The 124816-nt window shown below is 50.5% G+C and overlaps 7 protein-coding genes and 2 non-coding genes across 25 annotated transcripts; 3 read left to right on the top strand and 6 right to left on the bottom strand.

Moving 5' to 3' along the window:
- The first annotated feature begins 24143 nt into the window (after nucleotides 1–24143).
- Nucleotides 24144–30079, top strand: Fosb (FosB proto-oncogene, AP-1 transcription factor subunit). 2 transcript variants are annotated; one of them, XM_076928854.1, is made up of 5 exons: nucleotides 24144–24875; nucleotides 26755–27075; nucleotides 27522–27629; nucleotides 28889–29044; nucleotides 29185–29318. In XM_076928854.1, exons 1-5 carry the CDS (start codon nucleotides 24750–24752, stop codon nucleotides 29185–29187), a joined length of 714 nt encoding a protein of 237 aa, XP_076784969.1. In that variant the 5' UTR covers nucleotides 24144–24749; the 3' UTR covers nucleotides 29188–29318. The 2 variants fall into 2 exon arrangements, with proteins under 2 accessions (XP_076784969.1, XP_034380061.1); XM_034524170.2 differs by having other exon boundaries at nucleotides 24147–24875; nucleotides 28889–30079.
- Nucleotides 30080–32802: 2723 nt separating this feature from the next.
- Nucleotides 32803–32889, bottom strand: Trnastop-uca (transfer RNA opal suppressor (anticodon UCA)). The gene has a single exon. It is a non-coding gene; the product is annotated as a tRNA-Sec (tRNA).
- A 4896-nt stretch (nucleotides 32890–37785) lies between these two features.
- Nucleotides 37786–49613, bottom strand: Rtn2 (reticulon 2). 2 transcript variants are annotated; one of them, XM_034489151.2, is made up of 10 exons: nucleotides 49466–49613; nucleotides 46376–46420; nucleotides 45808–46278; nucleotides 45454–45714; nucleotides 40572–40779; nucleotides 40118–40256; nucleotides 39942–40011; nucleotides 39327–39373; nucleotides 38472–38530; nucleotides 37786–38238 (listed from the first exon to the last, which is right to left on the bottom strand). In XM_034489151.2, exons 1-10 carry the CDS (start codon nucleotides 49497–49499, stop codon nucleotides 38160–38162), a joined length of 1413 nt encoding a protein of 470 aa, XP_034345042.1. In that variant the 5' UTR covers nucleotides 49500–49613; the 3' UTR covers nucleotides 37786–38159. The 2 variants fall into 2 exon arrangements, with proteins under 2 accessions (XP_034345042.1, XP_034345052.1); XM_034489161.2 differs by lacking the exons at nucleotides 45454–45714; nucleotides 45808–46278; nucleotides 46376–46420; nucleotides 49466–49613 and adding an exon at nucleotides 42484–42630.
- Nucleotides 49614–51790: 2177 nt separating this feature from the next.
- Ppm1n (protein phosphatase, Mg2+/Mn2+ dependent 1N (putative)) lies at nucleotides 51791–55036 on the top strand. Of its 7 annotated transcripts, none has more exons than XM_034490567.2 (5): nucleotides 51793–52850; nucleotides 53548–53665; nucleotides 53755–53840; nucleotides 53917–53977; nucleotides 54598–54730. In XM_034490567.2, the coding sequence occupies exons 1-4, from the start codon at nucleotides 51933–51935 to the stop codon at nucleotides 53932–53934; spliced, it is 1140 nt and encodes a 379-aa protein (XP_034346458.1). In that variant the 5' UTR covers nucleotides 51793–51932; the 3' UTR covers nucleotides 53935–53977; nucleotides 54598–54730. The 7 variants fall into 7 exon arrangements, with proteins under 7 accessions (XP_076784942.1, XP_034346458.1, XP_076784930.1 ...); XM_034490557.2 differs by having other exon boundaries at nucleotides 51798–52850; nucleotides 53735–53840; nucleotides 54598–54746; XM_076928827.1 differs by lacking the exon at nucleotides 53917–53977 and having other exon boundaries at nucleotides 51791–52850; nucleotides 54598–54746.
- A 4092-nt stretch (nucleotides 55037–59128) lies between these two features.
- On the top strand, nucleotides 59129–74702 carry Vasp (vasodilator stimulated phosphoprotein). 5 transcript variants are annotated; one of them, XM_076928754.1, is made up of 14 exons: nucleotides 59129–59355; nucleotides 59969–60185; nucleotides 66963–67134; nucleotides 67218–67383; nucleotides 69414–69498; nucleotides 70309–70346; nucleotides 70447–70688; nucleotides 70831–70931; nucleotides 71952–72003; nucleotides 72158–72194; nucleotides 72430–72475; nucleotides 72582–72672; nucleotides 73703–73760; nucleotides 73866–74702. In XM_076928754.1, exons 2-14 carry the CDS (start codon nucleotides 60181–60183, stop codon nucleotides 73901–73903), a joined length of 1131 nt encoding a protein of 376 aa, XP_076784869.1. In that variant the 5' UTR covers nucleotides 59129–59355; nucleotides 59969–60180; the 3' UTR covers nucleotides 73904–74702. The 5 variants fall into 5 exon arrangements, with proteins under 5 accessions (XP_076784869.1, XP_034370565.1, XP_034370561.1 ...); XM_034514674.2 differs by lacking the exon at nucleotides 59129–59355 and having other exon boundaries at nucleotides 59624–60185; nucleotides 70834–70931; nucleotides 72161–72194; XM_034514670.2 differs by lacking the exon at nucleotides 59129–59355 and having other exon boundaries at nucleotides 59625–60185; nucleotides 70834–70931.
- LOC143441316 (optic atrophy 3 protein homolog) lies at nucleotides 74312–84324 on the bottom strand. Of its 3 annotated transcripts, none has more exons than XM_076928799.1 (2): nucleotides 82768–84324; nucleotides 74312–76311 (listed from the first exon to the last, which is right to left on the bottom strand). In XM_076928799.1, exon 2 carries the CDS (start codon nucleotides 76292–76294, stop codon nucleotides 75818–75820), a length of 477 nt encoding a protein of 158 aa, XP_076784914.1. In that variant the 5' UTR covers nucleotides 76295–76311; nucleotides 82768–84324; the 3' UTR covers nucleotides 74312–75817. The 3 variants fall into 3 exon arrangements, with proteins under 3 accessions (XP_076784914.1, XP_076784907.1, XP_076784900.1); XM_076928792.1 differs by lacking the exon at nucleotides 82768–84324 and adding an exon at nucleotides 78863–81118; XM_076928785.1 differs by lacking the exon at nucleotides 82768–84324 and adding an exon at nucleotides 78897–81118.
- A 138-nt stretch (nucleotides 84325–84462) lies between these two features.
- Nucleotides 84463–104365, bottom strand: LOC117712989 (optic atrophy 3 protein homolog). The gene is made up of 2 exons (XM_034509254.2): nucleotides 104139–104365; nucleotides 84463–87572 (listed from the first exon to the last, which is right to left on the bottom strand). The coding sequence occupies exons 1-2, from the start codon at nucleotides 104278–104280 to the stop codon at nucleotides 87178–87180; spliced, it is 537 nt and encodes a 178-aa protein (XP_034365145.1). The 5' UTR covers nucleotides 104281–104365; the 3' UTR covers nucleotides 84463–87177.
- Nucleotides 90174–90330, bottom strand: LOC117700056 (U1 spliceosomal RNA). The gene has a single exon (XR_004605383.1). It is a non-coding gene; the product is annotated as a U1 spliceosomal RNA (small nuclear RNA).
- Nucleotides 104366–108855: 4490 nt separating the features above from the next.
- Gpr4 (G protein-coupled receptor 4) lies at nucleotides 108856–119724 on the bottom strand. Of its 3 annotated transcripts, none has more exons than XM_034505297.2 (2): nucleotides 119589–119724; nucleotides 108856–110822 (listed from the first exon to the last, which is right to left on the bottom strand). In XM_034505297.2, the coding sequence occupies exon 2, from the start codon at nucleotides 110042–110044 to the stop codon at nucleotides 108947–108949; it is 1098 nt and encodes a 365-aa protein (XP_034361188.1). In that variant the 5' UTR covers nucleotides 110045–110822; nucleotides 119589–119724; the 3' UTR covers nucleotides 108856–108946. The 3 variants fall into 3 exon arrangements, with proteins under 3 accessions (XP_034361188.1, XP_076784857.1, XP_076784863.1); XM_076928742.1 differs by lacking the exon at nucleotides 119589–119724 and adding an exon at nucleotides 118481–119525; XM_076928748.1 differs by lacking the exon at nucleotides 119589–119724 and adding an exon at nucleotides 118082–118433.
- Nucleotides 119725–124816: the final 5092 nt, after the last annotated feature.

The following is a 124816-nucleotide window of genomic DNA, read 5'->3' as shown; positions in this document are numbered from 1 at the left end:
TAGACCAGGCTGGCCTCGAACTCACAGACATATATGCCAGTTGCCACCTACCGAGTGCTGGGATTGAAGGCAGGGACCATGTCGGGTCCTTTTGTGTTATTTTAAAACAAAATGACTGTTCATTCATTTTTAGACAGATTCTCAGTAGCTCTGGAATTCACTACGTAGATCAGGCTATGCTTCAACTCAGAGATGTCTGACTCTGCTTCCTGAAGACTGGGATTAAAAGTGTAGCACGCATGGCTACTTATTTATGTATTCATTGCTTTTAAATATCTTAAATATATGCTTTATTTACTTACTTTTTTATTTTCTGTGTACATCTGTGGAGGCGAGAGGTGAAAGTACTGTCTTCAATTACTTTCCACACTGTCTTTTGAGAGAAGGGCTCTCATTAAGCCTGAAGCTAGCTCACTCACTGGCCACACTGACTACAGATCAAACCCTGGACCAGCAGAGCCACCTCCCTGTCTCCTTCTCCACACAGTTTTGGGAGCCTCTTGCTATGTTCTTCTGGCTGGCTTGGTCTCTGACAGCTTAATTTCTATTTTTTAAATGATGTATTTATGGTTGTTATTTGGTTTTTAGAGACAGTTTCTCTTTGTAGTCCAGGCTGAGTTTGAACTCACAGAGATCACCTGCCTCTGCCTCCTGAGTGCTGGGATTAAAGGCGTGCACCACCACAGCCTGGGAGCATTCATTTTTATATAAGTGTGCATGCCTGAATGAGTTTATATTCGTCACATGCATATGGGATCCTCTGGAGACCTGAAGATGGCGTCATATCCCCTCGAATTGGAGTGACAGGGGTTGTGAGCCACCTCGAGTGCTAGGAACCAAGCCTGCAACCTCTGCAAGCACAGTAAACATGCTGACTGCTCGGCCACCCCTCCAGCCTATGTTTCTGTTTCTTGGGTGGGCTGAGGCTATCATTGTACACCCAGGCTAGCCCTAAACTCTCAATCCTCCTGCCTCAGTCTCCTCTGTACTATTACAAGTGTGTACCCCCACACCAGGCCTTATTCTCTCCCTCCCTCCATCTATCTATCTATCTATCTATCTATCTATCTATCTATCTATCTATCTTCTCTCCCTCTCTCCATCTCTGCACATGCACAGTTGAACACGTATGTACTTGTGTATGTCGAGGCCATAGGCCGGCCTCCAGTGTCATTCCTCAGATCCTGCCCATGTATTTTATTTAGATTTTATATATTTCTATGTTTTGTGAATGGGTGTTTGCCCTGCCTGTATGGCGGCAGCAGGCAGCAGTGTATGTGGTGCCCTCGGGGGTCAGAGAAGGCTGTGAGATCCTCTGTAACTGGTTGTGAGCTGCATGTGGGCACTGGGAATTGCACAGGGCCCTCTGGAAGAGCAGCCAGTGCTCTTTTCTGTCTCTACAGGGCCCTTTCTTTTGAGACGGGTCTCCCTCCAGCCTGAAACCAGCTCCGTAAGCTACCCAAGGAGCGCTAGCAATCTGCCTGTCTCTGGCTCCTAAGCGCTGTGCTTACAAGCACACAGGCCCAAGCCCAGCATTTTCTGTCTGTCTGTTTTTAAAATGGGTTAACTCAGGTCCCGCCTTGTGCAAGGCAAGCACTTCACCAGCTGAACTACCTCCAGCCCTTTATTTACTATTTTGGCTGACGTCATAGTGATACATATTCATGAGGCACTGTATCCTTCTTTAACTTCACTTGTGTTGGACAATGATCGGCCTAGGCCAATCAGCACACCTACCACTTTTAACTTTTATCTTTTTCTTACTATGACAGGGTCTGGCATAGCCCAAGATGGCTTTAAACCGATTTTGTAGCCTAGGATGACCTTAAACTCCCCTCCTGCCCCCACCTTCTGGGGGCTGGGATGGCAGGTTTGCACCCCCACACCCCGAGTGTCACTGCTCAATGCTAACCTTTATGGGTCTTAGTCAATAGGATCTATGCAGCCTTCACAGTGTCAGCGCCATTGCTATCACTGCAGTGACCTGCTGGACCCCTATGCCAGCGGTCCAGGTGACACTGCTAAGGTGACAGAGGGATTGGAGCATGCCAGTAATCTCAGCCCTAACGAATAGGATGCAGGAGTTCTAGACCAGCCTTAAGTATATAATTCCTATGAGAACTTATCTCAAAAGAAAAGGCAGAAGGACCCTCAGGCTTGGAGAGGCAGGGGGATGCCTCCTTTTAAGGAGATGAAAGTTTTCCAAAACTTCAAGTGGAAGTGAGGGGTAAGGAGGCATATATCTGACACCCCAGAAACAGGAGTACTCAGAGGCACTGAAGACTAGCAGGCTGAGGGAGACAGACAAACAGAGACAAAAAGACACACAGAGAGAGACACAGAGAGACAGAGACAAAGACAGACAGAGACACACAGAGAGACAGAGACAGACAGACAGACAGACAGAAAGACACAGAAAGACAGAGAGACAGACAGACACACACACAGAGAGACAGACAAACACAGAAAGTCAGACACATACAGAGGGAAAGAGACAGAGACATGCAAGAGAGGCACAAAGAGAGACACAGATACAGAGAGACACAAAGAAACAAACACACAGAGAGACACAGAGAAACAGACACAGAGAGAGATAGAGACAGAGAGATACTCAGAGAGAGAGAGAAGCAGAAAGACAGAGATGGACACACAGACAGAGACACAGGAAGACAAAGAGAGACACACAGAGAGACAGACAGACACACAGAGAAAGACACACATAGATACAGACATGCAGAAAAACAGACACAAATACACACACACACACAGAGAAAGAGAGAGAGAAAAGTGGGGAGAGGGAGGAAGGGAGCAAAGTCTGTGGAAATAACTCAGTCATTGCAGTGCTTTCTGTTCAAGCATAAAGCCCTGAATTCAATCCCCAGATCACACTTTAAAATGCCAGACATGTGTGCTGGAGAGACGGCTCAGTGGTTGAGAGTACTGCCTGACCTTGTAGAGGACACAGATTCGATTCCCAGGCACACACATATTGGTTCCATCCATCCATGGCTCCAGCTCCAGCTCCAGCAGGTCTGATGGCCTCTTCTAATCTCTTCTGGCCCTAACCACACACATGTGTACATACATACATACATGCAGGCAAAAAGCTCACACAAAACAAAATGAGTGAATCTTTTAAAAACAAGATTAAATAAAAAAGACAGCCCAGGCATGGGGGCTGCAAAGATAGAAAATTCTCACTCTTACAGAGGACCGGGATTGGGTTACAGTACCCACAGGACAGCTCAGAACTGGTATTCCAGTTCTGGGATCTGATGACCTCTTCTGGCCTCTTTAGGTACTACACACGTGTGGTATACACATATTCAGTCAAAACATTCATATATATATATATATATATATATATATATATATATATATATATATAATATTTAATTCCAGCTTCTAATTCCATCACTGTGGAGGCAGAAGCAGGTAGATCTGTGGAGCTGGGGGTCAGGTCAGCCTCATTTGTTTGTCTATCTGCAGGCCAGTGAGAGATGGTATCTAAAAGACAAGGTAGGCTGGCACCTAAGGAATGGTACCGAATGGTGTGCTGTGGTTTCTACATTTATATACACAAGTGTGTATGAGTGTATGTGCACATAGAAATGCACTCATATGTCCACACTCATGTGCATGCACGTGCACACATGCACGTGCACGTGTGCTCTCTCTCTCTCTCTCTCTCTCTCTCTCTCTCTCTCTCTCTCTCTCACACACACACACACACACACACACACACACACACACACACAGTGTGGCTATGATCAGATCAAGACTCGAGTTGGGGCACAAAGTAAGGCTCCCAAGAGGATCTTCTATTACCTTCTGGTAGGAGACTCCAGAAGATTCCCTTTGGGAGGATAAGATGCTACTACAGTCTCAGTCCCTACCTACTGTGGCCCTGTGGCACCCAGAAGTGTTTACAGCAGGACAGTGAGGCTACTAAATGACATCTGAAGGACACACTGTGGTGCCAGCACAGCCAGCTGTGTGACATCAGAGTGATTCGCCACCTGCAGGCATCACTAGTCATCCCCTGGGGTGGAGAGGACAGGAGGAAGTGGAAGTCCAGGAATACGGTAGCCGATGGATGAGTAGCTTGTTCCCAGCCCCAAGGAAGGGTCTCTCAGAGGACTGATGGGAAGGCCCACAGTTGGAGGCTGGGTCTGGAGAAGGAGGTCTACCTGGAGTCATTGACAATAGGATAGAATTAACCAAAAGGATTCTGGATTTCTGGGTCCGGGTTTTGGTGACTGCTGGATAGCTTTCACTGCAGGCCATAACTGAGACAGACTAGGTACTCAATGTATTTTTTTTTTTTATCCTTTCCAGAAGTTCCAGGCTGGCCTTGAACTCGAGACAATCTCCCTGTTTCAGCCTCCAGAAAGCTGGGGTTACAAGCCATGGACCACCATATCCGGCTTCAATCCACATTAAATAAATGTGTGGCAAAAAAGCAGCCGGCACTCTGTGGGAATCATTTCACAACCTGGCACTCAGTTTACCCTCCTGGCTGATTGCCACGGCCATGAGCATGAGTACCTCCCACAGGGACATCGCTGAGCCTCGGGTCGCCTCAAATCAGGGTCTGGATTCTCCTTTGGGAGGTGCCTGAGCCAGAAAAAGCCGTTCCCGCCTGGCTGGGACCCGCCCACGGTGACGTAGTGAGTCTTCAGCGGGGATCCCGACTTAGGCTCCTCCTTGGGGATGAAGGAGGAGACTAACCCGAGATCGGTGGCCCGGCTGGGTTACATAACCAGTACTTCTGTCCCTCGGGACGTCGCCGGACGTCCTGGCCCGGCTGGGGACAATGGACAGGGAGGGGCTGTCCCTCCTGGCGCCTGAAAGTAGCCAGTCTCCCCTTTCTGATTCACCCGCGTTTCCGGCTCTTCGCAACCTTCCCAGGAAGGGATTTTGGTGTCCCTAAATTCCACTCTCGATCCTATACCCTGCAACTCAGCTGCTCACACACCCTTATATCCTCTATTAAGGCCCCCAGTTCTTACGTTTACAACCAACCATCTCTTGCAGTTCCAGATCTCCCTAAATTTCTAGTCCCTACGTTTCTTTTTGGTCCAACCATCCTTTGTCTTTAAGCCTTCCCAAACTGCGCGGACCTCCTACTTGATCTTTCCTAATGTCCCCCAACATCTCTGAATCTTTCCCAAACTCCTCCTCTCTTTCCTTCAACTGACCCTTAGAAATACTTCTAGACTTTTATTCCCAGGTTCCTCTGTCTCCTTGAAATAGTCCCAATGTCCCAATCTTGTCGTAGTCCCCTAATCTACTCTCCCATCTCTCCTTTCCCAAGTCAAATGTCTCCCCGGGTGCCAGGCCGGCACGAGGTTGCCCTGAGCCCCTCCCGACGCACTCCCACGCCGGTCCCGGATTCCCAGGGCCACACTCCTGTTAGTGGCCCAGAGACCCAATTTGCAGCTGCAAAACATTGGTCTCTAAGGCAACAAGCCCCGCCCTGGGGCGGGTCCTGTGGGAACCTGGCAGCCAGGGCCAGGGGAGGGCGCTTGCAAACAAGCTGGACTGGGACTTGAGCCCAGGACTCAAGGAACAGGGGTCACCGCCATCCCCCAGCGCCCCACCAAGTCCCTGAGTCCTGGCATACACACAGACCCAGACCCCAGGACACAACAAGGCCAAACAGACCTCGGAACCCTGACAAAACAGAACAAAAAGCAAAACCAAAAAGTAAATAAATAAAATGAATAAATAAAACCCTTAAGAGACTGGAGACTTCAGCCACCAGGGACTGTCAGGGATGAAGAGATGAGACAGAGGCCACTCCACTAGAAGAGCAAGAACCAGCCCCAGAAATAGACACCGAGATAGTACTATTAAACAAAAGCAACCCACACACGCACGCACAGGGACGCTCCTGATAGCAGGATAATCTTTTTTTTTCTCACTAGGGCCTTCGAGCCCTGTTTCTGGGACTTCCCCTTGCCTCATCTCGGTTTCACATCTGTAAACGTGGGGACCTTTATACGCAGACCTTAGGGCAATGTCGCTGTGGTGACGATGAAGGATTCTGAAGACTTGAAGATTGAAGCACTGATCACCCTATATACCACTCCTAAGGGAGTCATTCAGTCTACTGAGCAGCTCTGGGGGCCAGCCCCTGCATTCCGAGCTGTGAGTGACAAAGATGTCGGTTCTGGGAGCTTGTGAATAGGGAAAGGGGCTAGTCAAGGAATTCATAGGAATAAACAGACACAAAGCCAGGTGGTAGTGATGGTATGGCCTCTGATCCCAGCACTCCACAAGGAGAGGCAGGCAGATCTCTGAGTTTGAGGCCAGCCTGGTCTACAGAGCAAGTTCCTTGATACCAGAACTATACAGAGAAACCATGTCATTTTTTCCCCCTCTCGATCCTGCCCAAAGGCCTTTATTTATTTATTATATGTGAGTACACCGTAGCTGTCTTCAGACACCCCATAAGAGGGCATCAGATCTCATTACAGATGATTGTGAGGCACCATGCGGTTGCTGGGATTTGAACTCATAACCTCCAGTAAAGCAGTCAGTGCTCTTAACTGCTGAGCCATCTCACCAGCCTCAGAGAAACCATGTCTTGGCATAAACAAACACAACCAAATAAAATAAACATACATGAACGAATTAAATTATTGGAAAGATTAGAGAATAATGGGGGGTTGTCAAGGGGAGAAGGAAGATTGGGATTCGTAACCATCAGTGAGGTGAACGAGAAAGGCGGGTGGGTGGGGGGAATGATGGTTCAGAAGGAAAAGCTTCCTGCTGCCAAGCCTGATGATCTGAGATCGATCCCCAGGACCAACAAGGTGAAAAGGGAGGCCTGACTCTTGCAAGTTATCCTCTGATCTTCACATAGGAGCTATGGCACATGTCCATGTACACACACACACATGTAAAAATAACTATCTTTTAAAATCTAATCAAAAGTATTTTTTTAAAGGAAGGCTTAAAAAAGAAGGCAATGTTCAGTAAATATGGAACTTTCGGGAGAGGAACCTGTAAACATCTGAACTGAGCATGCTCCAAATCAGAGGAAACAACAGAAAACAGGGGAAACGTGATTAACTTTAAAAATAGAGCTTTTTTCTAGAACTCCCCAGTGAGGGGCTGAGGCGTGGCTCAGTGGTAGAGCCCCTGCCTAGAATCCCCCAGTGAGGGGCTGGGGGCGTGGCTCAGTGGTAGAGCCCCTGCCTAGAATCCCCAGTGAGAGTGGCTTCTGTAGCATTTGGAAAGCTCTGAAAGGGGGTAGGGCAGTCTAGCAAGTGCAGAGAGCTTGCAAGAATAGGGATAAGGTCAGTGTAGCAGAGGGAACTAGAGGAGGGAGTGACAGACAGGACAGGCCTGTTCTGCAGGCCACTGTGAAGCCTTTGACTTTAACCCAGTACAGAGCACTGAGTGAGTTGTGGGCTGAAGTGCTACATGTGACCAGAATTGGTGGCACACACCTAAAATCCCAGCACTTGGAAAGTGGAAGCAGAAGAATCGAGAGTTCAAAGTCATCCTCTACTACATAAAGAGTTCAAGGCCACCCAGGGCTACGAGAGATCCTGTCTCAAGCAAAAGAAGAACACTATATGGGGTGGTTTTGACTTGAAGGGGGCCCAGCAGACTGACTATGTGCATAGAGAAGAGTGCAGGATGGAGGCAAAGAGACCAGTGAGGAGGCGACAGCAGTGATATTAACTCGGACTGGGAGGTTGCTCGGTGGATCAGCATCCCCAGGTTGCCAGCACAGTGGTGAACATCTGTGATTCCAGCACTGAGGTGGGCGTGGGGGAGGTAGGAGGTGTTCACGCCCAAGGCCATGCAGGCTTACATGGCAAAGACCCTGTCAAATGCTAACAAGAACGCAGGAAAGAAAAGACAGAATCTGAAGGCGTATGAACTTTGAGCTGCAGAATTTGCTGATGGTCACATTCCTGACAAGTCCTTAGCAGAGAGCAGCAGCCACCATGATGTCAGATGGCATCTGTCCGGTCTCTGTGGACGTCATTAGTGCCGGTGAGATGTCTTAGTGGGTAAAAGCGTCTGTTGGGCAAGCGTGGCAAGCTGAGGTCAGTTCTGGGACCCACATAGAGGTAGGGGGAGAAAGGAGATTTTACAAACTTATTGTATGATCTCCACACATTCACTGTGGCATGAGAGTCCCCAAACACACTTCATACACATGTGCACACATCTCATGTACTCACACACACATGCATGCACACACACATCACATGTACACACACATCACATGTACACACACATCACATGTACACACACATCACATGCACACACACATCACATGTACACACACATCACATGTACACACACATCACATGTACACACACATCACATGCACACACACATCACATGCACACACACATCACATGTACACACACATCACATGCACACACACATCACATGCACACACACATCACATGCACACACACATCACATGCACACACACATCACATGTACACACACATCACATGCACACACACATCACATGCACACACACATCACATGTACACACACATCACACGCACACACACATCACACGTACACACACATCACACGTACACACACATCACACGTACACACACATCACATGTACACACACATCACATGCACACACACATCACATGCACACACACGTATACACACATCACATGTACACACACATCACATGCACACACACATCACATGTACACACACATCACATGCACACACACATCACATGTACACACACATCATCACATGTACACACACATCACATGTACACACACATCACATGTACACACACATCACATGCACACACACATCACACGTACACACACATCACATGTACACACACATCACATGCACACACACATCACATGTACACACACATCACATGTACACACACATCACATGCACACACACATCACATGTACACACACATCACATGTACACACACATCACATGTACACACACATCACATGCACACACACATCACATGTACACACACATCACATGTACACACACATCACATGTACACACACATCACATGCACACACACATCACATGTACACACACATCACATGTACACACACATCACATGTACACACACATCACATGCACACACACATCACATGTACACACACATCACATGCACACACACATCACATGCACACACACATCACATGTACACACACATCACATGTACACACATCATCACATGTACACACACATCACATGTACACACACATCACATGCACACACACATCACATGCACACACACATCACATGCACACACACATCACATGCACACACACATCACATGCACACACACATCACATGCACACACACATCACATGCACACACACATCACATGCACACACACATCACATGTACACACACATCACATGCACACACACATCACATGCACACACACATCACACGCACACACACATCACACGTACACACACATCACACGTACACACACATCACACGTACACACACATCACACGCACACACACATCACACGTACACACACATCACACGCACACACACATCACATGTACACACACATCACATGTACACACACATCACATGCACACACACATCACATGTACACACACATCACATGTACACACACATCACATGCACACACACATCACATGTACACACACATCACATGTACACACACATCACATGCACACACACATCACGTGTACACACACATCACGTGCACACACACATCACGTGCACACACACATCACATGTACACACACATCACATGTACACACACATCACATGCACACACACATCACATGCACACACACATCACATGCACACACACATCACACGTACACACACATCACACGCACACACACATCACATGTACACACACATCACATGTACACACACATCACATGCACACACACATCACATGTACACACACATCACATGCACACACACAGGCACTTGCACTAATAATACATTAAAAACAAGTTTTTAAAGGGGGAGGATGCCGGCAGAGGTGGCTGAAGCCTTTCAGCACTATGGAGGCAGAGGCAGGTAGATATCGGGGAGTTATAAACCAGCCTGGTCTACAGAGTGAGTTCTAGAATAGCCAGGGCTACACACAGAAACCAGATAGATAGATAGATAGATAGATAGATAGATGGTAGATAGGTAGACAAATAAAGAAATAAACGAGAGAAAGGAGAGATGGCTCTGTGATTGACAGCACTGGCTGCTCTTGCAGAACACCTGAGTTCAGCACTTACATTATGGCGGCTCATAACTGTCAGTTCCAGGATATCTAGCTCCTTAGGTACCTGCATGCAAATAGTGCACACACACTCGCACGCGTGCGCACAAACACACACACACACACACACACACACACACACACACACCACGTGTAGAAATAAATCTTAGGGCCTGGAGAGAGGTCTTGACGGGTAAGGGCAGAGGCTGCTCCTGCAGAGGACCCGGGTTTGATTCCCAGCGGTCACAGAGGCTCACAACCATCTGGACTCCAGTTCTATAGGCCCCCAGGCCGTTTTGGCCTCGGAAGGCACCTGGGATGTATGTGATGCACAGGCATTCACACAGGAAAAACACCCATACACACAGACAACTAAAAACATACATCTTTAATAAGAAATGTTATATACAGAAAATAAGGCTCCAAAATGTCATTCATCCAGAATGTACGATTCGCTGTCTCTGAAGACAGAACCCCCGAGACTCAGGCAACAAGATATAACAAACATTGTCAGCCTCCAGAGCTACAGCCAGCGCTGCACCCCTCCATGTGGGCTTGTCCCGCAGCTCTGGGGCAAGGGTCTCAGGATCACCACACCCAGCAGGGTGTTGTCCGGACCCAACAGGGAGAATGTTGCTTGACAGGTGTGAGGCTTGTCAGGCCATTCCCTGTGCTGACTTGGGTCACTTGCGTACAGACAGGCTGGCACATGCCAAGGGGAGGACCCACAGCCTTCCACAATCAATCACAGTCCTAAAGCAGGCACACCCCACACTTCCTGCAACAACCTGTGTAACTTAGTCACATATGTATACTGAGATGTGGCCCTGGGCTCTTGGAGATGTGTTTTCTGATGGTTTGAAAACAAACGCTTTCTACCTGTCACTTCTGTCTGTTTGTCTGCACTAGCTTTCTGTGGGCTAGGAAAGCATAAGCCACGCCCCCAGCCCCTCACTGGGGGATTCTAGACAGGGGCTCTACCACTGAGCCACGCCCCCAGCCCTCACTGGGGGATTCTAGGCAGGGGCTCTACCACTGAGCCACGCCCCCAGCCCCTCACTGGGAGATTCTAGGCAGGGGCTCTACCACTGAGCCACGCCCCCAGCCCTCACTGGGGGATTCTAGGCAGGGGCTCTACCACTGAGCCACGCCCCCAGCCCCTCACTGGGAGATTCTAGGCAGGGGCTCTACCACTGAGCTACATTCCCATCTCTTTTTATTTTGAAACACATGTTTTGTCTAGTTACTGAGGTGGAACTGGCTGTATAGACCAGGCAGATCTCAAACTTGTATTCCCCTCTCCTCAGCCTCTTGAGTGGCTAGGATTACATATATATAATAACATATATATAATAATATATATATATATATATATATATATATATATATATATATATATGCTTGCACCTCTTTACCTTGCTGCAGTTGAACAAACTCTTGTTTGTGCCCCCATGTCTTTGCAGAACCTATCCTACTAGTGGCACGAGGACTTGGCTTTTGGACAAGTATCACACACACAAAACACAAACACAGAATCACATACCCATACACAGAAATCAAAAGTGAATAAACATAAGGTTCTCAAGAAAACCCATGTCTGAAAGGTAAAGTGATAATTAGGTGGACAGAGGGACCCCCATGTGCATACACATGGGTCAATGCTTGCTAGACACAGCCATTGCCATGGATTGACAATCTCAGGGGACCACGTTCTCCTCTCCAGGGCTCCTATGTAGGATGTACCAAAGACATCGTTTGTATAACCTGCCCTCCATGCAGAACCTAAGAGCTTTACATAACATAGCATGATGAGTCACTACACAGACACAGGGCAGCGACCTGACAAGCCCCATGAGGGGAACCCCCACCCAGGACCGTTACCCGGAAGTGACTCTGTGACACAGAGATTATGGCTTTCACAGAGGAGAAAGTAGGGTCAGAGAGGACAAGTCACCAGCTTAGGGTCACACAGTCAGGATTTAATATGGCAGGGTTGCAGCCCCACCTGCCAGTTGGTGAAATGAGAGATGGTTCAGTGGTTACGAACAGTTGATTTTGCAGAGATCCTGGGTTCGATTCCCAACACACACATTGTACTTTACAACCATCTGGAACTCCTAGACACTCAGGTGGTGAACATTCATGTACATGAGTTAATAAATCAAAAACTAATGTTTTAAAAATCACTAGTATACAACAGAGCTGCCTATTTAGTATGCCACAATGCACGAGATCCAGCTCGTTCTGGTTTTTCCATTTTTCTTAATCTGTTCTGTGTGGGGTGAATTGTGTGCTCTGTCCTGTGTGTAGAGGTCAGAAAACAACCTATAGAAGTCAGTCTCTCTTTTCACCTGTATTAAGTCCCAGGGATCGAACTCAGGTTGTCAAGCTTGGCATCAAGCACCTCTGCCCACTGAACCATCTCCCTTGCTCACTCATTTATCTTAAAATCAGTCAGGTACAGAACCAGGTCAGTTTCTTATTGCCATTTATTTACTTATTGTGTAGGGTAGGAGGGCGTGCGAGTGTAGAAGTCAGAGGAAAACTTGTTCTCTTCTATCATGTGGGCCCCAGGGACTCAAGTCAAAATGACTTGGCATGGTGGCAAGCGATTCTGCCCGCTGGCCACCTAAGTGGACCACTACCCATTTTACAGAATTTAGGGAGATCACACTTCTCATGGTGAGAAATGTACAATTCCACCCCAGGAAAGAAAGGGCTCACAGGTCAAAGTCACAGAGCGGGTACTGGAATCCAGTTTTTTCTCACCACTGCGTACATACCCTGCGCACCTGCTGCAATTGAACCTAACCAAAAGTACAATCAACAAACACCAACATTTCAAATACTTGAGTTGAAATATCTAACCCAAGCGGTGATGGTGCACGCCCTTAATCCCAGCACTTGAGAGGCAGAGGCAGGTAGATCTCTTGTGAGTTCGAAGCCAGCTTGGTCTACAGAGGGAGTTCCAGACAGCCAGGGCTACAGAGAAACCCTACCTCAAAACACGGAAAGGAGGAGGGGGGGGGGAGGAGGAGGAAAGAAGGAAAGAAAGAAAGAAAAGAAAAGAAAAGAAAAGAAAGAAATCTACAGCTGTAACCCGGTATTCTCTCTCCGCTTCAAGAACCGAGATGAACTTGACCCAGCCTCCAAATCCACAGACTGTCCCGGTAGTCAGGAAGGAACCTTTTTTCTCTTCCTACAGCTCCCGGCTCTCCTCCGGGGAACCAGGGAGGGCTCCTGCTACTTTAAGACAGAGAACAGTCGATTCGCGTTGCCCGGGCAGCGCCAAGGCGGTTGCCTAGCAACGTCAACAAACCACAGCGCCGGAGCGACTGGTTGCGCCCTCCCCGCGACCGCCCGCGCTGACGCAGTGACGCGGCAGCCTGTGGCACGCCGTTGCCTAGCGACGGGAAGGTTGTTTGTCCCCAGCCAAGCGGCGCGACCGCGCACAGCAGCTAGGACCAGCCGGGGCAGACAGACGGCTCGACCCGGGGATGGCAGCAAGGGGACACCCGTGTCCTCAAATTACCACCGTCTGCTTTCTGTCTGCGTCCCCTCCTCCCCGGAGTGCCTGTCTGTTCGGAGCCTCCCGCGCGCTGACTTATCTCCTTCCCCCTAAACCACAGCACACAAAAGCAGGAGCGCAAAAAGAGGAGAGGTGGCCCTTCCCAAGCGTGTCACTGTGACCTCAGATCCTAGGTTTCTGGGTGCAGTGCTGGGGCAGGAGGATTCCCACCACCAGTGACGGTTGTGTATGACCTGTGCACACGTACACACCTAGGACCACAACCCTTGCCTACCCTCCCTTCTCTCTCCCCTGTAGGTTTCTTGCCTACCTGTCTCTCTCCGCCAGTCTGAAGCATCCGGCTCTGTCTGAGAAGCAGTCCGCGAACTGGGAGGGTCTACCCACTGGCCTCAGCACCCCTCCTCCCAAGGCCCCCCATGCTGCAGCTTCATGTGACCAGGGCTGGGCCGAATCTCTGAGCAGAGAGAAGCAGGGTGTGACCGCATGAGTGGAGTTCTGGGGACAGTGCCCAATTGTGTGATAGACAGCAGGTTCCCGAGGACCACTGATGTGTGTGTGAGAGAAAGCCGGAGTACTTTTCTAGGTGTGTATTGGTGTGTGTTTGTGTGTATATGAGTGTGTGTACGTTTGTGTATATGTGTCTGTGAGCTTGTGAGTGGTGTGTGTGTGTTAGTGTGCATGTGTGTGTCGTGTGAATGTTTGTGGATGTGTGTTGGTGTGTTTTTGAGTGTGTGTAAATTTGTGTGTATGTGTGTGTAAGCTTGTGAGTGTGTGTGTATGTGTGTATGAGTGTGTGTGTGTGTAAATTTGTGTGTATATGTATGTGTGAACTTGTGAGTGGTATGTGTGTATGTGTGTTGGTGTGTTTGTGAGTGGTGTGTGTGTGTTGGTGTGTTTGTGAGTGTGAGTGGTGTGTGTGCTATGTGAGGGCCTCTCGGGTGATCTGGGAAGCTTATGAATGTGGAAGTGTCTGTGGGTGGCTTCACCTGTAGCAGAGGCTTCTGCCTCCTGTATATTAACTCAGACAATCCACTCAGAGATGCCCTGAGGGTGCAGCTGATAGAGCAGCTTGCTTAGTGCGCACAAGGCTGTGGGTGCAAATCCCAGAACTATAATCTCAGAACTCTCTCCTTTTTTGACAGAGTCTAACATTGTGCAGACTGCTTCAAACTTTATAGCTGAGGAAGATCGAAATCTTTCTGCCTTCGCCTTCTGAGTGCTAGGATTATAGACATATACCCTTATGCCCAGTTTAGACAATACCCGTGATCGAACCCAGGACTTCATGCCTCTTGGATAAGTGCTGTATCATGGAGGTATGAGTCTAGTCCCTTTTCTTGTCCTTTTTAAAAAAGCTGGGCCTTGGCCCGGGTGGTGGTGGCGCACGCCTTTAATCCCAGCACTTGGGAGGCAGAGACAGTCGGATTTCTGAGTTCGAGGTCAGCCTGGTCTACAGAGTGAGTTCCAGGACAGCCAGGGCTACACAGAGAAACCCTGTCTCGAAAAGAGAGGCGGGGAGGGAGGGAGGGAGGGAGGGAGGGAGGGAGGGAGGGAGGGAGAGAGAGAGAGAGAGAGAGAGAGAGAGAGAGAGAGAGAGAGAGAGAGAGCACGCGCGCGCAAGAGCAAGCAGTCTGGGACTTCTTATAGCCCACAGGCTGGCTTTGTATTCCTGATCTTCCTGCCTCAGCCTCCCAAGTGCTGGGCTGCTGGGCTTATGCCACAATAGAGCCTACAAGTTTCAGAGTTGCCTGCCTTTTGCAGTGTACTATGTCTTGTGACAGAAGGGCCCAAGTGTCATACACACCCTGGGTCCCCAACCTTCTGATCTGAGGGTCTGCATATGATCACACACCTGAGGGTCTGTCTGCTGCAAGCTTCGTCTCCATTGCTTTGCCAGGCTGGAAGACACTGTCACACCCACCATGTTGTCAATGCCCATGGACATGAATGGCGTGGCTCCCTCTGCTCTAACACTAGGGTCTCTGTGCTTCGCTCTGTATCTGCTGTTTCTCAGTAGGGTAATACTTCCAGGTGAACTGCCACATGCCTGTAACCCCAGCACCTAAACAGAGGAAGGAGGGCTGGCACAATTCATATCAACCTCCAGGCAAAGGATACAATGAGACCCTGTCTGAAACTTTCCCCCAGAGAAAGGGGTGTATAATTGCACCTGCTCACAAGCCTGTCGGTCATAAACAAGTTTGTATGGAAAATGTTTACAAAGTGCTTGGCACAGCCAGGTGTGGTGGTGGTGGTGGCGGCGGCGGCGGCAGTGGCGGTGGCACAAGCACACCTGGATTCTGATTCTGAGAGCAGAGCCAGGAAGATTAGGGAAAGTTCCAGCCAGGCCTACATATAGAGACCTTATCTCAAAAACAAAACAAAATAACACACACACCTCAAATACCTCTGGAAGTTCACATTTCAGGAAAGGCAGACAGATGGTGGAGTTTGGGGACTAAACGTAGAGACTGGAGTCCCTCCGTGGGACGGAGATGTAGAAAAGAAAGAAAAGAGGGCTTGCTAAAGCAGGCCAGCCTAAGGGCAGACTCCTGAAGGGACTTGCTCCAAATAACTGTTGAGGGTGGAGGATTCTGAGAAACTGGAATTGTGGGAAAAACTCTCAGGGAATGACAGAAGCCGGTTTGCAGGTTGGTGAAATTTGAAAGTAATGGCCACAAATATAGGGCACCATGTATAGACTGGTCTTGAACTGGTAATCCTCCTGCCTCAACCTCCCAACTATTATAGATCTGTTACCAGCCGGATGGACATGCTGGTCTTGTTTCTTTCTGTGCCCCAGGGCTTCAGTGAATGGTGATGGCTGCTGATTAAATGTCTGAATCGCTAGCAGGGTGGGTCAGTCATGTCTATAACCCCAGCCTTCAGGAGGCAGAGGCACGCAGATCTTTGTGAGTTTGAGGACAGCCTGGTTTACAGAGAAAGTTCCAGGATAGTTAGAGCTACACAGAGAAACTTTGTCTCAGAAAATAAAATATCTGAATGGCTGATTGAATGTCTGGGCAGGTAGACAAATGGACGGATGGATGGAAGGACAGATGGATGGATGAGATCCGCAGCCCCTGATCTTTGGGATGGTGGGGAAGGCTTGGTGGCCAACATAGGCTGGCCCAGGTCCCTGCTTCTGGGAACCCTCTCTCTCTTTTGTATTCCCAGCTCTGGGCCATGGAGGGTGTGGAGGGGGCCGGGAAGGGAGTGTCAGGCTCAGTGGCTGCTTGCCCTGGACTCTGGCCCAGAGTGTCTGGAGGGAGAACAGGGTATCTCGGTCAGTCGTCTGAGTCACCTTGGAGAAACCCTGGCCACATACCTGACTTCTGACATCACACGACCAGGGCAACCCTAGTGGCTGAGACAAGGAGATTGAATCATGGACTGAAATCAGTCACCTTGGGCACGGGCACGTGGCCACTAGTGACCCCCTGAGACACGCCCGAGTGGCTGTCTGGCTGTGTGGGCATGCGAACCACAACAAGGTCAGTAAAGGCTCTCCAGCCTGAGTCAGGGACCACCGGCCACAGCATCCACAGGACAGGAAGAGAAAGTTGAGGGAGAAGAGCCAGAGGGGAGGCCCCAGTCAGGGAAAGGGAAGTGTCTGTGGGAGAAAGGGGAAGCTGTGGTCTGTGGCCAGTAGCCTGGGGACCTGTGGCAGGGATGTGGAATGGGGTCTTAGTGTTTTGCGCACAGAATGGCGAAGTTTCAAGCGAGGCTCAAAGGACTAGGGAGTCAGCAGACAATGGGCTCTTACACTTGCACACGCAGGCACATGCGAACAAAAGCCAGCGTGGGAGCCCCAGGCTCCAGCCACCCCAGAACTACAGTTCGCCACACACAAGTCTGTCCCCACAAGGCTTGCTTCCTCCACCCTCCTAAGTGACATACATAACTCTCATTATGAAGATTGCAACTCACAGGATTTGATTATCTCATTCGATATGAATTACTTACATTTGCAGTGCATACCTCTTGCCAGGCACTGTTCTAGACTATTTAGCTGTGCTAGGGATTAAACCCAGGGCTTCTTGCATGCTGGGCAAGCATTCTACCACTGAGCCTGCTCCCAGCCCCTCCCACGTGGCCTGTTTGTCCCCAGACCCCTGTTTTATATGTAATTCTGAGACAAGGTCTCACTAATGCCCAAGAAGCCCTTGAACTCACTCTATTACTCAGCCTGAACTCAATGATCCGTCTGCAGGGATTGTAGGCATGACTAGCTAGACACAGCTAAGTATCTGTCAGAGTGTGTATGTGTACCTTGGGGCAGACATCTGTCCAACTGTATATGTCTATATGTTGTTAGGTTTCAAACCCTGGAACAAATGTCTGAGGTGCCTATTTAACATATCAAAGAGGACCTGGCCATCAGGTTCTCCCTGCAATACCTCAGCTCTTACAGGGCCCTCCTGACTGGCATACCCTATGCTGCACTTCTCCAGCCCAGGGGCTGGGCTGTTTGTCCCTATGAAATCCAACCATCTTAGCTATCCCGTCTCTCTTTGTACCTTTAGGCTGCACCTGGCTCCCCTCTTTCCCCTCCCTCTCTCCCCACATGGCTCAGGGTCATGTCGACTCTGGACTCTCCTAGAGGTCTCTGCCTCCAGCTATGCTCTCCCACACATCTATAAAAAACTCTCCTCAGCATACCTAGGAAGAGTCATGTTCCCTTCCTTTTCCTTTCTTCATCTCCTTTTCTTTTCATTCATACGTATTTTTCCTTTGGATTCTGTATTCTACTCTCCCTCCTTAAAACTGTATACAGCCAGCCGGGCATGGTGGTGCACACCTTTAATCCCAACACTTGGGAGGCAGACACAGGTGGATCTCTGTCAGTTCAAGATGAGCCTGGTCTACAGATCGAGTTCCAGGCCAGACAGGACTACACAGTGAGAATCTGTCTCAAAAAGAAAAATTGACACACACAACGCCCTGCAAGTCAGAAGACTCTGAGAGACAAGCTCATCCCCAGCGGCTTGGGTAATTGTTCCAAATGCCTGGAGTCGGGTCTGACACACACAAAATGTCCCTGCCACCCGTTGATCCAGCAGCTACATTTGAAGGAACAGAGATCCAGATAACTGTGTTGCACCCATCAAACCTTATGAATGAAGAGGCTGATGCCTGTAATTCCAGCCCTCAGGAGGCTGAAGCAGGAGGATTGCAAGGAGTTAGCTGGAGGCCAGCCTGTGCTACAGAGTAAGACAGCTTCAATCAAGAAACATGAGAGCTGGAAAGATTGTACAGTGGATAGAAGCACTTGCCTGCAAGTCCAAGGACCTGAGTTCTATTCCTGGCATCTGCATGATGAAAGAAAAGAAGAAACTCCTTCAAGGTGTGACACACACACAATTAAAATAAGTAAAAATACTTTTTAATTTAAAAGAACAAAGAAACTTGAACACATGGTCGGGCTGGGTGTGGCTGCCTCGGATGTATGTAGCCCTGAACTTGACCTCAGCACTATACAGACCAGGCGTGGTGATACGCATGTGATTCTGGAGGCTGGAGACAAGAGGATGAGAGAAGTTCTAGGTGGTTCATCCTTAGCTAAATAAAATACTGGTTGCTAGCCTGAGCTACCCGAGACTCTGCCTCACAAATAATCAAGTAAAAATAAGGTAAATTCATGACAACAACAAAAAAAATTGCAGCACCTACAGATTCCCTGCTCCGTGCTGGAACACAGGGCAGTCTCACCCCAACCCTGAGGGGAACACCTCGAAGATGACATGCTTGTTGCAAGGCACTGGATCACCTGAGGCCAAAGCAGCTTCAGGAGCCAAGTAAACCAGAAACAGCGTGCTCCAGACAGTGTGCTCCAGACAGATAGTGTGCTCCAGACAGTGTGCTCCAGACAAACAGCGTGCTCCAGATAGTGTGCTCCAGACAGTGTGCTCCAGACAGACAGTGTGCTCCAGACAGACAGTGTGCTCCAGACAGCGTGCTCCAGACAGTGTGCTTCAGTGTGCTCCAGACAGTGTGCTCCAGACAGTGGAAAAAGCGGACGCAAACCCCAGGAACTGAGGCACAGCAGGGAGAGGGGAGGCTACGACAGGGATCACTGACAGGTAGCATACAGCATACCATTCTGTCCTTCTGAATCCCCATGGGCACCACCTCTGGGAGGACTGCAGGATTGCAACCAAAGGGTAACTGAGCGAATTCAACCCTGGCCTAGAGGGTGGAGGCAGGCTACCAAGTCTATCAGAGCTAGGAGGACAGGACAAGGACACTTACGCATTGACATGGGGTTGACCCTCTTGTCAAACCATGGGACCCACAGACATCCTGGCTCACAGGGGTCTGCAGGGCTAGGGCTGGGAAGTGGCCTGAGGGCTTGTGGGAACTGAGGAATGCACTGGCAAAGGTTTGGCCAAGGGAAGACTAGAGGACTCTGTATGCATGAATGCCAGGGTGGTGACATTTTAGGAAAGAAAAGCACAGAATCAGGCATGGGAGGTAGCTGGGAGGTGAAAGCAGGGGGGTGGGTAATAGATTGATTGTTCAGAGCTAGCCTGGGCTACAGAGTGAGACCCTATCTTAGAAAGACTAACCCATGCTAGCAATCCAATGAATTCTAGGCCAGCCTGGGCTACATAATGATTCCCTGACTCAAAACAAAATAACAGGCCTGGAGAGATGGCCTGGCAGCTAAGAGCACATGTTTTTGTGTGCTTGTGTTCCATTCCTGTCTCACAGGGAGCCTCTATCTCCCTATGTGTATAGACACTTGTCCTATAAGGTGGTGGTGTGAGGTGGTGTCTCTCTGTGCAGGTGTGTCTAGGCTCTAGGTGGCTATGGGCTGCTACTTGTGGGCAGATGTCTGAGTATCCCTGTGGTGGCATTTTGGGTGTCTGAGCTACTGTGTCAGGGTCTGATGGCTTTGGGGCAGCCAGAGTGGGTGACTGTGTGTCTCCTTTAACCCCTAGGAAAGGAGAGGAGAGGCTGAGGTGGGCAGAGTACTAAGGGGTCACTCCCTGTCTGATGCCTGAGCCGAGTCATGGCCTGCCAGTGGCTGCTTTGTCATCTCTGAGTACTTGTCCCTCCCTCCTGACAGGAGCAGACAGAGGGGGCGTGGGGAACCAGGTGAGAGGTGGTTTGAGGCCAGGCTTTTGTCTGGCAATCTCTGTCATCCTGTTAGCACCCTCCAAGTCCCTTTATCCTCATGTGGCTCCCCACCATCTCCCCACTATTGGTGTAGAGAATCAAGTTTATCCTGGGTGGTGTTAGAGATCGTACCTTGTCCATGGTGCTATGGTGTTGGCCCTGAGTTTTTCCTCTCTGGGTCTGTGAGATTCAACATTATTATTATTATTAGTAGTAGTAGTAGTTGTTGTTGTTGTTGTTGTTGTTGTTGTTGTTGTTGTCGTAGCATTTTGAAACAGGATCTCTCTGCATAGCCCTGGCTGTCCTGAATCTCACAATGTAGATTAGGCTGGCCTAGAATTAAGAGATCTGCCTGCCTCTGCCTCTGCCTCTGCCTCTCAGTTGCTGGGAATAAAGGCATGGACCCATCACTTCTGATCAGATTCAACATATTTAAAGTGCTTCTTGGGGTAAAGGAATTGCTCTGTGGTTAAGAACTGGCTGCTCTTACAGAGAACCTGGATTTGGCCCCCAGTAACCACATGTGGCTCACAATCAACTCTAACTTCAGCTACAGGGAATAATTATTTTTTGTCCTTGTTTTTGTCATTGTCGTTGTTGTTTTGTTTTTTGTTTTTTTTGTGTGTGTGTTTTTTTCCCTCTGTGGGCACCAGGCAAACAGGGTACACACACACATACATGCAAAAACCTAACAAAATGAAACACTCATACACATAATAAAAAATAAGTAATCCAAAAAAAAAAAAAAACAATTAAAGTGCCTCTTTGCTTTCGTCTTTAGATTTTGGGCTGGACCAGGGATTGTGGAACACTTTCCTCTAAGACTGAAACATTCCAACATAAGGGGGGGTACCAAACAAAGTGAGTGGCTCCCTGCATTGAGTTCAGAGTTGAATAAAATGAAGAACGTCACAGCCACAATAGAGTATTATACCGCCCTTTGATCCCAGAACCAGGCCTGGTGGCACAGAGGCACCACTCCAGAGGCAAGGGCAAGTGAATCTCCATAAGTTCAAGGCCAGCCTGTTCTACATAGCAAGTTCCAGGACAGCCAGGACTACATCGTGAGACCCTGTCTCCAGTAAGTAAGGCTTGTCAGGGATGTAGCTCATAATAAAAGATAGATAAATAAATAGATAGATAGATAGATAGATAGATAGATAGATAGATAGATAGATGGACAGAGCTTTGATCAGGATGGTAAAAGACTCACGATAGGAATCCCTGAAACGGACCACATTTACTAAGCCCCTCCCATCCAAAGTAAGCAATAAAAGCTAAAAGTTTCCCCACTCCTAAGATGGATGGATGCCAAGCTGCAAAGGAGACCCTGACAATAGACCAGTTACTTGGAAGAATCAGAACCCGGCCAAGCTGCCTGCAAGAGGTTTAGATCAACTGAGGTACTCAGAAAGAGCACCCTCCAATCTGTAGAGCAGTCTTTAGGCTGTGCAGGGTGCTCCAGGCTCCCAACTTTGTGAGCTGTCACTCATGCTAGGGCGGGCTTTGGTGAAGTAGCTGTCTTTGAGTGACTTCTGCTCCTGTAAGACACCCCTCACATATGCATATTCCTGGAAGTAACCCCCAATAGAAAACGCATTGGTTCAGCAAGTTAGACTTTGGTCTGTCCTGGGCTGGCTCCCTATCCAGGGTGAGTGGACATGTGTGCGTGGCATTGCCCCTCGAAAAGTCTTCTTTCCCCAGGTTTGGTCTGGGAGTCTCCCGGGCTTTTCTCAGTTGCTGGTGGCATCCTTCTTAGTGGGTGCTTAAGAGTCAGGACCCTGGCCAGCGATGCAGCTGCGTTGGCAGCAGGCTCCCCTAGCATGGAGGAGGGCCTGGGTTACATCCCCAGCAACACATAAACCAGGCCTGACGACAATATAGAGGTGAGAGCAAGACGTTTATGGTCATCCTCGGGTACATAGTAAATTCCAGTCTTTGCTTTAAAAACAAGCAAACAAACAAACAGGACATAAGATCAGATATGTTCACTGCCTAGCATGGCGGAATATACGTTAACTCCAGCACTCAAGAGGAGTTCCAGGCCAACGGTACATAATGAGGCCCCATCTCAAAAACAGACAGAGAGAAAGGAGGGGGAAAAGGAAGGAGGAAGAGGAGGAGGGGATGTTCACAATAGAATGAATATATATATATATATATATATATATATATATATATATATATATATATATTCAAACTCACAGAGATCCTCCTGCTTCTGCTGGAATTAAAGGTGTGTACTGCTGCCGCAGCTGCCGCCACCACCATCACCCCCAGACACCACCAGTTATTATTGTTCTTAATTACACACACTTTCTTTTTCTGTCTCCTGGGCTAAGCAGGGAGGAGAGGTTTCCAGAACCATCAAGCCTGAAGAACTCACTGGGTGTGGGTTCCTACCTGCTCCAGTTCTGCAGGTCCCCAGATTCAGGGACCTGGGGAAGCCATCTATTTTTTGTTTAGCTGGGAGGACTGAAGTTTTAGATCAGTGAGGGAGCACAATTTTCAAGCTCACCGAGTCACACAGAATCTGGGTCAAAGCTAGTGGGGAGGGGACTGCATCCTTACCCATCCTTACCTTGGGATATCACAGACCCTCCAACTCGCCCTGAGCCTCAGTTTCCCCACCTAGACTGATTACACCCCTCTCGCCAGAATCTGCACTGGGGACCTTGCTCTTTTTCACCAGTGGGGGCGCTGCACCAGCTTGGGGAGGATGGGGTATAAACAGGCTTGGGGATCTGGGGTTACACCTTCTCCAACTGGGGTCAGCAGGGGCCTTCCCAGGGAGTTCAGGCACCTGTCAATCTCAGCCTCCGAGACAGCGTGGAACTGCGCAGGCGCGGGCGGGTTCCGCACAGCGCAACGGCGGGTGTGCGCGGGAGCGAGGGATTCCCTCTGACGTCATTGCTAGGATACCAAACAAACATTCAGCCGCGCCGGCCGAGCTCCTTATATGGTTAATTGCGTCACAGGAACTCCGGGGAAGGCGGGGCGGGATCCCCTCCCGCGGAGCCCCTCAGAACGCAGCCTTGGGGACCCCCGAGACCCCGAGGGTCAATCTATGGACAGGTGGCAGGTGCACATGGCCCTGGGGGACGCCAAGAGGGGCTCAGGCGGCGGGAAGGGAGCGTTCGGGAGGTTTGTACACGGAGTTGCGGGTGACGCAAGCAGGGGGGCGGGTCCCGGACGCGCATAAATTCAGCCCGGCGGCTCCCGGTTTCATTCATAAGACTGGAGCGGCTACGCCGGGGACACGCGGAGCTGGGGCTTGCTGGACTTGACTACTGGTGACTCTTTCTTTTTCTTCTTGGAGGCCGTGAAAAATTTATATATATATATATATATATACATTTTTTTTAAACTGGAGAGAAAGTTTTGTGGGTTTCCTTTTTGCAAGACTCTTTCTAGATCGTTCTTCCGATTCGTCCGGAGGATAGGCTTACCTTCTGTGGGCTTCTGGATCGCGCCCCTCTGCCCTCCCTCATTTCTTGGGACGCCTGGACAAGATTGGAACAGCATCTGAAGCGCACGCTGCACCGCGGCACTGCCCGGCGGGTTCCTGGGCGGGGAGCGATCCCCGCGTCGCCCCCCGTGAAACCGACAGAGTCTGGACTTTCAGGAGGTACAGCGGCGGTCTGAAGGGGACCTGGGATCTTGCAGCGGGAACTTGCATCGAAACTTGTGCAGTTCTCCGAGCCGGAGACTAAGCTTCCCCGAGCAGCGCACTTTGGAGACGTGTCCGGTCTACTCCGGACTCGCATCTCAACCCACTCGGCCATAGCCTTGGCTTCCCGGCGACCTCAGCGTGGTCACAGGGGCCCCCCTGTGCCCAGGGAAATGTTTCAAGCTTTTCCCGGAGACTACGACTCCGGCTCCCGGTGTAGTTCATCACCTTCCGCCGAGTCTCAGTACCTTTCTTCGGTGGACTCCTTCGGCAGTCCACCCACCGCCGCCGCCTCCCAGGTAAGTTCTAGATCGCAAAGATGCTACTTTGGTGATTGTGGGGAAATGTTTCTTTCAGGCTAAAGTGTGGGTGGATTGAGCATCCTCTCAAATAGAGACGCGCCAAAACCCAGGATCTGGGAATGCAATAACTTGGTTTGCACTTTGGTTTTTGTTGTTTGCAAACGGCAAAGAATGGAGTGGTGTTTGCAAAGGGTTATTTGCACGGAGCGCGGGAAAGGAATGCAGCTGGGCAAACGTTGGCGATGCCCGGTGCAAAGTATATACGCGGTGGTTAGCAAAAGCTGAGAATTTTTAGCCGAAATCCGGCTCCCTAAGCAGAAGCTAGGCAAGTAGGGGAAGAAAAACAAAACAGAAAAAAATCCCAGAGAAGCTTCCAGTAGCCTCCTCCCCTTCCCTCCTCCTTCCAAGCGCGGACTACAGGTCCGCAGTCACCCTCCACCCTGCAAGAGCTCGGGCCTCGAACCCCGATCACGCTGCCTCCGCCTCCTGCGCGGAGACGTAACGGGGGACCCGTGCGTAAAGGCTGACGCGCTGGAATCCTCCGTCTGACGCGGGGCACGCACGGCGCGCGGCGCCCCCTCCGCCCGCCCCGCCCCTGACGTCCCGGGCACGTTCTATTTTGGAACGCCGAAGCCACGTTGCTAAGGGAGGGGGCAGCGCGGCTTTGTGATTGGCTGTCGCGGAGTGGGCTTTAGCCAATCAATGTTCTCTTCCTATTTGTAGAGCGTAGCTCCTTCTTTTTTTTTTCTTTTGGTTCTTCCCGTGTTGAGGGTCTCTAAGAGGGAGAGCTAGGGGATTCTTGTCGCGATCGGGCGACTCGGTGCCACCCCATGGGTCTGCGAGGACCTAGTATGGACCTAGTCCCTCTGTTGTCACAAGCTAGAGGCTTTTGGCTGAGTGTTAGCGCCTCTAAGGGGAAACTGAAGGCCTCATCTCTTCTCCAGGCACACACATATACGTGCTCCCTAAGCTCTGGACACTCAGTCCTTTCGAGGTGTTCAAACACTAGATGAGCTAGCCTACGGAGAGGCAGCCAGGTGGTCTCTAAAAGGTCCTCCTTCCCTTGGTTCCCAGGGCCCTGATTGGCCAGGGATTCAGCCCTTCCCTCGCCACGCCCCCTAGAGTAGTTAAGCCTCTAGGATTCCACTTGCAGGAAGGGGGGTGAGGGGCGTGATGGACGCTTCTTGGGTTCGGGGACGCAGATCCTATGTCACCCCAGACCCTGCAAGACAGTATGAGAGACTCTCGCTGTCACTTTTCTCTGCCTATCAGGCCTCTGAAACCTGTCAGTCTCATTGGGGAAGAGACAGATACTCGGAAGGGATGCTCTCAACTCTTAGGCTGTTCCCCCAACACCGTTGGAACTGGGATCTCCGCCCCTGCGGGAGCCCTCATACAGTGGGGGGTGTGTTTGTGTGTGAGTGGAGGAGAGGAAGGCTTGGGCTAAGGCCTCTCCCTCTCCCTCCCTCTGTGGTGGGGGTGGGGTGTTTTGGCTGTGTGTGTGTTTGAATGTCTGTGGCTCCATACCGGGAGGTTTTGTCACCAGGTTCTGTCCAGCCTCCTCTCCCACCCACCCCCCCACACCTAAGAGTCACCAACCCGGGGTGTGATTCACCACCCGCTGGAACCGTGCAACCTTTCCCCGAGGAAGAAGGAGGAGGTAGAAGGCAGTTGAGCAGAATCCTCTCATTAACCACTGCGTCACGGTGTAGTGGAAGCGTGGGTGCTGTGGCTTTTTGCCTGTGACACACACATCCACACCAGCTCACCCTGTGCTCACTCACAGGGGTCGGTGTGTGTTATGTGTGTTGGGCGTGTGTGTGTCGGTGGCTTTGTTTGTGTGTCTACGCCTGTGTGTGTATGTCTCACCCCGTAGGAGTGCGCCGGTCTCGGGGAAATGCCCGGCTCCTTCGTGCCAACGGTCACCGCAATCACAACCAGCCAGGACCTTCAGTGGCTCGTGCAACCCACCCTCATCTCCTCCATGGCCCAGTCCCAGGGGCAGCCACTGGCCTCCCAGCCTCCAGCTGTTGACCCGTATGACATGCCAGGAACCAGCTACTCAACCCCGGGCCTGAGTGCCTACAGCACTGGTGGGGCAAGCGGAAGTGGTGGGCCTTCAACCAGCACAACCACCAGTGGCCCTGTGTCTGCCCGCCCAGCCAGAGCCAGGCCTAGAAGACCCCGAGAAGAGACAGTAAGTATGAGACCCCAGGAGCTGGTGTGGAGGAGCCTAGGAATGTGGCTCAGTTGGCACAGTGCTTGCTAGCATGCATGAAGTAGGTCCCTGGCAAAGCATAAACCTGGAATGGTTGTGCAGGCCTGTAACCCCAGCTCTCAGGAGATGGAGGCAGGAGGAACAGAAACTGGAGGCCAGCCTGTGCTACTTATTGAGTCCAGCCTGGACTGAAAGAGATCATTATTTTTAAAAGTTGGCCTGGGGGATGAGGGAAGTAAGAGGAGGTGAGAGTAATTTTGTCACTATTAAGTTGGGGGTTCCTCTGGGTCCTCAAGCCTGAAGGAACTTTATCATCTCTGACAGTGAGGAGTAGAGTTGTTATTTGGGGTTCAGGAGGAAGAGGAATTTTCTCAGGGCTGATAGAGGTACCCCCAGATCTCATGGTCCTTATCTCTTTGACTCAGCTTACCCCAGAAGAAGAAGAAAAGCGGAGGGTTCGCAGAGAGCGGAACAAGTTGGCTGCAGCTAAATGCAGAAATCGTCGGAGGGAGCTGACAGACCGACTCCAGGCGGTAAGGAGGGGTTTGGGGGTATCTAGAGGTTGTGCTGGGAGCACTCTGCCTTGTTCTTCCCCCATTTCTTGCTGTGCCTGTGTCCTAAACGAGAAACACCCCTCTTAGGGAACAAGGGTCAGCATAACCTGGAGTGGCTCTATAGGCATGCAAAGACCTGTGCCCACTTACTTCTGGCTGCTCCCCACTTTCCCTGGATATGTCCCCACATGTTACCCTCCTGGCTTTCTTTCAGCCTAAGGAGACAAGCTGGAGGAGGTAATTCTCTCACCTTCCTTGGCTAAAGAATAATCCATTTTGCCTCCCTGCATCCATTTTTTTTTCCTGTGCCAGGGATCTTCAGCCCCACTCCCCCAACTTGTTAGCCTCAAGTCTCAGCCCTGGCTGAGATGCTGTCATCCCAGCTGGCTCTGGCTCGAAACTATTTTGTGCCAAGTCAGTTCCCTACCTGCTACCTCAGCCATCTACAGTTCTCCCAAACTTGAGCTAGTGGTGCCCTCCAAACCCACTTCTTTCTCTCTTCTACCTCAGTGTAAGCCCCCCTCCCTCCCATGCCTGCCCCCTTGAAACCAGAGCATCTCTGGTTTCCTGTTGGGAGGCTGAAGGAGATGGGTAACAGAACCACAGTCAAAACAACACATAATCGTTATTTACTGACTCAACAAACTTCAGTGTTTTTCTTTAAAAAATATTTCGTTTGTTTATTTACTATTTGCTTATGTTTGACTGCGGGTTGGTGCGCTGCAGCACACATATGAGGCCAGAGGGCAATTTTCAGAGTTGGTTCTCTCCTTCCATGTTGTGGGTCTCAGGAATCGAACTCAATTTACTAGGCTTGCTGGTAATCAATCTCCTTGATTCAGTGAGCTACACTGCCCGCTTCCGCCTTTTTAAGGCAGAAGTACAGGCTGGCCGGAAAGGAATAGCCATCCCCGCCTCTGAAAGTTGAGATTACAGGTGTTCACCACCACACCAGGCATGGAGTTCTTGCCCATCAGAGACGTCCATTCCTGCCTAGCCTTTTCCCAACCATCTCTTAGTCTGATGGGGAAACTGAGTCACCGCGTAGCATAGTCTACCAGGAGTTCCTCTTAGGGGACGCTCCTCCCTCAGTTGGGAAGGAGCTGTCCAGCCCCCTGGATCAACAGCTAGAATGTACGTGTGTGGGGTTGGGGTGGGTGAAGCCACTCTGTGTGGTCGCTGACCAGCATCCGTCCTTTCTCTGTCTCCTATGACCTGGCCCTGCTGGGCTCCATTAGGAAACGGATCAGCTTGAAGAGGAAAAGGCAGAGCTGGAGTCGGAGATCGCCGAGCTGCAAAAAGAGAAGGAACGCCTGGAGTTTGTCCTGGTGGCCCACAAACCGGGCTGCAAGATCCCCTACGAAGAGGGGCCGGGGCCAGGCCCTCTGGCCGAGGTGAGAGATTTGCCAGGGTCAACATCCGCTAAGGAAGACGGCTTCGGCTGGCTGCTGCCGCCCCCTCCACCACCGCCCCTGCCCTTCCAGAGCAGCCGAGACGCACCCCCCAACCTGACGGCTTCTCTCTTTACACACAGTGAAGTTCAAGTCCTCGGCGACCCCTTCCCCGTTGTTAGCCCTTCGTACACTTCCTCGTTTGTCCTCACCTGCCCGGAGGTCTCCGCGTTCGCCGGCGCCCAACGCACCAGCGGCAGCGAGCAGCCGTCCGACCCCCTGAACTCGCCCTCCCTTCTTGCTCTGTAAACTCTTTAGACAAACAAAACAAACAAACCCGCAAGGAACAAGGAGGAGAAGGAAGAGGAGGAGAGGGGAGGAAGCGGTCCGGGGGTGTGTGTGTGGACCCCTTGACTCTTCTGTCTGACCACCTGCCGCCTCTGCCATCGAACATGACGGAAGGACCTCCTTTGTGTTTTGTGCTCCGTCTCTGGTTTTCTGTGCCCCGGCGAGACCGGAGAGCTGGTGACTTTGGGGACAGGGGGTGGGGCGGGGACGGACACCCCTCCTGCAAATATCTCTTTGTCCTGTTACTTCAACCCAACTTCTGGGGATAGAAGGCTGGCTGGGTGGGATGCAACGCCCACTTTTGGCGTCTTGCGTGAGGCTGGAGGGGAAAGGGTGCTGGGTGTGGGGTGCAGGGTGGGTTGAGGTCGAGCTGGCATGCACCCCCAGAGAGACCCAACGAGGAAATGACAGCACCGTCCTTCTCTTCCGCCATCCACCCATCCACCCTCCAGGGTGCGTGGTGACCAAGATAGCTCTGTTTTGATCCCTCGGGCCTTAGCTGATTAACTTAACATTTCCAAGAGGTTACAACCTCCTCCGGGACGAATTGAGCCCCTGACTGAGGGAAGTCGATGCCCACTTTGGGAGTCTGCTAACCCCACTTCCCCGCTGATTCCAAAATGTGAACCCCTATCTGACTGTTCAGTCTTTCCCTCCTGGGAAAACTGGATCAGGTTGGATTTTTTTTCTTTCTCATCTGCTACGGAGCCCCCTCCCAACTCAGGCCCGCTCCCACCCTTGTGCAGTATTATGCCATGTCCTTCTCACCCCCACCCCCACCCCAGGCGCCCTTGGCCGTCCTCGTTGGGCCTTACTGGTTTCGGGCAGCAGGGGGCGCTGCGACGCCCGTCTTGCTGGAGCGCTTTATACTGTGAATGAGTGGCCGGATTGCTGGGTGCGCCGGATGGGATCGACCCCCAACCCTCCAAAGCCTTCTTCCCTGGGCCTCCTCTTCTTCCACTTGCCTCCTCTCTCCCCTTAACAGGGAGTTAGACTCAAAAGGAGTGACCGCGAAGCGTCCCGGTGGCCTTCTTGCTCAGGCCCCAGACGTTTTCTCTAAGTCCTTCGCCTCCCCCAGCCTAGGACGCCAACTTCTCCGCACCCTGGTAGCCCCGCAGCCTCTCTCAGAGGTCGAGGCAATTTTCAGAGAAGTTTTCAGGGCTGAGGCTTTGGCTCCCCTACCCCTTGGTATTTGAACTCCCAAATATTTTTGGACTGGCGTATTTAAGAGGGGCTGAGTTCCCACTATTCCACTCCATCCAATTCCTCCAGGCCCGAAGAAGGGTTCTGGCTCGTCCTTCCAGCTTTCACCTCGTGAGAATTCCACGAGTCAGATTTCTATTTTTTAATATTGGGGAGATGGGCCCTACCGCCCCCGCCCCCGTGCTGCATGGAACATTCCATACCCTGTCCTGGGTCCTCGGTTCCAAGCCTAATCCCACCCCCCACCCCCAGCTATTTATCCCTTTCCTGGTTCCCCAAAAGCACTTATATCTATTATGTATAAATAAATATATTATATATGAGTGTGTGTGCGTGTGCGTGCGTGCGTGCGAGCTTCCTCGTTTTCAAGTGTGCTGTGGAGTTCAAAATCGCTTCTGGGGATTTGAGTCAGATTTTTCTGGCTGTCCCTTTCCTAACTGTCACCTTTTTGTTGTTGTCTCGGCCCCTCTGGCTGTTGGAAACAGTCCCGGCCTCTCCCTTTATCTTTTCTCAAGTCTGTCTGGCTCAGACTACTTCCAACATGTCTCCTCTCTCAATGGCCCTGATCTCCTGTCTGTTAATTCTGGATTTGTCGGAGACATGCGATTTTACTTTTGTAAGTAAGTGTGACTGGGTGGTAGATTTTTACAATCTATTATTATTGAGAATTCTGGGTGGAAATGTCTGATCAGGAGAAGGGCCTGCCGCTGCCGACCACCATTCATTGACTCCATAGCCCTCGCCCAGGCTGAATTTGTGATCTTTTTCATTTTGTTTTTTGAATTTTGCACCTGACCCCGGGGGTGCTGGGGCAGTCTAGCACTGGACAGCTCCCCTCCCCCCTTGGTTCTGCACTGTCGCCAATAAAAAAAGCTTTAAAAAAAAACGTATCCTTCAGGTCAAAGTGTCTGTTTTCCCTGGGCACCTATTACATGGCTTCCTTCCAGTAAGACAGAATTTGGATTGCTAGGAAGGTCTTGCAGGCACTTAGTGGGACACCTAATGAATCAGGACCTACAACGGGACTTTCCATGTTGGTTGTGCCACCTACTTGAAAAAGTAAGGGGCAGAAAAGTGTAAGGTTTCGATTTGATGAAGGTCTGGGAGACTTCATGGTCGGGAAAGAATGTTTCAGGACCTTGGGTGTGCTATGACTTCAGGAGCAGCTAAGGTGGGCACACGGGTAAATCCTTTGGAAGGTGGAGGCAAGGAGATCCGGAGTTCAATGTCATGTGGATGGCAGATTCCAGGTGCAAAGAGCTGTTATGGGGAGAGAGCTTGGTACACCAGGGGAGCCAGAGGTTCGCGGTGAGGGTAGCGGAGGGCACGTGGAGAGTGAGAGTTAGCCTCAGGGAGATCCTACAGACAATGACGTTCTTAGAATGCAGAGTTCAGACGCTCTTTTGAAAGGACTAAGAAGCTGCCCCAGGTTTTGAAGAGAGGTTAGCGTTAGGTGGTCTCTTCTAGCCCATCCCAGGCTGAGGAGGACGCTGAGGGTTTCAAGAAGGATCGAGAATGGGAAGCAGAGGAGAGGAAGGATCCAAGAGGCATGGAGGAGGCAGAACACATGTCTCTTCTTTAATAGCAAGCCTGGGAGGGATAACTCGCTGCGGTGCGGGAGGAGTTGCTCACCAGTCGGGGGTCTAGGAGGTTCTAGGCATTTGCTCGAGCCTCAGTTCCCCCTTTCTCGCTCTTCTGTCAGTCTGTCATCCATCAAGTGTGTGTCTCAAGGCCACCCTGCTCAGGTCTCCTTGTGAGATGGCCTTCTATGCTTGAGTTCATTAAATACACAATTGCCTGGCGCCGTGCTCTCTCCACTGGCTCGGTCGGTTACCTCTAAAGACCAGGGCTAAAGGTGTGATCATAACTGTATCCCCATTACTGCTCCAACGCAGAGACAGGGCTGAGCCGGAGTCAACAAATGAACAAATATATGATTAATAAGTGCATGAGTGACTAAATACATAAGCGAGCAGATGACTGGATGAGCAAATCGTTGAAGGAGAGACAGCAGGGATGCACAGAAACATCTTAGAATTGCAGAGACTAATTTGGAGATGTATTTGATTGGAAATTTCTGGGAGGAAAACAAAAGTAACTTCAAAGGGAGAATAAATGAGAATAGTGGTGGCTTTAGAGAGATCAACTCCGAGCTGGTCGCCTTTGCATAAGAATGTGGGTTTCAGGGAGCAAAATGGGATAGATACTCCCGCCCGAAAGGTGGAATTGAACCACTCTGTCGCTAAACAGCTACAGGTTTGAAGCCTGCACCCCAGACCACTGAGGATCATCCGGGCAGGATAAGCTATTTTCAGAAAGGTATATAAAGGCCAAATATTATATAAATTTTTCACTTATGGTGATTATTTGGGGAATTTGTTGGGTGATTAATTTTAATGATTTCTATCACTTTTTAAGTTTTTATCATGAATATGTGTTTTCTTTGTAAAGTGTTTGGTAAATGACCCTACTAAAAATTAAGTAACCTCATTTGCATAACGCCTTGCATTCTGGGAAGCAGCACCTAACGTGCCTATCTCCCTAGCTGTCTAGGAGCAGAATTTTTTGCATAGCCAAAAGTCAGTTTTATTTTTTGTTTGCTTGTTTGTTTATTTATTTGTTTGTTTTTAAAGGAAAAGACCCCTCATGCGGCACTCGGAAGCCCCTTTGTAGCAGAACTCGAGTTTTTCTGCGAGAGAGAAGTGAGTCTCTCGTAGGGTCTGATGGCCTGCGGCCGCAGAGCGACACCTGCTGTTCCTTTATAGAACTACAAGTGTGTGGGGCACCTGAGTCCCTAGGTGATGGAGTTGACAACCGACTTGTCCTCCTCACGTTTAGACGCTAAAAGCTATTCCTTTTTCTATCCATGTGTTTGGGCCAGAGAAACTGAGGCATAGACATGGATAATACTGCAGCCAAGTTTCTGTAGCCCAACTCCCTAGGGGAAATGAAACCTATACCGTTGTGGTTTGAATATGCTTGGCCCATAGGAAGTGGCACTATTGGCAAGTGTGGCCTTATTGGAGAAGGTGTACCTTGTTAGAGAAAGTGTGGCACTTGGAGGCAAGGCTTTGAGCTCTCATACATATGCTCAAGCCTTGCCAGTGTGATTCAGTCCCATCCTGGCTGTCTGCAGAACAGTCTCCTTCTGTCTGCCTTCGGATCAAGGTGTAGAACTCTCAACTCCTTCTCCAGCACCATGCCTGTCTGCATGATGCCATGCTTCTTTCCATGATGATAAGGAACTGTACCTCTGAAACTGTAAACCAGCCCTAATTACATATTTTCTTTTATGAGAGTTGCCTTGGTCGTGGTGTCTCTTCACAGCAATAAAAACCCTAACTAACACAACCATTATAATAACTGTATTTTGCCACATTGGTTTGTATTTGTTTATTTTGTTTCCATAATATATAATACACACACACACACACACACACACACACACACACACACACATATATATATATAGCAGGGTCTCACTCAGCCTAAAATTCACTATGTACCCCAGGCTTGCCTGAACTTTGAAGCAATCTTCAAGAGCTGGTATTACAAACATGAGTCACAGCTCGCAATTTAAATCTTACAATGACTTAGAAGAATACAGAAAATCAGAGTTTCTTTATCTAGTTCACAGAGCCTTATAATCTAACCTCTTTTGCTCCATAAACACCCCCACCGCACTCTCCTGGACCTGGTTTGAGGAATGCAGCAGGTTCCCAGGCACATCTCTCCTTGGTTAATCGCCTCAGACTGGTTGTCATTCCTCCTCATGTCCATGCAGCCCAAAGCCTCTCATCCTGGTCTCAGATACCACCACCAAGGAAGGCCTCCCTCAACCTGACTCAGGTTTAAATGTTAGAAAACGGTCACTTTCTCCCCTGCCACAGACAACCAAACCACCACATGTTTTTCACATGCTTTTCACCTGGCTGCGTAGGTGAATAGATGTTGTTACAATCTTTCTCCGAGCCTCAGTTTCCCCATCTGCAATTATGCGTTTGAGACACACAGAATTCCCTAGAGCTGTGGTCCTCCTCATTTCTAATGCTGAGACCCTTTAACACATTTCCCCGTGGCGTGCTGACCGCCCCCATCGTGTAATTATTTTCATTGATACTTCATAACTGTAATTTTGCTATTTGCTATTATTATGAATTGTAATGTAAACATTTGTGTTGTCCAATGATCTTAGATGATACTGTGGAAGAGTCATCCCACCCCCAAATGGGGGTCCCGACCGCAAGGTAAGACCTCCTGCCTTAGAGGAATCACAATGAACTAATGAATTACACTTTGGGTCGACTATCGGGTTGGCCTCTAGGGGGCGCTATAGCCAGATGACGGCTACATCAACTCTGAAACTCGTGTGTGTGTGTGTGTGTGTGTGTGTGTGTGTGTGTCTGTGTGTCTGTGTGTGTGTGTGTGTGTGTGTGTGTGTGTGTGTGTGTGTGTGTGTGTGTGTGTTGTGTGCCCTGAGTCCTGGTGCTGGACTGCTGGACTAGGCCGGGGGCTTTAGCGTTCCTGGACCTATTATTCACCAGGACTCTCTCCTCACCTGATTCTTTGATGTGAACACTATGTCTTAGGAAAGATGTCTTAGAACGCATCTTTAGAATACATTATTTTTTTAAAAAACACAACTATTTTTTTTTCATGTAGGTGCCTGTGAAAGGACAACTCGCAGAGCTGGCTCCATCCTTCTATCATGTCCGTTGGAGGAATCACCTTTACCCTCTGGGCCACCTTGCCATTCTGAGTGCAGATATGTGACACGCTGTGATTGTGACCTATGACCTCTCCCTTGCTAAGCAAGTGTGCTATGGGGATTGGGGAGGCGGGCGGCATTAGCGACAACAGTTAACTAAATTTAAAATGTAGAACAACTGGGCTGGAGATACAAATATTCCTGTTTTGGTGGTTTGGGGGGCGATTATTTCGTTTTATTGGTTTTGTTTTATATTTTGGCATGTCTTATTGTGGAGCCTAGGCTGGCCTGGGACTCACTACCTGGACCAGGCTGGTCTCTGACTCAGAGATCTGCCTGCTTCTGCCTCCTGGATGCAGAGGACACTTTTTGGAAGTCAGTTCTCTCCTTCCATCTTGTGGATTCCAGGGATTGAACTCGGGTCCTCAGGCTTGGCTGCCAGTGCCTTAGGTGTCTCCAAGACCCTCCTGGTTTGATTAGTTAGATGCTACACTGCATGCACGGCTTTCCCACTGTGCAGACGCTGTGTCTACAACTCCTATTTGGCGCCTTGTATCTATCTCCTACTATGATGGGTACATCAAGAGGCAAGTGACAGGATGACGAACAAATCTTAACGTTTCTGTGTTTGCCTTTGCTGTAGTCTATTCTGACAAACAAGGTGGGAAATAACATTTCTTTATAAAAGATATTTGCTCTATTTATTTTTCTACTTATTTATGGTGCTGAGGATGGAACCCAGGGCCCTTTACAAGCTAGGCTAGCTGTTTACCACTGAGCAAACCCCTACCCCATCCCTCTCTGAAGGATTCTGGCAGGTTTTTGTTGTTGTTGTTGTTGTTGTTTGTTTGTTTTTTGTTTTTCGAGACAGGGTTTCTCTGTGTAGCCCTGGCTGTCCTGGAACTCACTCTGTAGACCAGGCTGGCCTGGAACTCAGAAATCCGCCTGCCTCTGCCTCCCAAGTGCTGGGATTACAGGCGTGCGCCACCACCGCCCGGCGCATACCTAGCTTTTGACCCATTAAGACAGAGTCTTACTAGAGCTCAGTTTGACTTTGAACTATGTAGCTGGCCTGGAATTCAGTGCCGGGATTACAGATGTGTATCACCATGTCTGGCTGCCCATTAGGCATCTCTGTGTCAAGCATTGATGGCTATTAAGCCTAAGCCTTATACAAGCCAGGCAAGTGCACATCCATTGAACTGCATCCCTAGCATGGACCTCACAAGGGAATGACTGACATTTGGGAAACAACATCATAGAATAAAACAGTAAAACCGTAGACGCTTCTAAGATTGATCATTTCTGCTAGGTCACACTTGGAGAACATTCTTATTGGTATCACGTGTATGTGTGCACATATGTGGAGGTCAGAGGATGGCATCATAGAGACTGCTCTGTCTCCCAATCAATCCTTTGTCTGTCTGTCTGCATGCAGTGCCTGTAGAAACCAGAAGGGGGCATTGGATTCTCTGAGACTGGAGTTAGAGATGGCTATGAGCCACTCAACTCTGTGGGTGCTAGGAATCGAACCCTGGTTCTCAGGCAGAGCAACCGGTGCTCTTAACCACTGAGCCAGCTTCTCCAGCCCTGCATTGCTTTACCTTTTGGTCAATTCCCCAGATCCAACTCATACTGCCAAGCCTGTGTAGCAAGTGCCTTTATGTGGGGAACTCTCACTGATCTTAAATCTTTTCCCTGTCTTTTCCGAGACAGGTCTGGTTATATAGAGGACCTCGAACTCACCTCCCAGAGATCTACCTCCCTCTGTTATTCCAGACTTAAAAAAAAAAAAAAACAATTATTTTTGTTTTGTTTTTTTTTTGTTTGTTTGTTTGTTTTGTTTTTGTTTTGTTTTTTTGTTTTTCGAGACAGGGTTTCTCTGTGTGGCCCTGGCTGTCCTGGAACTCACTCTGTAGACCAGGCTGGCCTCGAACTCAGAAATCCACCTGCCTCTGCCTCCCAAGTGCTGGGATTACAGGCGTGCGCCACCACCGCCCGGCAAAACAATTATTTTTGAACGCCTATATAGCGGTGTGCAAACACAGCCTAAAGGAGTCATTTCTGATTGTTCACCACGTGGTTCCAGAGATGGAACTCGGGTGGCCAGCTTGGAGGTAGGTGCTTTTCACCAGCCCCAAGAGTTTATTTTCTAACTTTATTTTTCAATTAAATGATTAAATGACACATGTTTATTATGGGTAGTGCAGGTATGCGATGGAACATCTCTGAAAATGACATGACCATGGGGGTTCTCTCTTTCTACCATGAGATGATCCCACTCAGACGATCGCATGCTTTACCAGATAATCATTCTTGCATCCCCCAATCATTTCTTTTTGTCGATGGTTGTTTTGACCCAGGGTCTTTCTACATAGCCCTGGCTATGTAGGTTTTTTTGTTTTTTGTTTTTTGTTGTTGTTTGTTTTAATTCTTTTCAGTGTAGGAAGGTGTAAGTGGAGGGACTTTAAAGCACAGAAGGCAGTGAATTTTCCACAGGAGTCTTTATTACAGTGTAAATCCAAGCTCAAGGCTCGCCTGGGCCCCATGCAAAGCCCCAGCATAGGGGTTGGTGTAGATCACCAACCCCTCACGGCGCCTCCAGCGGCGGGTCACGGAAGTGCAGGGCAGCGTCCTGACTATTCAACTACAAGTCCCAGCAGGCTCCGCGGCCAAGGAGCATAGCCTTTTCCTGGACTCTTAGAGCAGAGCCTCTTAAGAAATGTAGTCCGGGTCGCTCAGGCACTTCCCACTGGGAAATGGCTTGGCCGAGTGGGAGAGGGTGTGGATGCACGGGAAATGAAAGGGAAGAGGGCTGCTGGGGTGTGGGCAGGCGTCCCTCGGGCAAAGACGCCCCTCTCATTCGGCTTTGGCTTTGGATCCGGAGACTGATGCTGTTGGGGTAAGGGTTCCGGTCCCCGGGATCTTAGCTCGGATCCTGAGGGAGGAAAATTAGGGGCCATGAGGTGTGACATGAGATGGAGGAGGTGCAGAAAGATAGCACCTGTCCTCCACCTGATGACCTGCTTTGAGATGGAACCAATGTGCCCTAGGAGATTCGGAAATAGGAAGCGGGGAGCTGGGGGAGTGGGGAAGACAAAAGAAAACCCACAAACAACAGCAAATATCCCAGGCTCCACTGTCCTGCCTGTCGTCTTCTCATGTACTTACTTAGCTTTGATGTGGCTCAACTGATTGGTCACCAACCCCACATACTGGTCAATCTGGGCCTGGGGAGACCAAAGAGACAAAGAGAGTTCTGGGTAATTTTGATGTGGGATGCTGCCTTCAGCTCTTACATCTCCAAATTGGAATAGGGCCTAGCACTTCAGTTTCAACTGTGAGAACCATAACCGGCCTTTCTGCCTTTGTCGTTTTGAGACAGGGTCTCATGTAGTCAGAGTTGGCCTCAAACATGCAGTGTAGCTGAAGCCTTGACCGTTCTGTTTCTGGCTCCCAAATGTTGGGATGATGTGCTCCACCACATCGTTTTATGTACTGCTAAGGGGTCAAGCCTGGGCCTTCATGCATGCTAGGCAAGGCCTCTGCTATCTGAGCTATAACCTCAGCCTGGTTTTTAGCTAACTGGCCTTGAATGTACGATTCTCCTGCCTCAGGCTCCTAGATTCTCAGATTGTTAATGTTACACCCACTCATCTTCTCAGAACTGAGGGTTAGCAGCTTGGGCCATGCTCTGAACTGGGAGTGATGTAGTAATAGTAGTTTAATATGAATTTTAATCCACCTTACTTTTTTGGCGGCACTGGCATTGAACTCATGGCCTTCCACAGGCTTTTGCGTGTGAAGTGTTGTACCTCCCTTCCTTGAACCGTGAGCCATGCCCCAGCCCCTCTCTGGTAGAGTCTAGGCAGCTGGTCTTGAACTCATACCATCTTCCTGCCCCACTCTCTGGGTGCTGGGTGTCAGCAGAGCTCCCGAGTCTGTGGGACTCTGGCTCTAGGAGAAGGCTGTCACACCACGCAGTTTTGGCTTCCAGGTTGACAACGGGGAGCTTGCTGAACTCACCTGATGTTGTCTGTACAGAAGGGGAACGGTGAACAAAGCAACAACTCCTACACATACAGAGAATGAGGAGGGAGGGGAGAGAGAGAAAGAGAGAGAGAGAGAGAGAGAGAGAGAGAGAGAGAGAGAGAGAGAGAGAGAGAGAATATGTCAGGTTCTCCTGGCAGAGGAACAGCTCCATTGGGAGCTTTTCCACCCAGGCCCAAATTCCCAATATAACGACTCTGAGACTTAATATTTCATGAATGAATGCCAAGGCCATAACCTTGGGCTTGTTCCCTGACTAACTCTTATCTCATTTAACTCGTTTATTCTATTCTATGAATGCCACATGGCTGGTTACCGCTTCTCAGTTTCATGCGACCCTCTCCATCAACATCCGGGCTGACTCTATTCTAGAATTCTCTCTCCCCACCGGAACTCCCGCCTCCTATTTCCTGCCTAAGCTAATAGCCCAACAGCTTTTGATTGACAGGTGATACTTCCACACAGTGCACATGAGATTCTCTCTACACTACGTGTGCAGCCCTTTTCCACAGACCCCCGAGCCTCATCACCCCTCGCACCCTTCCATTCACGCTCCACCCGACCCCCGTGGCCTCAGCCTTCTCAGCTCACCCAGGATGACAAGAGTCAAGCCGTTGAAGATGGCTCCCACAAAGGTCAAGATGTAGAAGAGAAGAGCCAGCTGTGGGGTAAGGCTGAGTGTCAGAAAGACCTACGGGCTGCTGCCCCACCCCCACCATAGGCACAGAGGAGAGAGTTGAGAGTCCTGAGGCAGTTTTGGGGGGTACCTTGAGAGAATCCACCAGGTCTTCTACTAGGAAGAAATGCCGTAGCTGTGTGGCTGTGGAGACCACGTGGGAGGCAATCTGCTGGGACAAACGTTCTGTTTGCTCCCGAGTCAGGGTCAGGTCCATGTCCAGGTAAGCCCTGATGGGATAAAGGAATGTGGTATGGCGCTCCGTGTGGGCGGGGCTCAGACTTGGGCAAGAGGCTTTAACAAGAATGGGATGTTTGGTAGGAGAGCAGAGTTAGGTCTGAGGATTTTTGTAGACAGGGCTGAGGTCGAGTTTAAGATTAGGAATGGGACTAGAGGACCATCAAGGATAAAGGGCGAGATCAGGGTTTACTGGGGAGCAGAGTTCACGGTCAGAATGGAAACGGATGAGAGCAATGCGTGAGCTGAGGTCAAGGGTCACAATGGACAGTCGGTCGGCTGGGCTGGGCAGGGCCGGGCATTCTCACTGGAAAGGGTTGGTGCCGTCGCCCCGGTGCACGGCCTGCAGCACTTTGCGGTAAACCCTGAGAGAGATGGTAGCGCAGAGACCCAGCAGGGCCAGGTGCGCAGCCACGGACACGATGCTGAAGTGCAGGAGGCACAGGAGGGAGGCCATGAGGCCCGTGAAGACGGCTCCTGACGTCCTGGTGTCCTTCCAGTACAGCAGCTCTGCCACTGTAAGAAAGAAGACAATGCTGGGACCCAACCTGACCAGACCACTCCCTCTGTTTGTTTTTAGAGACGTCTCACTATGAGGCTAAGGCTAACTTTAAACTATGCAGCCCTGCCTGGTCTTGAACTCCTGATTATTCTAATTCATTCTTTCTTTTTCTTAGACTAACTTAAGTTCGACTGGCCTCAAACTCAGGGCAAATGCTCCTGCCTCTACTCCCTAGTGCTGACATGCTGAGGATCAAATTTAGGGCTTCATGCATGCTAGGTAAAACCTCTACCAACTGAGCTACTTCCCTGACCAGTCTTATCTATCTGTCTGTCTGTCTGTCTGTCTGTCCGTCTATCTATCTATCTATCTATCTATCTATCTATCTATCTATCTATCTATCTATCTTTTATTATGAGCTACATCCCTGACAAGTCTTACTTACTGGAGACAGGGTCTCACTATGTAGTCCTGGCTGTCCTGGAACTTGCTATGTAGAACAGGCTGGCCTTGAACTTATGGAGATTCACTTGCCCTTGCCTCTGGAGTGTTGAAATTAAAGCTCTGTGCCACCAGGCCTGGCTCTGGGGTCAAAGGGCCGTATAATACTCTATTGTGGCTGTGACGTTCTTCATTTCATTCAACTCTGAACTCTGTGGGGAGTAATTGACTTTGTTCTGTACATCCCTTCTGTGCATTCTCACTTCTGCATGCCCTGAAATACACTCCCAAGTTGGAAATCACTTGGGCAAGCCTACTCCCTTGTTTAACAGTGTAAATTTGGTCAGATCGATCACAAGGAAAACTAACAATTTTGGTTTGTTGTTATCTTTCCTTTTCTGTGGCAGGGTCTTGGTAGCCTTGGCTGGCCTGGAACTTACAGCCATCCTCCTGCCTCTGCCTCCCAAGTGCTGGGATGATAAGGGTGTGCCACCATGCCTAGTTACCAAAACATTTTAAAAGTCCTAAGTGTATGGTTACTCCACCTGATAGCTTGAATCGTAAACACAAACTACTGACCCCCTCCCAGGGATGTCCAGTTCAATTCCCAAGCTAGGCCTGAGCCCCTGGTGGGGTACCTCCAGCCCTTAAAGGTTCATTTTATTCACTTAAACCTCTACAGCCCTCCCAAGAAGCCACACCCATTTGAGTCCCACACGTTTTCAATATCCTTCCATTTCCTTCTAGCTCCCACCCTTACTGCTCTCAAAACAGGCCATTTACTGCCCAGACACTGCTCTCCCTTTTGCTTCGTTTTCTATATATTTATTCTTCCAGACAACACTAAAGAGCAGTCCTCCTTTCCTAATGCGGGGGTGCCCACCCAGTCGGTCTCCCCAGATACCAGCGGGTGGGGGAGGGGCTGGGTCGCCTGAGGCGGGGCTAAGTTTAGGCACGCGAGGGGGAGGGGGCCTCCCTCAGCTGTGCTGGCACATCCAGCCCTGAATGACAGCTCCGTAGCCAGGACACGAGGCTGGGGGATGGGAGCCTCCCTGCTCCCGGGCCCCAAAGTTCTGCCTTGATCAGGGGACCCCCTAGGTCCCCTCAACGTCCTCCCGAGACGCCCCCTGATATGCCGCCCCAGCTCCAGCATGCCTCTCTAACGGGTCCAAACACCCGGGAGGAAACCATGCCCCTGATCTCAGGGAGGAAAGAACTAATCTGAAGCCCTTTGCTCTGTTCCCGGACCCCAGTTCCAAGCCGTCCAATAAGCCCACCTTTACTCCCCATCTCGGCTCCAAGAGAGCAGTTTCGGACGCCCGGCTCCTGGGGATTTTGCCCACTTGAGAAGAACCCGAAGGAAAGAGCAGAGGGGAAGGGCCCCTTTGCAACCCAACCAATGGTTGGCCAGAGAGGTGGGGACAATTCCCAAATTGGGACTTAGTAAATAGACAAGGAGCTGTCTTTAACCAAGTGTTTGCGGTTCCTGGAGGCCCAGGCTTTTATAAAGAAGACCGAGTCTATTTACAAATGACCAAAGGGTACAGTTAGGGAAAAGCAGAATGTTTTGTTTTGTTCTTAAGATATGGTCTTGCTCTGAGGCCCTGGAACTCACGAAACCGCACCTGTCTCTCCCTACCGAGTGCTGAGATTAAATGTGTGCCTTCCTCAACATGCCTGGCTCCAGTAAAGGTTTTGTTTGCTTGTTTGCTTTGCTTTTTTATCCTTTTTTAACAAAATTTTTTTTGGGGGGGGGAGGGTGCCTGTTGAGATGGCTCAGAGGTTAAAAACGCTGACTGCTGTTCCAGAGGTCCTAAGATCAATCCCCAATAACCATATGGTGGCTCACAACCACCTGTACATAGGTGTACATATAGACAGAGCACGCCTGCATTTAAAAAAAAAAAATAAAGATTTTAGACGTTTCAAAAAGTACACACACACACACACACACACACGCTGAGACAGAGTTTCTCTACACAGTCCTGATGTCCTGGAACCCACTATGTAGACTTAGGCTTGCCTCAAACTCATAGAAATAACACCTGGACTGAGTAAATGTTTTTGGTTTTGTTCTGTGGTTTTTTTTTTTTTTTTTTTTTTTTTTTGGTTTGTTTTTGTTTGTTTGTTTGTTTGTTTGTTTAACACAGTGTCTTGTCCTGTGGTGGCATACACCTTTGATTCCAGTACAGAGGAAGCAGAGGCAAGCAGATGTCTGTAAGTTTGAGGCCAGACTGGTCTACACAAAGAAACTCTGTCATGAAATTAACTAACTAGCTAACTAACTAACTAACAAAACCCAACAGTGTCTCATGTTGTCCAGGGTGGCCTTAAACTACCAATTGTACCCAAGTGCTAGGATTGAAGTCTTAGGTCTGAACCTGAAGTTCTGATCTGTCTGTCTCTGCCTCCCAAGTGCTGGGACTACAGATGTACACCACCAGGCTTGGCGAGAGGAAACTAGTTTTCTATTTTATGGCTCTCCTTATGAGTATGCCCACGAGTGCAGGTGACAAGGGCGGCCAGAAGAGGGCGACAGATCCCTAGGGCTGCCGTTGGGTGCATCACGCTGGGAGAAGGTTAAGTACTTTAAAGAGGGAATCCATCTCTTCAGCCCAAAGAGTAAAGTTTTTGTAGAGGCCCTGGGGTGTGGGGGCGGGGAAGTCACAGCATAAAAAATATTTGCAAGGCAAACCCCCAGAGCCCAGGTACTCAGTGTTTGTAATCCCAGCCACTCCTGCGATGTGATGAGAGGCTGATCCAGGAAGGAAAACGGCCTGGAGTAGGCAATGTAGCAACAGAAAGAAGAGAGATTCTCCTGTGTATCTCTGTGAAGTTTGGGGCCAGCCTAGCCTATATAGTGAGTTCCAGGACAGCCAGAGTGACATAGTGAGACCCTGTCTCAACACACCCAACCCTAACCCTTGCAAAGGAGAGACTCTGCCTTTACAAGGATGAGATTGGACTCTCAAAAGTCCTTGAGAGGCTAGCAAGATGGGTCAGTGTTCTCGCAGACCTGGGTTCAAGCCTGGCAGTGCTTGTACCCACCCACGCCTTTAGTCCCAGCACTCCAGAGGCAGAGGCAGGTGGATCTCTGAGTTCAAAGCTAGCCTGGTCTACAGAGTGAATTACAGGACAGTCAGGGCTACACAGAGAAACCCTGTCTTGGAAAACAAAAGAAGACCTGGGTTCAGTTTCCAGTGCCACACCATGCTCACAGTCCTCTTTGCTCCTGTTACAGGGGATGTGACTCCCTCTTCTGACCTCCACAGGCACCAATATGCACATGGTGCCCAGATATACATGCAGGCAAGCAAAACATTTATATACCTAAAATAAAATAAATGAATCTAAATATTTAAAAAGTTAATTTAAAAAATTTAAAACCCATGGGCTTTACATGATTTGCAAGTGCACATGTTTACACATACACCTCCACACAATAAATTAATTTAAAAATGCAGGATCTCACTATATACCCTAAGCTAGACTTGAGTTTACTGTGTAGACTAGCTTGGCCTCAAACTCACCAAGATTCACCTGCCTTGGCCTCCCAAAACTGACATTAAAGGTGTTTCAAACATTCTGTAAGTCCCAGGGGGATATTCAGCGTCTAGAGGGAGCACTCCGGTGAAAAAGGGAGGATTCATTTTTTGACAGCACCCAATCCACAAGGAGCCCTAATCTTGTGGATAGGTAGGAAACTGTACAGAGCCAATGGAAGCAGGTTCTGGGGGCTGCAGGTCTATAAGCCTAACTGAAGCTGAGGCAGGTGGATGGAATTCAAGGCCAGCCTGGGCTTCTTTCAAAATAAAAGCCAAAGGGGATTGGAGACATATTTCAGTGGCAGAGCTTGTGCAGGAGAGCCTAGAGATAGTTGCCAATGTGAATGTGTGTTGGGGAGACTCCTCAAACCACACACTCAGGTAAAGGGAATTTGGGGGGACTCCCTTCTCCACTGTTCTTGGGTCCTGTGCCAAACTGGTCCCATCACATTTAAGTGTAAGTGTAAAGCTCCCAGGGCAGTGGTGGTGCACAACTTTAATCCCAGCCCTTGGGAGGCAAAGGCAGGCGGATTTCTGAGTTCGAGGCCAGCCTGGTCTACAGAGTGAGTTCCAGGACTGCCAGGGCTACACAGAGAAACCCTGTCTTGGGGGGCGGGGGGGGGAGTGTAAATCTCTTTCCCTCTGTCTAGCTGTATGTGGTCCTCCATAGCCAAGTCCTTGGCTTGCTGACAAACTGCTTACCTAGAAGGAGTGGCTCCAACCTGAATTCTGATTGGTCTGTGCTATCGAGGCACTGGGCTGTCATTGGCTCCTGCTCCAGCAGCCGCCAATGCTCTTCTTCCTCATTCAGTGGAGGCTCATCAGGGCTGGAGTTCGAATCTTGAGATCTTTGTGGGGATGGGGTATGCACCTGGGGGGTCCCGGAGCTAGGGCTAAGCTGGGGAGTCAGGACCTCGAGCTGCAAATGTAGAGCCTGGGCAAGTCGGAGTTCCGGATTCGCCTCTGGTGTCATAGAGAGAGAAGACCATGAACTTTCTTTCTTCTGGGACGTATGCTGGTTAGCCACACACCCTCCGCACACCTCTGAGATCTCACCTTCTCCAGCCTCGCTGGCCTCCAGTCCATCAGGATCCTCATTTTCCAGCGGGGTGGAGCTGCTGGTGGCTGAATCCTCCCCAGATCCCGCACTCCGGACAGCCCAGCCAAACTGGTCCAGCCTCAGCCTCAGCTCCTCCAGCGGGCGCTCAGCTGGAGGCACGGTGTCGGGGTCACCGCGGCGCCCCGGCTCTGGGGACTGGCTCAGGCTAGGGATGCTTTCCAAGCTGTCACCCAGGCCGGGTTGTGGGGGTGGGTCCCGTGGTTCTGAGATTGAACGTCCCTGGGGCCGGGGACGACGAACAACTGAGTCTCTACGGCCCCCAGAGCCCACCACACCATCGAAGGCAATGTAGGAAAAGGTCAGCTCCCTGGGGGTGCCCCAGTCCTGTGAAGTGGTCTCCTCCTCCTCGTCCTCCGAGAATTCCCGGGCAGTGTGCAGCTCCCGAAAATCTGAGTCGTCATTCCCTCCTGCAGTGGGAGAAGGGTTCTCAGCCTTTCTGAACCGTGCAGTCGTGAAACCCTGTCTCACACAGACGCACACGCACACACATACGATTCCACTTACCTTCCGTGGAATCGGGGGTAGAAGACGCCGTAGACGGAGCTTCTTCTGCAACGGCAAAGAAATGAAGATTCTAGAATCTAGAGGTTTAGATGGTCTCAGTCACAGACATGAGCTGTTGAGGCCCAGCAGGTGCAGGTGCATGCTGACAATCCTGTCTACCTGACTCTCTAAAGTTGATCTCTGACATACCCAGGCCCCATGCAGCATGCACGCGGGCACGTGAGCTCACACGCACACACGCTCACACACACACACACACACACACACACACACACACACACACAGGCAAGCATACAAAAACTTCTTTTTGTGATTGGGGGCCTTCAAGACAGGATTTCTCTGTGGAGCCTTGGCTATCCTAGGACTTACTCTGTAGACCAGGCTGGCCTCGAACTCCACCTGCCTCTGCCTCTCAAAGCTGGGATTAAAGGCATGTGCCACCACCACCTAGCCTAAAAAAAACTTTTTTAATCATGGAAATGAACCAGTGCAGAGGCCTGAATAGTTGGCTTTTTAAGAAATCTTAGGCTATTTGAATAGCAGGGTATTTCACTTTCTGTATAGAGTGTAAAACAGTAAGGACATCGATACCAGAAGCTCAGAGCTTCAGGTCATTCCCAACTACTGGAAATTGAAATAGAAGGGCCATAAGTTCAAGGCCTGCCTTGGCAAGTTAGCAAGATTGTTTCAAAATAAAAAGCAAAAAGAGGGCCGGGACCCTCAGGAGCGGAGCACTTACAAGCTTGCAGGAAGCTCTGGAGGCAGTCAGTCCATACAAACACAGTGAGAGGAGAAAGGGAGGAGGGGAAAAAAGGAAAAGAAGAGAGGAGTTGGAGAGATTCAGAGCACCTGTTGCTCTTGCAGAGGACCCAGGTTTGAGTCCTAGCACCCACAGGGTGGCTCGCAACCATCTGTAGGTCTAGTTTTATGGTAGGAGGTCTCAACCTCTGAGTCTCGACCTCTTTGGAGATCTAAGGACCCTTTCACATGGTCGCCTAAGACCATCTGTATATCAGATATTTACATTATGATTCGTAACAGTAACAATGTTACAATTACAAAATAGCCGCGAAAATAATTTTACAGTTGGGGGTCACCACAACATGAAGAACTGTATTAAAGGGTTGCAGCATTAGGAAGGTTGAGAACCACTGTCAGGGATCAACTGCCCTCTTCTGGTCTCAGCGGGCACTGCATGCATGTGGTGCACAGATATATATATGAAGGCAAAAACATCATACACATATAAAATAAAAACGGAGAGCTGGCTCAGCGGCTACGAGCACTGACTGCTCTTCCAGAGGTCCTGAGTTCAATTCCCAGCACCCACATGGTGGCTCACAACCATCTATAATGAGATGTGATACCCACTTCTGGCATGCAGGTATACATGCAGAGTCCTTATATACATAAAACAATCTTAAAAATAAATAAAAGTAATTAATTAAAGAAACAGAAGAGGAAGAGAAGGACAGGAGGAATATAGAAGCAGAGAGGTCTTAGAAGTTCTGAACCAGGTCCAAGAATGTGGTCCTCACAATACACAAAGCTCCAGGTTTGATCCCTAGCACAAAATAAATAGGATGTGTTAGTTAGTACATGCCTGTAAACCCAACGGGAGATCTCTCCAATGGGAGATCGGCAGAGGCAGGAGGGTGAGAATCTCAAGGCTAACTTCAGATTGCTACATATACAGTGCATACAATCCCAGCCCAACCTGGACCACAGGAAGCTTTATCTCAAAACTTTCCAAGTAGGAGCTTTGGGAAGTTTCAGTTCATTCATTCATTCATTCATTCATTCATTCACTGAGCACACGTTATGTGTCAGGCACTGTTCTAGGTCCCAGAAGAATGAACAAATTAGACAAAACTCCTGACTTCAAAAAGTTATACTCTGAGGAAGAGTCCATAAAACACCAAGTCACACAAGGTAAGGGTAATGACGCTCTTCTCAACACAGAGTAGTCGTCAAGGCTTTCCTGATGGCATCAGACTTCAGATGCCTTGGGTTCTGCCTTCCAGACAGAGGGGAAGGTCAGTGCAAAGCTCCTGGGGTAGGGCACTGTGATTAGAACAGGAACAGAGAGGGGTATGAAGGTGTGAGTGGAGGGGGGCAGGTTATAGACGAGGATGAGAAAGGTGGGGCTGGCTGGGGACAGGCCTGCAGAGTCTCCCCGTGTGATTTCAGCTGAAGACGAGATGTTTGGACGCTGGGAGGGGAGGAATAAAACTAAAAATGTCCAAGTCACACATTCTCAGAACTTGGGCATCTGGATACCCAAGACGTGCAAGTGGCTAGATCTGCTAGTGTCGGCATCCCCAGCTGTCAGAACCACCCTGTGTGGGACGCATGGGTAAACACTGACTGCCAGAGCCGATGGCTCAGAGTGGAGAAGGATGACACAAGGGGCTTGGTACTGGGAAACCAGCCCCTCCAGCTAGCTTAGGGGCTCTGTACACAGGAGAGCCTCGACAGTCTTCGAAAATGGAAACCCGTCCCCGTACCCCCGTCTCATTTCCTCACCTGGGCAACCAGAGGCCTGAAGAGGAGTGTGATCTTCTTCAGGGTTACTACTGAGTGGAAAAGCCCGCTAAAGACTCAGTAGACTTGGCACCAACCTAGGGGTGGCTGTTTGCTGAAGACAGGGGATCAGACACCCAGGGTGATATTAGGAGTGCCTTTTGGGCAGATCATGAGGGTGAGATGCAAAAACGGGTGCTGAAGGGAGTCTGATCCCTCTATTCCATCCTGACTCAACCCATCAGCTAAGGCCAGCACCAGGGCCGAGGACAGCTCCCCACGCGCTTGCTCCTTCTCACGCTGGGCGGGGCGACCCAATCCAGCGCCCTGCGCGCCCCCCCCACCCGCGATCTTGATGATCCCCCCACCTCCACCCCATTGCACCGGGTCCTCCGGGTCAGGATGCCCCAGTTGCCTCCAAAGCGCGAGGGGGAGGGGAAGGATTCCTTTGTCTCCTTCCCCGCAGCTCGGCTCTCCCTCGAGCCCGCGCGCGGAAGATGGAGACCCTAAGAGGATCCCACGCGGTTTTCTGTGCCCCACACCAGGCCAGAGCCTCTCCATACTCACTGCAGTGGGCGAAGACCGGCAGGACCTGCCCCATGGCCCCCCTCGGGCCTGCATCGGGACCCCCGCCCACTCCGGCCGCGCCGCCCTGGGCCTGGGGCCACGGGCGCTCATCTCCGCCGCGTCCACGACGCCGCCGCCATCCTCCCGGGCTGCTCCAGCAGCCGCCGCCGCCACCGCCGCCACCGCCGCCGCCGCCCTCTGCTCCGCACAGCGCGGGAGGGCGGGGCAGCGGAGGAGCTTGCACTGCAGCGCCGGGCCCGGGGGCGGGGCCGAGAATTGAAGGTGGGGCTTGAGGGCATGGAGGGAGGGACCTCTATTTTTAATGGGCGGGGTTTGGGTTTCAGAGAACGGGTCATTTTGAGGAGTGGGGCGGGGTTTGGGCGGAATGCGGAGCTGGAGAGAGTGCCCAGGACGGAAGGGTTTTGGGGCAGATCTAGGGATGGCACTGAGAGAGGGTGGAATATGATGTTCTGGGATAGAGTCCGAGGCTAAACTTGTAGATGGCGTGGAAAAAGTACTCAAACCTAAAACTTCTTTTCTTTAAAGCTTTTTAAAAATTTATTTACAATGTTCTGCCTGCATATCTGACTGCAGGCCAGAAGAGGGCGCCAGACCTCATTATAGATGGTTTTGAGCCACCATGTGGTTGCTGGGAATTGAACTCAGGACCATCTCTCCAGCCCAGAGACATGGGTTCTTATTTTTACAATTATTTATTTGTGTGCGTGTGGGTATCCCGGGAGCATGTAAGCAGGTCACTCTCCTCCAGTCACACGTACGTACCCAGGAAGCTTATTCTCACAGTCTTCAGAGTAGGAACCTTGGGAAGTTTCTGTATATTCGTCCTTTCAACAATCATCTATGGAGCATGTGTGCTGAGACAAGTACTGTCCTAGGCCCCAGAGGGATACACTATAAACAAGTTAGACAAAACTCCTATTCTAGCATGACTGCCACATCGTTGCAGCCAGCACCTGGTCCTGGGGTTCCCTCTTTCTACCATGTGGGTTTGGGGATCTAACTCAGGTCGTCAGGCAAATGCTTTGTACTCCAGTAAAGCTGTCTTGCCCAACCCAAATCACTTACAACTTCAGAGGCTTGGAGAGGAGCTTGGACACAGGTGGCATGAGGCAACAGCATAGCATGGTGTCATAGATGGGGTCTGAGCTACAGATGTGGTGAGCTGTAAAGAACAGGAAGGAAGTGAGAGGCAGGTGAGGTCGGTAAAATGGCCATGAGTAGGAGATAGAGCAGCTTTGATTTTTAAGCTATTATTATTATAGTTAGGTTGGGTTTGTTGTTGTTGTTTTGTTTTGTATTTTGAGACATGGCCTTATGCAGCCTAAAATTAAAATGGCTTTGAACTCCTAATCCACTTTCCTCTACCTCCCAAGTGCTGGGATTACAGGCCTGTAACACCATGTCTGTCTTGGAGGCCACCTTTGACTAGCAAGCACCCAAAAGGCAGAAGCAGGAAGATCAGGAAGTTCTAGGCCAGCCTCAGCTACAATAGTGTTTGAGTCCAGCCTGGGCTATAGGAAGATCTGTCTCAAACAAAACAAAAGGGCTTCCTTTAGTCAGAGACATGGGTTCTAAAGTTCAAGTCTCTGCAACACAGCTTCCTTTTTCTGTAATTCAGTTTCTTCTTTTCTAAATTGGTCACATAAAAGTCAAGCGTGCGGGGTGGAGAGTTAGCTCGGTGGTTAAAAGCACTTGTTCTTACAGAGAACCCGGGTTCAAGTCCCAGCACCTACATGGCAGCCCACAACTGTTTTGCAACTCAAGTCCCAAGAGATCTGACACCCTTTTCTGACTTCCAAGGCTACCAAACACACATATGGTGCATATACATGAAGGCAAAACACCTATACACATAAAATAAATGAATCTAAAAATAAACTACAAGAAAATAGCCAGCTATGGTGGGTAGGCAGATTTCTGAGTTTGAGAGTCTGGCTTACATAGCAATTTCCAAGTCAGTCAAGGCCACAGAGTGAGACTCTGTCCCAAAAATCGATGACAACAACAATAACAACATTATTATTGTCCATGTAAATACTATGTGTCTGGACTACAGTAGAGCTCAGTGGGTAGGGGTGATTGCCTCCAAACCCATAGTGATATGAGTTTGAGCCCCAGGACATACACGGTAGAATAGGAGAACTGACTCTTACAAGTTGCCCTTCCGATCTCCACACGCATCAAATAAGTGTAATAAACTTCTAAATAATAATGTGTTTTACCTGTAAGAAAGAGTGTAAATAACGTGCTTTTTTGCCCCAAGCTCAACAGCACCTGACCTAGAAAGTGTGGGGAAAGAAGAAACCCATGAATACACCTCTTAGTGACCCGACTCCAGGCCAAGTCAACGGATAGAAAAGAGATTTACCTGGTTTTAAGTCTTACAGAGAAGAGATTAGGGGAGGCGGGGACAGTGAGGGAACTTTCCTGATTCCCAGGCAGGAGGATGGCGGCCTTTGGCCGCCTGCTGGATCGACTCGGATGGGCCGCTCGAGCTCAGGAGGTGGCGGAGCAAGAGGTAGAGGAGGAATGTAGCGTCCCCGGGGCGCCTGGGAGTCTCCTGGCTAAGCCCCGGTGCTGGCAGAGGCTACACGGGGGTGCGGCGGCCGCGTCCGGCCTGCGCTTCGGGGCGAGCGCCATGCAGGGCTGGCGCGCCCGCATGGAGGATGCGCACTGCGCTCGGCTGGCTTTGCCCGGGCTGCCTACAGGATGGGCATTTTTCGCCGTCCTTGATGGCCATGGAGGAGCGCGGGCAGCGCGCTTTGGAGCTCGACACCTTCCAGGTCACGTGCTGGGGGAACTAGGTCCCGCGCCTCAGGAGCCAGACGGCGTGCGCCAGGCTCTTCGTAGCGCCTTCCTCCACGCAGACGCGCAGCTGAGCGCGCTCTGGCCGCACGGCGACCCCGGTGGCTCGACGGCTGTGGCTCTGCTTGTATCCCCGCGATTCCTCTACCTGGCGCACTGTGGAGACTCGCGCGCGCTACTGAGCCGCTCGGGCTCGGTGGCTTTCTGCACCGAGGACCACCGTCCCCACCGGCCTCGGGAACGCGAGCGCATCCACGACGCCGGTGGCACCATTCGTCGCCGGCGCGTGGAGGGCTCTCTGGCCGTGTCGCGAGCCCTAGGTGACTTCGCCTACAAACAGGCACCAGGGAGGCCTCCTGAGTTGCAGCTCGTGTCCGCTGAGCCCGAGGTGGCCGTGCTGGCACGCCAGGACGAGGATGAGTTCGTGCTCCTGGCTTCTGATGGCGTGTGGGACACTCTGTCTGGTGCGGACCTGGCGGGGCTAGTGGCATCGCGCCTGCGTCTGGGCCTGGACCTGGAGCTACTCTGTGCGCAGCTGTTGGACACATGTCTGTGCAAGGTTCTGGGCCACTGCATTTGGGGAGGATGGGCTTTGTTGATAAGGGGTGGGGCTGAGCTAGAGGGTGTGAGTGACTTGGGCACTTCTTGGGCAGAGCAAGAAGGATGCTTTGAACCATGATGGAGAGTAGAACTGGCAGATAGGTAAGTGGGAGGGATTTAACAGAAGGGGCATGGCTTCAAGGAATGGGATCCGGTGCTAGGATTTCAGGCTAGTCCTGAGGTGTATCTGAAACAGAAGAGTCCTAAAATAGGAAGACTTTAAAAAGCTTTGGCTATTTTATTTAAATTGTATTTATTATATTTTAACGTAGTGTGTGTGTGTGTGTGTGTGTGACCACATCATGTATGTGTAGCTCGGAGAACATCTTGTAATCAATTTTCTCCTTCCATCAATGAGTCCCAGGGATCGAACTCAGGTTGTCAGACTTGATGTCAGGCAAGCGTCTTTGCCTATGAGCCATCTTGCTGGGCTGTTTTCGTTAATACAACGTGGTGGCTAGGATCGGCAAAGGGATGGTCGGGAAGATGGGTCCAAATGGGCGAGAGCTTGGATCAGATGGGGACGGATTAGTCAGGTTGGCGGTGGAGACTCCCGACACCAGGACTGCAGATAAGCAGTGCTCTCAAAGGCATGGAATCCTGGGATGGAGCTTTTACCCCGCCCACCAGAGTCTTTTTTCTTTCACTTTATCCAGGGAAGTCTGGATAACATGACCTGCATGGTGGTCTGCTTCCCTGGGGCCCCCAGGTCTTGTGAGGAGGCTGTCAGCAAGGAGATGGCTTTAGACGCAGCCCTGAGCCACCGAGTTGCTGGTGAGCAGGTCATTGGCCAGTGGGAGGGGTGGTCGGCCAGTGTGGGCTCTCTGCTCACCTTCTCCTCAGAGCTGTGTGCTTCTGCTCAGGAACCTCCGTGCCTAAACACGGTTTTCAGGACCCTGGCCTCAGAGGACATCCCGGGCTTGCCTCCTGGAGGAGGGCTACACAGCAAGTGAGCAGGGGTGAGGTAGGATGGGATAAGGTGACAATAGGAGCAGGTCTCCTGAAGGCTTCCCTTTGCTTGATAGGGCCACAGTCATTGCTGAAGCCTACTCTAAACTTCATCAGACCCCAGGGGAAAGTCAAGAGGTAAGGCAACCGAGCCTACATCCTTGCCTGCCTGCCTCACCCCTGCAATTCCCACGCTCCAGAGCGAGGAACCTAGGCAAGGCAGTTGAAGGCTACTCTGGACTACGTGTGATTCTGTTTAAAAACAAAACAAAAAAAGAAAAAAAAAGGAGGAAAGAAAGAAAATAAGGGGAGGGTGTCAGAGAGATGGCTCAGTGGTTAAGAGCATCTGTTTCTCTTGTAGAGGATTCACGTTTACGTCCCATATGGCTGATAACTCTAGTCCCAAGGAATCTATCACCCTCATCTGGCCTCTGCACACATGTAGTATACATGTATACATACATGCAAGCGAAACGCCCATACACTTAAAATTTGTTTAATTAAATTTAAGCAGAAAGAAAGAAAAACCAGGGGGCTGGAGAAATGGCTCCGTTGTTAAGAGCACTGATTGCCCTTCTGTAGTGGGATCCGATGTTGTCTTCTGTCATGCCTGAAGACAGCAACAGTACACTCATGCACATACACTAAATACAATCTTTAAGAATAAAAAAATAAAAACCAAAAATAAAGAAACAGAAGAGAGGCTTCCAGAAGGCTGAAGTGGGTTTCTTCTCCCTCCCCCACGTTTTGTGTTACAGAAGAGATGAAATGGGGCAGAAGCCATCAACACCCACTCAAGCCTTGAACTCAGGCCTGACAGCGGCCGTCCTCGGGGGAAATCTGTGCTTCATTCCAGGAGAGTCAGAGGAAGAAAGGCCAGCCGTGGGGGAACCTAGACTCTTCTTTCCTCTTCCACTTCTCCCTCACCAGTCTCACGAGGGGGAATTCCACCATCTCCCAACAGCAGAAAACCCAACCAAACCCTCCTTTTCTTTCTCCCCCTTAATATTTAAAGTCAAACAGATCTTAAGTGATCAGTGTGTAACAGCCTTTCTATTTTTTTTTAACCTGTGCTACAAGGAGGTGATAGATGTGATTATGAAATTTTATTTAATAAAAGTAATTCCAAATTCCAAATGCATTCCTTTTCTTTGTTTTTATTATTATTACTATTTATTTTGAGTGTGTATGTGTGTGTGTGTAAAGCACATGCTGTGGCTTGCATGTGGAAGCTGGAGGACAATGTTTAGGGGATTGTTATAGGGATTGAACTCTGGTCCTCAGGTGGTTTCTTTTCTTTCTTTTTTTTTCTTTTTTGTTTCTTTTTTATGTTTTTTTTTTGTTTGGTTTTTCGAGACAGGGTTTCTCTTGTGTAGCCCTGGCTGTCCTGGAACTCACTCTGTAGACCAGGCTGGCCTCGAACTCAGAAATCCACCTGCCTCTGCCTCCCAAGTGCTGGGATTAAAGGTGTGCGCCACCACGGCCCGGCCTGGTTTCTTTTCTTTTTTACTTTTCTTTCTTTCTTTCCTTCTTTCTTTCTTTCTTTTCTCTGTGCTTCCTATTTATCTATTTATAAGTATATGAATGTTTTACCTGCATTTATCTGTATGCATTGCGCGTGTGCCTGGTGCCTGCACAGGACAGAAGAGGCATCAGACCCCTTCATACTGGATTTACAGAGAGTTGTGAATTTCTTCACAGACGCTAGGAACCAAACCAAATTCCTCTGCAAGAGTAATAAGTTCTCTTACATGCTGAGCCTTCTCTCTCCGACACTCCTTTAATTTTTGTTTTGGTCATGGAGCCCCAGAAGGTATTGAAATGGAAACCTTCCTGCCTCTGTCTCTCATGTGCTGAGGTCACAGGCATGTGCCACTTCGTCCTGGCCTGTAAGTATGTTTTTTCTATAAAAAGTGGTTTGTTGCCCCAGATATTAAGGCACCAGCTTGTGAGTCCAACACATCTGGGATTGAGACAGACGATCAATGATCAGGTTTTGGACAGTGCCCCCCACCCAGAAAATCAGGGCTGGAGAGGCTCACTGGTTAAGAGTGCTTGCTGCACAATCATGAGGATCTGAGTTCAAATCCATGCAAGCAGACACCCTGCACATTCCTGAAATCCCAGCTGCAACGCATCTGACACCCTCCCTGGGCTCCACAAGTGTGCAGGTGCACCCGCCAGCACACACTCCATTAATCAGTTAATTAAATTAGAAATTATTTGTGCTGGGCATGGCGACCCATGCCTTTGATACCAGATTCAGGATGCAGAGGCAGGCACATCTCTGTGATTTCAAAGCCACCCTGGTCTCTATAAATTCCAGCACAGCCAGGGCTAAGTAGACAGAAAACAAAGCAAAAGAGCGATTTGCATATTCCCTGGTCAGCAAATGTGCAGTGCGCCACTGCCCTGTCCTCAGGCCCTCTTCATAGCTGCGAGCCAGCCCAGCCCACTGAGATCCTGGAGGCCAGGGCAGATGACAGCCACGTTAGGGGAGACAGTGAACAAGGGGGACTAATAAATAAATCATGTCACAGGAAAAATACAGGGAAGAAAAGAGGAAGAAAATGAACAAGGAAGCTCACTTCACATTAATTTTTTGGTTTTTTTTTTTTGTTTGTTTTTCTTTGTTTTTCGAGACAGGGTTTCTCTGTGTATCCCTGGCTGTCCTACTCACTCTGTAGACCAGGCTGGCCTCGAACTCAGAAATCCGCCTGCCTCTGCCTCCCAAGTGCTGGGATTAAAGGCGTGCGCCACCACCACCCGCCCGGCCTAATTTTTTTTTTTTTTTTTTTAATCTCCGGGGCTGAGTAAATGGCTCTGCAGGTGCCCTGAAGACTGACAAACTGAGTCTGATACCCTGGAACACACACGGTGGGAGTCAGAGGACAACTTGCAGGAGCCAAGTCTCTCCTTACACCACGCTGGTCCCAGGAATTGAACTCATATCCTTAGGCTCTGGAGCAAGTGTCTTTACCCACTGAGACACCTCCCAGTGCATTTGTGTTTTAAAAGTTCTGTTAAGAAAAAAGCTGCTGGGCAGTGGTGCTGAGTGCCTCTAACACCAGCACTCGAGGTTAGGCAGAGGCAGGAGGATTTCTGTGAGTTTGAGGCCAGCATGGTCTCTAGAGCAAGTTCCAGGACAGCCAGAGATGAGAGAGGGAGAGGGAGAGGGAGAGGGAGAGAGAGAGAGAGAGAGAGAGAGAGAGAGAGAGAGAGAGAGAGAGAGCCGGGCAGTGCTGGCACACACCTTTAATCGCAGCACTGTGGAGGCAGAGGCAGGTGGATTTCTGAGTTCGAGGCCAGCCTGGTCTACAGAGTGAGTTCCAGGACGGCCAAGGCTGCACAGAGAAACCCTGTTTCGACAAACAAACAAACAAACAAACAAACAAACGAAAAAAAGAAAGGGGGGAAGAGAAGAAAAAAGATTCATCAGGGTGAGTGTGTATCTGAGTGGAACAGTCTTATCTAGTATGCAAAAAACCTTGTGCTTAGTCCTGCAAACCCTGTGCACATGTATGTGCACACAAACATGCACACACACAGAATGGCCAGGCATATGTTTACTATGCTTAAAGTATTCCTACTGGGACTTCCGTGTGTGTGTGTGTGTGTGTGTGTGTGTGTGTGTGTGTTTATGTGCACATGTGCATGGGGGTAGCGGTGCCCCTGCGTGCACAGGGATGCGGTGGAGGTTAGAGGTCACCTTCAGGAGCATCTCCTCTGACTGATCTCTGCCTCATTTTAGAAACAGGATCTCAGCAAACCCGGAGTTCAGTGGTTCAGCTAGCTCCCGCTGCCTCCAGTGCTGATGATGGTGAGAGACGTGGTTTTATATGGTACTGGGGACCCCAAACCCAGTCTTAATGATCAGAGAACAGGCACATTACAGTCTGAAGCCATCTCTCCAGCCCTATTTAATTTATAGACTTTTATAGAAAGAAAAAAATGTTAGCTCTTGCTTTAGTGAAGGCAGTATGGAACTTCACTCTTCCCATTTCACAGATGGGCAAACAGAGGAAAAAACATCGAGGCAAAGCTCACATGCAGTGTAGTTCTCCTTTAGTTGGATAACTATTGTTCTAGCTTGGCCTTGTTGAGAACTCAGAAGCTGATAAAAATCTGAGCTTGCACCCAGAGCCTAGGCCAGAGGTTTCCAACCTGTGAGTCGTGAGTTCTCAGGGGATGAGGGGATCCTTCCACGGGGTCACCTGAGACCATCGGAAACCACAGATATTTACATCACAATTCATATCAGTAGTAAAATTACAGTTATGAAGTGGCAATGAAAACAGCTTTTATGGTTCAGGGGTCACCACAGCAGAGGGTTGCAGTGTTAGGGAGACTGAGAACCACTGACTTAGATGGATGCCTGTGTGTGGGTGGATTACCCAAGGTTTGCCTTGCTGTTTTTATTGTTTGTTTTTCAGACAGGGTCTCATTGTGTAGTCCTGGCTGACTTGGACTTCCCTATGTAGTCCAGGCTGGCTGACCTGGAACTCATTATATATAGACCAGGCTGGCCTCTAACTCACTAAGACCTAATCTTACCCTGCCTTCTGAGTGCTTGGGTAAAGGTTTTGTGCTGCCACATCTGGCCCATTTGTGGTTTTAATTTTAAAAAGATTTACTTGTATTATTTTTAATTATATATGTGTGTGGAAGTGGTGGGCATGCACATATGAACGTAAACCTATAATTACAGGCAGTTATTAGCCCTGTGAATGTTGGGAATTGAACTTGGGTCCTCTGCAAAAGTAGCAAGATTTTTTTTGTTTGTTTGTTTTTTGTTTTTTAACTGCTGACCCATCTCCACAGGCTGTTTGTGTTCTTAAATAAATAACCTCAGATGACGTTGAAGTCACCCTGTAGCCTAGGTTGGCCTCAAACTCGTGATCCTCCTGCCTCTGCCTCCTGGTTTGTGACAGGACAACTAGTGTACTAGATTTTTCCGCGCAGAATGAAGTAAGAGTTCGGCCTGAAGGATGAGATTCTTGCAAGTGAAGGCCAACAGGGAGCCAGCATCCAGGAAATGGGCTGGCCAAAGGCCACGTGGATTGATTCCCCGAGAATGTGAGGGGGAACCCAAACAAGATGATCATAAGCTAAACCCATTCCCTGCCTCTGTGCCTCAGTTTCTCTATCTGTAAACCAGGAACTGATGTTTTCTTAGAGTTACCGCCTTTCATCAGGCCAGGTAGAGTTCTACGGAGGGGCGTGCCTGCATGATGATGTAACTCTGGGCGGGGCCTATGGGTCCCACTGCGGAAGGATTGGAGGGTGGCCGGGCTGGACTCAACCCTGCTGTGTTGGCTGGGAAGGGGCTCCAGGGAGGGTCTCCGGACCTCTGAGCCTGTCGGATTGTTGAGATGATCCTACTGTCCTCCTCGGGCAAAACTAAGACGTAGCTGGGCACGCGTGGGGAGCAGATCGGGGTCCCACCTCCAACCCTTCGCTCCTAGTCTATCCACCACCTTCGCCCCCGCCCCCACCGCAGCCGCGACCCGGCGGCGGTGAGTCAGCGGCCCGCCGCGCCCCCTCGCTCACTTCCTCCACACCTTCCCCGGGAGGGTGGGGGGCGGCGAGGGGTGGGGCCCGGCCTGAGAAGCGAGATCTGGGGAACAGGGGATGTGCGGAAGTGTTACTTAAAGGTGGAAATTGATGAGATCCCTTGCTTAACTAGAGGGACCCCCGCCCCTCCCCCCCAAAAAAACTAAGAAGAAGTCCACGGAGCGAGTTGGAGTGAAGAACCTGCATCCCCAGATCTCTACTAAAGAATTCGATAGTGAAGACAGCTAGAGATCAAAGAAAGGCCCCTTCTCTTCCACCAAGCTTCCCCCTCCAGCTCCGGAGTGAGGCCCAGGGTGCACCCCCAAGCCACAAGACTGGGGAAGGAGTGCAATTGCGGAAGCCCAAGGTTCCGCGTTGCCTTTTGAACGCTCTCCATCCCCCGCCTGGAGGCGTCCACGGCCCCTTTAAGGCGCAGGGCATTGTGGGTGTGGGGAGTGGAATTTTGGAACGAAATGTAGCAAAGAGAGTACAGTAGTAAGAGTAACCGCGTAGGTGCTGCCGGCCGAGGGGGTGCGCCGGCGAGGCTCGGACGCTGCACCCCGCTTTCCTTCGCAGGGGATCTTAGCACATCAGAGCACCGGAGGGAGGAGGCGCCTGAGGACCCGCCCCGGCCCGGTCCACGTTCTCCCCAGGAAGCTGGACTCTATGGGGCGGGACCCCGAGAGAGACTGAGCAGAACCTGGAGCCAGCCCCGCACCCCTACAGTTCCAGTTAGGGGCGCCCCGGGATCACTCCCCGTGGGCGCACCGCCCGTCCTCCGCGCAGCCATGAGGTGAGCCCCGAACCCTCCAGCCGGGAGCCGGCTCCGCGCCCCGCCTTTGTCCCCCTCCCCCCAGCTCGTTCTGGGCTGGGTTTAGGGGACACCGCGCTTTGGGCGTCCCAGATCTGGGCCGATGCCTCCTGGAGCGATCTCTAAATATCGACACCCCGTTTCTCCACACTACTCCCTAAAGGCTTGGGGCGGTGCCGGCTGAGGTTCTCTTGCTGGCTTTCAGGTTTAGGGGCGCTCTCGGGACTCAGAATTTGAAGACTTTTGCGGGGAGCACCTCCGAGTTCGCAGATAGGCAGAACCTCGCCGGGTTGATCTGGTATAAGCGGGTTCAGAGTTACCGCCCCCAAATTCAAAACTAGGTGGGAGACTGGTTTGAGAACCCGAGCCCTGAAACTCTTGAGTCTCGGGTTGTAGTTGGACCCTTGCGTCTGGGGCACTGGATGAGAGTCCCAGAGTGGGATCGCGGTCCTTAACTTTGGGGGTACTTCTTGATGTCTCTAAATTTGGTGGACACGGAAGTTCTCCTGTAAAGGGGGTCTTGAGAATCTGATCCACGGGGCCTTAGAGGGTCAGGATGGGATTCTTCTTCCCCTAGACACCCAGGCTGGGTTCTAGGGCCCGGGAGCACTCCAGGCCCAGGGCGGCTTCTAGCCCCCGGGCCAGAGGACAGTTCTGGTCCCCCCCCCCCCACCTGGTGGACAGGGAGGGAGGGGGCGCGGCAGCTGGGGGAAGGGGGGGCCTTTGTCTTCCTGACTCACCTGTCGAGACAGCTGGTGTGGGGGGCGGGCCCGAGTGAGCACTGTGGCCAGCTGCTTTCCCCACACCAGCGGCCCCTCCCCCTGGGCTCAATGTCGCCGGGTGTCACCCCCCCTTTCCCAAGCCGTGGGATTGGAGGAGGGGGCGCTGGGAAGCGTCAAGGTCATAGCCTTCTCCCTCAGGGATCCAGGTTTACCAGCTTCTTCCAGCTCTCTTCCCAGGTTTAATCCAGTGTGTGAGGAGGACCCAGGGATTTTTTTTTTAAATGTCTTCCCTAGGACCTGCCCTGAACTCCTGGGCTCACCTGAGGGCCGGGTCTGGGCTGACCGAGGCCTCTCCCCCATCTCAGCCCCAGCCCCCCCATAATCTCTCCCTTGGGGCCACATCTAGACAATACTATCTCCCTTCCTCCACTTTGGCTGGGACTTCCTGCCCCAAAACCCCTGGCTAGAGGAGGAGTCTCCTGGGGACAGTTTGGGCTTAACCCCCCATGTGCACATCCTCCAGTCTTGCCCTCTGACATCTAGGTGACATTCCTCTCTAGGATCCTGAGCTAGAACCGCTCCCTCCCTCCCATGCCTGTCCCTTGGTATGTGGGAGTGTTGGGATTTGGAGCAAGAAGGGGGACATCGAGACACCCTGGAGACTTCCTGCCTGGCCTTCCCTCCCCCATGGGAGCTCTGTCCCCCGAAAGGGGGTCAGTTCCTCCACTGCCCCTTCCTCTTGCTGCCCCCAGCCCCTCCCCTCCCCCACCCGTTTCCGGTCCCAGGCCCGGTGGAAGGCGGATGGCGGATGTCCGAGTTAGTGCCGCCTCACTCGCTGAGACCGTAAAAGGGCAGGAGCAACGTCTAGGCCAGCCCCCTGCACCCCCACCCCCAACCCCGGCCCTCCTGCAGCCCGTCCCCCTCTGGCTGTGGCCAGGGCCAAACAAACCTCCCTCCCCTGAGGGTAGGAACAAGTTGAACGGATTCCCCACCCTCTTAGGAGAGGGTCTCCCTCGTCCTTGGTCCCTTGCTGGGCTGTGTCACTTCTCCAAGGGCAGCTAGGAGAGAGAGAGAGAGAGAGAGAGAGAGAGGAGAGAGAGAGAGAGAGAGAGAGAGAGAGAGAGAGAGAGAGACCCCAGAGACCCATTCCTTATTCCCAGCTGGGTAAACTGAGCCCCACCCCCCAGACTTTTGAGTTCTGTGCCCTCAGAGGTTCTTATGCTGTGGTGGGCAGGGGCAGGACTGGCTTGACTGGGAACAGCCCTGGGGGGAATGGGAAGGGAGGTGGTTGAGATGGAAAATTACAAGATATGGTTCTTTTTCTCCCAGTTTGACAAATATTTGCCGAGTGTCTGCCGCATCCGGGAGCTGGGAAAGGCAGAGAAGGGGTCAGAGGTCTGAGGGCTCTTGGGCAGAATTCTGAAAGCATGTGCTTAATCCCTTTCCTCTTACAGTAACACATGTGGTGATTATTTCCTTTTCTTTTTAAGTGATGTAGCAGGTTCAGTCACACACCTTCGCACCAGGCGGGGTAATATGGGTCTGGTTCCATTTTAATCTCCACCACAGTTAAGTGCAGTGCTAGTACAAGCATGTGCCCCTGGTCTTACCCCCATTTTACAGGTAGTAAAACTGAGGTGCCGTGACGTTAAGGAAGTGGCCTGTTAAAGTTTAATGGTTTGGGAGTACGATGTGGTGACTCATGCCTGTAACACATTACTCAGGAGATGAATGCAGGAGGGCCAAGAGCTGGAGGCCCTTGGGCTATTGAGTCCCAGTCTCAAAAATATATAAAAATCAGTTTAGAGGTGGTAAAGTTTGAATTTGTACCTAGGACTGTCTAAGTCTAGTAGTATTACTAAAAGAAAAAAAAAATGTAGAACCATAGTTGCAGGCCAGCCTGGGCTGCAGAGTAAATTCTAGGCCAGTCTGGAGTATTCTGCTTCAGATATGTGTGTGTCAAGTTTAATGGTGCAAGGAGATGGGTAAGGTTGGGGGTGGGTAGCAGTAGAGGGAACTTCCAGTATTTGGCCACCTCTGTCCCCAGAGGCTCCCTCCGTCTTAGGGTTGCCAGCTGCCAAGGTGGAGTCTGTCAGCTGCAGGGTGTGGGTTCGGGTCTCTGTTGTTGCCTTTTATCCAAGGGACTCAGTGTGTTGGGAACTTCCCAGCTAGGAAACTGAGGCATGGGACATGAAGCTTCATGGAAGGAGGGCAGGTCTAGAACTGGCTGCCAAGGGAGGGAAGGGACTCACCTTCCACTGTGAAGGTTCTGGGGATGGAACTCAGGTCGTCAGGGTTAGCAGTAAGCACCTTTACCCACTGAGCCATCTTGCCAGCCCTCCACTGCCCTCTTGGATTCCAGATCCTCTTGCTTCTATCTAGAGCTGGGGTCACAGGTATATACCTCCTGTGGGGATTTTTCCACTCCAGCTCCTTGTTGGGACAGGGTCTCACCGTGTGGCCCAGGCTGGCCTGAAGCCTACAAAGGCTGTCCCGCCTTCGCATCCCAAGTACAGGGATCTCCATCCCAGGACTGCTACCCTTTATTTCCTCTGCCGAAACATCAGGTCCCCAAGGGTCCCTTTGGCTCCTCAGTGCATCTCTAGAACCTAGAGTGGTACCCAGCACTAAGGAGCACTCAGCGGCTGTGAACAGCAGACCCAACATAGCTGCTGACATTTTGAAGGTCGACAACATTGTTCCAAGCATTGGGCTCCAATTTCCCGACGCACCACTCAGCAGTCAGAGGAGCCAGACTGACTCCTTAGCCCTTTGATGGATGATGAAATGCAGGCACAGAGAGGTGGAGACACCTGGGCGAAGATCACACAGCGAGCGAGCAGGGAGATTCCTTACTGAACTCATGTTCATTGAAAGAAGAGAAAACAGTCTGGTTGGTATTTTTTAAAAAGGCAAGGTATGAAAGGAGGAGTGTAGATCATGGGGGTGCTGCTTTCAAAAGGTGGGACGCCTAAATATACTCGCTCTTAGGCAAGTGGTGTGAGCAGCTTCTCAGGTGACGAGGGCCTAGGGGAAATCACACTTCCAAATCTTCATGCTTTTGACCTAAATTCACTATTTCTTAACATTTTCTTTAATAAGGATTTGGAAAAAAAAATCTTCCATTTTGACTGTGTGAAGGTCAGAGGACGAATCCTGTTCTCTCCCTCCACCGAGATCGAACTCAGGTCATGAGGCTTGGAGGCAAGCCCCTTCAGCTGCTGAGCCGTGTCGCCGGCCCTGGTTTGGTGTTTCATTTCCTTGAGACAGGGTCTCACTGTGCTGCACAGCCAGCCTGGCCTCAAACGTGAGCTCCTCTTGCGTCAGCCTCCTGAGTGCTAGGACGACTGGGCTGGGCGCGGGCCCCATCCAGCTGAGGCTGGTTCTGGTTTTTGTTTTTATCGTGGGGCTTGAGTTACAAGGGTGTCTCAGAACAAAAGACGGTCAAGCAGAAAGGATTGTCGGGAGGTGTGCAGATGAAGTGGTCAGGGAGGAATTCTGGGAAGGGAAGACATCTAGGCAGAGCTGCCAGGCGGGAGTGGGGGGGATGTGCAAGCAGAAAGGGGATGTTGGAACAGACTGAGCAAAGGCTAGAGGGAAAGAGAGTCCAGAGCACAGGGGACCTCACAAGACTTGGATGGGGAGCAGATGGGGCTTTGCGGACGTTGGGGTGGGGGGTGACGGGGTGAGTGGGAGAGCGCCAGGAACATGGGGACGGATGGGTCTCTGAGATTGGGTCTTAAGAAGGTCCTTCAATAAGGTCATTGTTAAGGCCTAGTTGAGGACAGGACCTGGCCCAGGGTCACTCAGCCAGCAGTATTCCCTCGGTACCAGAGGTACCAGAGCCGTGGCAGGGCAGGACCACCTGGGAGGCCAAAGTGCACCTGGGTGGGGCAGTGATGTGGAGTCTGCCCTGGGTGTGGGTGGCAGGTGTGGGTGGGGCTTTAGCCCTGCCCTGCCAAGGGTGCCTGAGCCAGAAACAGTCCCTTGAAGCTATGCTTGTAGCCGGGCGGTGGTGGTGGCGCACGCCTTTAATCCCAGCACTTGGGAGGCAGAGGCAGGTGGATTTCTGAGATCGAGGTCAGCCTGGTCTACAGAGTGAGTTCTAGGACAGCCAGGGCTACACAGAGAAACCCTGTCTTGAAAAACTAAAAAAAAAAAAAAAGAAGAAGAAGCAATGCTTGTTGTTTCCAATAGCACCGGTAGGACCATAGCTCCATCTGTGGCTAACAGCGGGACCGGGGAGCCGGGGAGCCGGGGAGCCGGGGAGCCGGCTCATCTGCCTTCAGAGCCTCTCTCAGCTACTTTGTGCCTGTGTGGTGTGGGTGGAACACCCACCTCTATGGGCCCTCTCCACTGTATCCAGGTGGACCAGCATCCATCCTGAAGGGACACAGTGGGACAGGAGGAGTGACCTGGGTAGGCTCAAGGCATGGGCCCAAGTAAAGAGCACCATACAGCACCATACAGCACCATACATGCAAAGCTGGGGCACTAGGTTCAGCCAAGCCTGCCAAGGGGCTTTCCCAGCTGAACGCTCATGGCTTGGCGTCACGCCCCAGCCCCCAGCCCCCAGCCCCGCCATTGCAGGGTGAAGTTTCTCTCCCCTGGAAACCACAAACTTCTTCTTTTCAGGAAAAAGCCTGGTGGGGGTGGGGTAAACTCCCCCCAACTTCCCCTGTCTGGTGGGGGTGGGTGGGGCCTGAGCTCCCCCCAACTTCCTCTGTCTGTATGTGACCTTGACCAAGTTACTTCCTGTCTGCAAGCTTTACTGCCTGCCCTGGAGGAGAACTGAGTCTTCCAGGAGGACAGGTGTGTTTGTGGGGGTCTAGTGTGATTGAGACACTCGGGGTACCCTAGTACTGATAGTACTGAGCAGTCGGTACTGACTGTTGAGTGCCCAGTGCCTCAGTGGTGACAGTGACCAAGCACTCAGTACCCCAGTGTATACTAGGTACTGTGCCTAGTACTTTAACCAGATCCATTCCTACTCACAGCCTTCTGAAGGTAGGGACCATCATGTCTTACCTAAGAGACAGATGAGGGACATGAGCTCTCTGGTCATGTGGAAGAAGGGTTCGGTGGGGATTTGAACCTAGGTCTGTGGTGTCTGACTCTGTATGTCAGCTGTTGTTTTCTTGCATCAGCCAGCGGCCTCCTCCGCTCTGCCTGCCCCCAGCCTGGACCAGCCTCTCTCTGGGGTCCTCCCCAGTCTGAATTCTTGAGGCTCTGCTGTGCCAGGATTGGTCAGGTCTGTTCCTGGTACTGGAGCGTGTGTCCAAGAGGGTGGTGGCAGGGCAGTCTGTCTGGGCCACTGCTGAGTCTCCATCCCCAGCCACAGGGTGTGACAGTGCAGCCAGGAATGTGTGCCAAATGGCTGTTTGGGCCCTGAGGAACCAGATGGACCAGGTGGCCAGTAAACGCAGCCTCAGGGGAAACATCCCCAGGGTCCTGGGTTCTGGCCTCACAATTCCCGCCCTTCTTATCTGACCCCGGCTGGGAGCAGAGGTGGGGGTGGAGAGTTGGTAGAGATGGGGAAACTGAGTCCAGGCAGAGGCTGTTCTCAGTTCACTCCCTGGCTGTCTGCTAGTCCTGGAAGCTCTGCCTTTTCCAGTCAGCCTGTATCCATTTTTGATTAAGGCTGTAGAGGCTGAGCCCAGGACCGTGAGCAAGCTGCTTAGTCCCCAGCTTAAGCCTTATGGACCCTACTTTATCTCTTTCCTGCCTCTTCCTGTGTGTGGCCGGCCTATCTCTTCCCTACAGTGTACTCATCTGTCAATTTATCTTCTTTTACAGTACTGTGGACTCAACTTAGGGCCCAAGGGAGCAAGCTGGGCAAGCACTCTACTATTGAGCCATGTCCCCAGCCCCTCACTGGGGGATTCTAGGCAGAGGCTCTAACCACTGAGCAACACTTTCAGTCATACATATACAGCCACACCCTGTACATTGATGTACAGGCTGCAGTCATTTTTTTGCATCTACTCTATGGATCTAAGGAGAATGTGACTGGCTTGTCTGCTTTCTCCCCTGGCAGTGAGACGGTCATCTGTTCCAGCCGGGCTACTGTGATGCTTTACGATGACAGCAACAAGCGATGGCTCCCTGCTGGCACCGGTCCCCAGGCCTTCAGCCGTGTCCAGATCTATCACAACCCCACTGCTAACTCCTTCAGAGTTGTCGGCCGCAAGATGCAGCCGGACCAGCAGGTGCAGGCTCCCTCTGTCCCTCTGTCCCTCTGTCCCTCCACCTCCCTGCCACCGAGCCCCCGTCAACCTGTTCTCTCTCGTAGGTGGTTATCAACTGTGCCATCATCCGAGGTGTCAAGTACAATCAGGCCACTCCCATCTTCCATCAGTGGCGAGACGCCCGACAGGTCTGGGGCCTCAACTTTGGCAGCAAGGAGGACGCGGCACAGTTTGCAGCTGGCATGGCCAGCGCCCTAGAGGCCTTGGAAGGTTAGATGGGCAGGCGGGACGGTGTTGGGGCTCACACTGTTGCGATAGGGAGGCTGAAGCAGGACGACTGTAGCCAGTCCCAGGCAGGCCTGGATGACGTAGCAAGACCCTGTTGTATATACGGGACTGGGGACGTAGATCTGTAGGTAGACAGCTCACCTGGTGTGTGTAGCTCTGTACTCAGTCCTGTAGCACTGCATAACTAGGTCTGGTGGCTCACGCCTGTTATCCCAGCGCTCAGTAGGTAGAGGAGAGAGGATAATGAGATTAGGGTTATCCTCGGCTATACAGGAAGTGTGAGTCCAGCCTGAGCTAAATAAAGCTCTAACTCAAAAGCGTGCGTGTGCGTGTGTACACTTTTGCATGTGTATGTTGGAGGACAGGAGAGGTGGTTCAGTGCCTAAGAACATTTACTGCTTTTCCAGAGGACCTGGGTCTGACTCTAAGCACCCACGTGATGGGTGACCCAGAGTACCAAGGGCTCTGATATCTGGTTTTTGTGGGCACTTGGCACACATGTGGCACACAGAAATACAGGTATAGGCAAAACACCCATACATATAGATTTAAAAATAAAAACAAAACATAGCCAACGTGGTAGTTCATGCTTTTAATCCCAGCACTTGGGAGGCAGAGGCAGGTGATCTCCGAGTTCGAGGCCAGCCTGGTCTACAGAGTGAGTTCTAAGACAGCCAGGGCTACACAGAGAAACCCTGTCTCAACTAAACAGACTGGAGTTTGGGGTCAGCAGAGGAACCCCCTCAGCAGTGCTATACAGCCTGAAGCTGCTACCCTGCCCTTCAGGGCCTGAGTCTGCCCACCTAGACATCAGCTAATTCATGGAAGAAAACCCTCACGGGAACTGTCACCGCTTGGTGTATGCTGAGGTATAAAGGGTCCTCTCTAAGATAGCAGGTTTCCTTTGACCACTTGCTGCACCAAGATGTTGTCCAGCCTCCACTGTGGTCCCTGTGTTGGTCATGGTGGTCATATCTGTAATACGAGCCTTTGAGAAGACGAGGTGTGAGAGGGTGGAGAGTTCTGGGCCATTCTAAGTTCTACAGCTATATTTGGTGTAAAGCAAAGTCCATGGGTGGCAATACTAAGGCAACAGCCCAGTGGTACAGGATTGCCCACCGTATGCCAGGCCCTGGTGCCATCCCAGTTCAAAATAAAGTCTACGTGCTATTTCTGAGTCTTTAATTTTTAATTAATTAATAATTATTTTTTTTGAGACAGGGTTTTACTGGGTAGTCCTGGCTGTCCTGAAACTCACTGTAGCCCAGGCTGGCCTCAAACTTAGCAATCCACCTGCCTCTGCCTCCTGGGTGCTGGGATTAAAGGCGTATACCCTATGCCCAGCTACATGGTATTTCTTACTGTTTCTGGAAACATTGAGCTCATGTGGTAATCTGGGTCAAGTGGAGACTCTAGTGCAGGAAACAAGACTTCTTTTATTTATTTTTATTCTTTTTAACTTTCCCAATGATGCCAAGATCTTGTCATTGATTTTAGAGGTGCTGGTGATTGAGTGGGGAGTGGCTTTGGACAGGCTACACAGGTGATCTACCAAGGAGCCGAGTCCCCAGACCCCTCAAACAGCACTTTCAAAGCCGTGTCCTGGGTGACGGCTCTGCTTTCTGTAGAGGGAGAACAGCCCAGTGGCTGAGGTGTTGCCTTCACAAGGCCTTATCAGTCTTAGTGGAAGAGCTTGACCATCCTGTGTGGAGGAGTGCAGGCCTGAGGTTGGTCCCTCTGGGCTGGAAGAGTGATTGTTCCTGCAGATTTCTAACCTGCGTGGTCTAGCAACTAATGGGACCTCTGTGTCCCGTGGGTGTCCCACGGCGTTTGCAGGGGCTCAGGCCCAGGGAGGCCATTCCGTGCTCTCTTTCCTGGGCGCTGCCCCTTTTGAGGGCTGTCAGGGCCTCTGGTTCATTGGGATGGCGACTGTCCAGATGAGGGGAGGGGAGACTGAGGGAGGGCGGAGCTCCGGCTGTCTTACTGTGGCTTTCCCTTTCTTTCCCTTCCAGGAGGTGGGCCTCCCCCGGCCCCAGCACCCCCTGCCTGGTCTGCCCAGAATGGCCCCTCCCCAGAGGAGCTGGAACAACAGAAAAGGTGGGGACCCTCTAGGCATTCCATAGCTCCCAGAGTTCAGAACCTGCCAGTTTTCACTTTCTAGAAAGGTCAGAGGGCCAAGAGACAGCATTTAGACTCCAGTTGCCAAGCTCCTGGGGATCAAGAAACTGCAGAACTGGGCGTGGTGGCGCATAACCGGTCATCTCAGTACCTGGGAGCCTGAGGCAGGAGGGCTGCCAAGAGTTTTGAGGCCAGCCTGGGCTATGTAGTGAATTCCAGGCTAGCCTTAGAAATCAGTAGGGATCTCCCTCCCCCACCCCCGCCCCCCCAGTCAACATGGTGGAGCTCACCTTTCCGAGCATTCAGAGGGCACAGGCAGGTGGATCTGCAAGATAGAACCTAGCCTGGTCTACACACTTCCAGGCTAACCTATGCTACACAGTGAGACCTTGTCTAAATAAGAAAAAAGGAAAAAAGAAAAAGAAAATCTAACCCCCTCCCAAAAGAATCTGAGGGAATGAACCATTCTAGCACTGCCCCCCACATCCCCTCCCCCACCCTCCCTACTCCCCCACTCCCCCATTCCACACCAGGGTAGCACAGCTTTCTGAGCCCATGGCCACTTTGGAATCATCTGTTTGCATAGTTGAGAATGTACCCAGGCCCCATCAGTGCCTCCTGCTTCTTGTTTTTATCCCTGGGCCCTCAGAAGGCAGACTTGGAGGGAGGGCAGGCACCAGTCTCACTGGTGTGACCTGAGAGATGAACCAGAGCTTCTGGTTGTGTGTTGTCTCCCTACCCCAGCTAGCTTGCTTTGGGGACTGAAGCAGCTTCCTTTCCCCTGTACAGGCAGCCGGAGCATTTGGAGCGCCGGGTCTCCAACGCAGGTGATGGTTCATGGGGACCCCCCTGGAGGAACGGGTTGGGCAGGGAAGACACAAAATCAGGCTTCTCTCTCAGCAATACCGTTCTCTGTGTTTATTGCAGGAGGCCCACCTGCTCCCCCAGCTGGGGGCCCACCTCCACCTCCAGGTCCTCCCCCTCCTCCAGGTCCCCCTCCACCCCCAGGTCTGCCTCCCTCAGGGGTATCTGGGGCAGGTCATGGAGCAGGGGCAGCCCCACCCCCTGCACCCCCACTCCCTACAGCACAGGGCCCCGGTAGTGGGGGTTCCGGGGCCCCAGGCCTGGCTGCTGCCATTGCTGGAGCCAAACTCAGGAAAGTGAGCAAGGTAAGGAAGTGTCTGGGAGTGGCTGGGATGAAGCCCTGAGGGGACAATGGGAGGTGGTCAGAGTCCCCCAAAGGTGTCACAAGAGGGCTGGGGAGTCACCTGGCCTACCTGTGAAGCCTTCTTCCCCTTTTTATTCTTTCAGCAGGAGGAGGCCTCTGGGGGGCCCCTGGCCCCCAAAGCTGAGAACAGTCGAAGCACTGGTGGGGGGCTTATGGAAGAGATGAACGCCATGCTGGCCCGGAGGTGAGCCTGGGTCCCTCAGAACCACATGGTGCAATTTCAGGGTTAGGCTTTTGGAGTGCTGATAGGGCTTCCTCCCCTTCCTGTCCTCTCTCCTTTCCCTCTCACGTCTAGCCCAGGCTGAACTTCTGATGCTCCTGCCTCAGCTTCCTAAGCGCTGGGATGTCACACCTGCACCCAGCTTCTTTGTGTCTTTGAGTGGCAGTGCTGCCTGATGACAGCCATGTCCAGGACAGGATGCGGAGACAGTCATCCCCTGAGGTGGCTCACGGACTGTAAAGTGCTCACACTCTGTGCTTGAGCCATAGGAGACCCTACTTGAACATTCTGGAAGCTTAGATGATCTAGAAGCCCCCTCACCCTTACGTCCCTAGGGTTTCCAGATGTGGGAATGATGGGGGACCCCTCCAAATTCTAGAGGCGCAATCTCTGAGCTGGATTTTTCCTTAAATTCTAAGTTCTTTCTTTTTACTCACTGTCTATATGGGTGTGTCCATGGCTCCCCGGAAGAGCGGTTTCTCTCCTTCCACCATGTCGGTTCTGGTATTCGGAGTCAAGTTGTCAGGTCTAACAGCAAGCACCCTTCCTTACTGAATCATCTCATCAGCTCAGAACTGGATTTTTGTTGTTGCTGTTCTCAGCCCTGGCTAGGCTAGAACTTAGAATGATTCTCCTGCCTCTGCCCCTCACATCCTGGGATTACAGGCTTCTGCCATACTGTCCCATGTGTTTTTCTGTTTTTGTTTTTGAGACAGCTTCTCGCTGTGCAGAGACGTTTATTTATGTGTCGTGTGTGTGTATGTTTATGTGACGGTCAGATAATGTGCAGGACTCAGTTCTCTACTTCCCATGGGTCCTCGGGATTAAATCAGACGCTCCAGCTAGGTGGCAAGCACTTCTCTCTGCTGAGTATCTTGCAGGCCCCTTCTTTAGCTTTTCAACCTATCCTGGCATTTACTGGGAAGGGGTCCTACTGAGTGGCAGAGCGTGAACTGTAGCTTGTCCTTGCTTGCCCCTCTGCAGAAGGAAAGCCACACAGGTTGGGGAGAAGCCCCCCAAAGACGAGTCAGCCAGTGTAAGTAGGGGGCTCTTTCTGCTCTGTATTCCTTATGATGTACCCTAGTGCCCTAGGGCAGGGAGGAGGTGTGACAGGGTTGAGCTGGCTTTGGACTTGGAAGAGGAACATTGGCATAGAAAGATTAGTTTATGATACTTTTATTTACCGCCAGCAGGAGGAGCCAGAGGCCCGACTACCTGCCCAAAGTGGTGAGTGACAGCTCTGTCTATCTACAGAAACTACAAATCCCAGGATGCATTGTTCTTGTTTTGAAAGCACTTACAGGGGGGCGAAAATCTGTGAAAACAGTACTGGGGATTGTAGTTTTCTAAAATTCTTTGACCTGGTGAGTTGAGCGGTGGTACGGTAATGTGGGGGCAATGCTTGTCTCTGATCTTTCTTATTTGTTGCCCCCCCACCCCCCACCCCCAAACACACACACAGAACCTGTTCGAAGACCCTGGGAGAAGAACAGCACAACCTTGCCAAGGTAGGTCATGAATATTGGGGAGGAACATAACATAACCCCTGGGATAGGAAAAGCAGGAGGCAACCCATCACCCAGCCTCATTCCTGTCCTGTACCAACTCTTCCAGGATGAAGTCATCCTCTTCTGTGACTACCTCCGAGGCCCATCCGTCTACGCCCAGCTCCAATGATGAGTCTGACTTGGAGAGGGTGAAGCAGGTAGCTTGGGGAAATAGCTAGAGAGATGCCAGGAGAGACAGACCTGACTCCAGAATGGTTCTAGGAAAGGCTTGGAACCTCTTCTAGCCCGAGAAAAGGAGTTGGTGGGTGGGGTGTAGGGGGACAGACACCCACACTATATTCCAGTAGCTATAACAGGCCTTACCAGTCTATCACACATTCCTGCTGAGTCCCCAGAATCCTCAGTGGTTCAGTGGCTCCAGCTATCCATCTCTACTCAGAGTTGGCAGAAGACCATGTACATTTGGCAAGCTTGGTACTGCATGTTCTCCAATACTGTTCTGCTGTCCCCAGAGATCTAGAACTCTCCTATAGAACATTCCCATCGTTTTGTGACCTTGGCAGCTGTGTCAAAGGATGAAGGAGGGAAGGGTTGTTGAACCAGCTTTCTCTGTCTTCAGTCAAGAAGAAAGGGAGGAGAACCTGGTTAAGCAGAAGAGTGCCTAGAATCCTCCAGTGAGGGGCTGGGGGCGTGGCTCAGTGGTAGAGCCCCTGCCTAGAATCCCCCAGTGAGGGGCTGGGGGCGTGGCTCAGTGGTAGAGCCCCTGCCTAGAATCCCCCAGTGAGGGGCTGGGGGCGTGGCTCAGTGGTAGAGCCCCTGCCTAGAATCCTCCAGTGAGGGGCTGGGGGCGTGGTTCAGTGGTGGAGCCCCTGCCTAGAATCCTCCAGTGAGGGGCTGGGGGCTTAGATAGCATTTAAGACGCCCCACGTCTCTGATATAAAGTGGACAGTTTGGTGGCTAAGCAGATAAAGGTGCACCATTGCCACTCTTAACCAAGAGTTCTATCAACAAAAGCCACACGGTAGAAGAGTTTTTCAGGCTGTTCTCTGACCTCACTGCACGAGTGCATGTGCATACCTCACTCGTGAATGTACATAGCTTAAGCGCACATGCACACCTGCACAAGACACAGATAAGTGTAAATGTTTTAAGAACCGTAGAAAAGTTGGAATAAGAGAGGGGTCACTTTCTGCGAGTCCGGGATCCCTCTTGATCGGTTCTTTTCAGGAGCTTCTGGAAGAGGTGCGGAAGGAGCTGCAGAAGATGAAAGAGGAAATAATAGAAGGTGGGTGCTTCCGTTCTAACGCAGGCCCTGTATCTGTGGAGAGCACCTGCCTTGGAAGGGAAGGCAACAGAGACTGGCCTGACTTCTGCCTCTCATTCCTTCCAGTCTTTGTCCAGGAGCTGAGGAAGCGGGGTTCTCCTTGACTACAGGGACCCAAAAGACCCATTTCTTCTTTCTGTACTTCCTGCCTGGTACCTGCTTTCCCTGCCTCGACTTGACCAAGAGTTACACAAGAATGGTTCTCCCCACCAGCTCCCACTTGGAAGATTCCACAGGGGGTGTGGCTTCCTGGTGCCACGGCCACACCCACGTTGGCTGCTGATTGGATAAGGAGGTCCCACCCTTTGTTCCCTTTGGTCCTTCCCCTTCACCATCCCCTTGGGGCTGGTTCCTCTGCTGGGGATGTACAGTAACCCCACAGTAAGGGAAGGAAAGAGGGGATCTCACCTTCTCTTGTTCTGGATTCACTTTAACGCTTTAATGCCTTGGAATTTTTTTTTTTTTTTTTAAGAAAAAGTATATATATATATATATTTGGGTTTGTGGGGGGGAAGGGAAATTTTTTTTCTCTTTGGTTTTGATAAAATGGGGTGTGGGAGTTTTTAAATGCTATACCCCAGGCTTGCCCCCTATCGGAGGCAGCTATGTAAGAGGGGAGGTACCCCACCAGGTGGGGGGTGTTTCCTCCACCCCTGGGACAACTCCCGCTTTGCCTTGGCGCCTCACTCTTTTCTATGAGGAATTAAGATTCTTTAACTTTTTTGGAACCTCAGTTTTGTGGTTTTTTTATTTGGGTTAGGATTTCAGGGTCCAGACCATTTTTGCCCTCCGGGAAGATGAAGTGAGGGGGAGAAGAGGAAAAATAGGTCCTCCGACTTCTACACCATAGCTTCTTGGACACGGGCCCTCGCTGAATAAATCTGCGGTTTTTATACATGCAAAGGTCTCGAGTACTTTAAATGCTTTGCCCCATCAAAGGCAGCTGTGTAAGAGGGGCAGGTATACCACCAGGAGAACGGGTTGCTGCCAACTGTGGGGACCCTTGCAAGGATTCTACTGCCTTCTGCTTCTCACTTCCGGTTCTGCTTACATTCCTGGTTCTGGCTTACATTCTGCCCCGCTCCTTCCCTCTGTGGTCTTCACCAGCCTGCTTCCTCCATCCTGCAGTGTCTGGGGACTGTGTGGTTAAGTCTTACAGCTTAACTCTGGGTTAACTTCTTTACCTGGGAAGGGTCTCAAAAGATGACTGTCCCACCTTGCCACTAGAAGTCCCCTCCCTTAATTCTTTCCTAACTGGAATGAATAACACGACATGTCTGCCCGCTCAGCAAATGATGGTTGGAGACACACTCTTTAACCTAGGGCTCCTTTAATTATAAAACATTTAAAACTCATAAACCACTCCGTGGCCCAGTGGGTTAGCAAAGGAGTGGGTAATACCGGGAGTTCGTTGGTCTTCTGAAATGTTGCATTTGGATAGAAGGTGAGGCTGCTGTTCGCCTTATTTTTGAATGGCTTTTACCCTAGAAGACCAAGGGCAGGAAGGGAGGGTGGTCCCAGAGAATGCCATGAAACAGGTGGGTGGGGGCACTAGCCCACACGTTAAGGGTGCAGGTGGGTCTTTACAAAAGGCCAGTAAAGGGGCCAGAGGGGCAGGGCAGGGCAGGGCAGACCATGTCCTCTCCCTAAAAAGTGAGGTAGATGAAAGGAGATGGGGCTCTGGACCCTACACCAGGGAGTGTCCCAGTATGCAGGGGCAGCGCCCTAGGCGAAGGGTTGTTAGGTGGCTCCCTGACACCCTGCCCTCCTTTCTAAGTACAGCATTCAAGCACTGGTGGTTTGGGGTTGGGGAGCTGAAAGGGTTCCTGGCATGTCCCAATGGGTTAAAGAGACCCCATGGGAAGGAGTACTCACACCTCTCCCAGCCTAGGACCCATCTGTTCCCAGAGACCAGGGCATGCTAGCTGGAACAGTTTGGGGGTGGGCCCATGCAGAGAGGCCAGTCATGTGACAACCCCAGAAAGCAGTCCACTTCCAAGGCCAGAGTCCTGTGGCCTCTACTCGGGGGCCTCAGGGCACTGGGGTTCAGGCTCGATCTCTGGCTCAAAGCGCTCTTCACTGATCCGGGTTCTGAATGCCTGCAGCTCCACTTGAAACTCCGCCTGCAGCTCCTCCTGCAGCTCGGCTCGCAGCTCTGCTCGCAACTCTGCCCGCAGCTCTGCCCGCAGCTCCGCCCGCAGTTCATCCAGTGCGTTCCTGGGCAATGCTGCCTGCACCTGCACCTGCAATTCATCCAGCACGTCCTCCAGGTGGTCCACATCCTCCCGCAGCGACAGCACTGTGGCCACGCGCGCCACTTCCTTGCGGCGTTTAGATGACTTCTGGCGCCAGAACTCCAGCAGTAGACAGCTGCCCGCAGTGGCGAAGATGATGGCTTCGCCTAGCAGGTTTGCACCCAGCTCCGCTGCTGCCTCCTCATTCAGTGGCTTGATGGCCTCAGCATGGAAGCCCATGATGCGCATCTTGGTCCGCATCTCTACCCAGTGGTACACTGCAGAGGAGACAAGGGTCGAAGGGTCGGAGCTGGCCTCGGCCGGGCGAGATGCTCCTTGCCCCACTGCAAACACTCCCCTGTCCTCACCCCTATGTCTTGGGGATCACAGCCATAGTCATAGCCATAATTGTCTGCCTATAGGACAGTCACCCAGTCCACAAACTTAGAATAATGACTTCTCCAGCCTGGGAGGACCTGAAGACATGGTTTTAAAATGGTCCAGGGACTGGGATATGGCTCCTTTGGTGGAGTGCCAGCCTACCATGCAAGGTCGCCTAGGTACAAGTCTGATGGTACAGGCTTATCTGAGGTAGACAGGAAATGGAGACAGAAGGATCAAAAGTTTAAGGTGGTCCAGTGGGCAGGCCATGGTGCTTCAGGCAGCCATGATCTCAGCCCCCGGGAATGAAGCAAGAGGTCATCCATCCTAGGCTAGCGATGGACGCTGGTCTCAAAATAAAACAAACAAGTGAAATAACGTCCAAAGTCAGCAAGGGTTTGGTAGTGGGTAAGGGTGCTGCCACGGAAGCGTGCTTCCGGTAGTGGGTAAGGGTGCCTGCCACGGAAGCGTGCTTCCCTAAGTTCAATCCTTAGAACTGGAAAGGAGCCCACTCCAGAGTTCTACCCTGAGCTTCACACACACTAATTAAAAAAAAAAAAAGGCCTCCAGAAGATCCTGGAAAGTGGGCATGAGTGAAAATGCTGCCCTAGTTGGAAGGTGGGGTACCCTTAGTCTGGGCCATTGCAGGGTTAGGGTCACAAGGTGGCCCCAGAGTATAAAACCCCCCAAAACATTCATACACATAAAATAAAATAAAAATAATCTTTTTTGGGGAAGGTGTCAAGACACGGTTTTTCTGAGTAGCCCTGGCTGACCTAGAACTCAGTCTGCAGACCAGGCTGGCCTTGAACTCACAGAGATCCCCCTGCCTCCTCCCCAAGTGCTGGGGTTAAAGATGTGCAGCCACTGCCCGACATACGTTAATCTTTGAAAAAATTACAAACTGTGTCCTCGAGGACATTTTACGGAGAATCCTCTATTATATCTGTATAACTGGGTGTGCACAGCTAGATCAGACAGTATGGGGCTGGCGAGATGGCTCGGAGGTTAAGAGCACACACTGCTCTTGCTAAGGACCCGAGTCCACTTCCCAGACGCCACATGTCACTACTGCCTGCCACTCCAGCTCCTCCAGGGGATCTGCTGTCCTCCTTTGTCCTCCATGATGCTAGAACACACATGGCACACACAGACACATGCACATAAAGACAAATCAAGAAATTAAACAAATCATAATTATGGATGGAACATGCATAGTAGAAAAAATATGTAACCCATCAACCAACCCCTCACCAACCAAATTCCTCTTGAACCCTATAAAAGGAAGCCCTGAAAAGGAGCTGAGTCCCCTAAGTGCTCCCTCCTATGGTGGCTGTGGGTCTTCAGAGTGGTCCTCCCTAACCTGCACCAGTGCTTGGTTCGGCTGTCTTTTACAAACTTGCTTGAGCCTGTATTTTCAGTTCTCGTGTGTGTGTGTGTGTGTGTGTGTGTGTGTGTGTGTGTGTGTGTGTGTGTGTGTGTGTGTGTGTGTTGAGACAAGGTCTTACCATGTAGCCCTGGCCTAGAACTAACAAGCACTCACCTGACTCTGCCTGGCCAATGCTGGAGGACTGCGGGTCAAACCATCTAGGGCTTAGTGAATACTGGACAAGCTTGCTGTCCACTGGAGCTGTTCCCTGGGGCCCTCGTTTGACTCTGAAGCTTTTATTTTTCCTCAACTGCTGTTTCTTAGTTGGTCATGGACACATAGGTGTCCCTGACGATCAGGCCCGTGTTCCCATGATGTCTTCACACCTCCTCACCTCTTTTGTTTTTGTGGTTTTTTTTTTTTTTTCAAGACAGGGTTTCTCTGTATAGCTCTGGCTGTCCTGGAACTCACTCTGTAGACCAGGCTGACTCAGAAATCCTCCTGCCTCTGCCTCCGAAGTGCTGGGATCAAAGGCGTGCGCCACCACTGCCCGGCTCACAAGTACAACTTTTCATGTAGCTGCAGTGAATTTGAGTTCAGGTTCCCATCTTTGGCTTAGCAGCAAATAATCTTCTCTACTGAGCCATCTTCCCAGCCCCCCAAGCCCCCATTTTTAAAGTTTTTCTGAGGCAGGATTTCTTTGTATATCCCTGGCTGTCCTGGAACTTACTCTGTAGACTAGACTTGCCTCAAACTCTGAGATCTGCCTGCCTCTGCCTCCCAAACGCAGGGATTAGAGGTGTGCACCATTGCCACTTGGCTCCTTATTTATTTATTTATTTATTTATTTATTTATTTATTTATTTAGACAGGGTCTTACTTTGTAACCCAGGTGGGCCCCAGACTTATAGCAATCCTTCGGTCTCAGCTCTCAAAGGCTGGGATTACAGCCATGAATAACCCAACATGCCCAGCACTTTACTCCTATTTGCAACAGACTCTCACATAGCTCAGGCTGGCCCTAAGCTCACTATGTGACTTTGATGCTATCCTTGAATATCTGAAATCTCTTTTCCTACCTCCAAGCTGGAATGGACACAGGAAGGTACGCACCCTCGTCAGGTTTGAGGGCTGGCTCCATTGGAGATGGAGGAGTCTGTGTTCAGCCTGCCTCCATGTCACACTTCTGTCTTCTCTGCCTCTACCCGCTTCTCTTTTCTGTATGACTTTTGTCTCTCTCTTGGATCCTGGGAATTTCCCTGTTGTGTACACTGAAGGATTAGCCTACCCACACAGAGGCCTGGTGTTTGCCCTGGGATCCTGAGAGATAATCTTTTAAAAAGTCCTTGGAATGTCCGGTCTATTAAACTGTCTTTGAGGCACCCGCCACACACATCAGTCATTTCTGCTAATGATAGAATTTCTGCTGTCTCATTTTTTCTTCTTCCTTCATGTGTGTGTGTCCATGTGTGTGTGTGTATGTATGTGTATGGTATCTGTGTGGGGACACGTGTGTGTGTGTGTGCTTATGTGATTGCAGGCATGCATGATCATGCCTGGCTTCTTTTATTTATCTTTACACTGTATTTATGATTGGTATGTGTCCAATGTTCCAGCTGGACAATGTTGAAGTCAGAGGACAACTTTTGGGAGTTAGTTCTTACTGAATCCTTTATTTATCTTTGACATTTTATTTGTGTGTGTCCATGCTATGTGCCACAGCACTTGTGTAGAGGTCAGAGAACAACTTGCAGGGAGTCTGTTCTCTTTAACCCTCTGCCATCCAGAAACTGAACTCAGGTCTGCAGGATTGGCAAAAGGCACCTTTGCCCTTGGAGTTATTTGACTCTCTTTCATTGTCTTTTTGTTTGTTTGTTTAAGATTTATTTCGCTGGGCAGTGGTGGCTCACACCTTTAATCCCAGTACTTGGTAGGCAGAGGCAGGTGGATTTCCGAGTTTGAGGCCAGCCTGGTCTACAGAGTGAGTTTCAGGACAGCCAGGGCTATACAGAGAAACCCTATCTCAGGGGAAAAAAAAAAAAAGAGACTTATTTATTTCATGTATATGAGTACACTGTTGCTGTCTTCAGACACATCAGAAGAGGGCTTTGGATCCCACTACAGATGATTGTGAGCCACCATGTGGTTGCTGGAAGTTGAACTCAGGACTTCTGAAAGAGCAGTCAGTGCTACATAGCTGCCGGCTATAGTTTTTAATCATAGTTCCTGATTTTAGCTGAACTCCCCATGCTGGCCACTGAACCTCTCATGTGCTGGTGCCTCTGGCTGGCCATAAATTCTATGATGTTCTTTGTGCAATAGCAGGTCACAGGACTCTTTACTCCAGAGGGGTCCTGCTCCCTGCCCTGGAGGGAAGGATGCTGCAGAGGCCCAGAAGAATCTGAAGGAAACAGGTCCTGCCAGCTGGCTCTCACCACCTGGCATGAGAACTTTGGAAGAGTGAGCAGATGCGCTCAGGAGCATAAAACTCCAAATGGAGGGTGTCACCTCGCCTACAACTTAGTCAGAAAGTGTTTCTCTGGGTCCAATGGAGCAGGCGTGGTAGGGAAGTAGAGTTTGAGTCTGTAACTTGAGGCCACCCTGATCCTCCTTTACCAAAGGCTGTTTCTTTTTGAGATTGGCAAAAGCCAGGTAGCCCTGGCTAGCTTTGAGCCGGACACCCTCCTGAATTTTGGGCTTATCTCCTGGGATTAATGGAGTTTACCACTACATCTGGCTATCTGGGCTTCCCTTGATGAAATTCAGTTAGGTAGCAAGCAGTGTTCACTTCTGCCGGCAAAGGTAACTGTATATAGTGATTTTTCATTTTAATTAGACTCATGACACATCTTGTACAAAATTAACTAGGAATCCAGTCTTCTGCTCTGGTTGCCCACACCAGTGCAGAGCTCACACACAGTGCACACATCGAGTTCCCTGTTCTGCTGTGGGGGCGGAGTCAGGCTCTTGCTGTGTTTGTTCTCCAGGCTGCTCAGGACTCCCAGGCTCTAGTGAGCCTCCTTTCTGTTTCTGAGTAACCGAGTGTGAAGGCATGCCTACCCATCCTTCTTAGGTTTTACAGTCGTGTTGCTTTGCTTCATATATATATATATATATATGCATCAGATCCCATCCATTACAGATGGTTGTGAGCCACCATGTGGTTACTGGGAATTGAACTCAGGAACTCTGGAAGAGCAGCAGTCAGTGCTCTTAACCACTGAGCCATCTCTCCAGCCCTTGTTACTGTATTTTAAGTTAGGGTCTCATATAATCCAGGCTGGCATTGAACTCACTACTTAGTTCAATGGCTACTTAGCCCAGGCTAGTCTTGATTTCCTTATCTTCCTATTTCCACCTCCACACCACCCCACCCCACCCCATCCCCTAGTGCTGGGATTCCAGGTGTGCACCACTATGCCTGTTTTTTGTTTGTTTGTTTGGTACAGGTTCTCATGTAACCCCAGGCTAGTCTTAAACTCACTCCATAGCTAATGATGGCCTTGAACTTACTGAATCTCCTGCCTCCACTTCCCAAGTGTTGGGTTTACAAATTCAAGTCACCATACCTGGCTTTTACACTTATTTACTGTCTTATTTTAGCCCAGTCTGGCCTCAAATCTGTGACATTCTTCCTGTCTCAGTCTCTGAGAGTAGGGATTAAGGTGTGTGTTGTCACACCTTATGTTATGTTTAAAAATATATATTAGATGCACAGAACACATATATGCATGTACATATACAAACATTTATATAGTTCATTTTGACTTATTATTTTACGTGCATGAATGTCTTGACTGCGTAAACGTGTACCAAGTGAGTGCCTGGAAGAGTGCACTGACTTCTCTGGAACTAGAATTAGAAATGGTTGTGTGCCACTGTCACTATGTGTGTGCTGGGAATTGAATCTGATTCCTCAGTAAGGTTTTTGACCCAGGGTTTCTCTGTGTAGCCCTGGGTGTCCTGAAACTTAGTCTGTAGACCAGGCTGGCCTCGAACTCCTTGAGATTGACCTGTCTCTGCCTCGCCAGTGCTGGGACTTACAGCTTGAGCCACCTCTGCCCAGTTATAGCTCTTCATCAAGTAGATCGCCATAAAACAAGGCTAATCGCAAGTCTTCCTGGGTAATGACGTCACCAAACTGTCATTCCAGAAATATATATACATCACACACATCATGTTACACATATAAACATGCATTGAATTTCACAACACTATGACTCACATACAGGGAGAAAAGAATTACTTTACAATGTGCACATGATGGCTTATGTAAGCTCTTCCTTCTCAAGGATTTCAGTGCAAGCTCAGGCCTTTTGAGGTTGCTGGTAGCAGCTCCCGTGGGGACTGAGGAGGATCAGGAACACAGAAGAGGGGCTAATGTTTGACACAGGGATCAGAGCCTTAGTGACCTTCTGTTCCAGAGGCTTAGTTTGTCATTTTTGTTCAGTTTTTTTTTTTTTTTTTTTTTTTTTTTTACCCAAGACGGGTTTTTCTGTGTAGCCCTGGCTATCCTGGAATTCACTCTGTAGACCAGGCTGGCCTTGAATTTACAGAGATCCTTCTGCTGCTGCCTCCTGAGTGCTGGGATTAAAGGCCTATGTCACCACCTCTGTGCTTCTAGTTTTTGAGACAGGGTCACTCTACATGGCACTGGCTGTTCTGGAACTATGTAGATCAGGCCAAGCTAGAATTTACAGAGCTCTGACATCCTCTCTCTCTAATGCTGGGATTAAAGGTGTGTGTCACCACACTCAGCTCCTTAGGAGGGTGGCCTTTGTCTGCCCTTGCTGTATGGGGTCAGGGAAGCTCTCCTGTAAAGGGCCAGTGGGTAACTGTTCTCAAGAGTCTCAAATCCTGCTAAAGTGGCCATCGACAATGTGGAAGTGAGTGAACACAGCTGTTTTATAAAAACTTTATTGACTAATTCAGCTCAGAGGCCTAATCTGCTAAGCTTTGTACTGTTAGGATTGCTTGTTCTTACCTGTGTCTTCCTGTGGAGTTTTCAACCTTGACTTGCGGCACAGTAGCAGGATGACAGGTATATGTAGTTTATGCAGTGCCGGGAACTGGACTCAGGGTTTCAGGCATGCCAGACAAGAGCCCTGCCCACTGCACCATTTCCCCAGTGCCAGCTCTTTACCCCCATGTTGGAAGGACAGTTCCATGATGGCTCTGCTGAGCTTTGTCTTGTTCCTGGCTGCTCCAGACACTGGTAGAAAACTGGACACAGTAGCTGCTCTATGCATATGTGTCCAGTTGGTGGGTGACAGCACCCCAGCTGCTAGGCAGGCTTTTCCTGTCAGTCTATCTATCCACAGTGCTCATACTGCCCAGCCAAGGGATGGCTTTGGGGCTAGGGGAACTGGCTGGAGCTTGTATAAGATCCATTTTCTTATGGTGGCTCTCCAACCAAGAGCTTGTCCAACAATGAAACCAACAGCGGGGATGGGACACACAGAGCCACTGACACTGGCTCAGGCTGTGTGAGCTAGTACGACGGGGATCTGTCTGCAATGTCCTGAAGCCCCAAGTTACTCAGGAGAGAGGAGTCTAGGTCCAATCCCATCTACCTGGATAACCAAGGAGGGAACAGTTGTTCCTCACTGGGCTGTAAATCCATGAGGCCAGGGCTACAGCTGACCGGGGCTCTGATGGGGACCCAGATGGCAAAGAGGGCTGGGGCACAGACTGGGCAACTATATAACTCTTTCTTAAATGGCAGAATAAAATAAGGGCAGCTTTTCTGGTTAAGATGGACTTTAAGCCCATTTTGTGAAGGACAATGAATTCTTGATCCTCTAGTCTCTGCTTCCCACGTGCTGCCATTCAGATGCATGTGCTACCATGCCTGCTGCAATCTTCGGTCGGTTAGACAGTCTTGCTATATATATAGCCCCTCAAACCTGCAGTCTTCTCTTCTTTCTTCTTTTTTGAGACAGGGTTTCTTGAGGTAGCCTTGACCATCCTGGAACTTGTTGGACTGATGTTTGGTACACCTGTGTCTGTCTTACCTTGCCTGCCTAAGGCACTTTCTGACTGGTTAAAGTGGCAAACAGTAAGGTGGGACCTCTGAACAGAGAGGGGACTCTGGGAAAGACGGTGGCATGGAAGATTAGCCACCGGAAACAAAGAGGTCAGATATATAAAACTGAAGAGAGGTAACCAGCCGTGTGGCAGAATTTAGATTAATCTAAATAGGATAGTAAGTTATGATCTAGTTGGGAACAAGGCCTAGGCATGCACACATGCTTGCATACTGTCTCTGTGTCCTTACTTGGGAGCGGGGGCAGGCTTAGAAAGGCTCACAGTTGCATTTGGCACCCGACATAGGGCTCAAACTCACGACCCTGAGATCAAGAGTCTCATGCTCTACCGAATGAGCTAGACTACAGACCATACTGGCCTCCAACTCAGACATCCAGCTGCCTCAGCCTCCCTAGCAGTCTTTCTTGTTTAGCATGAGTGCCAAGTGTTGGGATTACAGGCCCATGCAATCTTGGAATTAAAAAAAAAGTTCTCATCACATTTTGTTTCTTTATTTAGTGTGTGTTTATGGTTGTATGCATGTTACAAGGTGAACACGGAGGTCTAAGATGGTGGCCAGTGCCTCCATCTGTCAGTCTACTGGATTTTTTCAATTAAAAAACACACACAAATAAAACTGAAGACAACCAGCTTCATTCATAAATTTATTCTCCTCCTTCTCCCCTTGTGGGAAATATGTAACACTGCAGGGAGAAGAAAGCCAGAGCCATGAAAGCTGCTCTGGCCTCCTGTCCTGCAGAGACTTCTGGAACCATACACCGTACCACACTTTCTTCCCGCACCGTCACCGTGGGTGAGGCTGCCACGGGCCTACCATGTCCACACACATCAGGACCACATGAAGGCTCCACTGGGTCAGGTTGGGCCCAGAGGCCTACTTTCATGCTTGGGTAACCCGAAGGTGACATTTCATCTTCATGCCTGTTTCCTCTCAAGCAAGCAGAGAAAATATTCCTATGGGGTTCTTCACCAACAGTGAAGCTGGTCTGTTGGAGTAATTACTGACCTGACGGAGCCCAGCGCTCTCACCCGTCTTGGCTTTGCCATAACTGCTGTGGACTGACTCAGGGCAGGTGGACAGGGCTGGCTGTTAGTGACAGCGGTAACCATGGCAATCGGGCAGCTTCCCTAGCTCCTCTGTCTTCCCGTCATCATGTAGCCATGTGTGCCCTTTGTCCCCAGTTAGGCTCTCACCTAAGTTTAAAGACACCAACTTCTGCCTCTTCTAGAAGAAACGGAGGTACAGTTCAGTATTAGTTCCAGTCTGGGGAATCCTGGGGATGGGTCATTTTCTTTTTTTTTTGGTGTTTTCGAGACAGGGTTTCTCTGTGTAGTCCTGGCTGTCCTGGAACTCACTCTGTAGAACAGGCTGGGCTCGAACTCAGAAATCCACCTGCCTCTGCCTCCCAAGTGCTGGGATTAAAGGCGTGTGCCACCACTGCCCAGCGGATGGGTCATTTTCAACCCCTTGCGGGGAGCCCTACAAGTGCCACCTCTAGGGACAAGGGCCAGGGAGAATGAACCTGTTTCCTATATTTAGAGATCTTGGGTATAGCCCAGGGCTTTTCTGACAGTGGGCAGAAACCCAGTGCCTCTGGCCACTGGGAAGACGTTGGGCCTTCCTCTCACTTTGTCCTGCAGCCAGAACCATCTGGGTCCTCTGGTCCTTCTTCCTCACCCTTTGTAGCTGGTCCCTCCTGAGGTCTTGGCCAAGTCCCTTAGCTTCCCTTTTCCTGGGCCTCAGTCTCCCAATGTGGGAAAGAGCTCACAGGGTGAGTCTCAGCCCCTTCTCCCCCAGAGCCAAAACCTCTGCCTTTCCTCCAAGGTTTCTGTCTTTCTTTTTATTTTTCATCTTTTTTTTTTTTTTTTTTTCTCCTTAAAGACAGGGTGGCTTCCTGTGGTTCAGCAGGCTGCCGTGGAACTCACAATGGGACCCAGGCTCATTCCTGCCTCAGCCCCTGAGCACTGGAATTCCAGGTATGTGGCTTTCTCTATTGTTAATGAACACTGGCCTAGTCTGGAGGTCCATGGTGATCATGCCTCTCTTATATCCTTAGGAGGTCTCCTTATTCTATGGCTCCTTCCATCAGGAACTGAACAGCCATGACAGAGACTATTGCCCTCACAATCCTTCTGGAGCTATAGTGGTTAGCCCAACTCCAGAAGCTATGGGTAGGCTGCCAAATGGCCAAGCAGCATAGCAGGGCTATAGCATAGACTTTCTTCATAAGTCTTCTTAGAACAGCAGGCAACAAGCTGAATAGAGGGCCTTCAGAAGAAAACCCCATGTCCTAATCTGGGACCTATGTGTCCCCATTTAGAAAAAGGGTCTTCAGAGATGTAATAAAGGCTCTTTCAATGTGGTCATCCTGGATTCAGGGTAGATCTTGTATTCAGAGCAGGTGTCCTTGCAGGAGACAGATGGGGGAAGAGAAAGCCACATGAAGACAAGACACAGAGTCCAGGAGATATGGAGTCCCTGAAGCCAAAAGAAAGTGGAACCCAAACACCCTGACCTCTGCTACTGGCTTCCAGAATGGTGGGAGGACAGGTTACTCTGTGTCCTCCATCACGTTTCTAGCAATATGTCATGTCTGGGGGAGTGGGCAAGGAAGGTGGGACCAACAGAAAGGGTGAGGATCCAGGCCTGCAGGGGTATGGAGGGTCACATCTAACCCACCCAACTGAAAATGCCACTGAAGGACATAAGAAAATATGTGCCACCTGAAACAAGGTCCAGGGACTCTTAGGACAGGGTAGCGGGGCTGCAACTGAGACAGGCAGGTCAGATTCAAGCCAGCTAGGATCAGTTTGTGTTGAGGGAGGGAATGGGGTAATGCCACAGGCTGAGGGGATCTGTACAGCCACGATCCCCTTGGGACCTCAGAAGGAGAATGAGGAGAGAGAATTAGGGCATCGATTGCACTGTGCTGCCTCCATGGGAGCTACACTGACCTGAGGCAAGGCTCACGGTGGCCTGTGCCCACCAAAGGAAGGAGGCGTTCCAATGATGTAGACAAGGTGACCTTGTCTACATCCTGATCAAGCTTGAGCCCTGGCTCCATTTCTTGCCTTTGCTAGAGCAGTGGAGAGACAGGTTGGCCAATGTGGTTCCTGGTGGGGCTGAGCACTTTGAGCCAGAGGCTGGATGGACTCAGAATGCTTCTTCTGAGTGCTCCCTGGAGGAAATGCCCAGATTCTGCCAGTAAGGGGTGACCACACGTCACAGCTACATCAAGGTCCTCATGGTTTCTGCTAGGCCAGAGCAGACCAGGCCAGGAGGTGTGAGGAGAAGGCCCTACTGGGGGCCACACAGCCACAGACAAGTCCAGGCCCCAGCAGCTAGCTACTTGGAAGATGCTGTCTGGCACTTGGGAGTACAGTGAGCGCTGCAGACCTGGCCACGCACTTCCTGCAGCTCCTCCCGCAGCTCCTCCAGGGCACTCAAAGAGGGCATCGCTTGTGCCTGAGCCTGCAGCGCCTCTAGAGCAAGTGCCAGGCGGCCCACCTCATCCTGCAGCGCGTTCCAGGCTGCCCGCTGTTCCTCCTCCTTATTGCGCTGTTGAGTCTGGTGGCGCCAGTACTCCAGGACCAGGCAGCCTCCGCCCACAATGAAGATGGTGGCCTCACCCAGCAGCTCAGCACCCAGCTCTGCTGCTGCCTCCTCATTCAGCGGCTTGATGGTTGTGCCCCGGAAGCCCATGATGCGCATCTTGGTCCGCATCTCCACCCAGTGGTACACTGCAGGGGAGAGAAGGGTCAGCGGTGTTCCCAAGCCCCACCCCACACTTTCTTGTTCCAGTTGCAGTCAGAGACCAAGTTGGGAGTGGGAGGTCGCCTTAAGCAAGACCTGTCCCTTGCTTCACCCAGGGAACACAGTCTCCTCCCGAGGTAACCTGGGGGTTTTCTTCCCTCAGTACTAAGGTCAGAATCCAGGGCTTCATGCATGCTAGACACACTGCTACCACTAAGCTATACCCCATCATTTTTAGACAGACAGACAGACAAACAAGTGTAGCTCATATTGGCATTTAGCTCCCTATGTAGCCAAGGATGGCCTTTAATCTCTGACTCTGTTTTTCTACTTCCCCATGTGCTGGGATGACAAACATTACATCTTATCACTTTTTACTTCTTTCCAGGTGTAGCCCAGGCTGGTCTTGAACTCATGATCCTCCTGCCTCTGCCTCTTGAGTAGCTGGGGTAGTTCTGTACCATAAGGATCAGGCCTAGCTCCAGAGACATCCTTCAAAGCGCAAGAAGATTCCAGAGAGCAGCAATGAGCAGAAGCCTGCTGAGAGCAGAGGCCCTCAGAGGGGAAGCCATGCCCCTAGCAGGTCACAAGCACCCGCTCCCTGAGTGTTAAGAGCACACAAGGTGTAAAGGCTCAGCAGCCACATTCAGCTCCCACTGCCGCTCCTCAGGTCACCAGCTGTCTTCCTCCATGGCACTATCGCCCACTTCCCCAGCAAGAGACCAGCTCCCTTTCTTTTCCTTCCTAGAATGTAGAGGAGGGTTGCAGCTTTTGTGGGTCGGGAGGCTCCATCCTAGGTTCTCAGTGCAAACTGACAGAGCTAAGTGGCATGCACAGCTGCCTCCTTGCCTGGCCCCCGACTTCACTGGTCCGGCATCATGGGTGCCCATCAAGTGGAAGGAGATAGAGGCAGCGCCCAACCTAGCTCTTTTCCAAATGTCCTTTCAACAGTTTTTTTTTTTTTTTTTTTTTTTTTTCCTTTTTTTAGACAGTGTTTCTGTATGTAGCCCTGGTAGTCCTGGAACTTGCTCTGTAGACCAGGTTGGCCTCCAAATCAGAGATCCATCTGCCTCTGCTTCCCAAGTGCTGGGAAGGCGTGTGCCACCACTGCCCCACTAAGTCTTTGAGATGGTCTCACTATGCCTGGCTAACCTGGGAATCCACCATGTAGAGCCAGGCTGGCCTTGAGTTTGTAGTAATCCTCCTGCCTCAGCCTCTCAAGCTGTGGGCATCATAGGCATGCACCACCATTCTTGTCTTCATTTCAGTTTTTATTGTTTATTACACTGGTTTTTTTTGTTTGTTTGTTTTGTTTTGAGACATGGTGTCACGGGCTAGCCCTGGCTGAGACATGGTGTCACGGGCTAGCCCTGGCTGAGACATGGTGTCACGGGCTAGCCCTGGCTGATCTGGAACTCAATTTGTAGACCATGATGTCCTTTTCCTTCTTGCTTTCTTGTTTTTGTAACAGGTTCTCATGTAGCAATGCTGGCCTCAAACATGCTATACAGCCAAGGATGACCATCCTCCTGCCTCTGCCTGAGACCACAGGCATGTGTTACCATTCTGGCCTTATTACTGTATTTTTGAGACAGAGTCTCACTGTGTAAGCCAGGCTGGGACTGAACCCGGGGCAGAAAGCCTCCTATTTGTGATCCTCCTGCCTCAGCCTCCAAAGTGTTAGTAGGAAAGGTCTGTGGCACTGTGGTAGGCTTCAGAGTGAGTGTTGAGCTCACTGGGACACACAGGGCAGTCCCTAGATGTCTGAACAGTTTCCAGTACACTTTACATGCGTGTTGCATCTCAATGAGAATGTGCATCCAGGATTGGCAATGGCAAGATGGTACAGTACCTCAGAGTGTTCGACTGTCACCTAGCCTGATGACCCAAGTTCAATCCCTGAGACCCATGTGGCAGAAGAGAATCAACTCCTGTAAGTTGTCCTCTGACTTCCATATGCTCACTACTGGCATGTGGAAAAAACACACACACACACACACACACACACACACACACTATAATTTTAGCCAGATGTGGTGGTATAGGCTTTTTTTTTTTTTTTTTTTTTTTGAGACAGGGTTTCTCTGTGTAGCCTTGGCTGTCCTGGACTCACTTTGTAGACCAGGCTGGCCTCGAACTCAGAAATCCGCCTGCCTCTGCCTCCCAAGTGCTGGGATTAAAGGCGTGCGCCACCACCGCCCGGCTGGTATAGGCTTTTAATCCCAGTATTTAGGAGGCAGAGGCAGGAGGATCTCTGTGAGTTCAAGGCCAGCCTGGTCTACAGAGAAATCCAGGACAGCCAGGGCTACAGAGAGAAATTCTATATTGAAATACAAAAGCAAACAAACAAATAAAAAACTTAAGAAATTTACATACATGAGCTGAAGGGATGGCTCAGCGGCTAAGAGCACTTGCTGCTCTTCCAGAAGACCCAGGTTTGATTCCCAGCACCCACATGGCAGCTCACAACCTTCTGTAATTCTAGTCTCACAGGATCCACTGCAAGCAGGTGCACAGACATTCGCTCAGGCCAAACACAATACCAGGAAGTAATAAAAATAAATATTTTCTTTTCTCCCCCATGCCCCATAGGATAGATCAAACACAGTCCCCACTACCACAAATTACTCTGGAATTTCCTATATTTGGGGAAACTTCAGGGGCCAGCACATCTGGAGTACAATGGATAAGTCTCACTCTGGGAAACCCACCTTTATCATGGTATCTCCCCTGCCAGGTAAGTGTATAAAAACAAATCTTTAAAAAAAAAAAAAAAAATACAAAAGGGCTGGAGCGATGGCTCAGTCCTGGCTGCTCTTCCAGGTCTTAAGTTCAATTCGCAGCACCCACATGGCTCACAACATCTGTAATGGGATCTGATGCCCTCTTCTGGTGTGTCTGAAGACAGTTACAGTGTACTAATATGCATAAAATAAATAAATAATTCTAAAAAATACAAAGGAATGAATATCACTAATGAAACCATACTGAAGTGGTTTGGGTACAAGAAGGACTTATTTCTCAGCGTGTGCTGCCTCAGGGACTCGATTCTCTATGGAATATTCCCCATTTACAAAGCCAGGCTCACCATAAACTCCTAATAAGAGATCTAGCATCATTTGTCAAGATAATAGCATAATTAAATTACCACTGATGCTGCTGGTCAGTAATATCACATGGCTCCAAGTGGTCTCTGCCTTGTCCCAGTGGGCTCACTCTGAAGCCTACCACAGCGCCACAGACCTTTCTTACTAACACTTACAAGGCTGAGGCAGGAGGATCACAAATATGAGGCCAGTCTTGAGTATGTAGTGAAAGCTTGCCTCAAGAAAACAAAAGAACAGCCCGGCGGTAGTGGCGCACGCCTGTAATTCCAGCACTTGGGAGGCAGAGACAGGCGGATTTCTGAATTCGAGGCCATCCTGGTCTACAGAGTGAGTTCCAGGACAGCCAGGACTACACAGAGAAACCCTGTCTCAAAAACCAAAAAAAACAAAACAAAACAAAACAAAAGAACAGCCTGGAGAGACAGCTCAACTCTTCTTGACGAGAACCCACAACAGGTAGATCCAGCTACCAGCCATCCAACACCATTCTGGCCTTCATGGTACATATATATGTGTGCAGGCACACACATACACACATAAAATAAAAATAAAATTCAAAATTCAGCAAGAGATAGCCTTGCAGTTAAGAACAATGGTTGTTTTTTCAGATGACCCAGGTTTTATTCCCAACACGCACAGGGTGGCTCACACAGTTTGTAACTTCAGTTCCAGGGGATCCCAAGTCTTCTGGCCTCCACAGACACCAGGCACACAAGCACACAGACATACGTGTAGACAGATGCCCTGTGTAGCCAAGGCTGCCCCTGCTTCTGCCTCCACATGCTGGGATCACAGGTGTACACAGCACACTCCCCTCCCTGTCTGTCCCACTGTTGACTCACAGTCCTTCCTTCTAGAACAGCTCCTAGCACACGCAGGCACTAAACACAGGAGTGGTGACTAATGTAGGCTCCTAATGACTCTGCCACAGAATGACCTCTGCCTATGCTCACCACCCAGACTTGAACAGGCCAGCTGGGCTTAGGAGAGGGGTACCTGGGAGTTCTGGAGGCTGGGGGCTCAGTGTGCTCAGAGCTGGACAGTCCTGGGTTCCAGCCCTACACTTGCTGCTTAGTTGCTGTGTGACTGGTCAGGATTCCAAACAGCACAGTGCATCTGCTCCCGTTTTGTAAATGTGGAGAGCAGCAGGTAGGAGTGGGTGCAAGTGCGGGTGCTCCAAGCATGGCTCCGAGGGTTGCTGGCTCATCATCCCAGGAGTGAGCAAGGGCTGTAGCAATGTGATGGGAGAGAGCAGGGCTGCCTGAGGAATGGAACTGGAGTTGAGCCCTAGAGCACTGTGGCTAAGGCTACAGGGAGTCAGGCTGTCTGGCTTGAAGCCCATGCTGAGCCATTTACCACCTCCTGCCCTGAGGCCTCAGTTTCTTCATCTGTGGGGCTTAAAATGGCCATAGTAGAGGTGCACTGACTTGAGCCTGTAATTCCAGTCCTTGGGAGGCTGATGATTAAGACTGTTTCAGACTAGCCTGAGCTACACAGAAAGACTGTCTTAGTTAGGGCTTTACTGCTGTGAACAGACACCATGACCAAGGCAAGTCTTATAAGGACAACATTTAATTGGGGCTGGCTTACAGGTCAGAGGTTCAGTCCATTATCATCAAGGCAGGAACATGGCAGTATCCAGGCAGGCATGGTGCAGGAGGAGCTGAGAGTTCTACATCTTCATCTGAAGGCTGCTAGCAGAATACTGGCTTCCAGGCAGCTAGGACAAGGGTCTTAAAGCCCACACTCACAGCGACACACTTACTCTAACAAGGCCACATCTCCAAGTAGTGCCACTCCCTGGGCCAAACATATACAAACGGTCATAAAGACCTGTCTCTGTGCCACCGCAGGGCAGCACGTGACCAGGACATAGTAGTCTGCCACAGGATTTGAAAGGGCATTTTCCACCTTCATAAGTCTTTGTCTCTCTCCCTCTGAACAAGTTTTCACATGGCCTAGGCTGGCCTGGAACCTGCTGGTAGCTGAGGGTGGCCTGAGTTTCTAATCCTACTACCTCCACCCAGCAAGCACCGGATTCACAGGCATGTGTCTCCACACCTGGCCGCTCCTCAGCATAGAACCCAGGGCCCCAACACACACTTTATCACTAACCCTCCTGAAGTTAAAAAAAAAAAAAAAAAAAATGCATGGTGTGAGGCTTTGGAGATGCCTAGTGGTTAAGAGCACTGACTGAGTTCAGTTCCAGCAACCACATAGCAGCTGACAGCTGTCTATAACACCAGTTCCAGCAGATCCAACACTATCTTCTGAACGCCTCAGGTACCTAGCATGTGTTTCAGTTAAAAGAAAAGAAGTAAGAAGTTTGGTGCTCAGAGGTCATGAGACCGGCCTGAATTAAAAAAAAAAAAAAAAAAAGTCAGCAAACCACTGAGAGGTGCTTTACTGTCTAGTCAGCAGAAGGTCTGACTGCAGGTTTGGTTAAGATTTATTGGCTGGTTTTCAACAAGCTTGAGAGGAGTACAGAGACTTTTTGTTTGGTTTGTTTGTTTGTTTGTTTGTTTGTTTTTCGAGACAGGGTTTCTCTGTGTAGCCCTGGCTGTCCTGGAACTCACTCTGTAGACCAGGCTGGCCTCGAACTCAGAAATCCACCTGCCTCTGCCTCCCAAGTGCTGGGATTAAAGGCATTGGCCACCACTGCCCGGCGAGAGGAATAAGAGACTTTTGGAACGCCGACTGTCAGGTAGTAGCTATTCAGTCAGCTTTCTGTGCCATGCAGCTAGAGCAAGCCCAGGTGCAGGACAAAGCTGAAGAACTGACTTGGGCGCCCTCTCCTGTCTGTTCACAGTACTGCGGCAGCCTAGGCAAGGAGAGTCTGTGATACAGCACTATAAACCAACTAGCCTTCAAACACAGTGGGAGGACCTGAAGAGGTTACTTGTTTTTGTAGCTAGGAGACAGAAGCAGGCTAGGCACTTAGCTATATGCCCCCTCTGTTGTGCTGAGAGAATCTCCCATAGCCCAGGCTGACCTCAGACTTACTGAGTAGCTGAAGACCTAAAAGTCTTGATCCTCCTGCCTCCACTTCTCAAATGCCAGGTGTGTGCCACCAAGCCTAGCCCCAGTTGGTTAAAAAATGTTTCTTTTCAGACAGGCTCAGTGGCCAAGCTTGGTCCTAAACTCACAACCTTGCAGCACCAGCCTCTTGAGTGGCTGGGATTCTATGAGTATAGCACTCAGTCAAGCAGCAAGAGTTGCCTGGGGGCATCTAAACGTCGGCCCAGACCTGCACTGAGGACCCACAGTAAGCACTGCTACTGTTTTCTGAGGCAGGAGTTCACTCTTTGTCCCAGGTTGGCCTTGAATTATCAGCAATCCTATCTTAGGCTTCTGAGGGTTGGAACTATAGGTGTGAGTCGCCACGACAGAAGGAAGGCATTGTTTCGTGTACACAAGAATACTGGGGGGTGGGGGTTAGCATGGATAAAAAAATTTCTAAAATACAATTAATGAAGACCAGGCAGAGTGGTCCATGCCTTCAATCTCAGCACTCAGGAGGCAGCAACAAGTGTTTCTCTGTGAGTTTGAGGCCAGCCTGGTCTACAGAGTTCCAGGATAGCCAGGATTACACAGAGAAACCCTGTAAACAACAACAGAAAGAAAGAGAAAGAAAGACTGAAAGAAAGAATAAAAAATAATTAATGCCACCCCTTTTGTTTTTTTTATACTTACATACATTATGTTAGCAAGATACATAACTGGTAATAATGAATAATGCACGCACGCACGCACGCACGCGCACACACACACACACACACACACACACACACACACACACACACGAAAGTGTTTCCTTGAGTGTTTGGAGGTCAACAGCAACAGCCTGGCTGCCACAGAGCTGATGTTGAGAGCTGATGTGACACTCTCAAGACTATAAATAGATCTCGGGGAAGTGACTTTCTCTGAGAGCATTAAAAATAAAAATTCCAGTGCTTCCCCAGGCCAGCTGGGCCAAGCCATGTAGGTGGCACTCCTGGGCATCTCAGGCAAGTACTCACAAAGCCATATTGTGCCTACAGGTCATCTACCTGCTGCTCAGCCAACCCTTACGCAGCTGTCCTGTTTTTATTTTTTATTTTTTTCATTTTTTTGGTATTTCGAGACTTCTTTCTTTCTTTCTTTCTTTCTTTCTTTCTTTCTTTCTTTTTTCTGAGACAGGGTTTCTCTGTGTAGCCCTGGCTGTCCTGGAACTCACTCTGTAGACCAGGCTGGCCTCGAACTCAGAAATCCGCCTGCCTCTGCCTCCCAAGTGCTGGGATTAAAGGCGTGCGCCACCACTGCCCGGCAACGCAGCTGTCCTTAATCTAATATTTCTTTCTCTCTCTCTCCCTCTTTCCCTCCCTCCGTCACGTCCTTCCTTGAGACAGAGTCTCACCATAGAGCTGTCTAGCCTGGTTTAGGCTGGCTTCCAGTTGACAGAGATCTACCTGCCTCTGCCTATGTGCTGGGATTAAAGACGTGCACACCATATACCATGGCCCTTTCTGTCTGCAGCGTGTGCTGCCGGGATGGACCCAGGGCCTTGTGCATGGCGAGCAAGCCCACACCTACTGGGCAGCACAGCACTAGCCTTTCTTCTCTTTGTTTCTTTCTTTTTGTCATATTTGTTTGTTGAGATGTTTTTCAGGAACCCAGCTGGCCTGAAACAACTAAGTCTCCTGCCTCCACCTCCTAGGTGCTGGGACTACGGGTGTGAGCCACTGCATCTGGCTCTTTCTTTGGTTTTTGAGATAGGACCTCACTGTATAGCCCAGGCTTGCCTGGAACGTGAGATCTCCTGCCTGTCTCCCCAGGCTTTGGGATTACAGGCAAGTGCCACCATGTCTAGCTAGACCTAGTTCTCTGAGGTGTGACCAGTTGGGGCTGTCATTTTTAGGTGTTCTAATGGTTCTATTTCTCCAGTTTCCTGGCAATTTTCAATTTTACTTGTATTTATCACTCCACTTTTTAATCTTTTTAACATATACACTTAGGTATTTTTGGTTTTGATTTTTTGTTTTTTGGGTTTTTTTTTGTTTTTTGTTTTTGTTTTGTTTTGTTTGTTTTGTTTTGTTTTATGAGAGAGTCTCATGTAGCTCAGGCTGACTTCAAACTCAGAATATTGCCAAGAATGTCCATGAGCTTCAGATCTTCTTGCCTCCACCTCCAGAGTGCTGGGTAAGGTGGTGTGTAAGCACGTCCTGTATGCACTGCTGGGCCTGGCCCAGGGCTTCATGCACGCCAGACGAGCTCTCTACCAACCCAGCCCCAGGCTCAGCTTTAACTCTGCTATTTTAACTTCATGTCTGGTAATACTGTGATCTGCAGGGTTTACAGGTCTCAGCTTGCCAGACTCTCTTCAGGCTCCCACTCAGTGTGGTGGCCCGCTGTCTACAGGGAATGCATTCTTCTACTGTTGTCCCATGAGTGCCACAGTATCATATGAACTTCTCTAAGCCAGATACCAAGAGGTACAGCAGACACATTCCTTTTTAACAGGCTATAACTTAGGCCACAGAAAGACTAGCCAGTGGCCACAAGCTCAGGGACAACATGTTCATGTGGAGGCTGAGGAGACAGCCAGTGCCAGAGCAGGTTTAGGTTCCATGTCCAGTACAAAATAGCATTAAAGACAACAGTAATAATGAACCTGACCAACTCCACTAGGAGCTGAGGCTGTCTGTGGCCTTCACAGGGTGGCTTGCACAGGCAGCCTCTTGCCTAGCTTCCCTGCAGCATGACTCCCATCCCCCAGGCCATTAGAAGCTGGAAAGGTCCCAGAGGATCAAGTGGCCTGGGTCTAGCCCTTCCCTTGCTGTAGAAGACCTGGTTTTTCTTTCTGGAAAACTCAAACACTCAGTTTATAAGAAGGTGTGGTTAAGCATGGAGCGTCTGCAGGCAGGCTGGGAAACTGGATACTTTCGCAGGTGGCCCTGTCCCTCACAGCCACCTTGTGAGTTTGACTTCCTCACCTGTCTTTATTCCTAGCTATTTTCTCAACGTGAGCTTCTTTTTCCCCTTGTTGTGTGCCTCCATTGCTGAAGTGCTTTGTTTTGAGAAAGGGCCTCATGAGTCCTATAACTCAGTCCAGAGCTGAGGACGAATGACCGTGAACTCCAGATCTCTTGCCTCTACCTACCTAGTGCATAAATTACAGGTGTGTGCCACCTGCCCACCCTTCTTGGCTTATGAGGCAGGACCTCACGCTGGAGCCCAGTGTGATGCAGGTATCCTCATGCATCAGCTTCCCACTTGCTGGGATTACAGGTGTGTGGTACCATTCTTGGCTCTAACTGTACCTTCTGATCAAATAACCATTGTTAACATGCTAGAATTGGAGAGAGGAGGCCCAGACTTGCACAAGTGGTAAGCCTGTGAGAGCCAACTGTAAGGCAGGGCTCAAAGCCCATATGGCTGCACGCCCTAAGTGTGAGCTAGAGCAGCGTCAACAGCACACACGAGCTAACATTACCATGATGGAACAAGAAAAACAAACATGGCATCAAATGTTTGTGTATTCCAACTAACATTCACAATAACACTTAGGAGTTAGGCCAGGGCTAGGGTGTGGCTCAGTGGTCGAGCCCTTGCCTAGAATGCTTGAGACCCTGAGTTCAACCCTTAATTTTATAAAAAACATTTTTTCCTTTGTCATACTAACTTATAAAAGTGTCAGGTCATTCAAAAACAGACTATGAAACCAGGGCCCAGAGAGGTTAAATAACTCTTGCCCACGTTCCTTAGGCTGGGCTGTGGGCCATGCTGTTGACTGGCCTCAGAGTATACTGAGGGCACTGGCCATCAGTCATAAGTACTCTACTCTGCAGAAAGGCAATGGTATGCCCAGGACACACCCAGAGGAAATCAAAAAGCAGGGACACAAGGGCAGAAAGCCTTTATCAGTGTACCAAGCCCTATTTTTACACGACAACAGACTCTGTGCCCTCCCAGCCACTGAGAATGACCAGGTCCATGGGCTCTAGGTCAGAGTCTTCCACACTCACACAAGAATCTCAGGGGTAAGTTTTATAACTACCTCCTTTTGTTGTTTTGACAGAATCTCATATAGCCCAGGCTGACCTCAAACTGCCTAGTAACCAAGGTGAACCTTAAACACTCTTCCTCCTGTTCTCAGACTCCCAGTGCTGGCATTAAAAACATGCACAACAATGGCCAGATGCTTGCTTGGTTTTGGGATACAGAACAGATGCTCAGAGAGGGCAGCCTGCTCTGAACATCACAGAGCCAGTCAGTGGTGATACCAGGATTTCAAATCCAAGCGTGTCTGTGCTGTGGTTGAGTATGCCACTTTTTGTGTGCCAGCCAGTGCAGTCTCTTCCTGCACCATGTGTAGCCCGTACTCAGGGCTGCTCTGACTGACAGAGCCATGGGGATAACACTGTACATCCAGGCCCTCCTCTTAATGGCCTACAGCACCCACTTCCCACTGAACGGGAAACTCAGTGTGTTTTTGTAAGTCCAGGGCGATGAGCCGGCTGGGGAGTCTGCTGGGAGGACTACAGGGAGAGGCCATGGAGCTGGCGGTGCCAATGCTCCATGGTGGCACCTGCCACCTGTCGCCTGCCACTCAGCTCCTGCACCCCAACAGAGGAACCTCCAAGCAGAGCCCAGCCAAACCACAGACTAAAGAAACAAAGGGGTCCCTGCTGTCTGTCAGGTGTGGTGGTAGATGACTGTAATCTTACTGTTGTGGAGGCTGAGGCAGGAAAGTCACATGAGTTTGAGGCCAGCCTGACCTGCATTGTGTAAGTCTGTCTCAAACATCACAACCCCCCCCCAAAGAAACAAACAAACCAACCCCAGAGCTGAGCTGGCTCTGAGGTTAAGAGCATCTCCTACTCTTGTAGAGGACTGGGCTTCATTCTCAGCATTCTGTCACTCCCAACCGCCTGCACCCAGCTCCAGGGGATTTGGCTCTCTCTTCTGGTCTACCTGCACACATGTGGCACACACGCATACACATGAGTAAAAATATATCTTGTTTTTTCTTAATTTAAAAAAGAAAAGGGGTCAGTGGGTTGCAAGCGTGAGACACCATGCCTAGCCTAGCTTTTCGTCCCTAGAATTCCAGCAGGAGTGTAATCCCCAGAAAACTCTACTCGTGGTTAAGAGAATAGAAACTTACCTAGACAGTGAAGACTTGAAAGTAGAGCCTTTAGGTCCTAAGATCACTATGATGAAGTCCAAACGCAGAATCCCAGAATCTCGACGGCATTATTGACAGAGACAAGCCACAGACACAGTGATGTCCCAGAATTCTACCATCAAGAAGGCCATCAAAAGAGCTGAGTGGATGCAAATGGTACCCAGATTCTAAGGTAAATAAACCTCTTTTCTTTATATACCTAATCTGCCTCAGGTATTCGGTTACAGTAATAAAAATACAACTAATATAAAAGTGGGCGTCTTTGAAGGACCGCAGCCTTGCTTACTGCATGTGGCGAACGAGGAGAATGAGAAGCAGGCTAGAAAGGAGTCAGCGTAAGTGAACGGGGCTTCCTGCCCAGAGTCACCCTCCGCTTCCCTGGAAGCACGTGTAACACACTTTGTGATGAAGGCTGGGGGAAGAGAGCACTTTGAACTTGCAGTAAATGTCTAAAATCTTAGCACTCCAAAGACCTCTGAAGGAAGAGGATAGCTACAAGTTCCAGGCCAGCACCCAGAACTGTACAACACTCTGTCTTCAAAAGCCAAAGAAGAACAAAATAAGCCTTCTGCCTTCACTGCACAGTGCATCGAGGAATAAGACCAAGTATAAGGGTGTTTTTTGCTCCCAGGAGCGTGGATCACCTGGGACAGGCAGGAACTACATATAGGGCAATCTTCTGTTTCATGACTACTGAACTTCCAGGGACTTCTTCCCTGTACTCTCTCAGCTGTAGCAGCCACAATGGCCTTCCAGGCTTTGTGGATAAGAAGGGGCAGGCAGCCCGATGTGGTGGCACACACCTTTAATCTCAGCACTGAGGAGAAGGCAGAGGTAGGAAGATCTCCACAAGCTCAAGGCTAGCATAGTCCACATAGTTCCAGGCCAAGCAGGGCTACAGACTGAGGCTCTGTCCTAGAAGAAAGTGAAGTACACATGAGGGCTGAGCGCCAGGATCCTCAGAGGGAGCAGCAGTGCGAGAGGCCCCTTGAGAGACGACTCTGGGAACTCAGAGGCACCACTCAACTAGCTGAGCCACAGCCACAGGCACCTAGCACTGTGAAGAAAGGAAAGACAGACTGAAAGAAAGCAGGCCCCTTGCTAGGTGGGGCTCTCCAGGCTCAGAACACCTCCAACAGCATGGTGGTGAGTCCTCTCTGCCTATCTGACATCTACTCTCCCACCTGACTCCTACCAGTTCTACTTCCAAACAAGTTTCCAGATCAATTACCACTGACAGGAAAGGAAGGTTGACTTGCTAACCTTGGGACTCAAGACCATGTCCACACATGTACATACCCACAAAGTCTGTGTGTCCCAAACCTATCCTTCCCCAGATAGATATCGACACACTGTACTTTGTGGGATCCCTGCCAAAGACACACAATTCAGATCCAGTTGCGGAAAGTTCCAGGCTGCAGAATTAATGTCCATGTCATGAAAAACAAGGGTGAACAGAGAGAACTGCGAAGAGCAGGGGCACCAGACCTCACACGGCCCAGGCTGGCCTCAAACTCCTGACCCGATCCCGTCCTTGCCTCCATCTTCCCAGGGTTAGCATGGCAGGCATTTGTCAGCATGCCCGACCCCGCCCACACCCTTGTACTAGAAAGCTCTCTTCCACTGGGACGCATCTGCCGCTAGTCATTTCACCCTGCTCACTCAGTATTTGAGACAGGGTCTCAAAAGATGTTCTGGTTGTGAATGCACTCTATTCCCCAGGCTGGTCTTGAACTTCCAATTCTCCTGCCTCTGCCTCCCAGGTAGCTGGGATTATAGGCTTAGCTAGCCAAATTTTTTTAGTATCAAATAATACTGCAGATTAAAGGCTACCAAGCTGGTCTGTGGAAGCTGTCTCCTTGATGCATCCACGCTCAGCCAGTGATTACCAAAGATCTATTAAAATATAACTCAGGAGGTGCACACCAGGCCCCACCTTGCCTTAAGGAACTACTACAGTCAACAGCTGCTGGAGGAAGGGAGACTTATTTTTCACTGAGAGGTAATGCCACGGTCAGACTAGTATAACCCCTCACCCATGCACAGCCAACCAACTCAACAGATTTTAAAAAATAATAATAACAAGCCATCTTGTTGTTTGTTTTTGGAGACAAGGTTTCTCTGTGTAGCCCTGGCTGGCCTCAACCTCAAAGATTTGCCTGCCTCTGCCTCCTGAGTGCTGGGATTAAAGGTGCCTGCGCCACCACTGCCTGGCTATAGGAAGCCACCTTTAATTTCAGAGCTCCAGAGGCAGGGAGGTCTCTGTGAGTTCAGCATGGTCTGCAGCCAGTTCTAGACCAGCCAGGCAACCCTGTGAGAGCCTGTGTCAAGGAAGGAAAAGGAATGAGATAAGAGAGAGGGCTGATTGGAAAGGGGAGGGGAATCAGTGGGAGTGGGCAAGAAAGGTTAACGGAATAGAAAACAGAGAAACTGTTGAAACCATACAATAAAATGTATAGATTTACATGCCTGTAAACCTGCATGTGGCAGTCAGAGACAGGGGTTCAGAAGTTTGAGGTCATCCTCTAGTATGTGGCAAATCTGAGGCCCACTGTGCTACATGAGAGTCAGTCACAAAAAATTAATAAATTATACCTTGAAGCTGAGGTGTGATTCAGTGGTAATCTTACCCAATGCACACAAACACCCTGTGTTCCATCTTCAAATCTTCACAGCCAAACACACACACACACACACACACACACACACACACACACACACGCACTCCCTTTCTACCCCCGTCTGTCTCTCACAACACACACTCACCATACACAGTCATCCACACTCACTATACACCACACACACATGCAAATGCACACGTACACTCAGGCATAGAATCTGATCCTCTACATCTCAAGGCTCAGAACCTTCTCATGAATCCTGGCCCCTCAGGACAAAGCCGTGGTGTTTGCAGTGGTCAGGCCCCGCCCCACAGGAGCAAGCTTCCTATTGCCATTGGTACCCTCCTTCAAATGTGCCAGATGCAGTGAGACCTCAGAACCCTTGCTTACGGAGCTCCTTGCTTACGGAGCTCCTTCCACCTGATTTCTTTTCTTCCACAGCAGCTGTTGCTACCTGACAGGCTTTTGTTTTTTGTTTTTGAAACTGGGGCTTATGTTAGAGCCCAGGCCGGCTGGAAGTCACTGTGTAGTCCAGGCTGGCTTCAAACTTGAGGCACTCCTGCCTCAGCGTCCCAAGTGCTGGAATGTGTCCCCATGCCTGACTAGACTTCCTGTTTTATATTTTAGGTATTGATGCCGGTTGTTGCCTGTCTTGCCCACAGGAATCCTTGAGACCCGGATCTCTTTGCATCTTCATACTCCTCTCAATAAGGCACCATTTCACGCATCATAAATGCACAGAGGGCATCCATACAGTGGGAGTGCAAGGCTGCTGCAACCACTAAGGACTCGGTGCCCTGCAGGCTGGGAGAATACAGCCTGGAACACAGTAGGAAGGCACTAACTGCTCCTGTCTCGTGAGAGCCTCTGTTCAGAACTGGAAACAGAGGCTCAGGTGGGTTACACTCACCTGCCAAAGTCATCATTTAAGGGGTAGGATTGAGCTGTTCCCTGAACCACACAGAGAAGACTAGTCCCAGGACTTGCACTCAATCTCCTGCCTCTGCTTTCCTAGTGCTGAGATTTACAAAGACATGGGACCAGGTTTTTTGTTTGTTTGCTTGGTTGGTTGGTTGGTTTTGTAGTCAGGGTTTTTCTGTGTAATAGCCCTAGCTGCCTTATAACTCACTCTGTGGACCAGGCTGGCCTTGAACTCAGAAATCTGAGATCCACCTGCCTCTGCCTCCCAAGTGCTGGGATTAAAGGCAAACACCACCATTGCAGGTTGGTTTGCTTGTCTGTTTTGTTTTTTTTTTTTTTTGTTGTTGTTGTTTGTTTTCGTTTGGTTTGGTTTTGAGACAAGGTCTCATGTATCCCAGACTGAACTCAATAAGGTATCTTAAGGTATCTGACCTCCTGTTCCTACTGCTTCAACCTCCAAAATACTGGGATGTGAGTCTTCATCATCATGCCTGGCTTCATAATCTAAGATTTTACCACTGTAAGACCTCTGGCACAGGCAGAAGCTCCACCAAACAGCAAGAGGACCAAAAATCTTATTAAACACATATAAACAAAAAGTCAAGGGTTCCCCTTAGTGCCCATGTTCCACCCTTGGAGCCAACAATGTCCCTCAGTGGTCTGGTGAGATCCTCACCCTTCAGGTCTCAGTTGGAATACTCCCTCTGCCAGGAAGTGCTCTTTGTACTCCATGTCAGGTCACATATCTAGTGTGCTCTGCCATCCCATCTAGATTGTCACTGTATGGGTCTTGGTTTGACAGAATGGTACTGGCATAGACCCTGTTGTTTCATAAGAAGGGTCAGCTCAAAACAGACACTCATAATATCATAATAAGCTACATGGGGCATTAGATAAACATGAACGATAGTTCTCGGCAAATTACAAAGACTTCCCCCTGGTCTCTGCTTCACAGAGATAGATGAGTCTTTCCTAGGAGCACCTATCTGGTGCGTTTGCAAAGTAAGTGAGGTCTCTGCTCAGGAGACTATCTTGGCTCACCTGGCCGCTCTAAACTCGAGACTGCCTACAGTCCCTGACAGTTCTGAGATAACGCTGACATATTAGGACCATATCTCCCAGTTCCCAGCCAAGAAACCTACACGGTGCGGCTACCCAACGAATAGACTGCTATGAGGAAACTCATAAACAGAAGGACGTCCATTCTGGGTTCATCCTTTGGCCAGCTCGCAAGATTCCATCACCATCACGACCCTAACTCAGTTTAAAACTAACGCACAAGCTCTGTGCTCTAAACCCAGGCTGATACGCAAAACACCCACAGGGCCGGAGGAAAAGTGAAGGACAAGCTGGCGATTCTGCAGTAAAGTGTGTCTTTCTCGTAAGGATGGCTCCGTAAGGGATAGCCAAGGGGGCTTCTTCTCAGTCCCGCCCCTAACTTCTGACAATAAGCCCCACCCTAATGTTTCTCATACCTCATTCTATTGGCTGGCGTAGACGTCAACCGCCACAAGCCCTCTTCCCTATTGGCTTGCATTCCAAACTCGCGCGGTGACGTCCCTGACTGCTCGCCCTTCTTCCCTATTGGGCGAGTGACACGCCCCTCTAGCAGAAGCCATCATCATTGGCTATAGCGTTTTGCCGGTTCGCGCCGCGATTGGTCAGGCACAGAAGCCATTTCCCTTGAACTAGAAGGGTCGGGAATGGAAGGGCTAGGGGCCTTGGGGTGAGACTCACGCTGGGCTGGCGGCAGGCAGATGTAGGTCTTGAAGAACTCGCTGCGGCGGGCGGCATCCTTGATGCGGTTGGCCAGCGGCTTGCTAACCTGCCGGATGCCCAAGTAGAACAGCTTTGCCATAGGGAATGCGCCCACCACCATCTTGGCGGCCGCCCTGGGCACGCGCAACCTTGCTGACTGGGCGGGGCGCCGCCGACCTCGCCGTTCCTCCCCCGCCCGCCGGTGGGCCGTGCGTGCTGCGTAAGGAGGGACTTGCCTACGTGCCTACGTACGAGCGTGCGTCTGCACGCTCGCGGCGGGGGTGGTGGGGAGGGTGTTTGTCTGCAGGGGGGCGCTCGTGACGTCACCGCGTCGACGCCTCGACGTCCGTACGTTGGGTATGCAAATATGCGGCGGAAGTGAAGCGTCAGAGGGCGGTGCCGTTAAACGGCCGCTCGTGGGAGCGTGGCCGGTTTCCTATTCCCGACGTACTGACGTCACCGCGTCTTGCGTGATATCACGTACTGAGTCGGCTTCCCTGCCCATAGGAGGCGCCTGTTTAGTCCCAATTAAGTCTAATAAGTCCCGAGGACGCCTTCGCCCGCGGTTAGCGCGCTCACCCGGGAGTGAGGCGAGTCAGCGCGTAGTCATACAGCTCTGCCGCTGCTTTACTCACTCTCTCAAGTCGGAGGAGTGACTCAACCCTTCAGGAAATCGGTTCTTTTTTTCTAATTGTCATGTAACCCAGCCTGGCTCCGAGCTCCCCGTGTAGCTTAGGCCGTCCTTCGAACTCCTGACCCTCCTGTGTCTCTGCCGCAGTGCTGGGATCACAGCCTGCATTACACGGCCCAGCATTGATATCAGTATCCCTGTGAGCAAAATGTCCGCACAACAGCACCTGTCTTGTGTTTCCCGTGTTGTGAGCCTTGTCTCTGGACCCCGTGCTCGGACAGGGGCTCCACCACTGAGCAGGACCCCGGCGCCTCACGGGGGATTTTAGGCAGTGACTCTACCTCTGAGCCACCACCGCTCCAAACCCCTCACTGAGTGGCTCCACTGCTCAGCTTTGTGTGTGAATCCCGAATGTAAAACACAGGAAGTGACCACAGAAACCCAAATGTTCACTACAGCTAATCCATCCGTTTCCCGAGTAACTGATGGAAAGACTGAGGCCCAGAAGACGGGGTGACACGGGGCTTCTCAGCCTTCACATTGGCTAATACCAATGGCTCTCAAGCAGCCTCGCTCCCTCCTTTGGAGGGTAAGGGTCCCTAGGGAGCTGGCTCAGGAAGGAACTTTAGGGACATGTCCCAGACTGTCCTCCCTTACCCAGCAGGGAGCAAAATCATATAAACAAAGTCAGGACTTAGTTGAGAGAAATTCTTGGATGGTGGCGTGAGGATGGGTAGTTGGGGACAAGAAGGGACAGGAAGGCAAAGGAGCAGAGGGGTGGTGGCTAGCAAGAGGAAACACTGGTGACACATAGGTCCCCTGGCCATGTCAGTGCCTTTGGTCAACTCCTCACACCAGGGGACCTGTGCTTCATTATTTATTGGTGGCAGCTGGGCCTGGTGTCACACGGCTGTCATCGCAGCACTCAGGAAGCTGAAGCAGGAGGATGGAATGTTCTAGGTCAGCCTGAACTACATGACGAATTCAAGGTCAGGCTGGGCAACTTAGTGAGTCCTAACTCAAAATAAAATGACAAAAACAAAATAAGCTGTCCATCAGAGGGGCTGTGGAAGCCCATGCCTAGCTTTTGCAAGACCCTGGGTTCGATGTCCACTGCGGGGAAGAAAGCAGGGGAGAGCCTGTGTGACCCTGACATCTAAATTATGAAGAATGTCCAGAATCTTGAAAAAGACATCTCTTCCAAGGTCTGCTCCTGAAAACGTGTGTCTGGATGAGGTCCATCATCTCTTTGGACAGCGTCTTCCCCTTTACTTTGACTTTTAATTATGTGCATATGTGTGCACGTGTGTGTGTCACGTGTGTGGGGGGGTATGTGCACATGAGTAGTGCTCACAGGGGACAGAAGAGGACACTGGAGCTCCTGGAACTGGAATGAAGTATTGGTGAGCCACTGGACGAGGTGCTGGGAAGAACTCAGCCCTCTGTGCATGCTCTTAACCACCAAGCCATGTCTTCAGAACTGCCACTTTTCATTCTATAGACTTCCCAACTTAGGGTGGAGATGACACTTCTTGAGTCCCAGTCCAGGGTCATCTTCTAACCTTGGTGTCCAAAGACCCTACTAAGGAGCCTAGGATCCCTGGGAAGGCTTTAGGAAACTTCTAAAATTGAATGTAAATCTTCCTTTCTGGCTGTGTCCACAGTTCTCAGAACGGCTCCCAGCACACCGTAGGTGTTCAATTCGTTTTGTTTTGTCTTGCTTTGTCACAAAGACAGCGTCTATCTTTGCAACCCAGTCCAGCCTCAAACTTACAATCCTCTTGTACTGGCCTTGAGGGTCCTGGATACAGGCTTGTACCACCACACAGAGATACCTCTGTCTCCTTCCCATATCAGTGCTTTCTGAACCCCTCTGCTCCTCTCCCTTATCTACAAACCCCCTCCTTCACTAAGTGCTTTGTATCCCCCATTCCTCTCTGCAAGCCTCCTCTTCAGTTCTCTGAGAAGGGTTCCGTGGGACTTCTCAGGTGAGAGAGTCTCTGTGTGTGTGTGTGTGTGTGTGTGTGTGTGTGTGTGTGTGTGTGTGTGTGTCTGAGAGAGAAAGAGAGAGAGAGAGAGAGAGAGAGAGAGAGAGAGAGAGAGAGAGAGATCCCATCTCAGGGGCCCATCCGTTTCTACTAGAGGCATCTGCCATTTCTTGACTCCCAAGGGAGGAGCAGGCTCGTCAGAGTTTCCTCTCCTATTTGGTGAAGGAACCACCACAACATCTGGATGACCCATTAAGAAACAAAGAGGAAGGGATAGCATCAGCTAAGTCAGGCAGCCCTGGCCACTCTGGGCGTGGGAATAGACACAGATATGGGAGGAACAGGGAGCCCAGGGTGGTCCCAGCACTGACTGACTCATACTTTGCCCTGCAGCCTCTTCAGTGACCATCCTGGACCAGGGCCTGGGCTGGTTCCCAGAGGCTCTTTCCGCTCAGGCCCCTTGGGCACCCTTTTCCCAGAATGGGCCAGGGGTTCAAGTTACACCATCCCTCAGGCCCTGTGTTTCTTCCACTAAGTCTTCCTTTAAAATAAATCCCAAAATTAGCCCCACTGGCATGGCGGCATGCCTTTAATCCCAGTATTCAAAAGGCAGAGGAAAAGGGGGTCTCTGAGTTCTAGGCCAGCAGAGTCTACAGAGTAAGTTCTAGGCCAACCAGGGTTACTCAGTGAGACCTGTCTAAAACAAAAAAACAAAACAAAACAAACAAAAAAAAAAAAATCAACCTGATCCTGGTGGTAGAGGCCCATCATCCCAGCTATTCAAGAAACTGAGACAGGATGATCACAAGTTAAAGACCTGTATGAACTACAAAGAGGTCCAAACCAGCCTCAGTAACTAACCAAGGCTAAGAGGGAATGAAAGGATGGGTGTGTAGACAGGCCCCAGAATTAGCTTCTAGTACAAAAACAAATGAGGGGCAGGGGATGGGCCAGCAAGATGGCTGAGCAGGTCAAGGTCCCCAAGCCTGGGGACCTGAGTGACTCCCTGAGTCTGTCTTGGTGGATGGAGAGAACTGATTCCATAAGCTGTCCACTGACCACCACAGCACTGATTTGGCAGAGCCCCCATCCCACAATAAGCAAACAAATATAATTTTAAAAAAAGTTGTCCGAGGCCAGCCTGATCTACAGAGTGAGTTCCAGGACAGCCAGGGCTACACAGAGAAACCCTGTCTCGAAACAACAAAAAAACAAAACAACAACAACAAAAAAGAAATGCAAAAGAGAGTTGTCCCTGGTCAGTGGTGATGTCGTTAATCGCAGCACTAAGGAGAGAGGCAGAGGCTGATGGATCTCTGCATTCAAAGCCAGCCTGGTCTATACAGAGAAACCCTGCCTCAGAAAAACAAACCAAAAACACTAAATTAAAAGGGGTGGGAGAATTGTCTTGCTATGTTTATTTTTTATTGTTACTTTTTATCATACGTCCCTGACAGCTGGATCTGGTCTCCACAGGCCAGCATGATCTCTGAATCAACATGTCCACATGGATGGATGCTCTTGTCCTGGGCCTCCTTTCTAATCCAGCCCTGCTCACAACTTCTCCAGGCAGTTTGCCCAGATTGACTTTTTTTTTTTTTTTTTTTTTTTTTTTTTTTGGTTTTTCGAGACAGGGCTTCTCTGTGTAGCCCTGGCTGTCCTGGAACTCACTCTGTAGACCAGGCTGGCCTCGAACTCAGGAATCCGCCTGCCTCTGCCTCCCAAGTGCTGGGATTAAAGGCGTGTGCCATCACTGCCCGGCATGTTTAATATTTTGAGACAGGGTTTTACTTTGTGGCCCAAATGGGTCTTGAACTTCCAAATCCTTCCTCAACCTCCCAAGTAGCTGGAGTCACATCTACTGGAGTAGCATCTGATTAGGCTCCTCTGTCTTCACCTATTAGAAGCCAGTTGACTTAATTATCCCCTCATCCAAACTCTTCAAGGCTGAATCCCCATTCGGGAGCCCATGATGACAAACTCCCGGCTATGTCATTTCCCCTTCAGGCCCTGGTGGGATAAAGTGGATCACTGGGGATCATAGTGGAAGAAGATGGCTGAGAGAGACACAAAAACCTCATTTTCTTCCTTGTATTCTTATGAATATTCACATAGACATATTTACATACATTTGCATACAATGGGAAGGGTGCAGGATGACTTGGGGCTCACTGTGCTGGGGGCAGCAGCACCTTCAGTGGCACCTGGTCCCCCTGGGCAGTCGGAGGCACTGCCCAGACAGCCCCGGACGACTTGCCGGTGGTGCTCCTCTTGGAGGTCAAGGGTGTCTCCAGGGTGAGGGAAGCATTGGCCATCTCCTGGGGCTTGTTGCTGGCCAGGAAGCGGAGGAGGTTGTGCAGGGCCTTGGCCACGTCACTGCGAGCACCCTCATTGACCAGGCAGTAGAGGATGGGGTCAGCCACGCAGTTGAGGCTGGTGAAGGCCAGGGAGCTGTGGTAGGCGGAGAAGACTCGCTCCTCGAAGCCACAGTCCCAGGGCCGGCCCAGATAGACGGCGCTGCGGGACAACAGGAGAGCGTGGTAGGGTGCAAAGCACACCAGCACGATGGCGATGAGGCTCAGGGCCAAACGCTTGATCTTGACTTTCTCCTGGCGCTCGGTGGACACACTGCTCTGCACGGCCCGCAGGATGCCGCGGTAGCACAGCAACATGAGTGCCCAGGGGAAGAGGAAGCCCACAAAGACGCGGTACAGATTCATCCAGGCCACCCAGCGCTCCATGGGGAATTTCTCGAAGCAGAAGGTGTGGTTGTAGCGATCACGAAAGAGCTCGTCGTGGAAGAGTGGTGCGGAGTTGGCGCCCAGCTCGGTGGCCCAGACCACGGAACTCACAGCCACCGCTGTCTTGACCCGTCGCAAGCGCGCAAAGCGCAGCGGATGGGCCACAGCCAGGTAGCGGTCCACGGAGATGCAGCACAGGAAGGCGATGCTGATGTAGATGTTGCTGTAGAAGATGAAGCCAAAGAGCTTGCAGGAGCCAGGGCCATGGATCCAGTTGTCGTGGTGGAGGAAGTAGTCGACCCACAGAGGCAGCGTGCAGATGTACAGCAGGTCCGCGATGCTCAAGTTCATCAGGTAGACGCCCAGCTCATTGCGCTGGCGCACCTGGCGGTAGGCTGCCCACAGGGCCAGGCAGTTGGTGGGCAGCCCCACCCCGATGACGAAGATGTAGAGGGATGGTGGGAAGAGGTGGTCCACTCGAGAGTCCACATGGCAGCCCTCCCACGTGCCCGTGCCGTTGTCCATCCTGGGCGATGGGGTTTCCCAGGCGCTTCCCCTGGCCCGCTGGGGCTACAGGGCCACGGGGGGCGGGAGGCCATCAGGCTCCCCGAGCCCCCTCTTTGGAGGCTCAGGGGAACATCACAGGAGCCAGTTCACGAGGACTGAGGTCTGGGTTTGCTTTGTGGCAGGGTAAGCAAAAGGAGAACTTGAGAGGAAGACTGTCAAGGAAGGATGAAGGTAGGATAAGAGGTGGCACTAATGTCAGTGGGGGTGTCTGTACACGCAACCAGAGCACAAAGATGGGGGCCACCGGGAAAAAAATAGGTGACTGCAGTGTTTACGGAGGAAACGAAGACACCAGAGGTGTCATGCTTATCGAAGTCTTAGGAAGTCAATGTGGACATGATGAAGTACCAATGGGATGGAATGTTCTAGAAGACTAAGAAAAGACGCAGCAGAGCATTGAGAGAAGTCACGGAGTTGGCAAGATGCAACTTAGAGTGCTGGCATCTGCTAGGACCCCAGCGGGAAGCAGAGAACTATGTACAGTCACCAAAGGGGGAAGAAAAATGAGGTCTCCTCTGGGGATGGGCAAAGAGGAAGGGCTTGTAAGGGCTGCTGACTGTGGGAAGGGATGCAAGGAAACAGGAAGGTGAGTAAGTGGCGGAGCACAGGAGGATTGTGGGTAGGAGGGGGACTCCGAGGGGGTTCCAGGAGACACAGAGTGGATCCTGGTGGAGACGGAGGAGTACAGATGAAGTTGTCCCACTCACGACTCTATTGAGAGCTGCAATCGCTAGGCCTGAGGGGAGAGAAAACATTAGAGAAACTGGCATGGATGTCCTACTGGCCTCCCCAGTATCTTCCCATTATTCCTGTGGTGGACAGAAGGAACACCCCAACAAAGCCTGCTTGAGTATCGCCCCAAGGGAGAGATGTCTAAGAGCATGGAACTGAGGGTGCCAGGCAATAGAGGGGCTTTCCAAATACAAATTAAAGACCCAACACGTTGGCACATGTCTTTGAACCCAGAAGGTGGAGGCTGGAGAATTAGGAGTTCAAAGCCATCCTCCAGCACACATTGTTGGGTTGAGGCTGTGAAAACCTGTTTCTAAGTAAGCAGTGCATGGGGAGGGGTGTGGAGATGGCTCAGTGGGGAAAGGAGCTTGCAGCCAAGCTGCACAAGCTGAGTTTGATTCCAGGAACTCACACTGTGGAAGAAATGATGCCTCCTGAGTGCTTGGGTTAAATGGTTTGTCCTATTACACTCTTCTAGAGATGTAATAAAATGATATAAAATAAAAATGATGCCTCCTGAGTGCTTGGGTTAAATGGTTTGTCCTATTACACTCTCCTAGGCTTTTAAAGGCCTGTTTTCTGACATTCTTTTTTTTTTCTTTCTTTTTTTTCGAGACAGGGTTTCTCTGTGTAGACCTGGCTGTCCTGGAACTCACTCTGTAGGCCAGGCTAGCCTCGAACTCAGAAATCCGCCTGCCTCTGCCTCCCAAGTGCTGGGATTAAAGGCGTGTGCCACCACTGCCCGGCCTGAACCAATTCCTTCTTATAGGTTGTCCTCTGACTCCTGCATGTATAGCATAGCAAGTGGAAGCACACACACACACACACACACACACACACACACACACACACACACACGAATATGTTCATATACAGAAAGACAGACAGAAACAGCAGATACAGAGATTTGACAAACTGAAGCAAAGTGCCCCAGTCAGATCTGTCCAAGGTCCTGATGCCCAAGGTGGGAAATCTCTGCCCTCAGCCCCCTTTCCCAGCCAGCCCTTCCCAGAGCCCCAGGGACATAAAAGGCTCTTGGGGTTGACAGTGGGACAGAGCAGGAGCTGTTGACTCTGAAAAGGTCATGGTCAGGGAGCCTGGGGTTGGCACCAGCAGGGGGCGCAGCCTTCACAGGCTTCCCTCTCCTTTCCTTCCCACTGTTCAGTGAAGACCCAGAACCTTTATTCTGGGAAGATCTACAAGTTCAAAGTAGAGAACAAGCATGCACCAAACCGCTCACCTGATGATTGCAGGGTCTGTACATATTTAGTTTACTCAGATGTAAACCAATCTCTCTCCCTCTCCCTCTTCCTCTCTGTCTCATGTAGTCCAGGCTGGCCTTGAACCTGGCTTGTAGTTGATGACCTTGATAATGCTCCAGCCTTCTCCTAAGTGTTGGAGTCACAGGAATGCTTCACCATGCCCAGTTTACACAGAGCTTGGATTGTTACCCTGGGCCTCATGCATTCAAGGAAGGTGCTGTACCAACTGAGCCACATCCCTTTGTGGCTGAGTCTTACTGTGTAGCCCAGGCCAGTCTGAAACTCCTGAGCATCCTTGTTTCCCAAGTGGTGAGACTATAGGCAGGTAGCACCAGGCCCAGCTTCAAAGCATTTTAAACTCAGGAGGCAGAGGCATGCTGATATCTGAGGTTGAGGCTAGCCTGGTCAATGGAGTGAGTTCCAGGACAGCCAGGACTACAAAGAGGCTTATTTTGAAGAAAACATAAGAGAGAGAGAGAGAGAGAGAACACAAGATCATACTTGGAAATCCAGTCTAAGACACTGAACAGAGAAAGTATCATGCTGTCTGGAGGAAAGACACAGAGGCTGGGAAGCCACCTCTGAAAAATCCCCAAAACACACTTAAAAGCCACTGTTTGAGGGCCAGTGAGATGGCTTCTTTGAAAAATTGCTTGCTGCCAAGCATCATACCCTGATTTTATTCCAATACCCACATGGCAAAAGGAGACAACCAGAAGCTGTTCTCCACACACATACCAGGGCAATAAATAAATGAATAAACAATACATGTAATTTAAGAGAGAGAAAAGAGAGAGAGAGGGAGACAGACTCGTTAAAGTCTACTAGACAAATGAGAAAATTATAGTCCAGAGAGGGGAAGGGATGAGCCTGGGGTCACACAGTAAGACTCAGAAACTCAAGTCTTTCTTCCTCCCAAGGAAAGTCCTCTGGCTTTAACTTCAGATGGAGCCTGTGTCTCTAACCCCTCACTTGCTCTATGCTGCTATCACTGCTCAGGAGTTGTGACAGCATCTGTCCTGTCACTCTGCCTCCCTCAATTAGCTACACCCAGAGCAATCAGGACGACCTTCTAAGGGAGTCTGCTCTTGTTCTTTACTTCATGAGCTTCCAAAGGCTTCCCAGAGTCTGGGGGTGTAGCTCAGTGGTAGAGCCCCTGCCTAGAATCCCCCAGTGAGGGGCTGGGGGCGTGGCTCAGTGGTAGAGCCCCTGCCTAGAATCCCCCAGTGAGGGGCTGGGGGCGTGACTCAGTGGTAGAGCTCTTGGTTAGTATGTGCAAGGCCCTAGGTTCTCTGCATTATTGCAAAAAAAAAAAAAAAAAAAAAAAAAAAAAAAGAATAGACTTGCCAGAAAATAGAAGTCCTTGGTGACAGGTACCAAGGCTCTTCCCAGCTAGCCTGTGCTGCCTTGCCCACTCCTCCCTCAGTCATCTCCAATTCAGTGAGCTCCTCTGGTACTAATACCTCCCCACTCTCTCCCTGCCTGGCCTATGGCATCTTCAGCTCCTTTTCCATGTCCTTCTTCCTTCCTCCCCAAGTCTTTGCAACCGAGTCCTCTCCACTCCTACAACCATCTCCTCACAGCACTTGTATCCTGTTGGTTTCCGTCTATCTGGAACTTCTTCAGGGACAGGGACCTTGAGTGTCAGGTGGACTGTTCTATCACCTGTGTAAAGGACAGTCCTTGCATACAGTAGGTGCTCAACAAGTGCCCGGGTATAGAAGTTATTCCAGAAGCCTAGAGGGTGGGAGAGGGCAGAACACTCTGGCCAGTGCTTCTCCCACCATGGCTCTCCCTCTCCTCCTCCTAGACTCTACCCAGGCATCAACAAGCCCTGGGGAGCCTGGAGGAAGAGGCTGCAAGCTGGGAAGAGATTAAAGGGCAGGACCCATCTGCTTCCTGATTGACTTTGAAAGGTCAGGCCTTGTCCTGATCCCTAAGGCCAGCACCCTGTGGGGAGTCTTTAGACACCTACCAACCCACCCCAGAGCTGGAAACTTCTAGATCCCTTGGCCCGATGGAGTAGGAGGGATTTGTTTCTGGGTAGACCAAAGGGATCAACTCAAACTACCATCAATCAAAACCTCCCACCCAGACCTAGTCTTCCCCCTGGTGTCTGTCTCCTCTTTGCCGGCCTCCTCTCGCTCCCTCTCCCATTCTCCCTCCCCCTCTCCCCTGCAAGGGAAATGTCTTCCTCCAGAAGCCTTAACTTCTACAGAGGAGGAGTATGGCCTCTATTCTAATCACATCACACATGGAAATCTTTGGCAAAATGAAGCCTCTTCAGTAAAATATTCAGTATTTGGGCTTGGGGATGCGGCTGACTGATGATAGACCGCTTACCTGGAGTCTGACAGTGGGTGCCGGGTGTGGGTGTGGCTCAGCAGAAGAGCGCTTCTCTAGCAGACCTGGGGGCCTGAGCTCAATCCCCATAACCACAAAAAGGAAACAGAAGCTAGAAAGAGGTCTAGGGATGTAGCCCAGTTCATGAAGTATTTGACCAACAAGAACAGAGCCCTGGGTTGTATCCCCAGCACTTCATAAATCGGCCACATTGGCCAAGTCTATAATCCCAACAGGTCAGCCAGGGATAAATGAGACCCTGTCTCAAGATTTAAAGAGAAAGAAAGTAAGGATGCAATGGACTGAGGATATGACTCAGCTGTAAAGGGACGGCCGCGCAAGGCGAGCACCTGCCTTCGGATCCTCAGCACCCACATAAAAGCCCTTGAGGGGGAGCTGGATGTCCCCTGAAACCCCGTTCCATGGCCCAGGTCCCTGCTGAGACTGGAACTGGTACACAGGCAGCGAAGACATTCCTGACAGCCAACGGAAATGAACTTCCCATTGCCAATTTCCTCCCAGGGAACAGAGCCTGGCATCCACCCTGTCCTCAGCCTACCTGAGTCATGGGGATGCTAGGCATGGGGCAGAGAGTCACAGACAGACGGACAGACAGACAGACAGACAGACCGACAGACAGAATGTCAGACTGACCTTTCTTCTTCCCTACCTCACATTTGGCCACCCCCCACAACAGCCCCACCCCATTCCCAGCCATTATAGAGCTCCTAATTCTTAGAATTCCATGATACAGGTTTATATAGTATGTGGGGACACGGAACTATTTCTTCTCAGTTCATATGGGGAAGTTGAGGTCCAGAGAAGAAAGGCTATTCTCTATCCGAGCTGAACAGTATTTCCTTCTGTTTCTTTCCTCTCATTCCTGTCCTAATGTCTTTCTAGGGGCTTCAGACCCCTTTGAGAGTCTGTTAAAAGTCAGGAAACTTTATTTATTTATTTATTTATTTATTTATTTATTTATTTATTTATTTTCAAGACAGAGATTTTCTGTGTAGCCCTGGCTGACCTGGAACTTACTTTGTAGATCAGGCTGGCCCCAAACTGAGAGATCTACCTGCTTCTGTCTCCTGAGTAGTGCTGGGATTAAAGACGTGTGTTACCATACCTGGTTAATAGGGGCTTTTTAAGAACGTACACACAGGGCTGGAGAGATGGCTCAGTGGTTAAGAGCACTGACTGCTCTTCCAGAGGTCCTGAGTTCAATTCCCAGCAACCACATGGTGGTTCACAACCACAGCTACCAGTGTATTCATATAAAAAAAAAATCTTAAAAAAAAAAAGAACACAAAGATGTTAGTGGGTATGACTGTCCTTTATGAAAGCAAGGCAGCCTAAGCAGCCGCAGAATTGCAGAATTTCTGTGTGCCACTGACCCATCACTCAGTAGTATCGGTTGGGGTTCCAGGCAGGTTGCAGGTTCAAGTCTCACAGAGAAGGGAGAGGGGTCTTAGAGAAGACATCAATGTTCTCCTTTGGTTAGCATGCACATGGCATATGCATTACACACACACACACACACACACACACACACACACACACACACTCCATCATGGCTGGAGTGTCCCTCTAGCCCTTGCCCAGCCCCAGGTGGAGTCAATGTTATCTTAACCCTTAGTGAGTCTTTGGGAAGGTGCATGCAAATTTTACGCCCCATTCCCAACTCAGTTTCCTGCAGGAAAAGATAAGTTCAAGTGTGGCACAGCTTTTGGGGGGAATAGGAAAGAATAGCCTGTACCCCATGGGGGATAGGAAAGGATAGCCTGAACCTCAAGCCCCGGCCTGCCTCAGCTACTAAAGCCAGAAAAAAATACCTAGTCCCAGACGACCCCCCCCATCCCCCAATACAGCAAAATCAAAGACATGGAGGTTGAAAAGCCAAGAGAAAGCAGTGATGGGACTCACACCCCGTCCTCATCAACCCTTAGCCCACTCACCACCCTCATTTCCGAAGCCACCAGGCGAGCTTCCCCTGTTTTGCTTCACCATGGGCTCCTAGTCTCCCCCATTCTGGAGGCTCCAGGGAACGGGCCAGCTCCGGTCTGCTCATTAGGGCTGAAATGTGATCAGTGTTGCTCGCTGCCCACCTGGTGCCTTGGCAGCAAGCGGAAATGGAGGGGGGTGCAGTCAGGCCACCTGGCTGGGCCTCAGTTTCCCCATTTCCATTAAGGAACATCTCTGTGCCCCACTCCCCCCCCCAACCCTGGCCTCTACACCCACACCACCCAGCAGGACTGTGGAATTCTTAGAGCTACCCTGCTGACAGTCCCGAGATTCTATGGGCAGCCCCGTTTGTGGCCGAATGTTCTGACACCCTGGAGCCTTGATTCTCTGCTTTCTGTTATTATTATCCTCGCCCTTGCCAGCACGCACACCCTTGTCAGTTTCCAATATTCCAGGCGTCTCCCGGCCCAAGATTCTGAAGTTCTATTGTTAGAACCCTCTATGATTTAAAAAAAAAAAAAAAAAGGAATAAAAAATAAAATAAAATAAAACACATGCTATGACTTTCACAATCTATTATTAAACCCTGGGTGATTTTTATCTTTTCCCAGCAAATGAATACACGTTTCCCTTTTCGCTCTTTGCAAAAATGAGAACGCTTTGTAAATAGGTGAACCCTACTTCCCCTTTCCCCCCCACATTCCTGCTCTGACTTAAAACATTCTACCATGCCAAAGGTTCACAGAGTTGGGGGGCCAGGATAGATGATCACCAGGGTCCCCCAAACTATATTCTCCCCACCTCAGGAAGGGATGGACCCAGGCTGCTTCTGACCCCTTGCTCAGCGGTCTGGCCTCGTCCCTCCCTGTTCACACCAGCTGAGTTATTATTTGTCTAGACACAAACCAAATTATAGGCCCTGTCCCGGGGGAACAGTGGGCTTTGAGGGGAGGGTCAGGAGACAGGGGTGGAGTTAATTCACTTGGCCTGTCTCTCTCTCTCTCTCTCTCTCTCTCTCTGTCTCTCTGTCTGAAACTCCTCCCCCTTAACCCCCCAGCCCAGGCCACCTCTGGTCTCTTTCCCTCTCCACCAGCAAGCCCTCAGAAATATCTTTTCTGCTCCACTCTGCAAACCCTCCCTTCTGGCCTCCAGCCATTCACACCCAAGTCTGGCATGGCTCCCTACTCACTTAGCGGACTTCGCTGCCCGAATTAATCCAACTTAGCAGTAGTGCAAGAATTCAGGTCTCCAGATATGGTCAAGGGAACCCAGGTCTCCGGATATGGGCTGCCACTGGACAACAGTCCTAAGCCCGAGGCTGGCAATAACTTACCTCTGCTCTAAGGCCTCAGTTTCCCTGCTTGTAAAATGGAAGGGGCATAGCCTATGTGGTTTTCACAGGTGCTTTGGAGCACGCAGCAGTGAGTACCATAAACCACACATATGCATGGATTGAAGGGTCAGAACATCAAAAGGACCTTCGGCTCCCTGTGCTTGTCTCAAAGGGTCTCACCATCCCAGGTCCTGTCATCCAAAGACAGGCAGGCAGGGTCTCATTGTTTGGCCCAGGCTGGCCTTAGACTAAGATTCTCCTACCTCAGCCTTGGTTACAGACGTGTGCCACTACAAAAGTCTTTTGAGACAGGGTGTCGTGTAGCCTAGGTTGGCCTGCAACTTTAATTCCCCTGTCTCTTACCTTCCTAGTGCTAGGATAAGAGTCAGGTGCCAGTGTGCCAAGCTCCGGGGCTCCTGGGTGGTCTGAATTTGGGGACCTTTTGCCCATCCATCTCAGCAGCCATTCCTAGGGAGGATCCCAACCCGGGGTTGAATCAGGTTCAGCCTCAGAGACAGAGATGCTGGGAAGCCCTTTTGGTAGATTTCAGGGGGTACAACTGGTTGGAGGGTCTTAGAAGGAGTACTGAGATGTTCCCTGTCTTTTACACTAGTATCCCAGTGCACATTCAGCTTGACACACACACACACACACACACACACACAGATACACACACACACAGATACACACACACACAGATACACACACACACACACACACACGCACGCACACACCAAAGTTTTGGGAAATCTGGAGCCTCACCTTAGCCTAGTTGAAATGCAGTCTGGGAGTTCAGTTCCAGGGGAGGGGAGTAAGACAAAGGAGGAAGGAGTTAACAGAGACCCAGCCAAAATCCTGGAAGGGAGGAAGTGCGGGAGGAAGTCCACCCCCTCCCCTAGCCAGGAATTCCTGAGACAGGAGGGTGGGGTAGGTGTGACCTCAGAAGCCATGGGGTAACTACAAAGTGGGCACTGGGGTCATGGTGTCACTCAGAGTCCAATCCCACTGTCCCCTACCCCAATCCTAAGAAGCCCCACAACTTGGAGGAAAAGGTTCCAGGATGTCTCAGGACTTAGGGAGAGTGATGGGGGCCTGGCGCTAAGGTGGCAGCAATGTGGAAGTGGGCAAGGAAAGACATGAGAACCAGAGAAGGGCTGGGGGTGGGGGAGACGCGCTGAGATGAATACATATAAAGAGTTGGGGACATATAAAGAGAAGGGGGGGGATCTCGCATAAACAGCGGAATGGAGGCCAGGGATGAGATAGAAGGGATCCAGAGGCAGATAGGGAGAGCAGGTGGGGACCCCAAGAGATAAAGAAATAGAGCCACTGGGTTTGTTGCTGAGGAACACCTACAGCATTTAGGGAGTTGAGGCCCGGAGGATGACCACTTTAAGGAAAACCTGAGTTGTACAGCCAGGGGCTGGCTGTCTATAAAACGCCATAAGGGTGGAAAGTCCGGTGTGGTGACACATACTTGTAATCCCAGTAGATTCTAGGAAACTGAGGCAGGAGCATTGCAGTGAAACTGAGGCAACGTAGGCAGGAGAGTGTGTTCAAAGATAGTTTATGGTATGCGGTGAGATCTTGTGGTGTGTGTGTGTGTGTGTGTGTGTGTGTGTGTGTGTGTGTGTAAGAGAGAGAGAGAGAGAGAGAGACAGAGACAGAGAGGGGGAGGGAAAGGGAGGGAGAGACCCAGAGGCAGGGGATCTTAGGGACCCCAGAGACAGGAGGGAGAAGCAGAAGAGATGGGCTCTCTGGAGCCTAGTGACGGAGAGGGAACACTGCGGGGAGACTGAGGCAGCCGAGCGGCCACCCAGAGTCTTGGACCTGAGTAGGGGAAGGATGGGAACGGAAGGACAGCACCCACCTGCTCCGCGGCTGGGCTGGGCGACCGGCGTCTGTGACTTGGTCCCGACTCTGCGCAGCGCGGGGACCCGGCGGGCGCCCCCGCGGGGCAGGAGAGCAGCGACAACCCCTGGCCCAGGGCTGGAGTCGGAACCCAGGCCCCGCCCCAGCCAGGCCCGCCCCCATTAACCCCTCCTCTGCCGCTCCCCTGCACCCCACCCTGTCTTCCTCCACCTCCCCACCCCCGGGAACTCAAGCTTGGAAATCTCACCTGCTGCTTCAGGGACACAACCCATTAACTCCTTCCTTACCCTCTTTCCAATCCCACACTTGGAATTTAAGCCTTTGTCTGGGAAGGGAAGCTTGGTTTGGGACCCTTCTTTCTGTCGCTTCGCTTCCTTCTTTGAAAAGCCCCCTCTCTGCAGGCCTCCGTTAATAACCTTCTCCCCGTCCCTCTAAGGGACCAAGTGGACTGTCTCAGCAGACAGGCGATTGCTACTGATGCTGAACTCAATCCCCACGACCCACACGGTGGGAGGAGAGACTGGGACTCTGCAAGTTGTCCTCTGACCTCCACACTGTCCGGCGCCACACACCCCCAGATTAATAAATGTAAAACAAAATGTTCAGTGACGGCCACTGAAGTATCCACCTCAGGTTTCAGGGCCTTGGGGGTCTCTTAGGCCTCGCCTCTGCTTCTTCCACAGTCAAAGTGGTCAGACACGGACCTTTTCTTAACATGTCTCTTGTCACTCCCCAAAGAGCATATAATGTCGAATCTGTAAAAGTGCATCATTCTGGGGTACATGTTCACGCCTTTGATCTCCCAGCACTTGAGAGGCTGAGGCAGGAGGATCGCTGAGAGTTTGAGGGCAAAGTGGGCTAAGGAGGTTCTATCTTTAAAACGTTTCCACATGCCAGGCAATAGTGGCGCACGCCTTTAATTCCAGCACTTGGGAGGCAGAGGCAGGCGGATTTCTGAGTTCGAGGCCAGCCTGGTCTACAGAGTGAGTTCCAGGACAGCCAGGGCTATACAGAGAAACCCTGTATATATACAGAGAAACAACAACAACAACAAAACGTTTCCACTGGGCTGTCCAGGGTACCCTAGTCTGCCCTCTAAAGGCTTTCAACACCTCACTTAGGACTGTACTATCTTTTCCTAGTTGTCAGCCTCCCTGGGAGCGGGAGGGAGGGCCATTCTTGTGTTGAGGTTGATTGCTCTTGTGTGTCTGTTGCCTGGAAGTGAAATTCCCATTGTTTTCAGGAAGTGTGCAAAGGTTCCAAAGAGCTGCATCGCCCTCTTTTTAGATCGGTTGGTCACTTCCTGCACAAATTAGTCCTGAGAGGTCATTATAGATGCAGGGACTTCTGATCCGCCTGAAATACAGCCTTCCAAAAACAACAGCAGTGATGGTGTTTACAATCCTAAGTTACATAGTTTTCTCTGGGCTGAGAAGATAAAACCAATGGCCTTACACATACTAGGCAAGTGCCACGCCCCCAGCCCCTCACTGGGGGATTCTAGGCAGGGGCTCTACCACTGAGCCACACCCCCAGCCCCTCACTGGGGGATTCTAGGCAGGGGCTCTACCACTGAGCCACACCCCCAGCCCCTCACTGGGGGATTCTAGGCAGGGGCTCTGTTGTTACTGGGTATACAACTCAGTATTGTGTTTGTTGTTTCAGACAATATTTCACTATGTAATCCTGACTGGCTAGGGACTCAGAGATCCACCTTATTCTGTCTTTTTAGTGTTTGGATCACCATACCCAACTTTTTCTTTGCGTGTGTGTGTGTGTGTGTGTGTGTGCACATAGAAGCCATCTTAGGTTGTTCCTCAGGAATCATCATCTTGGATTTTTGTTGTTGTTCTGGTTTTGGTTTTTCAAAACAAGGTTTCTCTATGCAGCCCTGGCTGTCCTGGAACTCACTTTGCAGAGCAGGCTGGCTTTGAATTCAGAAATCTACTGCCTCTGCCTCCTGAGCGCTAAGATTAAAGGCGTGCGCCAACTTGTCTACTTAAAATCCTTGTTTGTTTGTCGTTATTCTGTGTAAGGGCTTCTGGGGAGTTGGGGTGAGCGTCTTGTTACACATGTGGAGGCCAAAAGACAACGTCATGGAGCTGGTTCTCTCCTTTCACCTTCATGTGGATTTAAGGGACCAAACTTAGGCTGTCAGGCTTGACAGCGAATGCCTTACCCACCAACTCATCTCAACAGCTACAACATGCCACGTTTTTTACAAACGTGCATGTTTTGTTCACGTGTATATGGATGAACTCTGTACCTGCAGTACCTGTAGAAGCCAGAAGAGGGCGTCGGATCTTAACCACTAAGCCATCTCTCCAGACCTACACCCATGTCCTCATGTTTGGACGGCGGGCACTTTACTGACAGCCATCTTGTCAGTACCCTGTTCTTTCTTTTAGCACAACAAATTAGTTTTCACCCATTCTACAACTTCGCACATATCCAACAACTTAACAGAAAAAGGAAATTGTAGTGGTGCCTCTGTGTGGCCTTGGGTAGGTCACGGCACCTCTCTGAACCATAACATCTCTTCTTTCAGGGAACTTGATGGGCATAGGAAATGAGACAGTTAACCACAAAGCAGGGCAACTCACAACATCGGAGAGTTAAAGGGCCAAGGCAAGTGTCATGGCAACCTTATATATACATCCCAAGATATGAGACATGGTTTTACCCAGCCCAGGAGGGCCTTGAACTTCACAAGCAGCTAAGGTTGACCTTGAACTCCTGATCATCCTGCCTCCATTCCAGATTGTTTGAGTTACAAGTGTGAGCCACCACAGCCCTGCCTAAAGAAGTAAGTCAGAGTGTCCACTGATTTTGGTGGGGGTAGGATTACCCTCTCCTCTAGTGAACCCTAAGTTTGCCTCAATTCATTTCAAGTCATGGCAGGCAAAAATACAACTCCTCTCTGAGGACCACCGGGAACATTTACAAAGGGGGACAGTTTTCAGAAGGACAGGGGGAAACTCAAGAGAAGCTGTAGCTATGTCCCATCACCACCCGAGGCTTTATGGTGCAAACGCAGACCGCACAACGAAAACTCTTTCTCATCCCCTACTCTCGGAGTGGAAGGGGCAAGGAACTGTCATTGGGGCCATGCACAAAGTGGTTTCTCACGACCCGGCTCAGGGGACACTGAGGGGACAGGGACATACGGAGAATCACCAGCAATTTTCCAACTGGCTTTTCAAAAAATAATTTTCCATGCAGAGCCACAGATGACCACAAGGGGGCGACAAAGCATTAAGGGTCACCAAGGAAAAGCATTTGTTTCTGGGTCACCTTGGATTGTTGGAGTCCATTGGGCATAGGTGGTGGGGTAGAAAGAAGGTTTGACCCAAGAATGTCAGAAAACGCCAGGCGGTGGTAGCCCACGCCTTTAATCCCAGCACTTGGGAGGCAGAGGCAGGCGGATTTCTGAGTTCGAGGCCAGCCTGGTCTACAGAGTGAGTTCCAGGATAGCCAGGACTATACAGAGAAACCCTGTCTCGAAAAAAAGAAAAAAAAAAGAATGTCAGAAAACAGGCCTTTAAAAGCCTAGAAGAGTGTAATAGCACAAACCATTTAACCCAAGCACTCAGGAGGCAGAGACAGGTGGATTTCTCTGACTTCAAGGGCAGTCTAGTCTACAGAGTGAGTTCCAGCGCAGCCAAGACTATGAAGGGAGACTTTGTCTCAAAACAAACAAATGAACAAACAAACACCCTAAGTGATATCTTGGAATGGTGACGCACACCAGAACTCAGATGGTGGAATCAGGAAGCTCAGGCTCACCCCCAGGTACGCTGGGATTTGCACACTGCATCCGGCTCTTTACACAGGTTCTGGGATCTGAACTCAGGACCTTATGCTTGTATGGTGTTGCTAAAATTCCTTCCTGGGAGAAGACATAGGCAAAATCCACTAAAATTGGTTCACATGGGGAACCAATTAGGTTTTTTTTTGGGGGGGGGGGGGAGGGAAGCTTCCCCAGAGAGCAGATGTGAAGAATCCCCTACAGGGGTATGGGTGTTCCTCCCCAACAGGCTACACCAGAAAGGCTTTTACCCAGAAGGAATGATGGCTCATATATGCATAGATGGAGCCCCCGTTTCTGTACCTCTGTGAGGCCACTTGCAGCTTGGACATTGTAGCACACCACAGGGGCTAGGGAGGGGCAGAATAATCAGGGGAGGGTCTCGAGAGGTTGTAAACAGTTTTAAAAGCCCAGCACATCAGGATATAGAGTTGGCTTGGTGGTTAATAGCACTGACTGCTCTTCCAGAGGTCCTGAGTTCAATTTCCAGCCAACCATCTGTAATGGGATCTGGTGCCTTCTTCTGGTGTGTCTGAAGACAGCTACAGTGTACTCAGGGGCAGTCATCTTGTCTCAGAGGACAATCAACTACTACAGCAAGCACTTTACAGACTGAGCTGTTTGCCCAGGCCCTGTGAGGACGCTGGGTTCAGTAGTCTTTGGATAACACACACTCAGCTATTCAAACACACTCTGATTGCCACTCAACACAGTGCCCAGCTCCCTGCTTCTGTATCTGAACTGGGCTAGGAGACAGTGTGGAAGTGACCAGCAGTCCTGGCTCTTCCCATCTGTGTTCCACAATCCGTGTTCCAAAGTCAGTGAAAAAGACACAGATCTGTCTCCAACAGATAACACCCAGAGTTGTCAGGCCTGTGACAGGGGCCAGGAGGTAGCTGGAGCCACAAGAGGCTTTATTTGATTTTATTACAAGGAGACAGCACTTGTCAGAGCTTCTACCTGGAACCATTCCTTCTTCACCCGTGTTAAGGTCTTTTTGTTGCCCCTTCCAGGGAGTCCTCCATGGTGTCACCTTGGTCTCTCAGCATCTTCTGAGGCATGTCTGCCTTTCCGTGAGGTAGTGCTGAGGTTGTCTTAGTCTTCACTGTACCCAAAACCAAGCACACACATGTACATCCACACATACACATTCACTACATGCACACTCACACATACACACAGGCATATGCACTTGCACACACGTGCACATGCATACGTATACACAGGCATACGTACATGCTCACACACACATGCACACATATATACACACATACATGAACACTCGTATACATACACATATACACACATGTGTGCACACACAACACATAGGAATGCTATTTACAAAATTTGTTTACATTTCCATCCTGGCTGGACATTTACAGGACAATGCCTTCAGACTAGAAGGTTGAAAGCTCAGT

The sequence above is a fragment of the Arvicanthis niloticus genome, chromosome 1 (assembly GCF_011762505.2).
Source record: "Arvicanthis niloticus isolate mArvNil1 chromosome 1, mArvNil1.pat.X, whole genome shotgun sequence".
Classification (NCBI taxonomy): Eukaryota; Metazoa; Chordata; class Mammalia; order Rodentia; family Muridae; genus Arvicanthis; species Arvicanthis niloticus.
Note: the sequence above shows the minus strand (reverse complement) of the source record. Positions and strands in the feature narration are given on the sequence as shown.

Excerpts from the sequence above, each read along its gene's own strand:
- Fosb (XM_034524170.2), top strand. The coding sequence starts at position 24,750 with ATGTTTCAAGCTTTTCCCGGAGACTACGACTCCGGCTCCCGGTGTAGT. Across the intron at positions 27,076-27,521 it reads GAAGACCCCGAGAAGAGACA|CTTACCCCAGAAGAAGAAGA; the intron begins GTAAGTATGAGA and ends TCTTTGACTCAG. Across the intron at positions 27,630-28,888 it reads TGACAGACCGACTCCAGGCG|GAAACGGATCAGCTTGAAGA; the intron begins GTAAGGAGGGGT and ends GGGCTCCATTAG.
- Rtn2 (XM_034489151.2), bottom strand. The coding sequence starts at position 49,499 with ATGGGGCAGGTCCTGCCGGTCTTCGCCCACTGCA. Across the intron at positions 39,374-39,941 it reads CTTGACTCTTGTCATCCTGG|GAGTTGTTGCTTTGTTCACC; the intron begins GTGAGCTGAGAA and ends CTGTATGTGTAG. Across the intron at positions 38,531-39,326 it reads TTCTGTACAGACAACATCAG|GCCCAGATTGACCAGTATGT; the intron begins GTGAGTTCAGCA and ends TGGTCTCCCCAG.
- Ppm1n (XM_076928810.1), top strand. The coding sequence starts at position 51,933 with ATGGCGGCCTTTGGCCGCCTGCTGGATCGACTCGGATGGGCCGCTCGA. Across the intron at positions 52,851-53,547 it reads TGGACACATGTCTGTGCAAG|GGAAGTCTGGATAACATGAC; the intron begins GTTCTGGGCCAC and ends CACTTTATCCAG. Across the intron at positions 53,978-54,597 it reads CCCCAGGGGAAAGTCAAGAG|AAGAGATGAAATGGGGCAGA; the intron begins GTAAGGCAACCG and ends TTTGTGTTACAG.
- Vasp (XM_076928754.1), top strand. Across the intron at positions 67,135-67,217 it reads AGATGCAGCCGGACCAGCAG|GTGGTTATCAACTGTGCCAT; the intron begins GTGCAGGCTCCC and ends TCTCTCTCGTAG. Across the intron at positions 67,384-69,413 it reads CGCCCTAGAGGCCTTGGAAG|GAGGTGGGCCTCCCCCGGCC; the intron begins GTTAGATGGGCA and ends TTTCCCTTCCAG.
- LOC143441316 (XM_076928785.1), bottom strand. The coding sequence starts at position 78,924 with ATGGAGCCAGCCCTCAAACCTGACGAGG. Across the intron at positions 76,312-78,896 it reads AGCCCTCAAACCTGACGAGG|TGTACCACTGGGTAGAGATG; the intron begins GTGCGTACCTTC and ends TCTCCTCTGCAG.
- LOC117712989 (XM_034509254.2), bottom strand. The coding sequence starts at position 104,280 with ATGGTGGTGGGCGCATTCCCTATGGCAAAGCTGTTCTACTTGGGCATC. Across the intron at positions 87,573-104,138 it reads CTGCCTGCCGCCAGCCCAGC|TGTACCACTGGGTGGAGATG; the intron begins GTGAGTCTCACC and ends TCTCCCCTGCAG.
- Gpr4 (XM_034505297.2), bottom strand. The coding sequence starts at position 110,044 with ATGGACAACGGCACGGGCACGTGGGAGGGCTGCCATGTGGACTCTCGA.